Raw genomic sequence first — 142378 nt, forward strand, 5'->3', positions numbered from 1 at the left:
TATTAAAATATAGGAAAGAATAAGTACTAAACAAAATATTACATATGATAGAAACATCGCTCCTCACAAGATGAAACACATGCATCAGACCCTGGAGCCAATGACGTCAAGTCAAATAATCGGCGCATCGATTCGTCTCTAGTTAGGCACCATGTACGTGGGAGATAACACAAGAGCTGAAATCCTCCCGGCCACAACCCCTGAATATCTTCGAAACACCCAACACATACCAATGAGCTGAAGAACGCCTAGGATCAACTGCACCATATGCATGGAATTGGTTCGAACATGAAAGTGTCAAGCCCCAAACCTCTATACCTTTCTCGAACCACACCACACCCCAAACAGCTCACAAAGAAGGAACATGAACATTCTTCAATAATCATCTCTAGCTTCCAATACATCCAAACCCATCACCATCACCACAACTTGGACCATCGATGTTGACTACCAAAGCACCAACCACCCATCCTGTGTTGACCACCCAACCATTAATTCCACCCTTTAGAATTGGTAGTGTGAGATAATATGATGAATATATACGAATTTGAGATCCAAATGAGGACCACTTGGTCCAAAACAAAACAAAAATATTAGATTGAGCAACTAAAGCTTTCATGGTCCATCCATTTATGCAAAAAAGGGAAGAACACAAATTGCATTTTTTAGTAAAGATATTTAACATTAAAAATGTTGTATTAATGCAAGGACTGGTCATGAGAATTACTTTGAAGAATAAAAATGAAAAAACACTAAGAATTGAGTTTAGATATCTTTCCCCATTTAGGAAAATGGGTCTAACATTCCAATATAAATATATATATATATAATATATATATATATATATATATATATATATATATTATATATATATATATTATATATAATATATATATTTTTATATATTTTTTTTTTTTTTTTCTTCTTATGAACAACTGTTCAAATTAAGCTAGCTCCTAGGCATTCAGGTTAATATTGTAGTGCAACTCTTTTAACTGAGTGATTTATCATTTAAACCCATGCCATAAGTGAAACCCTAGATAACCAAAACCTAGAAAAACAAATTTTGTTTGACCCATTTAATGGGGTTCTCTCTCTCTTTGAAAAGCTTTAATCTATGCAAGCTGAAAACATGGCAACTCATAAGCAAAATCCAGGCTTGCCCTAATTGTTAACCATATCTCAAAAGTGGAATGGCCGGCAAGTTGGGAAACAGTGCAGGATACTTAATTCCATGGCAATTAGTTATCTGGACATTAATTAAACTTAATTACTATTTAAAACTCTTCAGTTTTTTATTTAATATTCACCTTTATTAATTATTTAATGTATAGTCAGTGCAATAATTGTCAATATTTAATTTAACTTTTTTTTTTTTTGGTAAACCAATTTAACTTAATAAATACATTATTATTGAAGATGATCTCATCTTTCCCATGTTCAAATAAATCTCCTATGTACCTTTTCCCTATATTTGATTGGTCATACTAACTACCTACCAGTTAAACATCTAATATATCTGCCATTACCATATTTCTTAAACATTATGAATGCTTTAATTACTTTTGCAATTGAAATCTACTGTTGATATGGGTGTATATATATAATTAAGTTGATATATGGTGATGTATGGTGATGTATCTCATGCTTATTTTTTTCAGAATGGTATATATTAATTGTTTAACTATGGTTTTGCCCATTAATGACGCAAAATTAAGCAGCCGCCCTACGTCATATATACGTTTAAATTAACAATATAAATTGGGGTACTACCTATTATTAAAATATTAGCTCTACTAATTAAGTAAGTTAAAAAATTATTAAAAGTCTCAAACCATGCACACTTCTCGGTCACCAGCTTCTTTATCTTTGGTAATTTAAATATCTGTAAACAACACAGACACACCTTAAAGACGCCTTCAGATCATCTCTGAGGCAGTTTGCGATGTTGTTTTAGCTTTTAACAGGGAGATCTAGGAGCTAGCTTCACAGATCTTCTATATGAGGAAAGTGATTAAAAGAAGTGAATAAAGCTGGCCATACCTTCTAATCCTTTTGATGGATTCTCCTTCTTTCTTTGAGTTCTCTGATGAATATCTTGCATGGGAAAAGCTTGTTTTGGAGAACAAATCCCTTCCCTTCAATGAACATGACTCACAAGAGATGCTACTCTTGGATGTTCTTAATAAGGCTGCTGATCAAGAGTCTTTGATGAGTTCTTCATCAGATTCTCCCAACAGATCTACCCATAAAGATAATTGCAGTAGTAGTTCCCAGGAGAAGGAGAAGCCCAAGCAAAAGGAGAAGGCCTACATCGGAGTTCGAAAGCGGCCATGGGGAAAATTTGCAGCTGAGATTAGGGATTCAACTAGAAATGGCACTAGGGTTTGGTTGGGAACATTTGACAGTGCTGAAGAGGCAGCTTTAGCTTATGATCAGGCAGCATTGTCAATGCGTGGATCTCTAGCAGTTCTCAATTTCCCCGTTGGAAAGGTTGTGGATTCTCTCAAGGAGATCAAATACAGCTGCAATGAGGGGTGTTCACCTGTGATAACACTTAAGAGGACACACTCCATTAGAAGGAAGTTGTTGAGCAAGAAAAACAAAGAGGACAAGGTGAGAACGAAAGAAGATGAAGCAGGCTTGGAGGATATAGGAGCAAATGACTCGGAGGAACCTGTTTGTTATTGTGAGAGTGCTAACCCTAATTGAATTACAATAACTTATATATATATTATCTTCTCTAGCTTTCTTGTTTCATTTGATGATTTCTTCATTGTTTTCTCCTCATGGTTATGCCCTTCTTGGTGTTCTTCTGTTACGTTCTTTGAATAGGAGACTATATCATCAGCCATAGAGGGAAATACCCAGACTAACTAAATTAGCCCCATTTCATAAAAATCAGAAGGCACTATGCCACTACATACATTTTAATTTTAAAATTTTACAATAATTTTTTTATTTAATCAACAGTACTATAAACTGATGAGCCTTATCCCAACTAAATAGGATCGGATACATGAACCATTGAAAACTGAAGCTTAGAAAAAAAAAAAGAATGTACATAAGCCAAATATACTTAAAGCTAAGGAGAAAATAAAACTACCAGCATGGTATAATGTCTATAATGAAGCCCCTCATCCACCTGTTTATGTTATACTTGAAGCTTCATATTCTTCCATCAAAATGATCAATGCAAGTACAAGTATTACATCTATTTTGATGTTTATTCTAGGCTTATTTCTATGCCCCATCCCCCTGTTTCTGATTCTCCAAGGAATAAGTTGATTGTTAGATCTTGGAGCCTTAGTTCTTTTCTCCAGTCGCCCTCTTGATTGCTTGCGATCCCCCCCCCCCCCCAAGTTCTTCCTTTTCTTTTCTCTTGATTGTTAGATCTTGGAGTCTTAGTTCTTTTCTCCAGTCACCTCTTGATTGCTTGCTCTCCCCCAGTTCTTCCCTTTCTTTTCTCTTTGTAATTTTTCTCTGTCCGAAGTTTCTTTAATATATTTATTTATTCATTCAAAAAAAAATACTACATACCACCAAACAATCTTGATTCATCTCCCCCTTTCAAAGTTCAATTAAATGAGGCAAAATGTTTTGCCCTCATACACAACTAGTTGATAAAATCACACTAACCACAACCATAGGAAACCCTTTAGCAGATCTAGACTCCCATTTTCCTTGATCATTGTGAATCAGACCAGTCAACAAATGCGGTGCTGAGGAAGTGTTCCCTACTGTATTCAGATTGAGAAAAACAAAGATAGTAAAGCAACAGTTTTGGCGTCTTAGGGCTCCACATTTATCAACCTATTCCTCTATTTTCATGGAGTTGTGGAAATCTTTTCTTTCATCAAGAAATGGTTTTAATGGCAGAATCCCAACAGAGGTTGAACCTTGAAGCATTACAAAAGCTTTTCTTGTAACTCATAAGAACAAATCACAGATGAAAAATGCCCCCTGTAGGTGATCTTCACTTTGATGAATCCAAAACTTTTCTTTCCAGGAGCATTCTATATATACATTATAGTTCCTAGTGTAGGAAATTGGTGAACATATCTTTTTTGTCTATCTTGGTATAAACAGTCTCTCTTAGAAAGTGCCCAAATGAACTGAAATGGTAAAATTTGTTTCTGCACCTAAACATGCATCCATCAATTTGCATGGCAGCTTCAGGTCCTAGAATTTCTTTACTTGGGCCACATTAACATATATATTAAAAGGAAAGATAACACAACTTAACTACTTCACTGGTTCAATTCCAGGCAGGATAATATATCAACTTAAGCAAGCTGACAACTCATTTTCTTCTAAAGTAGCAGCTTTTGATACATTCCCAAAGAAGAGTTATTCTTGGGTACATGGTATTGTTAACTTACAGTGGCATCCAGCTGAAATTGCTGAGTAAACTGATAAATCTTTGACATGAGATTGTCTTCACCTGCAATACTGAACTTGATCTTTCAAGCCATGTACTATAGTGTTTTTTCCCATATCCATGGTATTAGTGAATGAATGGCTTGGAGTTCCTGGACATCAGGTTCAACAGTTTATTCATAGGAGAGATGTGAAAATCAATTTCATTAAGCAGACTCTCTAACATGATTATCCTACATGAAATTGAATCTGAGGAAGCCAATTATAAAAGGAAGCAACTGTATCATATTACTGAATGCAAATGGATCAGATTATATTGAACAATAGCATTTTTACTAGCTAGGGGGCTACCATGATTAAGGCATGCGAAAATAACAGTCGGAGCAACAGTGGCACTGGCATGTTGAATTTTTCCTCGTATTTGATAATCTAAACATGGTTGTGATGGTCTCTATTGGGAATTAATAGTTTGGTGTTTTGTTAAGTGATGTCTAATCAACATTCGATTGCTCTATTATGAATGCCATCAAGCATCAAACAAGGTTGGGTATCAAATTAATCAAAAAAAACAAACCATCTCAAGAACAAGTCAAATCTTGCATCAGCACCATTTAACCCACTTGATGCAGTCCAGGGAACAAGGCTGGCAGCACTACTGCTCATGCAGTAATATTCAAGTGGTACTGTTCATGTGGCAGTGTGTATTACTGTTCACAGTAGTGATGTGTATCTCCTCAACGGACAACTTTGGTGGAGGATCCAGGTAGAATATTCTGTGGAGTAGTCTAAAATTCCAAGTTTCTATTTTGTTTAGGTCATTCAGGAGTTCCTATTATGGGGAGCTATGAATAGAATTCTGAGCGGTTCATCTGGAAAAAGTGACTCCAGATCCAAAATATCGATTACTTTATAGAATCCTTGGGAGAGGCAACAAAGTTTTGTTCATAAATTCAAAATCTGATATTGGCGTTTTCCTTCCAAACTGATCTACTGCTAGCAATTAAAGCACATTCCTTAACAAAAGCAGTAGAGTTCTCAAGGAATCCATGAGTGTAACTTCCGATGAGTCTAACCCATCTCTGAGAATAAAAGAAATAGATGACAGGAAGCAGAAAAGAAGAAATCAATAGTGCAGTATTTTGATCACGAATCCGTATCGCACTAGGTGCTCATGTGTTCTTTGGCCTCGCAGGAGTGTGCGGAGCGTGTCCATGCACTTCCCTAATTTTAAGCTTGCTGCGCTCGCTTTCTTGCTTCTTCCAAGAGGCAATGGGAGCTGGAAAATCTAATGAACATCTCCATTTGAGGTTGAAAATCAAAGACGAATAAAATCTGCAGAAATTCAAGAACTGCAAAATGGATGAAAATTCTTGTAATTAAAGCACCCCAAAGATCAACTCATTGGTGAGACTTCACAAAGGGTAATGACCCGCTTTTCTATTAGGAATGTCATTACCAATATGGCATCTTTTTCAACTGACCCCTAATGAAGTGTTTGAAAAATGATGAAACTAAGGAGGTTAGGTTACGCTAAATAAGCTAAATAAGCTAAATAAATCTGAAACAATCAATCCTGGAATGCATTTCCAAGACCTCGTGATGATCGTCATCAACTCCTAGGAACAGAATAGAAATTTAAACTAAAAACTTGATAATGAGTCAGGAGTTGTAATTAGGAATAAAGCTAGGTTACGGGCACAAGGTTTTAATCAAGAATAGAATATGAAGAAACCTTTGAAGACTATAAGGAGTTGGGATGCTTTTGGGTCTTAAATCTTTTTGTTTTTTGAAGTTCACTTAAAGGGTTTATATATCTATATATATATATATATGAAGAAGAGAACATTGGACAACTTTAGGGTTTTGAGTGTCCTTCCTCAAATCATAACAAAATTGGGTTTGAAAGTTTTATCAAGTTTTCTACCCCAGAAGGATTTTAATGGAGAGGGGGGGGGTGAAAGGAGGTACTAAGCTTTTTGTACATAAGCAACTATTAGACCCAGAATCCTGTTTAATATAGGTTTTCATCCCAAAACAAAAATGTTGAGATATGATTTATTGACTTGAGTTCTGGTGAGATCACTAACATTTTAATCTATCTTGGAGTTTTCAGTAAACCGGCCATGGGGGAGTTCAATATATTTTTAAATAGAATTTAAATTTGGCAAAAACACCAACTAGCTCATGCTTTCAGAGAACTTTGGACCCAACCAGCAAGGGAACCGGTTCGCCAAGACTAACCCACTGTTAGGACCTGAGATTTGGTGCTCAACCGGCTTCAGAGCAACTGGTTGTGAGCAAAATCTGTTCTCAAACCTGTTTCTACACGTCCCTCAACTACAAAGCGTTTTTCAATAGTCATGCGAAATTGAAAAATCATAAATCATCCAAGGCACAAACTGAAAACTACTGAAGGCAAGGGTTCGAAGGAAGTGAATAACATATCGGGACCACCTTTAAAGTTACCCGGTCTGGGATGAGTAATGAGTTCATCCAACATTGCTACAACCGGAGCACGCATTTGTCGACCGGCAGAAGTGAGACCTTCACAAGGAATAAAGGTTTCAAAATCCAACCCATGCTTGAAACCAAGAATTCAAGATCCTTCTATCATAAATTATCCAGCACCAAAATTTGCTTCCCTTTACTGATAAATACTAATTTTCAGACAACAGTAACCTTAAAGAGAATAACCTTCAGACTCAATTGAGAAAAGAAAGGCATATGAAAGGCTACAAACTACAGTTCTCTTAAGAGCAGAAAAGTCTAGAGAACAAGTAACTGTGACATCCCTGAACAGTATCAAGCAATGGAGATGTTTGACATGCATCCTCAACAGGACGATCCATCCATTTCTTCACTATGTTTTCAGCAACACGAGCAATTTGATGCTGCAAGACAGAAGCACCCAATGGCCCAACAAGATTCAGCCTAGTGGCTGCAGAAATGACATCTCTCAGTGTGATGAAAATGTAAGCCCTTTGAGAAGTCTCACTGTCAATACCAAGAACTCCACATATAAACCCAAAAACAGGGGCATGGTGGAAAGAAACGGTTCCAGTACCCAATAATGCATCTCTCATTTTTTTGAGGGAAGGGGCCTCCGAGAAAACAGCTGCTGCTGTTCTCAGTAGAGCAGATCCTTGTGCAATAGATGCCTTTCTACTCACTTCGTTTGTTAGTGTCGCATTCAATACCTTATCAATTTCCGAATAGGTCTCCATGTTAGGCATTTTAGTTGCAGTATACACATAAGGAAGGAGTAGGCTCCCAGTGTTCTCCAATATATGGATAACATAAGTTTTGAGATCTTCCGGTCCAGAAATAACACGAGCTTGAATAGCTGCTTCAAGACCAAGAGAATGAGCAAAGCCACCTGTTGGGAGAATGGAATCAAGCAACTGCCATTGGCTCCACTGTAGAAGGTTTTCCGCAGGTGCATGGACCCCATTTCCTTCATTTTGTTCCATTCCAAACTCCACTTATGAATTGGCTATTATGACATCTTTAAAAAAAAAAAAAGGTATCAGCCAATAATTTTGGACAAAAATTGGAGGCTGTGAACCAAATTTAATACTGTAATAAAATAAACTGGTCATTAGATCTAAGTCCTTGCTTTTATCTATGTTACAAACGATAAAAGGCACATGTGGAAAACATAAGACTGCCATCATTCAGGTTGACAAAAAGCTCTTGCATCAAGACTGATCTGACAAGTTGTTTGTAACCATCCAATATAGCCATTCTTAATATACTTTGGAAATTTGCTATGTGAGGAAATGGTTTCAGAAAATAGAAAGGTTGCAGAGGTTGTGATTATTTGATTATACTTCTCTTCAACAACAGGACTCATTAGGTAGAACTCATCAAGTGATAGATTTATTGCCTGTGACATCCATAACTTTACTAATTAACATCATGAAGTAAAGAATGATCCTACACAAATTCCGTCATTCCCTAGCCCTAAGAACAGAGTGACACTTGTATCTAGATGGCTTAAGATCAAAGGTCAGAGTTCTTGAACTGCCAAACTATCATGAATTGAAGCTCTTATGATCATAATACAAAAAAATATGCCTAGAATCTGATCCTTTAAAAATGCAAGACATTGAACCAGATTGCATTTTACAGGGCTACAGATTTACTGGGTAATGTAACTGAGAAGTATCATAAGCATGCAAGCTCTAGTACAAGAATATCAGATCAAACTGACGTGAGACTAATGGCTATCGTCTTCACAGTACAAATCTCCATCCTATCTCCAAAAACAGAGCTACTCCACTCATGAGAAATGCATGAAGTCTTTCAGACAAGCTTGCCCAAACTAGTAAAAATGATGTTAATAGTACCCTTTCTGAAAATTGCTTACAACTATGTGCACTTGCCTGAGTTAACCTGAAGTTTTCTACAGAATTACATATCCACACATGGACTTCACTTCCTTCTATAACAAGCACCCAGCAGTTGAGAAGCATATCCCATGGATGATAAATGAAGATGATATTAGGGAATTAAAGCCTAAACAAGATCAATGTCCATATCTACTCTAGTAAGTCATACTGCTTACTTCTAAAAGCATTTTCAGATTGGTTAGATGGATATGCTACAGTCCAGCAATAGAAATTTGTTTGTTAAATAATTTTTATTTTGTGGAGAACTTAAGTTACAATGGATTCTCTCAGACATACTTATGGACTTCCTATTTAATGTCTTTCACTTCATTTATAGACAAAGACAAGGGGATCATATCCAAACATGGATACTGAACTTTCAAATTTCATTTTATAAACTGAAAAAAGGATCCAGCAACTCCTTCACCCCATTCCCTTTGAATCCATCTATAGCCTGGATTTTAAAGTTCGGACCTTGGACTTGTTCACAGAACTCGTTCCCCACCAACTTTAGTACAAAATATCAAAATTTGCTGTCATCCCTTTGTGCTTGATACCTCACAAAAGAATCCAACCTAAACTGGGTGAAGAAACATCAAGACAAAAATAAAAAAGGCATTGATGAGGAGGTTGTGAATTTTCTAGCAGATAAGTCCCAAGAAATTGCCATACAATGACAAAGTCTCAGTATCAACGGTACTTCCAAGACACTCTCGGCAAAGATGATGATATACAAGTGAAAACAGAGCTCATACAGAACATATGGTGAACAGTGAAGAAGCCACTAACCACTGACACAACAATGAAGAATGCTATGGCATTTCATTCGCCATGGCAGGTTCTTTGTTAAAAAATGAAAAAGAACGGCATGATAAAGCACATACCACTGTCATCATGTACACACAAACATGGGAGCACCACATGGCACTGTAAATACCCCCACTTGAAATATCAGATCTCCAAACTTGTTTGGATTCAGATGATTCCTCTATCCCACAAACCAATGAGAATCTTCATATCAATGTACCCCATATAGAGAAGAAATCTTTTAAACCATGTCATCAAAGCCCAAAGAGATTTCAGATCTCCATCTCCACAATATTTGCAATTTCAAGCTAACAAAATAGCAAAACATATAATAGAAAAAGAACCATCCATCAAGGTTTTAGAACAAGCACAAAATGAAACTCTGGGATGTGGCTCAGTCAAGGAAGAAGCAAGAACAAAACAATATTATTTGGAAAAACGCTAGAACAAAAGAGATTGATGACATTCAATCCAAATAATAAGAAATAAATCTGTTCCCAATTTTGTTAGTGCAGGGTTTCAAAATTCTAGGGCTGAACTCCAAGAGAAAAGTGATATGTAATAAATTAGAAGGAAGTAAGAATCAGATACATGGTACAAACTGTGCAGTGTAATCAGTAAGTTAAATTTGAAAGGTTTCGATATGGGAGGGACACGAAACTAAAAGTAGGTTAGTAAGAAGATACAGGAACCATAAAACGTGATTGTAGGAAAAAGGAATATGAAGGAGAAGAAACGGACCAGTAAAGCGGCGAAGTTCGACCTGAAATTTGCTGCAACAATGTCCTGCGATGTAGTTATGAGTGAATAAACTGAGAAAGGATGATGAATCAGCCCATGAAAATGTTGGAAAGAATAATTTTCATCACTACCAACTCCTAACGCATCATCGGCGAAGGGAAAATTATTATAAAACTTCCGACGGCCGACATATTCTAAAAGGAGAAATAAAGGGTAAAGTTGTCCGAACAAAGTCCACTCTAACTGATTACTGATGACGATCCAATACCGAATCGAATCAACTTCTGCGTAATCAATATCCGTTTTTATTTCGCTAATACAACGATTTGACTGATGACATAGGATTTTGATTTCAGTAATCAGGAATGCGATTGATGAATCGATCAGATTTAACAATTCTTTTAGCGGTTTTTGACGAATTCTAAACACTGTATAATCGGATCTGCTAGTCCAAGGACACGGCCAAAGAAAGATAAGCATCGTGAAACGTATTTGAGGAAGTACAGATTCCAGTGCAGTTAGAGCATCAAATCTCAGAAGGGCCTTTCTCGTGCAGCCGTTTCGGTTTTAGGGTTCTTTTTATAGTGAATAGAAGTTCTCTCTATGAAAGGGTAGAACGAATTTGAGTCTATACTTCTCAAATTTAATTGAACTGGAGCGAAGTAATATTTAATAGTAAAAGAAAGAGAGAAAAAATCCAACCATCACAGGTAATAATTCCAGCAGATTTTATATATTGGCTGGGAAGTTTTATCCAACATGATCCAGTTTATTTGTATCAGTTTCAATTCAATTTCATCTTGTTCAAGAAATCACTACGAGTTGCTTATAAGAACATCAACTATTTTTTTTGAGTAATAACCATTTTTGCTTACACTGTTCTACCAAAGAGGTACCACCAAAAAACAAACAAAAGAAACGACGTATCTAAGCAAAAGTATAAACAAATATCCTAGATCAGAAATCTTCATTCATTGTGAAAACATGAGACCCATCACCATTTCCATTCAAATTCGACATGACAGAAGCTTTCTGATAATCGCCAACCCTCTTCTCAAAGAAGTTAGTTTTACCTTGCAATGAGATCAACTCCATCCAATCAAATGGATTGTGGGCATTGTAATGCTTCCCATACCCTAAAGAGCAAACCAGTCGATCAGCAACAAACTCAATATACTGACTCATCAGATCTCCATTCATGCCTACTAACGCGCAAGGCAGCGCGTCGCAAACGAACTCTCTTTCGATCACTACCGCGTCAGTGACGATTTCCGTGACTCGTTCTTCACTCGGTCTCTGCTTCAACAACTCATAAAGCAAACACGCGAAGTCGCAATGTAAACCTTCGTCTCGCGAGATCAACTCGTTGGAGAAGGTCAAGCCTGGCATCAACCCTCGTTTCTTGAGCCAAAATATCGCACAGAAGCTACCGGAGAAGAAGATCCCCTCTACACAGGCAAAAGCAATTAGACGCTCTGCAAATGATTCTGAGCCATCGATCCATCGGAGAGCCCACTCGGCCTTCCTCTTCACGCAAGGAATGGTTTCGATTGCGCGAAACAGACGGTCTTTCTCTGAAGAATCCTTGATGTAGGTTTCAAGAAGAAGGCTGTACATTTCAGAGTGGATATTCTCGATAGCGATCTGAAAGCCGTAAAATGCACGAGCTTCCGCGACTTGGACTTCCTTCATGAACCCACCGGCAAGGTTTTCTATGACGATTCCGTCCGAGGCAGCGAAGAAAGCGAGAACGTGAGTGATGAAATGTTTCTCGTCTGGAGTTAGGGTATCATTCCAGTGACGGAGATCTTCGGAGAGATCGACTTCTTCTGCTGTCCAGAAGGAGGCTTCGGCTTTCTTGTACATTTCCCAGATTTGAGGGTAACGGATTGGGAACATACAGAATCGATCTGGGTTTGGGGCAAGAAGAGGTTCTTCGGGAGCTGAAAGCATTTTTGGTTGCAGAAATCAGAGAGGATAAAGAGAGGTTAATGGAGAGACTAGGGTTTTCTTGGGTTTGGGATTGAAACTTTGAGCTGCGAAGATGAAAAAATGTTGGGATGAGGCTTTACAGAAAGACGCAGGCGGGGGACTTTTAAATAAATTCGAGAGAGAGAAAGCTTGCGAGAGAATGAAGTTGGAAAGGGCGGGAATGATCTGATTGTTTGAAAATTTCCAGGGAAAGAAGCTTGCGAGAGAATCAAATAAAACTTAGATTTAAATTAAGTAGCTTCAGTAAGTTCAGTAAACGGTGGGTTTTCAGGGAAAACCTAATCCGGTTGGCTTCGATGGTTTGATTTCATGAGATCCAATTGGCTATAGTAACGAGGAGTTGGTTCACCGAAGTATAACCATTGGATTGTTTTCTAAAGGCCAGTTTGGTTATAGTTATATATAACCATTGGACTTGAAATATAGTTCTATTGGGTTATAGTTCTATATAAATATACATATATCTATATATTTATATATATATATATCATGGACTTGAAATATAGTTCTATTGGGTTACTCCGTCTATGAATTTCAAACTTTACCCAAGAGTGGTTTAGGGCCATTTGATTACATCAATCTAGAAATTTCAAATCTCTAGATTTACAAATAAGAGATTTATACCAATTTGATTGTATGAAATCTTTAGATCCATGAAATCTAAAGATTCATTTTTTTACACTAAAAACGTGAATATAATAAATTTATGGATAAGATTTGAAATTCAAAAATTTCACCCTCACTATAAAAGTGCTAAACATTTGAACCACGACTCCATAGATGTTTTTTCAGAAATGTTTTACAACCAACAAGTATAAATTTTCCAATTCATGAATGCAAAAATTTGAAATCCCTAGATTCAGATAAGCAAAAAAAAAAAAACCTTAACACATGGCACGATCATGGATCATCTTGAAAGCGCAAGTCGTGTTTCCCTCCCCAAAATTGGCAGAGACTGAATTGAGCTTTGAACCAGTATCGCTTGATTTGATTCTACGTTAACATTTCATGAAGATCAAAAGATGATAGCCTAAAATACAATGAAAGATTTCGCCAAGGCTGAAATGAAAGGCCAATGGTTTCGAATCTTTTTCCTTTTTGGTAGAACGGCCAATGGTTTCTAATCGTGGTGAAAGAAAAGCAAATTTTAATGGAGTAATACTTAAATCCTCCTTGACTAACTCGGGTCACAGTCTTCCAAGTTTTTTCAGAATGAATTTGATGGCAAGAATAAATCAAATGACAGACACCAAAGCCCGAATGAAAAGCTTTTGGAGAGGCGTTTCTGAAAGAGTATACAAAGACGCCAGCATCCCTGGTTTTTACCACAGCGGGCACAGGTTTGTCTCAATCCTTCCCAAAGTCTGCATTGTAGTGAGCACTTGATTCAAGCTTCTTGGCTTCATTCAGCTTACGCACAGCCTGGCAAGGGCAAAAAGATTAATCAGTAAAAACAACCAAATGAAATGATACACCCTACATTGGGTCATCAATCTCTGACGCAATCCCTCAATTGACGGTGGCCTATGTATGTCCAGCTGAGAGTGCAAATTCCCCTTTTGATATGGAATTGAAATGCATTGATGAATAACAAATGAATGCAATTATACTTCTTTGGGTCTTCCACAAGAAGTTTGGACAGTAAAAGAATTATCTTGATTTCAGGGGTGGGAGGGGCAGCCAGATAGGTACAGTTAAGTTCACACAGAGCCACAGAAATAGAAATCATTGATGATTAGATATCTATGGAGCAAGTCCTTAATAGAACAATGTGGATATAAAGGAGGTCGAATCAAGCGTTTTGGTTTCACACACTTGCCCTCTTGTCAGAGGTTCTCCTAGAAATCATGCAAGCAACAAACTAGGAGTCACGACAGTAACATTACACTGAGTGGGGTTGGAAAATTGGAGGTTCTCCTATGAATGCTTTTTCACACACACACAAGATTTACCAATCCAGAACCATCCCAAAGGCAGAGTACTCAGTACAAAGATATGTCTGCCCACACCCTAGATGGGCTAGTACAGAAAGGATGAAAAGCTTTCCTCACACATTCAGAACAACTAAAACAGTTTACAGGAAGAACTCTTGCTAAGCAGATTTGAACTAATAAGAAGGCAGCAATAAAGGGAGGAGGGATGGACCATGGAAGATATGAAATAAACAAGTCCCTGATGGTAATATTTCAATCAGAATTAGCTTAAGGTAATCAGGAAGGTAAGCAATATTGGAAACTACATGGGTCTTTAAATTATGTTTTAATAATTCACTATTTCCTAAAACAGATTATATTCACCCTTCTAGGCCAAGCGAATTGGAGTATGACACCTTTAAACGTCAGAGTGCATGATGGGGAGGTAGCTCAAGCCTATAAATCATAACTCATAAGTAGAAGTCTGTCATGTATGGTTATACCAGTCCAAGAACAGAACTGTAGTCCTTTTAGGGCTATCCCAATAAATATATGTATTAACGCTTGCATATCCACTAAAAATCAATTGGATCCACTTCCCTCTGTTAGATGTTTGATCAACAACATGCTTCCTTGATAAACCATGGCGGAGCACACCGTACCAACCAAAAAATCTTCACAATCATGGCATCAAGATAGTGCAGAATTTGTCATGACATCAACGGATAAAGTACTGATTCAAACCAATACCCTCAACACAACAGATGCCAATAGTCCAAAGTCCCAGTTACCTTTAAGTATAGGCTCATTCTAACACTCGTCCCCCCCCCCCCCCAACACCCCCTTTGTCTCCCCCAACCCAACCAAAAGAAAACCCTAAGGGGGAATCTTGAAAGAATGATTCACGAGCAAAACAAAATTGCATTAAAACCCAAACGGATACCAAACATAAAAACTGTAGGTTAGTGTCAACCCCCCCCCCTTGTTTTTTTCCCCTCCTTGACCCTTGGCTTTTATTGCTCGCTTTGCCATCTAAACTGGAAAGCTAACCTAGAGTTGAATCATCTTGAACAATTTGTGATATACAATGTAAGTATCATCTTGTTACTAAAAGTATGATTCTATATACTACTCTCGTTTTTGTTAGATATTTTACTAGTGTGTATTTTATGGTTACAGTGTACATTACTCAAAATTATATTCATGTACTTGCTTGCCTATTTTGGACCTTGAGGGGTTAACTGAATCTGGAATCTAAATACTTTTACCCAAAAATTTTCTTTGCTTATTGGAATCTAAATACTTTTACCTGACATTGGTTGCATATCATCATTCATTTCTTATTTATGGAGCACACTACCAGAAAACACCTGTTTTGCATGTATCATAAACAAATCCATGCATATCTTTAGTGCCTCTAGCATCTCAACACCTCTCCAATTCGTTTCAGAGGCCTTAAAACCATCTTTCTAATCATTGCTCGATACTCATACTTAGTTTGCTTACAATCTGGTCTAAGCGAATACAACTTAATAAAGAAGCCCAGAAGTACCACTGAACTGGGAATGGTTAGATCTGCTCATCTATGCTTAAGGTTGTCCATCAGAAAATGACAAATACAACCATTGGTAAAGTACCAAAGTGTACAATTTTCCATGAATGTGTTTCAAGTTTGTGACTTACAAAAGACAGAACAACGTACCTTCATAAAATCCTCATGCATAACATAATCGCGTTCCGCACGAATTGCAGACATCCCTGCTTCAGTGCAGACATTACGAAGATCTGCCCCATTAAAACCCTGCACGGTTGATGCAGAGATATTGTTTTGAAAGTAAGAAAAGTAACACACAGAATCATGTCAATTGACTCCACATAAGGAAGAGCACAACTTACCTCTGCAAGTTTTACTACAGCCTCATAGTCGATCTCACCATGTTTTGCGATTCCAGCAGCATGGATTTTTAGGATTTCCATTCTTGATTGCTCATTAGGCAATGGAATCTCAATTTTCCTGTCTAGACGTCCTGGACGGAGAAGTGCAGGATCCAGGACATCCGGCCTGTTTGTTGCCATAATCATTTTAACCTGTCGCCATTTGTGTGATGGTGAAACTCTGCAACTGCTTTGGTATTACTTAAAAACACATTAAAAAGTACCAGTAACAAGTTCATTAAGGTATTTGCACACAAATTTCAGCACACATTCTGACGAAATATGAATTGAAGTGTTTGATTATTCTGTATATTATTCAGAACTTTACAATCAATTTGTACATAGCTGCTACCTATGAAATAGGAAAGAAGCTATACAGCTGCCATCTACAAAATAGGAAGATATCCTATACAGCTACTATCTACAGAATATGAAAAAATTTCCTACCTAGAAGATTAGAATAAATGAGAAATCTACCTAGAATAGAAGATCACAATAAATGAGAAATCTACCTAGAATAGAAAATTGCAATAAATGAGTAATCTACCTAGAATAGAAAAATACAATAAGAAAAATACCTGTAATAAAATATTACAATCTGATCTACTTAGACTAAAGATACTAATAAAATATTATGATATGATTCTAAGATTTTCCACACTCCCCCTCAAGCTGGTGAATAGGCATTCTCCATTCCCAGCTTGAATATGCATTTTTGAAAGGCTGAGCTGCTCAATCCTTTAGTAAGTACATCAGCAAGTTGACTATATGTAGACACATACGGCGTACAAATCAGTCCGCTATCCAACTTCTCTTTGATGAAGTGTCTGTCGATCTCAATGTGCTTGGTTCGATCATGTTGAACAGGGTTATATGCTATATTGATTGCTGATTTGTTGTCACAGTAGAGTCTCATTGGTCCACCCCATTCAACCTTTAGGTCTTCTAAGATAATCTTCAACCAAAGTAATTCACATATTCCTTGAGCCATTGCACGAAATTTGGCTTTTGCACTTGACCGGGCCACAACATTCTGCTTCTTGCTCCTCCATGTCACAAGATTGCCACCAAGAAAGGTGCAATATCCTGTGGTTGACCTTCTATCTACTGCTGACCCTGCATAATCAGCATCAGTGTATGCTTTTAGTATCATTCCTTTATTCCTTCTAAATAAAAGGCCTCTCCCTGGCGTCCCTTTTAAATATTGTAGCATACGGTGAGCTGCATGCAAGTGAATTTCCTTTGGATTGTGCATGAATTGGCTGATTACACTAACTGCATATGCTATGTCTGGCCTTGTGTGAGACAAGTAGATTAGTCTTCCTACTAGTCTTTGGTACATCTCTCGATCCACAACAACATCTTCTTCTGCATTCCCAAGTTTACTGTTGGGATCTATTGGAGTGCTTGCTGGTTTACACGCGGTCATTCCTATTTCTTTAAGGAGATCAGTGATATACTTTTGTTGAGAGATGAAAATGCCTTGTTGAGAGTGAGCAACTTCAATGCCAAGGAAGTATTTTAATCTCCCTAAAGCCTTGATCTCAAATTCCTTAGCCAAGCATTGAGTCAAATTTTGTTTCTCTTTTTCTTCATTTCCTGTCACTATTATGTCATCAACATACACAAGTAGTGTTGTGAATCCCCCTGATGATGAGTGCTTGATGAACAATGTATGGTCTCCTTGACTTTGCTTGTAACCCATACTAATCATGACTTTAGTAAATCTGCCAAACCATGCCCGCGGTGACTGTTTGAGTCCATATAAGGCCTTTTTTAACTTGCATACAGTATTAGCAGCTAAATCCTTCTCATAACCCGGTGGAACCTCCATGTAAATTTCTCCTTTAGTTCACCATGCAAGAATGCATTTTTAACATCAAACTGTTGCAAGTCCCAACCATAATTTGCCACCAATGATAGTAAGATTTTGATAGTATTCATTTTTGCAACTGGAGCAAATGTTTCAAGGTAGTCAATCTCGTAAGTTTGGGTGTAGCCCTTGGCTACCAACCTTGCTTTTTACCTTTCTAAAGATCCATCTGCTCAATACTTCAATGTATAGACCCATTTGCACCCCTTCCCTTCTAGTAACCTCACAAGTTCCCAGGTTCCATTGCTTTCTAATGCTTCCATCTCCACATTCATAGCTTGCTTCCACTCCTTATTGGATAAAGCCTCACATAAGTTGTTAGGAATGGCAATGGTGTTTAAACTTACCAGAAAGGCACTATGAGATGGGGAAAAATGTTTAAAGGACAAGAATTGGGCAAGAGGGTACATGGGTTTCGTTGTGCATTCTCTAGTGCCTTTCCTAATGGCAATAGGAAGGTCTAGTTCATTACTATCTGTGGGCACATCAGATTCGGTTTGTAGTGAAGGATTAGTAATTTGTACCTCATTTCCAGAATTTGGATTGGAGTCTTGAACTTGCACTGATTCTGGAACAAGATTCTTCTTCCTTGAGAACACCTTTCCTTTGCCAAATCTCACATGCTCAATATCATAAATAGGCTCTTTCATTTCAAAGTTTGACATATGTTCATGTTGTTCACAGTTTGACACAGGTATGTCTAACACAAGTTTAGGTTGTTCACAGTTTGACTCAAGTGACATAGTGAAGTATTTGGGAGTGAACTCTAAGTCAAGTAAGGAATTCCCATTCTTATCTTCCATTATTGAATGCTCCCCCTAAAGATGAGATGTGGAAAAATAAGACTTATGTTGATGAAAAGTGACATCAATGGAAGCATAGAACCTTTTTGAAGGAGGGTGATAGCACTTATAGCCCTTTTGAGTGGAGGAATATCCTATAAACAAACATTTGAGTGCTCTAGGATCTAATTTACCCCGATGTGGTCCATGAATATGAACAACTGAGACACACCCAAAAATTCGAGGAACAAGGTTATTTATCGTTGTAGGTTTGGGTAGAACTGGGAAAGGACATCCATTGGACTCTTGAATCCTAAGACTCTCGAAGGCAGCCAATTTATGAGATGAGTTGCTGTGAGGACTGCTTTCCCCCCAAATGACTTAGGCACAATGTATTGGAATAGGGAGGCTCTAGTTACATCAAGAAGGTGGCCATTTTTCTGTTCAGCTACTCCGTTTTGTTGTGGGGTATCAACGCACGATGACTCATGTATAATTCCCTCCCTTTGAAAGAATGGAGTTAGAATTTGATTGAAATAGTCTTTGGCATTATCATATCTAAATCTTTTTATACTAACTCCAAATTGGTTTTTAACCATGGAATGGAAGTTGGGAAGAACACAACTAACGTCGGATTTGTTTTTGAGTAGAAAAATCCATGAGACACGAGTGCAATCATCAATGAATGACATGAACCACCTAGCCCCAAAAACATTAGGAACTCTAGAAGGACCCCAAATATCACTATGAATGAGATAAAAGGGGATGGAACTTCTTTTCTTGCTTAAAGGAAGTGGTACACGCTTGTGTTTAGCAAGTTCACACACATCACAATGAAACTCATGAACATGTATGCCTTGAAACAAAGAAGGAAACCAAAGACTGATTACCCTAAAGGAAGGATGTCCAAGTCTGTGATGGTAAAGCCATATTTTTTTCTTTATTGGTTTGAGAAGGACTACCATTAGTAGCATGTGATTGGCTTGGTGCCTCAAGGTAGTAGAGTCCATCCCTTTCTTTAGCATGTTCAATCGTCATCCCCGAATCTTTGTCCTGAAATACACAATGACTATGGTGAAAGACTACATTACAATGTAAATCTTGCGTGAGTTTTTTCACAATAATGAGATTTGTAGATAGTCTAGGAACATGTAGGACATTTTTCAAGGTGAGGGCTGAGTTGAGCTCAATATTTCCAGTTCCAACCACAGTAGTTGACGAACCATCAGCAGTAGCTATCTTCCTACTACTTGGAAAGGAGAATATGTGGTGAAAATATTTGGTGAGTGTGTTATGTGGTCAGTTGCACCAGAATCTATGATCCAGGGGCTTAGAAAAGAATTACTAGAGACATTTAATCCAATAGAAAGTGGAAACTCACCTAAATATGCCAAAGAACATGTACTTGGTTTTTTGTTAAGGTTGCTCAAAAGAGTTTTTACACGTTCTATGTCCTCCTGATTAAGGCTAGCAACCTCTTTATTAGTGGTTTCAGGTTGCTGTGCAGATGTAACATGCACCTGACCATTATTTTCAAATTGCTCTCCTTTGTGCCCCCACTCTCGGCTAGGAGGTTTACCATGAAGTTTCCAGCATCTTTCCCGTGTGTGACGAGCTTTCTTGCAGTAGGTACACCATAGATTGTCTCTGTTTTGCTGTTTGGATTGCCCAATTTTTTCACTTACAGCAGCAAATGCCTTGTCAGTTGTGGGAGTTGAATGCTCTCCTCCTTGAGATACCATTGTTGAACTATCAACACTTGAAGGCTCTAACATCAGTCCTCTTCTGCTCTCTTCCCCTCAAACCAATGCTACAACTTCATTGAAACACGGCACATCTGGTTTTCCAAGAATCTGAACCCTTATTTGGTCAAATTTAGGATTTAACCCTACCAAAAAATCATAGACTCTATCTTACTCAATATATTGCTTTCTACTGCAGCATCCTCAGAGCACTTCGTCTTGATGACTCGGTAATGATCCAACTCTTGCCACAAAGCTTTCAACTGGTTGGCATATTCTGTAACTGTTTTATTTCCTTGTTTGGCTGCTACTGTTTTAACCTTGACCTCATAGACTTGGGCCGCATTTCTCGCCTTAGAATACGTTTGTTGGATAGCTCCAAGATGTCTTTGGCAGTTGCCAAGAACATGCATGTATCACTGATTTCTGGAATCATAGAATTCCACATCCATGCCATAATCATAGAATCTTCTTCGTCCCATGCTTTATATTTTGGATCTCCTGGTTTCGGTCCATCTCCAGTCAGGTGGCTCATCTTTCCTTTGCCCTTCAGAATGGTTCGAATGAGTTGAGACCATTTTAAATAATTTCTTCCATCGAGCCTGTAGGCATTGAATATTCTACAATTCTCCATTCTGCAGATTTTTGATTGTCTAATCAAATGCAGTCCCGGAAGTAACCTCTCTTGGTTTTAACATACTCTTTGTAGGTGCTTAAAAATAGTATGTGAAGCAGTAACCAAAGATGCAGTAGAACGACAGACAAGACGGAGAAAGAAAAAATATGTTTTTCAAGCAAAAAAAAAAAAACAGAACAAAGCTGAATAAAGAATGGCGATAAAGGCCAAAGGAAGAATAATCTCTGTGTGGCAAAAACACCAGAGATTAAAGGCAATGAAGGCCTGAAAGCTGGACAGCAATCCCAAGATTGATTGGCTCTGATGCCATGACGAAATAGGAATTGAAGTGTTTGATTCTTCTGTATATTATTCAGAACTTTACAATCAATATATACACAGCTACTACCTATGAAATAGGAAAGAAGCTATACAGCTGCCATCTACAAAATAGGAAGATATCCTATACAGTTACTATCAACATAATAGGAAAAAATATCCTACCTAGAAGATTAGAATAAATGAGAAATCTACCTAGAATAGAAGATTACAATAAATGAGAAATCTACCTAGAATAGAATATTACAATAAATGAAAAATCTACCTAGAATAGAAGATTGCAATAAATGAGTAATCTACCTAGAATAGAAAAATACAATAAGAAAAATACCTTTAATAAAATATTACAATCTGATCTACTTAGATTAAAGATACTAATAAAATATTATGATATGATTCTAAGATTTTCCACATATTCATTTCATAATGATACAAGGTATGATGTAATTTGATGTTAGAACAGGGGAAGGTAGTTAATACTTAGCCACCTTGACCATCAAGGCTGGCAGCTTACAGAATAAGCACATAGATAACACTCGACTGCATCAGATCACACTTTGACAATTACGCACTTTTCCCCAGCGGATGGATTGTTAGGGGGCTGCTGCTGATCGGTGGAATTTCATCATACATGCATACTACACAACTCTTTCTCATGCTAAAATCCATGTCAACATGATAATTAGAAGCTAAGCATACCTTTCCAAGCTGATCGAACCCATCAAGCTGATTAAGAAGCTCCATCAGTGTCCTTTGTATCTCACGATCTGCACTCGTACCTTCACTAAATCGACGGCCACCAATTGCATCAATTTCATCCATAAAGATGATGCAAGGCTATACACACATAAACAAAGAAGAAAAGGTAACAAGATGTTGGACAATTTGCAGGAAACACCATATGAAAGGAGACCCAAATAATTCCCATAACTCAGATTGCAAACAACCCACAGGACTTGAACTCTTACTTGGTGATCGCGCGCATAGCCAAACATCTCCCTTATCAATCTTGCACTCTCTCCTATGTATTTATCAATTATAGCACTTGACACAACCTATGAGCAGTTAGATCAGAATGTTCAATAATTTCTATATTTATGACCAGATCAAGTTGTTCATTCAATATTTAAATATATAAATTACCCCACCTTAAGGAAATTGGCATCTATATTACTGGCAATGGCTCTGGCTAACAGTGTCTTGCCTGTTCCAGGAGGTCCATAGAGGAGAACACCCTGAAACCAGTGAATTTCAGAATGAAAAACAGTTGAAATCTCTCTAGCAACAAATAAAAAGAAAAGTAAAATTTCCAATAGGAGATTCCAGTAAAACTTAATAGGGATCAGATATTACCTTGGGTGGTTTGATCCCTACTCTAAGGAAGAGTTCAGGATTCATAAGAGGAAGCTCAATAGACTCCCTCAGTTCCCGGATCTGATCAGACAATCCACCCACAGCAGAGTAGCTAATATTGCCGGGATCTTCATGAAGCATGTTATAAACAACTGGATCAACCTACAACAAACATTAGCATCTACACATCAGTGAGCCCCAAAACCATTTTTCCCTCCATCCTTTTGGGGGTTAAAAAAGTAAAAACAATCAAACATCGGAGCAGGTCATAATGGCTAGGATTTGGTATGACACCAGTCAGATAAGAAATAGCCTGACGAACCACAATCCATACTAGAAATCAGTGGATGAATACCCTAATTACCTAGTTCATCTACTCAGGGAGTACCTATATCCATGCAACAGGGTATTGGCACGACCTTGGTGATATTCAAGTTCAACGGATACCTTGATGTCAGAGACTTGGGACATGTCTGTGAAGAATAATATGATTAACCAACTGTCCCCCTTTTTTCACACAAACTCCTTTTGAATGACACAGTAACCCTTATTACTATTTGGACAAGTCCCAATGCCCATCTCCTCAAACTTTCTGACATACCAGGACTTCATCCCCATTCCAAAACCAATGGACATATGTTCACTAATGATTAATAGGGTAAGGAAAGGATTGCATACATCAATGCCACCCCCATTGCTGTCACAAGGGCCTATGGACATGTCTGTGAAGAAGAAGTAGGATTTACCATCGTCCCCACTTTTTTCATACAAACCCCTTTTATATGACACAGTAACCCTCATTAAAATTTGGACAAGTCCCTGCGTCCATCTCCATGAACTCTCTGATATAACAGTACTTCATCCCCACACCAGAACCTATGGAAACAGGTTCACTGATAATCCATAGGTTAAGGATGCATAGGACAAAACTACCCCATCGCCATAACTACATAGAAAAGATTAATTGAGAAGTTAAACACATCAAATCAGCATCATGTCATCAACCATCACTTCTCATTATCTAATAAGGCTCAAACAAGTCAAGTCAAATCATACTTACTTCACGAGGAAGGGCCCGCATAATTGTGAGTGTGGTCATATCAAGAACTACTCTAGTCCCAGCGGCCAGCTTCTCCTTATCCACTTTACTGCGACACCCAACAACATATCGTGGACCACTACTTGCTTTAACTATGACTGGATAAGAAAGGAAGACAACAGACATATTAAAACCAACATGTAGCCAGCTGCTTGAAATTTCAGTGAACATTATAAGGGCCTAGGTGTTCTGGAAGCTTAAGAGTATGTACAGCACACAAATCTACGCAAAAGCCTCAATAAAGTAGTCACCAAGGGCTCTAGCCCTGCAATTAAGTCATTTTGGAGAAACACCAATATGTAGCAAACTTATATTATGTAACAATTATGATGCTCTTTCTGGTAGATCTTGAAGCTGATAAACAATTACACATGTCTATAAGAGAGTTGCCAAAGAAAAGGTTTTGGAAACTACTATTATGACTACAATAAGAGTGAATTTGATTTACACAAACATTTAACAACCATGAATTCCAAATTCCTCAAGCCATGCAACTTAGACAAGTAAGAAAAACTAGTCCCATAAGCACAAGGATTATATTATATTGATGTCTCATCACTTCCTAGACATCAGGAAAGGCAAGTGGAAGCTTTGTTTTTATCTATTGAAAGAGACTTCTAATTTTCTTCAAATTTGTTCAAAATTTCCTTCAGTCATTTTGCAAACTGTTTGAGATCCTTTGGCGACCACAGCAATTTTTTTTTTCTTTTTTTTTTTTTTTTTGTTTTTTTGGTTGGGCAATAAAAGTTCCTTCGGAAATAATGGCGATCTGAAGTGGGGTCAAAGGGACATAAACCTAAAAATGCCATTACATTCCATTACAAAAAAAATGGCAGTGTTCTTGGCTTCCTTCTTGTTTCCGACTAAAATTTGGTGTGGAGTCACGTGGACTCACTCAAGTGCTCATGGAAGTTTCTGTGTGGCAAGAAAAGCATCACCACAAAACGAAATCACACATCAACGTATAAGTAAAATGTCCTTTACATGGTCTAATGTCTATCATGACAGTCTACCCGCATGTGCCATACGGAAAGCAGATGTGGAACTTTACCATTGAACAGTAGGGTACACTCAGGACCAGCCACCTGTCAAATATCACAGCCGAATTCAATCATTTACCATCCCCTAACGTGAAAACATTTTTGCTAGTAATGTCAGACAATCATTTGTATCCTACCATGCTTCAAAGGTTTGAAGTTTTACTGGGTTTACAATGCTTTATTTTTCCATGAGTCCAATTTCACCATGCTAAACCTTGATAACTATCCACTGAATGTGAGCTTTGTATTTATGTGTGTGCATGTGTGTGTCTTCTTTGTGTAATAATAGGCTTTGTTTTCAAATGATCCTGGCATAGGCTTCAAAAAATAAGACTTGTTCAAAGAAATAACTTCAGTATAGGGGAAAAAGAAATGCAGATTTGAGTTACTCAATTCCCTACAGATACTAAAAACAATAAGTACTTACAGTGCTCATTGTCACGAGGCCTCAGAACTTCCCCTATAATCTGTCCAACACTTTGCAGAGACTTTAGATCATCTTCAGTTTTAGCAAATTCCTTCTTTGCATTCCGTAGGTTCTCCCTCACTGCAAATTTCCAGTTTCAATACATATGAGAACGTATGATAGAAAGCAAAAAGATGAAGGGGTGGTGCATAAAGCATACACCTACCATTTCATCCATTTAACTGATTATAGTATCACACAACATTTATGGGGAAATTAGAGCAGAAGGAGAAATAGCAAATACGAAGATTGACAACAGACCATTCATGACACAGTTCATAGCATTTATTTTCTTGGGTCTAGGTGCCAAAAGCCTCTAGCATCAAGGGGCACAGACTCCTTGGGGATATCCTCAACAAGGGGATGGGGAAACATCTGGAGCCTAGAAGAAACATCAAAGCAAATTTGAAGTTATAAGAAACTAAGGTATATAGCTATCTCCCCCCAAACACACACACACCCATTGTACTTGTGCTTCCAGTAATTTAATTTTATTATTCATCCAAAAAAAAAAAGGTATATAGCTATCTCCCCCCAAACACACACCCACCCACCCCCCCCCCCCAAAAAAAAAAAAAAAAAAAACTGATTTCAATGAAAACAATCATCACTATTGAAGAACAAATAACACAAACTAAAGCTGCTCAACTAATAAGATCTCAGTTGGCTGTCACAAATTCTATCAATTTTACCCAATTATCATTTTTCCAATCCAACCTTGTAAAACTGAAAATAACACATAATAATTTCAAGAAAATTGAGCACTTTTATTCCCTTTTTATCCCTATTATTCAGAAGCTAGAGGTGGTTTTCCTCCTATCAGGGCACACACAGCATCCTTTTCCTTTGCAACATTAAAATACTTCAGGATGTAGTTCAACAGAGAAACATACTTGACCTAAAGAAATAGACTGTTACAAAGTTACAGAACAAATGTGCCTACAGTACTCTGAATCTCCAAACATCAATAATGGAACAAACTGATAAACAATGTGTTTCTGGGGATTTCTCTTCTTTCTTTTTTTTCTTTTTTTTCTTTTTTTTTGGGGGGGGTGTTTGGAGAGAAAACCAATACTGCGACATCAACCACCGGATATAGTTATAGTTAAGACCATTACCTAAGACCAGAAAAGAAGGGTACAATTACAGACAATCTTTGCTTCAACTAATGAAAATTAAAGACCATTTACTCCAATGTCACAAATATAAACAAAAAGATAAGATATTCTACAGTGTGCACATTGTGACAGCACTGCAAGACAGAAAGAGCATACGGAAAGTCAAAAGCAACACTGCATGGAAAAATGAAGAGGAAAGAAAGATAAAGAAAAGACGAAGTGTTCTGTTTCAATGTTGCACAGACCTCCTCTAACTCTAGAATCGAGTTCTTTATGCTGTAAAAGCTTTTTAATGTGTTCAGCAATCGCAGCCTTGCGACGAGCATCTTCTGCTTCCATCTTTTGAAGTTAATGAACACAACTGCCTGTATATATTCATGTAAAGAAAAATGAATAAAAAACACATCACCATTTAAAGTTAAAATAAACGCCAACACCCATGTAGGTAGGCTATGCAACAATAAGTTCAGACTCTCGATCCATTTTCAGAAAAGGAGGGGGAAAAAAGGGTAGTATACAATACCCTCTATTTTTGTGTTGTTCTTACTTCTACCACCTAAAACCCAAGAAATAAATTAATACACTATAAACCATACAAAGTATATATCACTTACTGAGGTTGTTAATATTTTAGCTAAACCTAAGACGATTGAATCAATGTTGATGAAAAGTGAGTCAACTATCAATATTCATTCAGTGTCTATTATAACTGATTCTAGTTTTTATCAGTATATTCTATAACAGAAAGAGCTCTACTTGCTGAAATAGATATGTCCTAATTCTCTTCTCACCAATTCTATATCAAATTGTGCTTGATATTCCACTTCCATGACAATATTATTTCTCAACAGCGCCCTAAAGAAAAACCTCAGCCTTATGCTGACTTAATGGGGTTCGCTACACTGATCCAAACAAAACACACGGAAAAATGCAGTTGGGATGACAAAGAAGAACGAAAAGATGGGGAAAGGAGGAACGAGAAAATATATGATAGATGAAGATGCAAAAATGACAAACGAGTGATAAAAGATGAAAGAAATACGAAAAGTAAAGGATGAATGTAAGGGAGAAGAGGTACAGCCTAGCAACTGGGGAGAATCTCAGCTGAATCTGCTACAAGGATCTTTGCCTCCAGTAGCCTCTATCCAAGGTCATACTTGGTTCAATGCCAAGTCTGTAAACCTCCTCCTCTATACCCATGCAATCTTTTTTCCACACCCATGTATGCTCCATATGCCCTTTTTTAGATCCACCGGCTGAAATACATGGTGCATACATGGGCTGTGTGGGTATCATCCGTGTGGCAACAAACAAATTCTACCCCAATACCATTTTATTGTTGTTGAGCCCCATATTTTGAAACACTAAGCTGTCCTACATCAGAACATAACCATCATGCAATCAACCCCACCAACAGCAAGCCAATGAGTAAGAGAAAAGACCATCATTCACACACATGAGGAGATCAATAGCATCAGAAATGGATCCTGACTACCAAGCAAGGGGTTAGTGAGACCTAGACCTGACCCACATAAACAACAACAACAAGCCTTGTCTCAATTAAACAGGGCCGGCTACATGGATCCTTACTTTCCAACTATGTCTATTTGAAGCCATACTAGATACAACTTACAAGGCCTAAGCCATGCATATCCTTTCTCACCACTTCTCTCGAGCTTATCTAGGTTATACCCAGATCTTCTAATTCCCTCAATTTGGATTATATCACTTCTCTATATAGGGACATTTAAAGGCCTCCTTTTAGCATGGTCGTGCCACCTTAATCAACTTTCTCATAGCTTATCATTTATCGAAGCTACTCTCAGACCAGCTACAACATGATATTCCTTACCTTATCCTTCCTAGTTTTGCCACTCATCCATCTTAGCATCCTCATTTCTCTACATTGAGTTTATCTTTATGATGTTTCTTAACAGCCCAACACTCCACACCATGCAACATAGCTTATCAGACTATGGTCCTATAAAACTTTCATTTGAGCTTTACATGAATACTTCAATCTCACAATACCCCATATACACCTCTCCGCTTCATCTAAAAAATATTTTAGTTCTTTGGAAAATATCAATCTCTAAATTGAGTGGATGTACATAAAACAATCGTTTTGTGGATCTCCATCATGTTTCACCACCTCATAACCCATCTAATCACAACCAAAGTTACACATACGTTTTTCGTTCTACTTAGTTTAAATTCTTTTGGTTCCAAAGCTGACTTCTATAGTCACATACTCACATAATTCAATTTCAATCACTCAATACCTTCCAAAGTCTTAACTCAACTGTCTCCTATTCTCAACAATCAACATATATATCCTCTTTTGCTGCTACATTGTCCTGGTTTGGATTGATTGAGAAAGCCGATTGGGTAGACTATCGTGAAAAAAACCATAGAAAAACAAGGCATCAGACAGATATAGTAGCAACTTACAATCCGATACCGTCTCTTTTTGACCTATTAAATAAAATTAAAGAAAAAGAATAAAATATATAAACACTGGTACGATTAACGTTATACTTTACATAAATGAATTTTTTGTTTTCCTATAAATATCGTACTTGCAGAATTTACTTGAAAAAAATACCAAAAAACCTAGTACGACATGTTCCACCAAATCTCTAGATATCTCTTATAGATGCTCTCTCGTGATTTCCAGTTCAAAAAGATTAAAAACATAAAATACTAGAAGAGAACTTTGCTCAGGCTTTTGCCTCCGTTAATTTTCAGGGGGAAAAAGATAGATCTACGATTGTTTCCATGTATAATCATGCTTTACACAGAAACTCCATAAACACATTGCTCCTGATAAACTCAACATAACGTTTCAGCGTTGGAATTCGAATCAAGTTTTCGAATATAGATTTCATCGTACAGTGGAATAAGAAGGTTACCCGTCAGGAAACTGAGGAGCTCGTCAAAGGATACGAAATGAACCAAGTTAAAGCTACGATGCGCTGCGACCGACTGACGCATTTCCCCACTGCTACTAGCGTTTTCGCTTGGCTTAACGTGTTGCGGAAGAAACCGACGATCGTAAACAGAGCTCAATGCTAAAAGCCTAAAATGGTTCGGAGCAGAATCAGATCCGATACTAGCGAACCGACTCCGCCGCTAAACTAGGGTTCACCCTTGGGAATTGGGAGGAGAATCTCTTTCGTTAACTATAAGAGTAAAACTAAAAGGTAATTTTACCATTTTAACAATCTAAAGAGATAAAGGATAGGAGATAGTTTAGTCACACACACCTATAAGGAAGAAAACATAAGACAATTGAGAACCCATCTGATAACCCACCAAAAAGTAGTTTCAATGTTTTTTTTTTTTTTTTTTTTCTTAGAAAAGAGTTTCAATGTTTCTAGCTTTGAAAATAAAGGTTGAAAACTATTTGATAAAACTATGGTAGCTATTGAAGCAAAAATTTGAAATTAATGAAAAATGTTGAAACAAAAATTAAAAATTATGAAATTTTTTGCCTCAAGCAAAACCTCCGGGTAACAATTCCAAATTTTCTGGTTTCTTAGAGCAAAAGCTGGGCACATGCTAAATTAAAGTGAAACAATTGAGGAGAGGGGTTTTCATGGAATTTGGTTATAAACATAAAAAACCTGCTCAAACCCTGTTCATATTGTTTTCGCTTCAAAAAACAAGTTTTATCAAATGCCAATAAAAGTGTTTATGCTTTTACAACATTCAAAACCGCTTATGACATTCTTTGGACAAAATCCCTTGAAAGGTTATCAAATGTGTTGAAGCACCTATTCTAAGGTGACAACAAATGAAAAAAATTATTTTGGAGCCGATTGAACGATGAATAAGGCCTCCAAATGTAAAGATATGTTAATTGCATATGTATTAGTATAGAAACATAATAACAGTTTAGGATCCAATTGATAATCCACAAAAAAAAAAGTTTTATGGTGTTTCTTGATTTGAGAAGTGGAAAGATTGGCGAAAAGGTTTTGATAGAACCCCTTTCATTTTGTGTGACTCTCGCAACATAAATTGAAATTTAATAAATTTTTTGCTTTGAGAAACATTTTTGACGTAATAACTATTTGTTGTTGCATTTATTTTTTGAAGCAAAATTGGATGCTGGTTGGACTTAAGTAAGACAATTTTAAAGGTTCTTATTAAAATTGCCAGTCTAAACAGGATTCGCATCGTGTGTAATTCCTTTCCCTGCAATTCCATGTAATTCTCTCATGGGATTGTGCCATGTGGCATTTAAGTAATCCAAAGGTTACCCGACAAACTAGAGTTTAAATAAAATTCAAATTTATGGGTGAGTTTAAATAAAATACAAATTTAATTTAAATTGGATAACCATTGGATTACTTAAATGCCACATGGCACCATCCCATGAGAGAATTATAGGGAATTGCAGGGAAAGGAATTACAGACGATGTGACCGTCTAAACATAACAATGATAAATTTCATAAATTTAGTTATAATTTCCAAAATTTGTAATTTTATAAACAATGTTAGCAAATGTCTTAAAAAGTAATTTTGCTTATAAAAACACTTATAATTGTTTTTGGTGTTTCTTGAAGAAGAAACACATGGTGAATTATCAAATGTGTACTTTCCCAACATCTCACATTTTATTATTCTCAACTTTTAATTTTGGGAAATTTAGAAACACAACCTTTTACTCCAATGTCACAATTTTGTCCAATTTTCAAACTTACAATTTTGTCCTCTTCTCAAACTTTATACTATTTATCAATATAAAAATAGTGCATAAATAGAATTAAATATTATCTAGTCAAATCGTACATTATCATTAGAAATCCATACTTCAAAAGTTTTAATCTAATCAAAATACAAGCTAAAAGTCTACGTGCATCTGACCGCACCCCTTAACAACGGTTGAAAAATGAGTCCCTGCACAACTCGTCTGTTAAAAAAAGAAAAAAAAGAAAACTAACCCTAGAATGCAAAGCGAACCATCAGATACTCTCACTCAACCGACAACAACTAACTCAAATAAAAAATAAAAAAAAGAAAAAAAAAGAAAAAGAAAACCGACCGTTTAGCTTCCGAGTAGAATTGCGACCGTTTAGCTTCTCCAGTAGAATACAGTATATAAGGCCGCTTGCTCTGTTATATCCCCTGCTTCTAACTGTGAAAAGACAGTCGATCTCGAAAGAATAGGAGCAATCGGGTTTTTGCAGTCTCAAACGTGGAGACAAATAGCTTCAATGGTGAAGTATCGATTCCGCTAAAAAGCCCTCATGGGCATGCGGAAAATGGTCATTCCTGTTTAGCTTCTGGTCATTCTTTGAGAAATGGGGATCTGGACGAATCTTTTAAGGTTCTGGAGAGCATGGTATGTCAAGGTGACATCCCAGATATAATTCCCAGCACAAGCATGATTCGGGGACTCTGTAAGTTGGGTAAGACTAAGAAGGTGGCTAGGGTTCTAGAGATTCTTGAAGTTTGATTCCAACAAATAAGTTTGGATTTAATCATGTGGGTTGTATAATGGTGAGGTTTCTCCGGTTCCAATCCAGCGGTACCGAAGCTTCTTATATCTCTTCATATTGCCCGGGGAAGCCTTCCGGTCTCTCTTGCAGTCTCTCTCTCTCTCAATCGGCATGGCGTCTCAAAACAGTTGGAGCAAAGGCAGCGATGATGGTACACTAACTAGGGTTTCCAGCATATTTCTCAATCCCCAGTGGTTTATCATGGAAAGAGAGTGGTCTCCGACGCGGCATTCGTGACAAAGAAGCTCTTCAAGAGTACCGGCAAAGCAGCCTGGATTGCAGGAACGACTTTCCTGATTCTGGTGGTTCCTCTTATCATAGAGATGGATAGAGAGCAGCAGTTGAACAACCTTGAAATGCAACAGGCCAGTCTGCTCAGAACCCCGCCACTTTCACATCCCTCTCCTCCCAGGTCAGGGAAGCTTGCTCATCTATTGGGTTTCGTTGCATTATTATAGTCTAGGGTTTACTATGATTTATTTTCTGTATTGGGTTGTTTAGGTTTTAGGGTTTTAGCTGTATTGTGGTGTATTCAATCTATATAGAAAGCAGATTTTCTAGGGCTTCTGTTTTTTCTGGTAACATAATGGAATATTTGACTACTTTTTGTATTCTGTTTTGAATTATTTCACAATACTGCTTTTCTTTCCATGGAATATATGTCTGAGCTAAACGGAAGTAGTAATCCATATCCTTCTTGTTCATAATGACGCATCCGAATTGGTTAAGATCGTCGTTTACTTACCCAGTTTTGAAAGCTGCATATAGAAATATATATCCTTCAACACTAAGAGCTGTGGCAAAAGGAAATTCATACCCTAAATCAAATGCTTGATCCTTCCAGTTCTTCATTAGGATTAGCAGTCTAATTTAATTTAGAGAATATTATCTTAGGGGAGTTTATTGAATCTACTATATTATATACAACTCCTTATTTGGATAATTCTAGGTATCAGCTACTAAAGCAAGCCCATTTCTTGAGCATGTCGAAAACATTAATCAGTCGAGGAGGAAGAAGTGGTGAGACATCTCATCTCTTTGTACAAAATACTCATTATTAATGATGTGCACTATTAGTAGAAAGGAACAATTTGTTCATCCCTTTGGTTTGTACTTTTGTGTGTCTACGCTCGTAGTGCATATTTGTTCCTTGTTGCTGTGATGAATATGGTGCTCCCTTGGTGGAGGGAATAAAAAGGAAAATATGTCTAACCTATTGGACTTGCATGGGGGTTGTTTGTGCACCCTGAGAATCATGTTGGAGAAGTATAATTTGTCTTGTGGTCAAATATAAGTTGGGCTTTAAAGCTGGAAGCATTCAATTTAGCAAGTTCTGAGATTGGTAGGGTCTAAATTTCAATATATAACAGTAGTTATATCTATTAAAAATAAGGTTTGACATTGAATTTTGTAACAGAGCTTGAAATGAAGGAATTATAGGATTATAACCAATAAAGGAAGAACTTCAAATTCAGAAAATATACCACCAAAGTATTTGCAATCTAGGTTCTTCTTACTAGGGCGGACCTTTGTTGAGTGGTTGGTGCAGTGTGAGATCAAGGCATCGAAACAGCTTCTCAAACCCCCCCCCCAACCAAAAAAAAAAAAGAAAGAAAGAAAAAAAAGCTGCTGGGGTAAGGCTGCAATTCCCCCCGGCCCCCACTCTACTTGTGCAGAAGCCTTCAGCATTGGGTTCACCCTTTTTTTATTCTTCTTACTAGAATAGCTTTTAATCCAAGGGCATGACCTCTCTTATCTTACCGTCCCTTTATTTCCTGATGCTGACAAACTGTGCGGCACTGGGTTTTCTGCCCCTTGCAATGAATCCTAATCCATTATGTGCACATGTGCGTACAGATGGAATTACAGACGGTGTAAGTCTGGATACATATCGAGTGTATGAGCCCAATATGTATACTGTTTCAGGGAGGTACCAATATTAATATAAGACTACATTAGGGTTGACCTAACCCCAGATACAGCCATGAATCAAGTATAAAATTTTTTTGAGTAGAAACTTTAATTCTAACCAAAACAGTCCGTAATAACTGTGTAAAATTCAGGTCTGGGTATGAAGGTGAGGAGAACCCTTCCTCCAAATTACAGTCAATTCCATTGGAGAGTTTGAGGTATGAAGGTGACACCAAGATAGAAGGTTATGGAATAACTTGCAAAACACCACTGTGTTTGGCTAGAAAGAGTGTAATCCTTGATGTGATACATCTTTGCTGCAAATTCGGTTCAATTCTGGTGAGCAGCAGAGGAGATTTAAATTGTGATGAAACAAGAAAGTTAGGGCTCCAAGATAATGCAGCCAGCCACAAGGATCCAAAGGGGGATTGAGTGGGATCACACTCTTCAAAAGTCCTGCTGGAACAGAACCCAATCTTCAACCAAGGCAGCAGGATCGGAACAGGCAGCATAAGTGTGCTCCGGTTCTTCTGATGAGGATCAGCAGAAGCAGTTAATGGCTTGAATGAAGAATGTCTTCTGGGCTTCAGCAACAATTGTTTGCAATGTTGCAGTCACAAGTGACAGTATGGAAGAGGTTCAGCAGGTGTGAAAGTGAAGATCAGAGAAAGGGGGGGGGCGGGCGGGTGGGCTTTTCAGTGGCTTCAGCCTCCAATCAAAGCTATTATAAGGATCTTATCACATGCCTTTCAGTGGTCTTTTCAGCTACAGTTAAAGAAACAAACATAAAGCTATTGACTGTGCTGAAGAGGGTGCCCGTCAAGGAAAAGGAAAGTGGAGAAAGTATATTTTAATATGGTGTTAGTAGATTCTCTTCAAATCATGTGGTTTTTTTGTTTCAGTTTCTGAATGGTTACTTCTTCAGATTCAGGAGAATTTTTAAATTGTAGATGGTCATTTGTGGCTAGGAGATGGAGTTTCAGTCACATTGCTCTCCTATTATTTGAAGTCTTATTAAGCATATTGAATGGCTAAGGTGTAGCATGCATCATTCAGGTAAAAATCTAATTAGTGCAATGTAAAACTTTTATCATGCCCTGCTGCGTTTTTATTTTGGTAACTCAGAATTGTGCTGTCCATGATATGAAGATGCTATTTCATTGAATTATTAAAATGTGGCCTTGAGATTTAAATATCCTTTTAGACATAGATTCTTTTTTATTATTTTTTTGTCACATGTTTGATGAACTGCATCAACTGATGGGGAGCTCTGTGCTTGGGGCAAAGTATTCAGTAGATGGTTATTCCCCCCAAATTCTAGCATCACCAATTAAGGCTTTGCAAGTTGCTTTCGGATGTTATAATGCCTTGCGTTAGCAGGTACATATAATGGCCTGTTTTACCTGTGTTATCTTGGATTCCCATAATTGTTGCCATATGTGGCTGAGCTCCTTTCTTGGATGAATTATTGAATAGATTGTTGGTACTTTGTGTGGTGAATAAGAAGTGTTTATGGTTTGTTGGAAGCTTCATTGGGTGCTTTATTACCATCAAAAGATTGACCAACAAAAGCTTTCCTCCATTTATGGTACTTTTTTTTTGGGGGGGGGTGGGGTGGAATCATTCATGGTTCTTCATATATCTCTTCAGTTGGTAAATATCCATATTTGTGTTGTTCTACTTAAATATGGATACTATAATCACATTTCTTTATCTGATTGTATTGTGCATAGGCAATATATTTTAATTGTGTAGAATTAACAATTGCTGTTTTGCATCTTTGCTTGCTATGCCACGCACTTTCGGACAACTTCTTTCTTTCCTTATCGCTCTTTTTCTTTTGATCTTTAAGAAAATATACTGCTGGGTTTTGCAATGATCCTTTTAAACCCATTTAAGTTTCTGATTTTTTGAATTTTTGTGAATTACTTCCTGCAAATTTTCCATCGGAATATTGAAAGCTGATCATAGAAATAAGAAAGGTTGTCTGTGGTTGGGGAAACTACTATCATAAATGCACTTGCAACTTGTCAATCTGTGCAAAATTAGCAGCCCTTGAAAGGAAAGATGACACCGGCAACAAGGTATTCCATACCTGCGTATTTATGTGCCTTATCTTTATTCTTTGTTTCTTGACTTCTCATACATATTCCTATCTTTCATTTCCAGTGAAGCACAAAATATGGTAGAAAGGGATTGTGATGGGTGCTCAAAGGGATCTACCTTCTCCATATGCATACTCTGGCCTTTTCCAAACTGAGGTTGGATTATCTTTATTCGATGGTTGAGCATGTCAGGTTCATTTTATATTTGGAATAATCAGTTAATTAGATATTTTACTGTCTGCATTTCTACTAGTATAAACTTCAGAAGTAGTAATGCAAGGTACAATGCTAAGGTACACAAGTATGTCTAACTGTATAAATGATGGTTTTCATGGGTAGGTCTTGTAGCTAAGTTGGGTAACCTATTCTATTAAACTAATAGGTCATTACAAATGAAACTGACCCATTGAACAAGTGAGAAAATGTTTTAACCAATGTACAGGAAATGTCCTTTTGGTGGGTGTGCCATTTTTGCAACGGTTAAGTCGCAGCATTGCAGTCATCAAGTTGGGGGTTTGAAACATGGAAACAGCCTCTGGTGAAGCAGGTGTGTGGCTACGCAGAGATGTGCTGCAGTTGAAGGGAGGACTTATTCATTTGATGGTACTATATGATTCTCTTGGGACATGTGAGATATTGAAATTTCTTAAGATCTTTGAAACAAAAGATCTTTGAAACGATTACTTTCAAGCACCTTATTAGTCACTCAAGGATTTGGATAGGTTCTTTTTTGTATGTGGATGATAATGTGGGTCCTGATGTTCTTTCCTTCAACCATAAATTCTTAGTAGGTTTGGATTGTCAACCTTTAATTATAGGTATACATAGCTTGGAAATTCCTTGTAGACTAGAGGGTTCCAGATTCTAAAGTTTCCTTGAATTGTATGTGAATGGATACCATTAGATTCATTATGGTTTTTGGAAGCTGTTAAAAATTCTGATTCATGAAATTTTGTGTTCACTACTGCTCTGCATTTCTATCATGCTCGTGAAAGCTCATTGGAGGAGTTTTGAAGTTCATCTGATGATTGGAAATTCCGGGAAACTAATATCGTGGAAGCACAAGGCAAGTTGTCGTTAATCCATGCAAAACTAGAAGTACTAGAAGGAAACATGGGCCTGGTGATAAGTTATGCATACCTACATTTTGAGGTTCTTTGTCTTTATCCTGTCTTTCTCCACTTGTAATGACAAGTTTCCATCTGTCTTTTTTAGTTGAAGCACAAAAGAATTAGACAAGAAACCGAGGATTGACGGTACTTTATGGGTTCTACCTTTTCTCTAGACTGCTTGCTCAATCTGGCCTTGTCCTGCCTTTGAGGTAATCTTAGCTGGATCTTTTGATAGTTGGTCATGGTTGGTTCATTTGGGATTTAAAATAACTAGTTACTTTGACATGCTGAGATGTCCTAATTTCTACTGCTGTAAGTTAAATCTGTGGATGAATTGTACAGTGGACATTATAGTTTTGGGCCTTGATGTTAAGTTATGTGACCTATTCCATTAAAACTAATAGTTCAATAGGGTGAAACTGTCCCAGTAAACAAGTGGGGAAACTCTTTTACCATATATATAAAATGTTGTCTTAGCTTGGTGCAACAGTTAAATTGTGCTATTGCAGTCATCTGGTTGCTGGGTTTAAAAATGGACAGGCTCTCCAAGAAGCAGGTGCGTGGCTGTGTACACAAATCTGCTACAAAGGGTGGGGGAGGACTTGTATTGTTGATGTCATGTGATCCACTATAAGCATATGAAGTGTATGCTAACACAATAGCTGAGATCTCGTAAGGGGACTACAGAAGGCGGTCATTAACAAGAGATATTTTAATCCATAACTTCACACACCTCATTTGTTACTCAAGGATGTCTAGAGAATGCTAATGGATTTCTATTTGGGCCGAAGATGATGTTATGAAATTTGATGTCCCTTCCTTTGATCAAGAATCCTTAGTAGGTTGCAAACTTGCAATAAATCCACATTTTGTTATGTGGTTTAAACCTTGGAGGCTTGAAAGGTCATAGGGTTTTAAAGTTGAAGTTTTCCTCAAATTATCAGTTAATATTTATTGCTGAATTTTCTTGTGATTCTTTGCAGCTGTTCAGTTTCAAATTTCATGAATTTTTGTGGACCCTTATGCTTATGTTCCATCAAGTTCATGAAAGCTCATTGGAGGAGGGAAGGTTACTTGATGACGCAGCATAGATATGTAATATATATATATATATATATTTGGATGAATGAAAAAAATTCATTAACCTGAGCCCCAGAAGGGAAGAGAAAAGAAAGAGAAGCTTCGGGACATGGGTAATATATTTTAGTTGTGTAGAATGGACAGCTGCCATTATTCATCGTTGCTTGCTATAAGAGACTTTCCAGACAACTTTTTTCTTGACATTTTATTTTTCTTTTGATCTTTGAGAAAATATACTGCCGATTTTGCAATGCTTCTTTTAAACCCATTTAAGATTCTGATTTTATGAACTTTTTTAATTAGTGTTCTGCAATATGAGTCATGAAAGCTCATTGTTGAATAAGAAAGGTGTCTGATGGTAGGGAGTTTCAGAACTACTCTCAAGAAAGCCTGTTCAAAGTTAGCAGCCCTAGAAAGGAAAGATGACACTAGCAACATGGTATGCATACCTGTGTATTGATGTGCCTTATCTTTATGCTTTGTTTCTTGACTTCTCATACATTTTCCAATCTTCCATTTCTAGTGAAGCACAAAATTTGGCAGGAGAGAAACAAGGGGATCGATGGTGCTCAAAGGGCTCTACCTTCTCCATACTGCTTTGCATACTCTGGCCTTAAGGTTATGAGGTTAGGTTATTGTTATTTGATGGTTGATTGAGTCAGACTCATTTTATATTTGGAATGATCAGTTAATTAGATATTTTACTGTCTGCATTTCTACTAATGTATACGTCAAAAGTTGTAATGCAAGGTACAGTGCTAAGGTATGCAAGTATGTCTAACTGTATAAAGGATTGCTATCATGCGAGGTTGGTCTTGTAGCTAAGTTTGCTCCATTAAAATTAAGTCATTACAAATGAAACTGATTTATTGGACAAGTGGGGAAAATGTTTTAACCAATGCACAAGAAATGTCCTTTGAGTCAGTGAGCATTTGTGCAACGATTAAGTTGCGGTAGTGCGATCATAAAGTTGGGGTTATGAAACATGGAAACAGCCTCCGTGAAGCAGGTGTGTGGCTATCTAGACATGTGCTGCTGTTGATGGGAGGACTGGTTCATTTGATGATACACACAATATCCAAAATCTTGTAAGGGGACTAGAGGGATTTTTATTTGCGGCAGCAGCTGCCTGCTGCTGCCGATGGCTAGGATTAAGCCACATAAGCAAAAAGAGATCACACGGTTGAAAACTATAAAAGCAAAACTTGATTTTTACATTTAAAAGTTTAAAGGTTTTCAAATTTACAAAACACATCCCTGCTTCTTGTGTTCAGGAATTCAATCTTATATTTCTTTAATGTATAACGTATGAGCGCTGGGATTCTCACATACACACAAGAACTGAACTGAACCCACTTGTATAACTAGGTTTCAGGAGCTAACCAAGATAGAGATGGTTGATAGAATCAGGAATACAATGATGGTTTTTACAACAACGTGGAAGCTGGTGGAGGTGACCGTGACCCTCATGGTGGCTTGGTGGAGGGAGAAAGCAAGTGCACGCATTGTCAGCGTAAGGATGTGTCGTACACGTTTTGGATTTTGATTTGCTAGATGGGTTTTCCTCCAGGGCAAAAGCTGCTGCTGTGGTGCATATTCTCTATCTCTATATCTATCTGAGGAGTGTTCAGCTTGGAACCCAGGTAGTCATTTTAGATTTAACATCTTTCCAAACCAATATGTTTTCCAGTTTCAGAGTTGCTTTCTTCTTTGAGTACAGCATCTCCAAGAGAAAAAACAATGGATTCTGTTTTGACGAGCGGAGAATTCGAGTCGTGAATGCTTTTAAGAACAACTGTTAATCTGCAAAAATTCTCAGCGATCCGACATCTTTGAATGGTGGAGGTGACTCAATTTTTTGTAGAGGCTCTGAGTGGTGGAAACCTCCATGGAATTCTTCGGATGGAAAACTCCCGCGCAACCGAGAAGTTCACAGTTCGTGCTTCGTAGTTCACAAATCTCAAATGTGCTTCCCAAAACCTGACAAAATTTAGACAAACTCATAAAAAGGGTTGCCTGGAAAGGTTTGCAGGTGACGGTGGTGGAATGACATGAAGATTAAGCAGATGAGTTTGGAGCGATTGGATCGAATAAAAGCAGGGATGTGTTTTGTAAATTTGAAAACCTTTAAACTATTAAATTTAAAAATCAAGTTTTGCTTTTACAGTTTTCAACCGTCTGATCTTTTTTGCTTAGGTGGCTTAATCCTAGCCATCGGCAGCAGCAGGCAGCTGCTGCCGCAAATAAAAATCCTGGACTAGAGAAGGCTTGCATGAACAAGAGATATTTTAATCCATAATTCGCACACCTTATTTGTTACTCAAGGATGTGCAGAGAATGGTTCACCGATTTCTATTTGGGCTGAAGATGATAATATGGGATTTGAGGGAATCCCTAGTAGGTTGCAAACTTGCAACAAATCTATGTTTAATTATAGGGATAAAACCTTGTAGGCTTGATTTTAGGGTTTTAAGGTTTCAAGTTTTCCAGAAATTATCAGTGAATATATACTGCTGAATTTTCTTGTGATTCTTTACAGCTGTTTAGTTTTGAATTTCATGAATTTTTGTTGACCACTTACAGTTATTTTTCATTAGGGATATGAAAGCTCATTGGAGGAGTTACAAAGGTTGCATGATGATTGGGAATTCCAGGATACTACTATCATGCAAGCACATGACAAACTGCAGCCAACCTGTTCCAAATTAGCAGACCTAGAAGGAAGTCAATAAGATAAGCAAAGCTGTGGCCCTATTTTTTTTTTTTTTTTGGGGGGGGGGGGTGACTAAATAAATTCATTACCAAAGCCCCGTAGGGGAAAAAGAAAGAACAAGGGGGTAGGTTACAGCTGACTAGGAGGCAAGAGAGGGGAGCCCTGACCCCAGGAAGCCATGAATAGAAGCAAAGCTATGATTGATGTGCCTTATCCTTTCTTTCTCCACTTTTATGATAGATTCCTATCTTTTTTTCTCAGGTGAAGCCCAAAAAACGTTGGAAGGGAATTAGAGTAGGATTAATGGTGCTCAAAGGGCTGTACACCTTGTCTGGATTACCAATGCCCCTGAGGTTATATTGTCTTGACATCTGATGGTTGGGTGAGCCAGGTTCACTTGTGATTTGAAATAATTTCATTTGCTTTGATATATCCTGCTGTCCTAGCTTTTTGTACTACAACTTCATAATTTGTAAAAGGTAATGTAGAATGGTAGGGTTATAAACTAAGTCTAACTGCATAAATTATAAAGGATGTTTTGCATTTGGGATCGATCCTGTAACTAAATTGGGCAATCTATCCAATTGAAACTAAGAGGCCAATAAGATTGAAACTGGCACAGTGAACTAGTGGGGAAGATGTTTTAACCAACTTCGCATGAAATGGCCTTCGGTGGGTGAGCCCTGTTGTGCAATGGCAATCATCAGTTTGGGTTTTGAAACATAGAGACAAGCTCTCCATGAAGCAGGTGCAAGGCTGTGTAGACATTGCTATGGTGGATGAGAGGACTTGTATCATTTTCTGATGCCATGTGAATGGCTAGAAACATATGAAATGTATGGTCAAACCGATATCAGAAGTTTCAAAAGGGAGCTAGCGCTGGCTAGCAGGAGTAAAAAATACTTGAAGATATTAGTAGGATGTCAAATTTCAACTGTATTTGTAGTCATCATTGTTTGCTTCTTTTATTGATTACTGAATTGAAATGCCCCATAAAGAGGTTGGTAAGTGTATGTACTATGTACGCACGCATTCAAACCCATAATATCTTTAATTATTTCATTGTGACTATTAAGTAAATGGCATTCTGGTAATGATAGTTTGGTATTGGAAGAATCAATTGGTATATACGTATTTGATTGGCAATAGGTATTTAATTATTCCATATTTTTCAAGCTTTGATGGCTTTGAAAGCTCACCCAAGCCACCATTGTGGTGAAATTGGAGCTCTCAAGTGTAGGGTTTTGAAATGTGTATTTGATCGTATTCTGTTAGCAAGTTTTTGAAATCTTTGTTTGTGCTATTTCATTCAAGTAATCTATTTTTATTATATATCATTTTAAGTTGTAACTGTCCTAATTAAGTTTGGACAAGGTTGAGTTTGTTGTTGCAGCTGTTGATTAATCAGGGTATTCTTCATGATTCATCACTCTTTGTCCCTTCTACTCTTTCTTGACGATTTGCATCACCATTAATAGATATGTAGAAAGTCAGATTGGCCATGGATGAAATATTCAAGGGCTATTGTCTTGTCATCAATCATTGGAAGGTATTCAATTGAATACCCCAATGATTGAAGAAAGAATGAAGATATAGGTAAATGGGGAATTTCTTCAGTCACCTCTATGGGGAATTACAACCTACTAGGGGCAAGATAGAGAGTAGACCCAGGAGGCCACAAATAGAAGCGAAGCTGTATTTGGTGTGCTGGATTCCTTTCTTTCTCCACTTGTCATGATAGATTCCTATCTTTCTTTTTCAGTGAAGCCCAAAAAATATTGGAAGGAAAATATAGGAGGATTAATTATGCTCAAAGGGCTCTATGCCTTCTTTTGTTGCTTGCTTAATATTTCCTTCTTCAGCCCCTGAGGTTATATTATCTTGATATTTGACTGTTGGCTGAGCCAGGTTCATTTGTGATTTGGAATAATTTCATTTGCTTGAATATTCTGCTATCCTAGACTCCTATAGCAACTTCATAATTTGTGAAATGCAAGGTAGAATGGTAGGGTCATAAAGTAAGTCTAATTGTAAAAGATGTTTTACATTTGGGATTGATCCTGTAATTAAATTGGGTAATCTATCAAATTGAAACTTAAGAGGCCATTAAGATTGAAACTGGCACTGTGAACTAGTGGGGGAAATGTTTTCCAGACCATGAGGTTAGATTATCATTATTTGATGGCTGAGTGAGTCAGGTTCCTTTTATGTTTAGAATGATCAGTTGATTGGGTATTTTTCTCTCTGAAGTTCTACTCATATAAACTTAAGAAGAATGCAAGGTACAATGCTAATGTATGCAAGTATGTCTAACTGTATAAAGGATGTTTTTCTTGCGGGGTTGGTCTTGTAGCTAAGTTGAATTACCTATTATTAAAACTAAAGGTCATTACAAAATAAACTAACCCATTAAACAAGTGGGGAAAATGTTTTAACCAATGCACAAGAACTGTCCTCTTGGTGGGCAAGCATTTGTGCAACAGTTAAGTTGCAGTGTTGGAATCACCAAGTTGGGGTTGGCTAACGTAGGCATGTGCTGCAGTTGATGGGAGGACATGAAGTAAACCATGAAACAGAAGATCTTTAAAACCGTCACTTTCAAACACCCTATTAGTTACTCAAGGATGTGGAAAGGTTCTTTTTATATGTGCTGCAGATGATGATGTGGGTTCTGATGTCCTTTCCTTTGACCAGGAATTCTTAGTAGGTTTTTATTGTCAACTTTTAATTATAGGTATACATAGTTTCTCTGGTTGCTTGCTTAGTATTTCCTAGTTCAGTCCCTGTGATTATATTATCTTGATATTTGACGGTTGGGTGAGCCAAGTTCATTTGTGATTTTAAATGATTTAATTTTCTTGGATATTCTGCTGTTCTAGTTTCTAGTACTGCGACTTCATAATTTGTGAAAAGCAACGTAGAATGGTAGAGTTATAAAGTGAGTCTAACTGTACACGCTGAACTAGTGTAGTGGGGAAGATGTTTTAACCAACTACACAAGAAACGCCCTTCTGGTGGATGAAGCTTTTGTGCAGTGGTTAAGTTGTGCTATTGCAATCATTAGGTTGGGGTTTTGAATCATGGGAACAGCCTCTCCATGAAGCAGGTGCAAGGCTGTGTAGACATTGCTTGGGTGGATAAGAGTACTAGTACCATTTGGTGACCAGGTGAATGGCTAGAAACATGTGAAATGTAAGGTCAAACCAGTATCAAAAGTTTTAAAAGGGAACTAGGGCTGGTTAGCGGGAAAAAAAAATCCTCAAAGATTATAGGATGTTAAATTTTTAAATGTTTCACAAACTATTGATGACTCAAGTTGGCATGGATGGTTCATATTTTTTGTGATGCTTTTGGATGCTGAAGTCCTTAAGCAAAATCCGTGAGGCTGTCTCATTTGTAGCTGCTGACATTGTGTCTATGGATGATTTGACATTCACAATTGCAAAGGATGCAAAAGCTACAAGTTATGTAATAAAATAGCCAGTTTCTGGTGATTAAAAGAATATAACCAGTGATTTATGATCTTGTCTTCAGAACCTGCTTGTAGAGCTTTTTTTCGTACTTCATTTCACGAGTTCTAGAATGGTTGCACTTTTTTTGCATAAAATGAATGGACCCAATAATATATGATTTACCTCCAGAACCTTGATGCAGAGCTGCTTTACGTGCTTCACTTAGGAGTTAAAATAAGGATGCATTTGCTTTGCATGGTATCCTAGCTCATTGTTGTACACTCTAATGCTATGGATTTTTACTTTATTTATGTAAGCTCCATTCACTAATCAAATATTATGTTCTCTTCTATGGTAGTTTGGCATGTAGATGATGTTAATCATGTTCACATTAATGCTGGATGATATGTTTGTCCCAATGAATTTCGTCAACCTCTCCCTCTTTTTATCTAGAAGTATAGTGGAATATTTAATACAGAAATGGAAGTCCTTCGGGTGTTATCATGCCTTAGCTTTAGCAGGTATATATAATGGCCTGTTTTATATGTGTTTATCTTGGATTTGCATAATTGTTACCATCTGTGGCTAATTAAATAGCTCTTTTTTCCGGGTGAATTATTGAATAGCTTTTTGGTACTTAGGATGGGTGACTATAGTGTTTATAGAAACTTCATTGCGTGCTTAATTATCCTCGGAAGATTAGCCAAGGGATGCTTAGATATGGATAATATTATTGTTGAGAATTGCGCAAGAGTCAAGGCTGCTGCCTTTGTGCGCATGACCCAGGCAGGAGACTTGGTGCTCATGTTATTTTTTAATTTTACAGAAGGATCCTTGGTGCACAAGTTTTGAAGAATTTGAGTTGCATAGTTTCTATCTTAAAACTTTCCTTTTCTGTATTTTCTATTTGGGACAGATTTTTGAGTTAGTGAATTCTGTCCGTGGGTTGTATTTTATTTCCTTTTTTAGAGGACAAGTATTCTTGTCTCTCAAGCTGTAACATGGACATTCGAATCTATAAATAAAGTCAGCCTGCGATTCTAGGAGTTCTATCTAGAATCGCAGGCTCTTGCTGCTTGATTCTTCTCCTCTTTTCTTCTTCTTCTTCTTCTCTGTTTTCCTTTCAGTTCAGCTACTGTTTTGATTGTTTAAAGCTTGATTTCTAACAATTGTAATCCTATTTCTTTATCTGATTGTATTGTGCATAAACTCAGTACCAGTCCCTTGGGTTCATGAATGAAAAAATTCATTAACCAGAAGCCTCGAAGGGGAGAGAAAAGAATGTGCAAGGTAGGGGGGAAGGGGGAACTACAACCTACTAGTTGGCAAAAAAGAAGAGCCAAGATCCCAGGAAAAACAATGGTCCTTTTCCCTTGGAGGCATGGGTAATATATTTTAATTGTATAGAATAAACAACTGCCATTATGCATTATGAGAGACTTCCTAGACAACTTTTATCCTTCCATTCCTTTCTTACATTTTGATCTTTGAGAAAATATACTAATGGTTTTGACTTTTTGCAGTGATTCTACTAAACCTTTTTAGGATTTTTATTTTATGAACTTCTGTTAATTACTGTTCTGTGATTTCTATCAGAGTCATGAAAGCTCATCATAGGAATAAGAAAGGTTTGTCTGATGATTATAATTCCAGGGATCTAATATCATGAAAGCACAAGACAAGTTGTGGTTAATCGATGAAAATTAGAAGTACTAGAGGGAAAGATAGCCCTGGTGATAAGTTAAGCGTAATATTGAGAAGTTGTTACCTCTCTTTTTCTAGTGAAGCACAAGAAATATGGACAGGAAACTGGGGAGGATTAACGGTGCACTATGGTTTCTACCCGTTGTCTAGACTGGCTTTTATATTCGGCCTTTTCCTGCCTTTGAGGTTATGTTATCTGGATCATTTGATAGTTGGTCAATTTTGGTTCATTTGAGATTTAAACTAATTAGTTACTTTGATATTCTGAAGTGTCCTAATTTCTAATACTGTAACTTCATAATCTGTAGATGCGAGGTATAATGCTAGGATGTTGCAAGTCTAAGCGAACAATGGATGGCAATACCTTTGTGCTTGATGTTGTGAAGTTATGACCTATTCCATTAAAACTAATAGGTCAATATGGGTGAAACTATAAGTGGGGAAAACTTTTCTACCAAAATACCCGTAACTCGGCTTTGATTGGTGGAACAGTTAACTTGTGCTACCTTAATCTCCTTAGGCTATGCAAGCACAGATTTCATCCCCTGATCATGCCAAGGATTACAATGTACTGTTTTACTAGATAATGCTATTTTCCTTCACTTACCAGGGGGTGGGGTGGGGGGCGGAAAACAGTGAAGTTGTGCTATTGCAATCACCTAGTTGCTGGGTTGAAACATGGATACATCCTCTCTAAGAAGCAGGTGCATGGCTGTGTACACATCAGCTACAATGGATGGAAGAACTTGAGTTGATGATGTCATGTGATTCACTATTAACTTACGTTGGGTATGCTAACAGAATATCCAAAATCTCGTAAGGGAACTAAAGAGTTCCGTGAACAAGAGATATTTTCATCCTTAACTTCACACTATCTCATTTGTTACTCAAGGAGGTGCAAAGAATGGTTCGTCTTTTTCTATTTGGGCTGAAGATGAGACTGTGATTTGACGTCCTTTCTTTTAATCAAGAATCCTTAGTAGGTTGCAAACTTGCAATAAATCTACGTTTAATTATAGGGATAAAACCTTGGAGTCTTAGAAAGATTATAGGGTTTAAGATTTTATGTTATCCACAAATGATCAGTGAATATATACTGCTGAATTTTCTTGTGAATCTTTACAGCTGTTGTTACCACTTTTAAGATTTTAAGTTATCCACAAATGATCAGTGAATATATACTGCTGAATTTTCTTGTGAATCTTTACAGCTGTTGTTACCACTTTTATTTTTCATCAGAGTCATGAAAGCTCATTGGAGGAGTTACAAAGGTTGTGATGATTGGGAATTCTAGGATACTACTAGCATGCAGGCACATGGCAAATTGCGGCCAACCTGTGCAAATTAGCAGTCCTAGAAGGAAGGCAATAAGATAAGCAAAGCTATGTTTTTTATTGGATGAATACGTAAATTCATTACCAAAGCCCTGAAGGTGAAAAAAGAAAGTACAGGGAGTGAGTTACAACTGACTAGGTTGCTTGACAGGTGATCCTAGACCCTAGGAGGCCATAAATAGAAGCAAAGCTGTATTTGACGTGCCTTGTCCTTTCTTTCTCCACTTGTCATGATAAATTCCTATGATTCTTTTTCAGTGAAGCCCAGAAAACATTGGAAGGGAATCAGAGGGGGATTAATGGCGCTCAAGGGCTCTACACCTTCTCTGGATGGCTTGCTTAATGTTTCCTTCTTCAGCCCCTGAGGTAATATTACCTTGATATCTGATGGTTGGGTGAGCTAGGTTCCTTACATTTGCTTGGATATTCTGCTGTCCTAGTTTCTAGTACTGCAACTTCCTAATTTGTAAAAAGCAAGGTAGAATGGTTGGGTTAGGAAGTAAGTCCAACTGTATAAAGGATGTTTTATATTTGGGATTAATCTTGTGGCTAAATTGGGTAATTTGTTCACTTGAAACTCAGAGGTCATTACGATTTTGGGGTGAAATTGACACACTGAACCAGTGGGGAAAATGCTTTTACCAACCATAAATGAGTCATTCTTCTGGTGGATGACCCTTCTGTGCAATGGTTAAGTTGTAGTATTGCAATCATCAGGTTTGGGGTTTGAACCATATAACAGGCTCTCCATGAAGCAGGTGCAAGGCTGCGTGGACATTGCTATGGTGGATGAGAGGACTTGAATCGTTTGGTGATGCTAGTGAATGGCTAGAACATATGAAATGTATGGTCAAAAGTTTCAAAAGGGGACTAAGATTGGTTAGCAAGAGAAAAGATATGGATGATTGTGGGATTTAAAATTTTTGAACATTCTTACAAATTATTGATGACTCAAGTTGGCATGGATGGTTCATATTTGTTGTGATGTTTTTGGATGCTGAAGTACTTGAGCAAAATCCTTGAAGTTGTCTTATTTGCAGCTATAACTTTGTTTCCATGGATGATTTGATGTTCATAGAAGCAAAGGATGCAAATGGTACAGGTCAGGTAACAATGCATAGTTGTCAAGGCGAGGCGAGACCAAGGTGAAAAGGCGTCACCTAAGCCACAAGGTGACACCAGGTTCCTAGGTGATGCCTTGACAACTATGTAACAAAGGAACCAGTTTCTGGTGATTTAGAGAATGTAACTATTTACGATCTTGTCTTCAGAACCTGCATGCAGAGCTTTTTCGTACTTCTTTTATTGAGTTCTAGAACAGTAGCATCGTTTTGCATAAGGTGGGTCTTCTAGTTCATTATTTTACTTTCAAATGCCATATATGTTTCCTAACATTTATGTTAGCCTTGGGGTTTCATTGTCTTTTTCTCTGAGTTGCTTTGCTTTGTGCCTGTCTGCTTTCAAATGCTCTGTTTCTTGTATTCCCCCTCCCTCTTTCCCCTTTTGGTTATTGAATCTTTTCATTCATCCAAAAAAAAGAAAAAAGAAGGAGGAAAAACATTTAAGTAGGCTCCTATTTGCTTCTCAAATATTACCTTTCCTTTTGTTTGATCTGGCTTAGAAATTATGTTACTGAGATTCATGTCTTGCTGGTGATATGTCTGTTCCAAAGAGTTCCATCAACCTCTCCTTGTTTCTTAGTTGAAGCGGCTAATAGAACATGCAAATGAGAAAAGATGTCCTTCAAATGCTTAATTAAATATCGATTTGGGAGCCTAAGATCTTATTATTTATTTGGAAGCCTATGGCCTTACTACTTATCTTTATAAATCTTCCTTGGCCAATACAGAAAATTCTGATGTTCGACAGTTTTATAGTAGATTTTTTTGAATGATTAGCAGGATTTAGGGGGGATGACTGTTGCCCCCCCCCCCCAAACCTTCTTTTTCCTGTCAATGCTTAATAGTTATCACAAGGGTGTCTGAACAAGTTGTTGCTTCTGGGCTACAGTTTGGTCTTCTGTTGCTGATTTTGGTTCCTTCCCGTTATTGAGTGTCTTTATAGGTGATTAGCTCTATGTTGCTCTACGGAGAGCTTGTGCAATCACTCTTGTTGATTTCTTAGTAGGGTGAGAGGGTTTTCTAATTCATGCAAGCACACATGGAGCAAGTAAGTTGTTTTCATATCCAGCTTCACCTACTGGTGGATCATCATGAAGGCTTCTATTTTCCCATATCCTTGTTCCTTTATTCTTATCCATAATCCTGATTTTCTTTCTAGGGTCATCAACTCAGAGCATACTTTTGTTTCATCTTCTTCAGGAAAATGGAGGCTTGGTGTAGATTCAGGGTGGGTTTGCCTAGACAAAGACAAAGAGAGAAGTATTTTGTTTGATGTTTGCTTAGGAAGATAATATAGTAGGTCCTTTGAATGAGGAACAAAGGAGTTGATTTTGACTGAAATTTCTAGCTTAAGTGAGTAGGTTGGACCTATGAGTCACAATGACCAAGCCCACTAGGGTTAATGTTTTAGCACCATAATAAATGACAGAAAGTCCTTGAAGCACAAAATATGTGGAAGCAGAGGCAAGGCTGTGTAGACATTGCTACGGTGGATAAGAGGACTTGTATCATTTGGTGATGCCATATTAATGGCTAGAAACATGTGAAATGTATGGTCAAACCAATATCAAAAGTTTCAATAGGGGACTAGGGCTGGCTAGTAGGAGAAAAAAAATCCTGAAGATTATAGGATGTTAAATTTTAAACATTTCACAAACTATTAATGACTCAAGTTGGCATGAATGGTTTGTATTTTTTGTGATGCTGAATTCCTTAAGCAAAATCTTGAAATTGTCTTATTTGTAGCTGCTGACGTTGTTTCCATGGATGATTTGATGTTCGCAAAAGCAAAAGGCTGCAAAGGCTGCAAGTTATGTTACAAAATAGCCAGTTTCTGGTGATTAAAAGAATGTAACCAGTGATTTACGATCTTGTCTTCAAAACTTGCATACAAACTTTTTTCGTACTTCATTTATTGAGTTCTAGATTGGTTGCTTCTTTTTTTTTTTTTGCATAAGGTGGGTGTTCTACTTCATTTTTTTACTACTTTCAAATGCCTTGTATATTTTCTAACATTTTTGTAAGTTCCAGTTCACTTCTCAAATATTACTTTCTTTTGTTTGTAACTTGGCCTAGAGATTACGTTATTGATGTTCATTATTGCAGGATTATATGCATGTTCCGAAGAGTTCCATCAACCTCTCCTTTTTTTCTAACTTGAAGCTGCTAAAGATGTCCTTCAAAGGCATAATTTAATATCTATTTGGGAACCTGGGATTTTACTATATCTCAGGATGCCTAAGACCTTATTTATTTTTATAAATCTTCCATCGCCCATGTGGAGAATTCTGAAGTTTGAAAGTCTATAGCCGAATTTCTTGATGATTAGCAGAATAGTGGTGAGATGACTTATTACCCCCCCCCCCGCTTTTTCCTTTTCCTTTGAAAATGCTTAACAGTTGCAAAGGTGTCTTGTTGTAATAGTCGTTGCTTCTGGGCTACATTTGGGTCTTTTGTTGCTAATTTGGTTCCTTTCTATTATTGTATGGCTTTATAGGTGACTAGATCAATGTTGTTCTTTGGAGAGCTTGTACAATCACTCTTGTTGATTCCTCTGGAAGGTGAGATGGTTTTTTATTTCACACAAGGTCACATGGAGCAAATAAAATGTTTGCTTTTTCTTTTTTTGATGAATAAGTATTATTAAAGAGTTCCAAATGGCGAAAAGAATGTATTGGGGGGGGGGGGGGGGAGGGGGGGACAACAGCCTTCAAGAGGGAGGCTGGAGAGCAGAACTCAAACTCCAGGTAACATCAATGAGTCTTTTCCTTGGGATATCCATAACAGGGGGGGGGGTGGGGGGGGAACTAACTGAAGCCTTGCAATGCTTTTGTTATCTTATCCTTCTATTCAGCTTCACCTATTGATTGATCATCAAGAGGGCTTCTGTTTTCCCATATCCGTCTTTGTTTATTTCGTCTGGTCCAGAATCCTGATGTTCTTTTTTGGGTAATTGACGCAGAGCATAGATTTGTTTCATCATCAGGAAAAGGGAGGCTTGGTATGGATTCAGGGTCTGAGGGCATCTTGTGTTTCCTAGACAAAGAGAGAAGTATTTTATTTGATGTTTGCTCTAGAAGAAAAGATAGCACCTCTTTTGAATGAGGAACAAGGAAGATGCCTTTGACTGAAAATTCTAGCTGATGTGGGGAGTTTGGATCTATGAGTCACAGTGACCTTGGGTAGTGTTTTAAGTGTTTTCACACCATAACAAATGACAGGAATTCCTTCGATGGTAATATACTCTTTATTTGTATTTTGGCTCAATAGGAGAAGTGTTTTTTTCTTTTGGAAGTGAATTTGAAGGCAACACATTCAGCAACCATAGGGGTTGTTTTCCAACATGTATTGACTTCAAAATGTGACCATTTTAAAATATATTTTTGGTCATCATTGTGTATTCTTCTTATAGGTTGCTACTTCGGGATGCCCATAAAGAGAGGTTGTTTAAGTACACATACTTCATAAATGTGCATGTAAACTTGTCATTATTATTTCTTAATAGATGGAGTACTCAAAAGGCAGAGCTGCCAAATGGTAATTTTTTGAGTTTCCAAGCTTCTGAAATCTTCTCAGCCATTTGAATTAATTATTTTTATTTTAATACAGTACTAGGAGCTCTTTACATCATTTTCATGATGTTCAAAAAGCAAAGGCTGCGATACAAGTTATGCAACAGGGCCTGTTTCTGGTTATAAAATGAATGAACCCAATGATATATGATTCACCTCTAGAACCTGGATGCAAAGCTTCTTTATGTACTTCACTTATGAACTAAAATACAGATGTATTTGCTTTGCATGGTGTCCTAGTTCATTGTTATACATCCTAATGCTATGGATTTTTCCTTCCCTTATGCAGTAGCTTGGCATACAGATGATGTTAATCATGTTCATGCTGGACGATATGAATCTCCCAATTAAGTTTGTCAACCTATCCCTTCTTCTGGAAGCAGCTAATGGAACATTTAAAAGAGAAAAAGAAGTCCTTTGTATGGTAAGTTAAATATCTATTTGGATGTATTGAAACTGTATACAGATATAATCTTCCATGGCTTATGCAGAGAATTTTAGAGCATCGATGGTTTAGTAGTGAAATCTCTCTAGTGAACTGATATAATCTTCCATGGCTTATGCAGAGGATTTTAGAGCATCGATGGTTTACTAGTGAAATCTCTCTAGTGATCAACAGGATGCACGTGTAATGACTAGTGATTTCTTTCCCTCCTTCGTTTATACTTATCACAGTCACAGAGTAATTTGGTGATGCTTGTTGGTTCTTTCAACACTTAAAAGTGCTTTCTGGAGAGCTTGTGGAGTCACTCTTGTTGATGTACATCATGTACCTTGGAAGGGCAAGAGGGTTTTCAGCAAGAGGGTTTTCCACTTCCTGCGAAGTCACTCATAGCAAGTAAATTGTTTTTCTTATCTGGCTTAAGCTTCTAATATATCATCATGAGGCCTCTCATTTTTGGCATTCCCTTCGCTATTTAGTGATTTCAAGAATATTGATGTTCTTTATGGAGCAGATGTGATGTAGGGGAAACCCTAGAAACTATGGGGCCTACAAAGTGGGCTACTAGACTCTTAGAATGAGACACCTATCCTTGACAAGTAGTAAAAAAAAAAAGAATTGTAGCACCTGAATTCTGATTAAGCATGCATATAAGACAGTTAAAGCAGAGAAAGAAACACAATAAGTCCTAATTAATGTACACAACTAAACTAGAATCAATAGGGAAACAAGGGAATGGGGATATTGGCACCATAACTCTAGATTGACTGCAAGAATATCAAGAAATCTAAAGAAAATAGTACTGTCCTAGTCAAAGTCAGGTTTCTAACAATGAATTCAGCAATAGTAGTTTCTTTAAACAAAGGAATCTGTGGAAGTTTATTTTTAAAGAAACTATTGGAAAGAAAGAAAGATAAAAAAAAAAAAATATCCAAAGAGAGACTTGATAAAGTTACTTGCTGGTCTTGGCTGCAAAATAGGGGTTAGAATCTAGGAACAAAATAATAGAAAGAAAATATTTCTAAGCAATGATGAACCCAGGAATGGGCAATAGGGTTAGAATGGAGAACCACAACAAGAACTGTTGTACTAGAAGTGATAATAGAGAAGGAGAGAAGAAAAGAAGTAATTAAAAACTTGAATAGGGCGAGGCTTATGTTCTGCCCACCGTGACAAGCATGAAAGCGGCAAGAATCAACTAAGAACACGCACCTCCCGGCGCCGGGGGGTGCCGGGGGGCGGCGCGCGGCCCGTCCTGGGGTGTGGGCGGGGAGAGGAGAGAAGAAGAGATAGATAGAATCGATTAAAAGAAGAAAAGAAAAAGGAGAGAAGAAAGCAAAAATGTAGAAGACAAGAAGATGAGAGAAAGTTGATTCTCGCAAGAGAGAAAGTAGAAGAAAGAGAAGATGAACTTACCCGAGAAAGAGAAGAATCCACACGCCAATAAATATTTTAATATTTTCTTTCATTCATGCTGCCAAAAATGAGTCCCCTCTCAACCCTACATGCTTAATTCCCAAAATAACCCCAACTCAATTAACAAATATAATCCAAATTCAAATTAATTCAAAATTTGGCAAAAATATATTCCAAGGGTACACAAAGACACTAACATAAAAAATAAAATAAAAACCAATAGCAAACTAATACCTAACACACTAAGATTAAAGAAAATAACATGACAAACGCCCTTAAAGCAGTGCTTCTCATCGAACCATAGGACCCTAGCAATCCGATAGCCTCCAAACTCATCGTCTATCCATATAGATGTTGTTGTGGGATGATCTCTACGCCAACGTTGCTGGTAAACTTGGAATTGTCCACTGATGTCCTTATCAACTCTCCCCGACTTTGAAGAATTCACTCCGGTGAATAAAGGCTCAGGTATTACTCAAGCATGTCTGAGTCAAGTCGTTCTAATGCCTCCATCGTGATCCAAGTGTTGTCTATTTCAGGATGTCCCCGCCACTTTACTAGGAATTCTGTGTAATCTCCCTCTTTTGTAGCTGTAACTCCCTCATCAAGGATCTCATCAACTGTGTCAACTCTGTCGTGAAATTTAAGCATAGGTGGTACTGAAGTAGTAGGGAGTGAAGGGGTCTTACCAGCAGGGTCATCAAAAATAAAGGGAAGGGTGTTAAGGTCATCTAGAAGAGAAAAATAAAGGGAAGGGTGAAATATAGAAGAGAAACGGAGTTTGGTTCCCATCATCCTCCATAGAATCCACCAAAAGTGACTGGCGAACTTAACACCCCTATTGGACACTATGGTATTAGGCAACCCATGGTACTTGACGACCTTATAGAAGAAGAGTTTAGCCACAATTGACGCATCGTATGTTTTATAATAGGGAATAAAATGAGCCATCTTCGAGAAGCGGTCTACTACCACATATACAAAATCATGACCTCTCAAAGTCCTAGGAAGGCTAAACACAAAGTCCATACTAAGGTCTTGCCACAGAGCATGTGGTACAGGCAAAAGTGTATGCAACCATGTGTTCTATTTCTGTTGCTTAGCAGTCTGACATGCCTTTTATTGACTCACTACCCCCAACAACATCTCTTTTGAGTCCTGGCTGGTAAAATCGATCCTCTACTAGACTAATCGTCTTATCTCAACCAAAGTAACCAACAACGCCCATAGCATGCAATTCCCAGATCAAAAAATCTCGAAGTGAGGTCCTGGGAATGCAAAGTTTGGTTCCTTTAAAAAGGAAACCATCTCTCAAAAGGTAATTTAAGCGGCTAAGAGGAGGATCTCCACTCAAGGAAGTGAATACCTCACTAAAATTAGGGCAAGTGGGGTATTGACCCTTGATTCGCTCAAATCCTATAACCTCAACACTCATTGTTTGAAGTAGCACATTAGCCTGACTTGTAGCATTTTTGCGGTGAAGATACATATTAACCCAGCTTAGTGCATCAGCAATGGTATTTTCAACACTAGATCGATGTTTGAGTGCAAAGGCATACTCTTGTAGAAATTCAACCCACTTAGCATGCCTATAATTTAGCTTCTTTTGGGCACTCAAGTATTTCAGGTCCTGGTGATCAGAATATAACACAAATTCTTGTGGTAGGAGATAATCGTGCCAATAGTGCAAGGCCTGGACAACCGTATAGGACTCTTTGTCAAAAGTGGAATAGCGTTGTTTGCCTTCATTAAGCTTCTCACTAAAGTATGCAACTGGATATTGGAAGATGCATCTATCCCAATGCCAGATGCATCACAATTAACTTCAAAGACTATAGAGAAGTTTGGAAGGTGTTAGACTGGAGCCTCCATCATCAACTTCTTAATCTCTTTAAAAGCCTTCTCAACACTTTAAACTCCTTGTTTTTCATGCAATCTGAGATAGGAGACATAATGGTACTAGACAGGTAGATAAACCTCCTATAGAAGGTGGCTAAGCTATGGAAGCTTCGCACCTCATGGATGTTAGTCGGTTCTGGCCACTCAACAATGGCTCTCACTTTCTCAGGATCAGCAAATACTCCTTGGGCTGACACGATTAATCCTAAAAAATTGTCTTGATCACTCATGAGTGTGCACTTCTTGAGACTGGCATACAACTTTTCTCGTTGAAGCACTTGGAAAACTTGACGAAAGTGATCTAAGTGGGAAGACGGGGTTTTACCATAGATGAGGATGTCATCAAAGTAAACCACTAAAAATTTGCAATTGAATGGTTGCAACACTTATAAACGTGCTAGGTGCATTGGTTAAGCCAAAAGGCATAACTAACCGTTCATAGAGGCCATCCTTTGTTTTAAAGGCCTTCTTCCATTCATCCCCAGGTCTAACTCTAATCTAGTGGTACCCGCTCTTAAGATCAATTTTGGAAAAGATTGATGAACCAACCATCATATCTAGCATGTCATCAAGCCTAGGTATGGAAAACCTATACTTAATGGTGATCTTATTAATGGCTCGGCTGTCTACACACATACACCAAGTGCTATCCTTCTTGGGTGTGAGTAGGGAGGTACTGCATAAGGGCTAAGACCCTCCCTAATGAATCCATTTTGAAGCAATTCATCTACTTGCTGGATTAATTCACCACGTTCTTTGGGATTCATGCGATAATGGGGTAAGTTTGGCAATGAAGACCCCGAGACTAAATCAATTGCGTGCTAGACATCACGCATAGGCGGTAATTCATTTGTTAGTTCCTTGGGAAACGTCTGTTGAAACTCCTCTAATATGGGTTGCACCTCTCTTGGAACATTAACAAATTTATCTGATGTGTGATGTGTATCTGGATACTTTGTGAGCCAACTATAGCATAAACAACTCCTGACTCTTTACATTTAACTTCAAATTGTTGTTGATTTTGTATGCCAAGTGTTTTAGAGCGAATTTGTTTGATGGTACTACCTTTATACTATAAAACCTTTAGCTCTTTTGGGGCGCTAGGGGTCAATCGGATCATTTTCCCTTTATATTCAATCAAAGATACAAATGTTAGATTTCCCATAGGTGGTGACATCCCTATCATATAACCATTGTCTCCCTTGGATGATGTGAGCAACATCCATCTCTAGGATATCACACCACACTCTATCCTCATAACCATCAAATTGTAGGGGAACTAAACATCTAAGAGTTATGGGGATAGTATATTGATCTACCGAAGCAAATTTTTATGGTTTGGGGTGAGCCCCTGGTTTGAGCCCCATTTTAGTAACAACACTCTGAGCAACTACATTCATGCAGCTACCACTATCTATAACGACCCAACAATTCTTACCTTGGTGGCATGTGTAGGTAATAAAAATATTGGTTCGTTGCCAGTCATCAGTATCTTTGGGTTGTGATACCATACAATGCACAACTCCAAGCCTAGACCCATCTTCCATATTAAGATCCTCATCAGATATTAGAACGCCTCATCCCGGCAAACCAATCATAAATAAGACTCCATGCTACAAGATGTTTATTGTTTGTTGCTTTAGGGGACCTTGGTTCCACCACTGCTTCCTTCTTTTTCACTTTCAACATGTAATATAATTGTTTAAGGAATGCGGGAGCGATGGCTTTCACTCCTCTGATCTCGAGTCACTCCATTTATCGTCTTATATTGTTGATCGTTGCCCTAGCTTCTAGTCTCCCTTTTATTGAATGATGTTCCAAGTGTTTCTTTTCGTCTATCTCTGGTGAACGAATTATGAAACTTTTCCTTTACATACCTAAAAGTCTAGGAAGAAGAAGTTTCATAGTTCCGTTCTCTCTCTTTAGAGAAATTCTCTTAAAGGTAAGTGTCTGACTGTAGATGGGTTTTGAGACTGAGGAGATTCCGATATAGAGGCGCATATTTGGATCTCAAGGGAAAAAAAAAATCTGAATATCACAATAATTTGGCCGTGTAAGGAAGAGATTTGACAAACGCTAGGAGAATGGTCTCGATCCAAGCAATGCGTATGCTTAAATTTGAATGGGAGTTCGTGGAGAAGACATTTCAAGTGGACAATTGTGAATTTTAGAGATGCAAAAAGGATGAAACAGAGTTTTGACGGCAGTAGTGAGAGCTCTCTTGTCGGGGGTGTTTTAAGAGTTTTTTCTGTCAGTGGCGTTCAGGTTGGAAAGCTTTAGCTTTTGAAGGATCATTGTGAGTCCTAAGAAAAAGGGGATGTTTCATTTTGGAAATCAGGAAATATTTTCATAGTTTTCGTCACATACTTAAACTGTAACTATTAGTAGCAAAAATTAGGTCTAAGCTGTTGATGTTCTCTTATTTAATAAAGTATTACTTTGTTTGCAATAATATTTGTAGCATCTTGAAAGATCAGGTGTCTAACAGTGTTTGAAGATGATAAGTGTTTTACAAAGCTAGTATTGTTTGCATTCCTCAAGCAATTATATTTCAAGGTGAAAGTGAAAGAGAAGGAGGCAGTGGTGGAACCAAGGTTGCCTAAAGTGGAGTCTTATTTATAGTTTGTTTGCCGGGATGAGGCGTTCTTTGCGTAGTGTCCTAATTCATTGTTGCCCATTCTAGTGCTATGTATTTTTCCTATATTAGTGTAAGCTTCATTTGCTACTCAAGTATTACCTTCCCTTTTGTAGTAGTTTGGCATATAGATGATATTAATCATGCTTAAGTTAATGCTGGATGATGTCTCCCAATAAAGTTTATCACTTGTCCCTCTTTTTATTTGGAAGTAGCTAATGGAACATTTAAAAGAGAAAAAGGAGTCCTTTGGTTGCTAAATTAAATAATTATTTGGATGTCTAGAAACTCTGTGTGTGTGTGTGATATGAGAACATTAGTGGGCAGTTCCGAGTTTACCGGTGATGATGACGTAGACATCATCCCACGACAGCATCTATGTGAATGGACGATGAATTTGGAGGTTATCGGATTGCTAGGATCCTATGGTTCGATGGGAAGCATTGCTCATAGGCAGTTTGTCATGTTATTTTCCTTAGTCTTAGTGGGTTGGGTAGTAGTTTGCTATTGAATTTTTTAATTCTATGTTTGAATCTTTATGGGCTGGGCCTAGAGTCTATTTTGGCCCAAGTTTTTATTTATTTTGGGTTTGGGTTATATGTACTACTAAAGTTGGGGTTATTTTGGGAATTAAACATGTAGGGTTGTGAGGGATCAATTTTTTTATTTAAACCTTGTATGCAATTCGTTTTTGGTGACAATGAATGAAAAAAAAAAAGAAGAAGATTATGGCAGTAGTTTTCTTTAAAACAAAACTTCCTAAGATTCCTTTTACATTGTTAATTGCTGAATTATTTGTTAGAAATCTGATATTGATTAGGACAGCTCTATTTTCTTGAAGTTTCTTAATACTCTTGCTTTCAATTTAGTGTTATGGTGCCTAGATCCCCATCCCCTTGTTTCCCTATTGATTCTTGTTTAGTTGTGCTTATCAATTAGGACTTATTGTGTTTCTTTCTCTACTTTAGCTGTCTTCTATGCATGATTAATCAGAATTCAAGTGTTACAATTCCTTTTCTTTTCTATCTGTCAAGAATAGGTGTTTCATTCTAAGAGTCTAGTAGCCCACTTTGTAGGTCCCTTAGTTGCTAGGGTTTCTTCTACATCAGTATGATTTTTCATGTCTTGTGCAGAGAATATCATAGCATCAACGTGATGTAGGAGAAACCCTAGAAACTAGAGGACCTACAAAGTGGGCTACTAGACTCTTAGAATTAAACACCTATTCTTGATGGATAGTAAAGAAGGAATTTGCAGCATTTGAAATCTGATTAATCATGCATGTAAGACAACTAAAGTAGAGAAATAAACACAATAAGTCCTACTGGGAAGCACATCTAAACAAGAATCAATGGGGAAACAGGGGATGGAGATCTTGGCACCATAACACTAAATTGAATGCAAGGGTATTAAGAAACTTAAAGAAATAGAGCTGTTCTAATCAATATCAGATTTCTAATAAGGAATTCAACAATTAACAATGTAAAGGGAGTCTTAGGAAGTTTTTGTTTTAAACAAAACTACTGCCAAAGAATAAATGAGAAATATTTAAGGAGAGATAATTACCTGCTGATCCTGGCTGCAAAACAGGGGTTAGAAAGCATTCGGGAACAGAAATAAGAGAAAGAAAAAATATTTTGAAGTGGTGGTGAATCCTAAGAAAGGAGAAAAAAATATTTTGTAGTAATGGTGTATCTTTGGAAAGAGAGTAGGTGATAAGAGAGAGAAAGAAAAGGGAAGGGAGACTAACAAAAGAAAAACTAGATTGTCGTAGGGTAGGAAAATAAAAGGAAATAAGGGAAAGAGGGAAGAAAAAAAAGAACAAAGATTTTTTTTTTGCAAGAAAAAACAGAACAACCGTGGGGGTTTGGGGAAGAAGAAGAAGAATTTCAGGAAAGAAACTAGGTCTTTTTCGAGAAAAAAGAGAGTAGATCTTTGTAGAGGAGAGCAAGGGGAATTTTCTAGTGGGAAACAAGGGTGAAAGGAGCAGCGTTAGCTCTTTTTTCTAATTCTTGCATTCATTCATTCATTGCAAAAAACGAATTCCATACAAGGTTTAAATAAAAAAATTGATCCCTCGCAATACTACATGTTTAATTCCCAAAATAACCCCAACTTAAGTAGTAAATGTAACCAAAACCCAAAATTATTCAAAATTGGGCCAAAATAGACTCTAGGCCCAGCCTATAAAGACTCAAACATGAAATTAAAATATTTTAATACTAAACTACTACCCCAATCCACTAAGACTAAGGAAAATAACATGACAAACTGCTTATGAGCAATGTTTCTCATTGAACCATAAGATCCTAGCAATCCGATAACCTCCAAACTCATCATCCATCCACATAGATGCTGTCGTGGGATGATCTCTACGTCGGCGTCGCCAGTAAACTCGGAACTTCTCACTGATGTCCTCATCACAACGACTTAGTAGTGAAATTTCTCTAGTGATCAATAGGATACATGTGTAATGCCGGTGATTTCTTTCCCTCCATCCTTTATGGTTATCATAGACATAGTCACAAAGTTGTTTGGTGTAACGCTTCTTGGTTCTGGACCGCACTTAGATTAGTTGTAGCCCACACACTTAGTTTTTTTGTTGCTGATTTGGTTTCCTCACTTCTTTTAGCAAAGCTTTATTGCTGATGGGTTCTATAGTGCTTTTCTGGATAGCTTGTGGAGTCACTCTTGTTGATGTACATCATGTACCATGGAAGGGCGAGAGGGTTTTCCATTTCCTACGAAGTCACTCAGAGCAAGTAAATGGTTTTCCTTCTCTGGCTTAAGCTTCTAACGGATCATCATGAGGCCTCTCATTTTTGGCATTCCCTTCTCTGTTTAGTATTCTCAAGAATACTGATGTTCTTTATGAAGCAGATGGCCCAAGACTACTCTTTTTTTCACCTCCTCAGGCACTGGGGGGCTTGGTTGGATTCAGGGATTGAGGCTTTCTTGAGTTGACTCTGGAACAAAAGCCAGTATCTCGTCTAACACGAGGAGCAAAGAGGAAATGATTATCAGCTGCATGTCCAAGCAGAAACCGGGAAGTTGGATCTAATGATGGTGTTCTTTACACCACAATAAATGGCTGAAAGTCGATGGATATATACTACCTGTTCCTTTTTTGGCTTTGAATTGAAGTGTTTTAAAAGTGATTTCATGAATACTTTTAGGAACCTCACCGATTGACATCCAATACGTATTGGTTTCAAAATGTAACCATACTGTTATTTGTTATTTCAACTGTATTTGTAGTCATCATTGTTTACCTGTTTTAGTGATTACTGAATTGAAATGCCCCCATAAAGAGAGGTTGGCAACTGTATGTACTATGTATAAACACGCATTCAAACCCATTATATAATATGTTTGATTATTTTATTGTTATTATTAAGTAAATGGACATTCTGGTAAAGACAGTTATGGTATTGGAAGAATCAATAGGGAAATACGTATTTGATTGGCAATAGGTATTCAATTATTCCATCTTTCTCAGGCTTCGATAGCTTTGGAAGCTCACTGAAGCCAGTGTTGTGGCAAAAGTGGAGCTCTCAAAATATAGGGTTTTCAAATGTTAACTTGATGGTATTCTATTAGCAAGTTTTTGAAATCTTTGTTTGTGCTATTTCATTTGAGTGACTTTTTACTTTAATTTATATGTCAGTTTAAGCTGTAACTGACCTAATTAAGTTCAGAGAAGGTTGAGTTTGTCGTCGCAGCTGTTGACATTGTTCCCATGGATGAAGTAATGTTCATACAAGCAAAGGATACAAATGATACATATAAGGAAAAAAAGAACTGCTTTCCTGTGCTATAAAAATGATCCCAACAATATACAATCCCATTCCCACCTTCAGAAATTCGATGGAGAGCTTCCTTCTGTACTCTACTTATTGAGGTCAGCACTTGTTTTTGTAAGATTGGTGGTCTAATACATTATTTTAAATTAAATGCTGTGGATTTTCATTTTAAACATTCATGAGAGCACCAATTCGTTGTTCATTTGTTTCCTTTCCTTCCGTTTGTAGCTTGGCTAGACTGTTTCATTTGTGTTCCAAGTTATTGCTGGATGATGTATGTTCCAGTTAGTTTTCTCAATCTGTCCTTGTTTCTACCTATAAGCAGGTAATATTAATTGGAAAAGAGACAAAGATATAGAGCCTCAAATGTTTAATTGAATATCTATTTGGAAGTATTGTTGTTCACTTTATGGAATTATATTTTCTACTCCTGGAATTTGACTGTTCTCTGCCTGACATTCATACAGTGAATTGACAGCCCCCATGCTTGAGATAGCCATGTGTATTGGGTGCCACTTGCCCTTCTTATGTGTTCTGTACTGCGTTACTTGGTTTGGACTTTTCCTTGTGATTCTGAACTCTATTGAGGTTTATATCTTTTGTGCTTAAGTCTATGTGCCCCCCCCCCCCCCCCCAAACAGAAAAAAAGTCATATTTTACCCCCTCTCAAGCTTCTTTAGTCCTTTTAGACCTTTAAAATTGCCCGAATCATTCCATGTTGGTGACAAACATTAGGTTGAAGCTAATTAAAGAATTGTGACCATGCAAACTTCTGGATTTCACTCATATCTCTTTGCTTGCCACTAGTCTTTGTTTTTCTTCTTCTTCTTTTTCTTCTTGTTCCCTTCAGTTTTTGAAAAAGTATTCTGCAGTTTAGTAATTTCCAGTTATTCCGTAAAGCCATTTAAGGTTATATCATGAACTTTTCTCCATTTTCCATTAATGTTATGAAAGCTCGTGTAGAAGCTGCAAAAGTTGTATGATGATGGGGAAGTCTTTGAATCTACTATCATGAAAACACAAAAACAATTGCAGTCAATTGTGCAAAATTAGCAGTACTAGAAGGGAAAGATGACTCTGCCAATAAGGTATGCATCCCTGCCTTTTTTATAGTCTTATCTTTCTCTTTTCTTTCTCCAAGGTTCATACATAATCCTATCTCCATTTTCCAGTGAAGCACAAAAAATGGTAGAAGAGGAACAAAGTAGGATTGATGGTCCTCAAAGTGCTGAACACCTCCAGAGTGCTTGCATCATCTGGCCCAGCCTCTAGGGCTATGTTACTGGAACACATACGTTTGAGTGAGTCAGGTTCGTTTTAAATTGAGATAATTAGTTATCTGGATATTCTGCTAATTATTTAGCTAAATATTCTGCTGTGCTGATTTCTACTACTTTCAAGCTTCATAGCTTGTAGATTCAAGGTGTAATGGTTTTTTTTTTTTTTTGGGGGGGGGGGGGGGGGAGGGCAAAAAAAAAAAAAAATCCTGATATGATTAAAGGAAGCATCAAAACTGATACTAGTAAAAATTATTCATATTAATTATTAGATATCATCTGTTGACTGATATTACTTTGAGATTTTTTATTTCTTAAAATTAAGCATATGCATGTTATTGCACTATTGCAGTGTATTTTTGTGTCTTGTGTGTAATCTAGCTGTGTCTTGGGAGAATGCTGTAAAACCCCCTTGAAACATGACCTGATAACAAATATTTTCCGACACCAACAAGAATATTAGGGCTATTGTGTCTTTTCTCTCTTTGACATCTTGGGTCCATATTTATTCCTAGCTGTGGTAGTATTAAACACCATTGCTGCACTACCAACTTTTAGGTTGATCAGTTTTCATTGTTAAGAGTATTTGCAGATATGCACCCCTTGCTCTCCGTAGATCAGAGTTTTGGATGTTACTGAGAGTGAATGAGCCCATTACCAGTCTCTTTGACCAGTCCTATTTTTTCTTGTACTAGTAGCCTCTGATAAAGCCTTTCATGTATTGGTTGGTACTAAAGTTTGTTTTCTTACTGTTCTCTCTATAAAGCTTTGGAGAAAAATCACCACCAAACAGCTAAAAGCTTGTTATCCTGAGGTTATTTACACTTCGATTATTCTGTAAAACTCACTCACCTATAAAGTGTCATGTCCTGTTTTAATAGTGTCGTCTACTTGTTGATGTATCTGTTCTACATCGTATGCTTTGACAAAGAACGCATTTGATCAACTACAATCAGAATTTACGCTACATGCTTCCCCCAAACCCCTTTTATTGCATGCTTTCTAGAGTTTTGTTCCAAACAGAGATGTATTACTGATAGCGTCGTCAAATATCTCAAGCCAAAAAAAACCAGAAAAACCTCCATCACCTTCGGATGAGGGTCTTGATAGAAAATCAATTGAAGTCAATGTGGCAAACTCGATTTCGACATTATTTGCGGATCTGCACAGGTAGCTAAATCGCGTGGTTTTGTCAACGCCAAAGATGTCTCTAATACAATCCACCAACCTAGCCAACTTCCCTTACCATAGTGGTTGACCGTCGCTGGAAGCCCCTTGTCATAGGGCCAATGAGCTGACCGAGAGGGCCAACTCTATCTCAAGCCAGACTAAAATTGCCCTGAGCTCTGCTTCCACAATAGACCACTCAAGAATCACTTGGACAAAAACTCCTTGATACTCCCCCCTTCTTCTATGCGCGTCCACGTTGCACTTGACGACCCCTGTGGTAGGAGGCTTCCAGGTCAACAAACAAGAAATGCCTCTAGGGTTCACTAGAATGAGTTGGCAAGGAATCAAGACTATGGCCTTCAGCTCTTAGGACTCCACTTCTAGGACGTTTGAAGCCCTCGTGCGTTTTGTGATTCCTCCACCCTTGACAGGAACTCAACATGCAAATAAACATCTTAGGGCAATCTTGGCGCGAATTTGCACCCTCTTCAACTAAGTTCCATGCTAACCACTCGACTTGCCTCAATTTGAAAAAAAGGTTCCCCTTCCCTTCCCTTTGGTTGCCCAAGGAATTCATGCGAGATAAGGAATTGGAGTGGGAGAGCAAACAAGATGAATTTTATTTATTTATTATTTTTGAGTTAGAAGCCTTGTGAGTTATTTTACTCGTAAAATTTTATTAAAAAATAATGAATTGATTGATTTCGAACTAAGGTACAGAACCATGCAAAATTACTCTTCATTCCAGAAACCCAACCCAAAAATTAGACTAGACCAAATCGAAAAAGCAACACCAATTGAACGGTTGAACCAAAATCTTATCGAATTGATTTCAGTTTCTAATATGGTAAATAAAATAAGGGATATATATAGGTTTCTTGGGTTTATAGCTTTTTATCCCTCAAACAAAAAGTCAATTACATTTGCACTATGGACCTTATTCAATAAATGTGCAGTTCAGCGACACATTCGGAACCATCAGATTGGAATCTTTGAAATCTCAACCATTTAGAAATTAACGGTCAAGATCAAAATCTTAGATTGAAATATCAGATCTGACGATCCAAAATTTTACAATGCACCATATTGTTATAGATTAAGAATTTATCATTAAACAACGAAGAGATGTCAAATTTACCATTCATTATTTAGGTATTTAATCCTTTCATGTCTTTTTGTTTTTGGGTACTGTTTACTGCTGAAGGAGAAGCAAGTATAAACTTTCTATCGAAATAGAAAAAAAGCAAGTATAAACATCATCTCATCAAACTTTGTTGTTTTTCACACTTCCGTCTCTTTTTCTTCTTCCCTACCCAACCCAACCAACCCCTTTTTTTTTCTTCCAGTTTTCTGATTTTGAGTGGAAATAGCAGTAGATAAACCCCATTACAGAGTTAGAGAACTCATCCACCTTAACCTCTCCAAAGAACAAGAGCAGCAATAGCAACAACAGTGGACTTTCCTTGAGCCCAAAAGCCATTTCCTTTAGTAATGATAATGCTTAAAAACACAATAATAAAAAAAATAAAATGAGAGATTATGATCATTAATTCAGAGTATAATTATGTCAAGAAGAGGAAGTAAAGTGAGGAATTAAGAGACAATAGGAACAACAATGTGTTTGGCTTCAAAAGAAAAACCGAAGAAGATGAAAATGATATAAATTCACTCAAAATACGAGAACTCATGGACTTAAAAGAAACATGAATTTAGTATAAGAAAGAAGTGCATAAGTATTGAAGCCACATTCATCCATGCACAGGGCGACCGAAACCATTCCATTGTCAAAAACCTATGGTTCTCCAAAAATCTAGAAATTGAGTAGATTAGGGTTTTGAGGTTGGCTTGATTCAGTAGATAGCAGATCTTTAGGAAATTTTTCTCTAATTTTAAGAGAGAAAGCTGAAGCTTGGAAACAATTTGATGATTTTCTTCGAAAAAATGGAAAAAGCTCTAGTGAACAATCAGAGAATGGAATCACAATAAGTTTGAGATATATTAAGCTTGGATTCTAAGTGTGTCAAGGTTAATGTTGATGGGAAGCCAAATTCGCAGCGCATGCTGTGTGCATCTAATATTGTTTTTTGGTTATACATATCCCTCCCCCTTTTTTAAGTGAATGTTGTCACTATATCTTTTAGGTTGTAATCTCCCTATGGTTTTAATTTAAATAAATAAATATTCTTGTTATTAAAAAAAGAAGAAGCATATTTGAGTGTTCTTAACATTTAAAATGTTTTCTATCAAAAGAAAAAAAAATGAAAAATCTTGGAAATGCTTTTGTTGTATTTCAACCATGTGGTTGTTATTTTTGACGTTTCAAAAGAAGCATTCGTGTGATGTTAATTTGGAAGAGAGTGAATTAGCCACAAGCCAAATGAATGTCATTTGGAGTGAGCCAAGGCTCTAGAATCATGTTGTCTAAGTCTGGGTGAATTCTTAGAAGGTATCTCAGGTGCTACCTAGTGCACAAAATAGTATACGATGGCCTTCTTTTTGGTACCAGTGTTACTGCACCTTTCAGATGTGTTATTTCAATACTAGTTTATCGTACCTAGTCTTTTTTATTCACCATTTAGCACTATCTATGTTTAACATCTCAACTCACTATGATATTAAAATAATAATAAATAAATAAATAAAATAAAACTACAGACTTGTTAATATACACCAAAATCGTACTATTGGTAAAAAAAATTTGTAGTGATTTACTTTGGATTCCACGAAATAGTTTCTAAAATTGAGAAAAGCAAACCGAGACAAGATCGAATCAACCCACTGATATTCCGATTCCCATTGGTTTTGATTTATCGTAGACCAGTTACCATAAACCAAGACTGAACCAAAAGAATATCAAATCGACCAGAAACCTAATGGTTTGATTCGTTTTCTCTAGAACAGGCGGCAATCATGGAATTGAAACCGACCCAAAATTAAACCATCTAGGGTTTCAGGAATCGATATATTGGAGGAAGCGCTCCAAAGAAGAAAGAAGAAAGAACAGATCGGTCAAACAACAAAATAACTGAAATGCTAAAGTATAGTTAAACCGGGTCATAGCGGAGCGAGAATCTCCGTCAAATTTAAAGGGAAAGAAATATTGGAAGTCCCAGGACTTCGTCTGACTCTCATCGTTTTACCCTTTTGGGTCCCGAAAATAGTGGTTCCAGAGGAGAGGACGAAGCCAGGAAAAAAAATTTTATTTTATTTTTTTATTTTTGTTTTTAAAAAATTTCCCTTTTTTTTTTCTCTCTCTCTCTCTCTCTGGTAAACTCAGAACACGGAAGGATTGGAGCTTTCCGATTTTCGGTTTATTATCGATCTTATCTGTAAATATATTCGGATCTGAATAGGGTTTCTAGGTTATAAGGAGACTGAAGGAGCCGATTGATTGTGTTGTTTCTGGGTTTTATACCTTTTAGGGGTTGTTTTTAAGTCTTCCTTGGTGGTGGTTGTTGTTATATGGGCGAAATCTGAAGACATGAGGAAGAAGCTCGATACCCGTTTTCCCGCTGTAAGTTATCCTTATGTTCTTGTATTTTTTAATTATTTTTTTGGCTTTAATCTCTCTTCAGTTTTATTTTTCCATGTTCGTATTCTTTTCTGGTTTTGCTTTTCTTGCTGCTGATTCGATGGGTTATGCATTTTTGTGTGTGGGTATTAGGCCGATGCAGTTGATTTATGTGCTGATTTGGGTTTTAGTTTGTTCAGGTTTTATATATATTTTTTGTTGATTTCGTCTGGTAGTGGAAAGTAGGGTTTGCTTTTTTTTCTTTGTTATAGGGGTAAAAGGAAAGGTTGGTTGCTTCATTGTAGCCTCTGGTAGTTTAGTTATTGTTGTTGATTTGGGTATTTGCAGTTGGTTCCTAATTCCTAAGTTGTTGAATGGCTTAATAATTGATTATCTATTTTTCTGTTGTCTCTATGGGGATTGGTTTTTTTAGGGTTTTTTGTATTCTGATCAGCTGCTGAAATTTGGGGTGCTTTGGGTTGATAGCCTACATGTTGACTTTGGGGAGGGGCATCTGTGTTTGCTATTCTTGCACTTTTATCACTGTGAATATTTGAACTGCTTTATTGTCGAGAAATAAAATGGAGACATAGTATTTAATTTTCTGGTGAACATTTGCTTGCATAAGTAATTTTCTTAGTAAGTAGTTCATAGGTTTGAAGGTTTCTTCTTCTTCTTCTTCTTCTTCTTCTTCTTCTTCTTCTTCTTCTTCTTCTTCTTTCTCTTTTTTTTTTCCCTTTTTTTATTTATTTAAATGTTGTCAACAGTGCTTAGGTGCAGACATTGTAGTCTGGGAGCTTTTAATTTGTTTTATTAGGTTAATGGTGGTCCTGTCCTGTTTCTGTTTGGGTTTTAGTTCTATAGCCGAGGCTTGATTTTGTTTCATATTCTTTTTTGTTGGTCTATACTTTGCTGGACCTAAAGTTGCTTAGTAAAGGAGATTCAAGTGATATAAACATTGATAGTTTCACAGGCAGTAAATACTTGGATGTTTTATTATTGCATGAAAAGTCTGTTAGTATTCTTGAGATCAACTATTTCAGCCTCAGGTTTTTCTGGCATATCGTATTTTTTGGATGCTTCTTTGATGCCACAGCATTTTATACTAAAGCTTCCATCTGTTTATATTTATTTATTTTAATTTTTGGTGAAAATATCTTTTGCATTTATTTGGTTTATCCTTTGATTGGTTTTAAATTGTCTACTGTCATATTTATTTTGCATCTCAAAGATATTGATGCTCTTTTTGTGTCTGGTTTCTTATTTATTTATTTATTATTATTTTCTTAAAGTTCACTTCAAGTGCTGAGCATTGTAATTGGAACATATATTTTTGTGTGGTGCCTAAAAAGAACAGAGTTATCTTTCCACATGCATGATATGCACAATGCATTGGCACTGGAGAAATTAACGATGTTTTATTAAGAAATGTACATTTAAATCTGGTTGTTGCTTATAGTTTGAACTTGGAGTAAGAGTTAATTTTCAAAATCTCATTATTCACAAACATATGGGACCTTTCTGTAACGGTGCAGAAGGTTAACTAATAGACTATGAGGGGGGGGGGAAGGAAAATTTTGCTTTTGCCTTTTTGTTATTTTTAATTTAAGTTGCAAAAGCTGGTTTGGGATTGTGTCAGGTTCATGGCACTTTCCAATGCCTTGGGTCAGCATGATATTCAACTTTGTACCTCGACAGTAAGAAGCCTCAGAGCCCTTGTTTGTAAATCTGTTGGAATCTTAGACTGCTGGCTTAGGCTCTGCCAGCTTTTTTGTAAACTGCTGTTCCTGAGGTGTTTTTGGGTGGGATATAAGAGTTTTTTCTATGCCAGTAGTTGCAATGAGTTTTTATGGGTAATTAGCAAGGGGGAATTAATTTATATAATGAGGTCTTTATTCTTTTCTGAAGGAAGCAATATCAAGTTTCTTGGAGGATATTTGTTGTATGTCCAAACATTCCCTTCCCCCCCCCCCTCCTCCAATCAACTATTTGATCAAAGCACAATACTTCTTGTGGTATGATGAAAGGATTTATCGAAGAGATAATTTGGCGGAATTCTGGTGTCTTTTCTCCCCTACTAGGGTTCCTCATGAGCCCCCTCAACTTGAGGTTTATTAGTGGATGAATCGTCCTGATGTCTACTTATGTTAATAACTGCAGATATTACATTTCTCCATATATATCAGTCATTTGTATGGTCCTTCATGTAGTTTGTCTAACCAGGCAGCCATAGGGTGTTTAGGAAAATTAGCACAGGTGAGCTCTGAATAGGTGTTTCTTAGCCTGCTAGTAGTAAGGCTATGAGCAGTTAACAGCATGGTCATTCAGGAACTATGTTTGGTAATGCTGTTGAAAATTTTTGTTACTTCAGTACCTAGAGTTCTTGTTAAAAAATTTAGTACTTTGTATTAATTATTCCAGTTGGCTGCACACTATTTGGTATTATTTTTAGTTAGGAGTTCAATTTTTCTGTTCCGATTTTAACTTCAAATTCACACCAGGTTACAACATTTTTTTGGGTGAAAGTTACAACATTTTAGATCTGACCTGATAGAGGCTGGTGTACACTTTTTAACTGTAAATCGTCTTGCATTGTGTTTCTTCCACATTATTTTCTCAACTACATGAATGTTGCCTCAGCATTTCCCCTTTTTGGTGCTTTAGCAGCATTAATTCTGTCTTGGTTTGAATTATTCATACTTTGATTAACCTACTGTCTAGTTTACCCACCACTTTTTCAGCTGTCTTCTCTCAGTTCTGAAGTTTTGAATTCCCCAACACAACCATTCCTGTGCTTCACTAAGTTGGGAATGGCTTGTGTGTTCAATTTGCTTCATGAAAGACCATCTTTAAGATCTGTTGTAGCCATCACCTCCTAGGAACTGTGGTGGGTGATTGCCTTTTGTATTTCTCAGGCAATGCTGTTGTTCAACTCTTCTTCCACTTTTTTCTTCGTCATTACCTTTTCCTTTCCTCCTTGTCAACCTTTTTCATACTAGATTGTTTTTGTATATGGAAAAATGAGGATTAGAAACTATTAATCACTTATGTTCTGTGTGGTTCATGTGAAGAGTTTTAGCTCTCCAGTAACTCAATGACGTAGAGTATTTTAAAATTTAGCTATGTTTTCTAATACGAATGTTATTTTTGTTAGTCTCGGATTAAGAAGATAATGCAAGCAGATGAAGATGTGGGAAAGATTGCAATGGCTGTGCCCCTTTTAGTTTGTGAGTATTGTGTACCACCCACTCAGAATCCTCTCTTTTTGTAGAACATGTAGAAGTTCGAGATATTTTCTCAAATTTGTCATAATTTTGTTGCATAGATTCTATTCCCTCTCTCCCTTGTACTTCTTATTTCGAGGACATCTTTTTCTTTCTTTACTGTACCTGAGACTAGCACACAGACTCAAGCCTAATTTACGTGATGCAGCATGTCTTGCATCCTAGCCATAGAGCAGAATGTATGTGCTCATTTTGTTCACCCAAGACTAAATAATTTCAAGTGAAGTAATATTAATTTATTAAGTCTGATCCTCTCATTGGATATGTTACAGCTAAAGCATTGGAACTATTTCTGCAAGATCTCTGTGATCGGACATATGACATAACACTTCAAAGGGGAGCAAAGACAATGAGTGCTTTGCATCTGTAAGTGATGCTTCTCAATGCGTTTTATTATTCTACTTGTTGAGGTGAAATATCTATTGGTTTTGTGTGTATATATCCTTGTTTTCTGGAGCATAGAAGATTTTGTCATAAGTTTGCTTATTTGAGTGTCATATGTTCTAATACTCTTTCTTACAAAATAGGCCAAAACTTTGAAGAGGTTTAATTTTCATGCTGTTGCCTGTCTTTATTCCATCAAATAAGGCAAAATGTTTCTTGCATGCTCAGACTTGGAACATTTCTTGCATACCTGCTACTTTTTAGTCATGTGAGTTGATAATTTGGCAGGCTAACCAATGGGATTTGCAGAAGCCTAAGGTTATTAAGTTTCACAAATCCAAAATTATCCAGAGCCTCAATGAAATAATAGGACCAGATTGAAATAGACATGTAAATCACTAACAAGCAGCAAAACAGAGAGTTGTGAAAATATTCTGGTCTAAAGGAGGAATAATTTCTCAAGATCTGACTGAATCTGATGGTCATCTGGATTTTATAGGATTATCCTTTTGACAACTGGATTGGTAATCAACCAAAGATCATAGTAACAATCAGATATTATTAAGAAGAAATGTTGATCTGAATCCTTAAGCATTATCTGATCTTCAAAATAAGAAAAAACTAAAATCCAGCCTGAAGTAGAATTTTATTATGATACTGGAAAAATGTAGCAAGATCATATTTTGAGCATTGGAACAAAACCGTCATTTCTGAAAGCAGAGTTTGAGTCCCAAATTTCAAATATTTGAAAATCAGAAATCCTTCTTGCTCTTAGGTTCTCAGAAAAAGTACAAGGGGTAGTAAGTTAAGGTAATACAGTAACGTGATTGCAGGCAGAAATTTCATATTGAAGATAGTTAATGAAACACAGATGTTAACAAGCAAAATCAAGGAATGAAACAAACATATGAAAATAAAAAACTGCTATACCTCATTGAACGAAGAAGATTAGAAGGATATGGGACAGGATTCTTACCTGGGCTTGAATTGAAACCCATTAATTGCCTTAGTATCTGACCAAGGATTCTCACTGAATCTAACAGTAAAGTACTCTGATCCTCACAGAACAGTGAAGGCAAAGGCCAGGTTTTATTTATCAAAGTTGTGTGCTTTATAATGGCTGGTTAAACCTCTATTCCCCCCTCCCCCCTTTTTCTTCATCCCCCTCTTCTTCTTTAAAAGAAAAAAAAAGAAGGAAAAAGAGAGGCCTTCTTAATTATTCAGTAAAAGGTTTAAAGCAACCCCAGAACTGACTAAAAAACAGTGCATAGACTTAATCCATACTATGGACTCCAAATTCTAATAATTCTAATAGTTGACTTAATAAACCAAACCAAATTAGACTGCAGTTTTAGATTCATAATCTTACTAAATTCCTATTTCGATGGTATTACTCTCAATGTATTGGTTTTCAACCTCAGTTAGTCATGTATGTTCTGCATGAAATGGTATAGCATCCCCCGGGGGGGGGGGGATATTGTCAGATGGGTTCAAAACTTTACTTGGATGATTTGCAGACAAATTGTACATAAAATTTGGGCTCCACCCCAAATTGCCATGTGGCAAAATCAACTACCAAGGAGTGCAAATCCTCTTTCTCCAATTTATCCTGCATACTTGTCTTATTTATTCACTCAGGACTTACTTTTTCTGTGGCATGGGAGTGTCCCTTCTCATATTTTTTGGTTTGAAAATTCTGATTCTCTAATGAACTTTATGTCAAATTTTTATTTAAAAAATGAGTTTGAATTAACTAGGTTTTTCCACCCATTTCCAGAAAACAGTGTGTGCAAAGCTTTACTGTATTTGATTTCCTAAGAGAAATTGTTGGCAAGGTTCCAGATTTGGGTGGATCTGAAGCTGGTGGTGAGGATAGATCTGCTCCTAGGAGAAGGTTGGTGAATTTTGGTTCTTGTTACAGTTCTTAGGTTACAGATGGAGGCAAGAGCCTGTACTAAAATCTTTTAACATTTATTTTTTTCTCTGTCCAGGAAAGCTGTGGATGATGACAATGACAGTGATTTAGAGTCAAAGAGGAGCAGGATGGTATGCTTTCATATCCTTGATTTCAACTTAAGTGCCATTTAAGAAAGTGGCTTCATATATTATGGATATTAAACGGGCTAAAAAACAATGGGATTTATGTATTGCAGCATGAAATGGGTCATAGCAGCAGTGGCAGGGGGAGAGGACGGGGCCGCGGAAGAGGCCGTGGTCGTGGCAGGGTGCCAGTAGAGAGGGAAAGTGCCCATTTGGACAAGTGTGAAGATGATCCTGATATTTCTCCCCAGCACAATGACAAGCATAATGTTAACCCTGAACTGCTGGAAAATGGGACTGAGGCTAAGGAATCAAAGGATAATGTCATGATTGGTAGTAGTGCTGATTCAGTAGTACGAAACTTTGATCTTAATGTGGACTTGGCTGAGAATGGGGACACGGCAGCCACAGCAGCTGCAGCCCCTGCCTCATCAAGAGAGCCTCCTGAGGAGGTGAAGCATGAGGAATATCCTGGCTGGTCTTTATCGGAAATGGACAAGATGGCCATTGATCCTCTTCAGTTGGCACAACTTAACAGAAGATTAGATGAGGATGAAGAAGATTATGATGAAGAAGAATGACTAGTGGTGAATCCTCGTCCTGTGGATATGCCATCTCAGAGGTTAGCGGTAACCCAGTCTGATATATAGAAAATGGTAATATACTGTTGTTAAGATAGGTGTTAGGAGCTTAGTGAAACAAAGGAAAAAAGACACATTTTGCATCATCCATCCCTGGGGGATGAATGAGCCCCACTATAGGATAGGCCAAAAGTTGTTTTTCGGCCTCTAGGATTTGTATTATATGTTGCTGTATCATTCACTAACAAGAACAGTTTTCAAACATTGATTTCCCTGAACTTTTAGAATCTACAGATTGTGTGCTATGATCATCAATGGACCTCGCAAGAAATGGTATGATGCTCCTCAAGAATTCCGAATTCGTTGTCGAAGGTGAACTTTTTTTTTCCAGAGCATTTCGCCTGCATTTAGTTATATATATATATACTATTCCTTGGTGAGATGATTATGCTTGAGAGCACTTTCTGGGACTTCTGGTGCATTATCGTGCCTCATAGTCATTGCCTTACTTTAATTAGTGGATTGTGTTTCTGCTTTGTTTTCTTTTTTGGCATCCATTGACACCCTTTCAAATATTTCCTGGAAGTACAACAGAATTGGCAAATTTATTACTGATGAAAAGGAATCTTTTTGAGCTAAGGGGGATGGGAAGGGGTCTCCTTTTTTTTTTTTTTTTGGGGGGGGGGGGGGGGGGGGGATGAACTAAGGGGTCTCAATTAGATGGGCTATAAAGTTGGATTTTGCAGATGGTATTTAGTTTGGTTGATTCCATGTTATTAAATACTACTGTTTGAGGCTACCATAGTATCATGGAATTGTGGTGTACTATCCCTTCATCTGTATTTTGATCTGGTTCTGTACTACATTGTGCCAATTTGTTGATTATAGTCAACTATCATGTGTGAGAGTTTGGAGGCACAATATTTCGCTTATGAATCCATGATATATGTGATGCATTCCATATTGCATTGCTGAGTTGTGTTGCTCATCTCTGGCAATACACATATCAGGGACAAGGAGTCTAGAACTGCACCAGGGTTTCACTTCACACTTTGTTAAGCTGCAGCTTTCTGAAGTCTTCATTGATATGCTGAAAATGACTACATTGGTTCCTTGTCCTTTGTCATATAGAGTGGTAGGTATGTGGATGGTTTTGAGCACTCTTGAGAGTGCATGTTAGGGTAACTGTGTTTAGGATTCTACTGATCACCTCAATTGGTATGCAAACCCCTTGGTGATTGATGAAAGAGCAGCATTTTTGGATCGGGAGCCTCATGGAGGATTCACATTACTGGAGCACCAGAAGGAGTTTGTATATTATTCTTACCAAGAAGGAAACGAAGTCTTACTTTTACTGACTTTTTACCTTCCTGGCATCTGATTCAATCACCCAAGTTTGTGTGCTACCGTTGGAAGAGTTTGTTTATGAGAAATCCCAGCTGATTGATGTTCATGAAATGCAGAGCAGAAGTACAATCTCAGGCCGTTCATATGCTTTTGGTGTATGGCTTTGGCTTATCTAAAATTGAAGGATCAGAATTCGATCCATTAAGATTTTTCAGGTGTGGATAGATAGAACCAGTCAATCAGAAACCCCTAACGATGACCGTGTTTCAAACATTTGAATTTTAAGGACCGTAAAAATGGTCACATGATGTGTATGATGTTCAAGGGCTGAGAGGACCAAAGGATAATGTGTTTTCGTAGAATTAGAAGCAAAATGATATTTCTTAGAATTAATTGTTTCTGGACTTTTATCTTATTCTTAATTCTGTACAAGAAGAGAACAACCTATCAAGGATTTCTACAGGAATGTGTTTCAATTACAATGAATCTTCGTAAATGTCACCCTAAAAACCATGGACCAACAAAGAGAATATGATCTCTGATTGTCTTGTATGCCATTGTAACTAAGATATTTGGTTAAAATTAACTTCATTCAAGATTCAAGTAAAAAACTGATCACAACCTCCATTTCCTGCTGAGCCAAACGTACTACTGTAAGAACCACTTCTACTGCTTCTGATCCTACAGAATGTTTGTCCTTTAAACTCTTTCTTATTAAGTTATAATATTCATGCATGATTCAGGCGGTTTTGGAACCATTTTTTGAACTAGCTTTCTCATCATCTCTTCAAGGATTATTATAAACAAATACTTTTTCTTCACACCTACCAAATTTTCATTGGTATCCATCACGGGCTTGTCAGAAGTAGTAGGCTTCCAAAAACTTAAATCACCAGTAATTCTTCGATTAGGTCTCCAACCATTAACACTCTTCTTCGTCATTGAAACGAAAAAGAAAACAGCTCCTTCACACCCAACCACCACTGCTAAAGAGAAGCCACTACTCAAAACCTTTATAATTAAATAATCACAAACAAGCTCCTGATGATGAGTTGGTATGAATCTGAACCCAACCCAACTGAAAAGTTAATCTCATAACTAACTCTCTGTAGACATCTTAAATCATTTTTCAGTTATGTTTCGATCAACTCTCTCTGAATTCATCTTTCTGGAAAGCCAAGCACCTACTAATTTTTATATGTTCTACCTGAAACGGTACTAATGTTTGTAGTTTTGTAGTGTTTTATTATGATTAAGATTTTTATTTTTTTTGGGCATTTATTATGATTAAGATTAAACCTAACATTACTAGTGTCGTTAGGAGAAAATTAATGTCATCATCCGAGTTACCCAATATATCAGTCAAACCTTTGATTACTAGTTTCGTTAGGGGAAAATTAATGTCATACATCTGAGTTACCCAATATATCAGTCAAACCCTTGATTACTCTGTGCTCCCCAACAGCTTTATAACCACAAAATACAGTGGGGTCCACAAGTGAAAAAATGAGATTTTTTTTTGTAAAATGTTTTTATTTTTCCACCTGTGGGCCCCACTGTATTTTGTGGTTTTAAAACTGTTGGGGAGCAGATCCAGACTCATCCGAGTTACCCAATATATCAATCAAACCCTTGATTACAAGTGTAGTTAGGGGAAAAAACCATCTACTGTCACAATAGTGTACGTTTATATCAAATAGAATGCTGAGATTAAAAGTTTAATTTTAAATTTTAAAAATCATCAATAGTCTTGTAGTTGCTTTGCTTTCTCAGTCAATCATTTGGTATATATGTGTACTATTATGCACAAAAGATGATATTTTCCCCACCATTAGTCCCAACTTTTAGTATTCATTTTTAATATTATCCTCACATCAAAGTAAAGAAGAATGAAAAGAGAAGGAAAATAAAAAGATATTCATGGGAGAATAGAAATCATATAAAATATGTAAGAATAGAAGGAAATGAGTGGTCCCCCCCCCCCAAACCATTCCCTTTCCTAAGTTTTGAAATTTCCCTTCTAACTCTCTTTTCATGTGTGAATTATCAATATGACTCCACATTGAAGAAAAAATTTAACAATAAAGAAAATGGGTGAAAAAGTCATTATGTTCTAAGTAAAACATTGGAACTTAGCCTCTAGCGATGTTAAACCCTAGTTGCATATGGTAGAAGAAGACAAGACAAGTTGAGCATTGGGTTTTTTCTCAAGGTTACTCTTGTTGTTTTAAAAAAGTTTATCTTGCTTACATCAGCACTTAACTATGACTTCCTAACTGCCTAGGGTGTCATTGGAACATTTTTCCCAAATAAGGGGTCTTATTGACAAATAGAGTAACTCAAGGTGTGACATTAATTTTAGGGGGGGTAACTCAAGGGGTAATACTGAAAATCTTTTTTGTTTTATTACCAAGTCAAATAAAATTCGAGTTCATACTCTAACTAAGAGTTATTCTTTTATCAAACAAATTGATCGAATAATTCAGACATGATTTTTAATGTTTTGGAAAACTTTGGAAACATCCCAAAATAATTGGCAAAAACCATAGGCACTCCAAAACCATGCCATAGTGATAGTCCCCCCCCCCCTTTTACGTTAGAACCGTTAATTAGTTAGAATATATGGCAAATGTACCCTTAATTATACTAATTCTTATATTTTTTTAATATACAATTAATTATTCATTGTCAACTTGGCATGGTTTTTGGATGTTTGTGTTTTTTGCCAATTATGTTGGTGTGTTGTTGAAAAATTTCCTTAATATTTATAACATCTATTTTAGCATGATTATTCTTTTTCTGTAAAGATTTTAACATGATGAGTCATTGACTACAGTTGAATAAGACACGACTCACACAAGTAACATAAAGTTTCAATATATGTACAATACACCCCCCACCCCCTCCCCGAGTAGAGAAACTTTCATTTCAAAACCTTGGAAGAACACAAGGTAGAAGACTAAGGAATGGAACATGACCAAATCATCCTACCAAGCATAGATGAGGCCATCCAAGCTAGGTGGTCAGCAATGTTGTTACCATTCCCATAAATAGAAATAAAATAAAAAACCACACTGGACAAAGAAAGGACTAGAGGTGCTTAATATCACTTGCACCTTGCCAATACTAATGGGCAAAAGGAAGTAAGAGTCAAGGATCTTCATAAGCTCCTAATTATCTTTACTCAAATACGATAAAGTCAATACCCACAGAGATAGCCTGGAGTAAAGATGATCCAGTCTCCAATAAATGTATGAAACGCTGGATTCATGGGAGGCTCTATACCCCAAATGAGAGACCAATCAAGTGGTTTGTGCGAAGGCACAGTCCAAAACAAACCATTCTTCGTGCCCCCATCTCTGGTAGTCAGTCGTCTATTGAAAAACAATCCCTCAAAGGCATGTTGAGGTTGGCCTTTGCATCTGTTGGGTGGAAAGAAGCATGAATCAGGTCATTCTTCCATCTTCTTCTAGACTCATGGACAATGAGGTTCGAGACCCACGTAGGAGTATGGCATTGAAACTCCACATATGAAATCTTTTTATATGAAAGATCCAAGAGCCATTTGTCATTCCAAATATCAATCACACCACCCTTGCCCACAACCCAAATCACTCCACCTTCTTCATTGTTTTTAAGAGTCCAACAGCATTCCATCCTCATCAAATCCTTTCATTCCTCTATCATTCCAGTTCATATTCACATTCATCTCATAACGAGTGTTACCCTTAAAAAATATATATTAAAGGGAAAATAAGAGAGAGAAGAAGAAGAGAAGAAGAAGAGAAAAAGACAGGAAACGCAAAAATATCTTTGCTTTTCACCCACTGCCCATTCAGAACCCTGTGGGCGGATGGTCCAATCGCCCTCCTTGAATGGAGAAAATATTTATTGTTAAAGGAAAATAATGCACATCTCTATCAAGATGATGAAGATATGACACCACATTTTTCTCCTATACCAATCCAAAAAAAAAAAAAAAAACCTTACAAAATGGAATTGTATTTTCTAGAAAAAATAAAAATAAAAATAAAATAAAAAAGATTATATGGATGGCCGTGCATGACCTATAATCTCGGTTGTATCCTTTGATTCCGAATCTCAGATGAGCAGCCCTTTAACTGTCCCCTTCGTAAATCCCTTTCAAAATCAAAATAAACAAAAAGCCATAAAAGGAAATAGCGACAACTCCGCTAGAAACAAGCTAACGGCAACTTAGACGGTGACCGCTCACCTTACGCTAGACGCGTAGCCAACCACCCCAATTGTGGATTGAAAAAGATTCCTTCTTGGCGTGCGGTCAATAAAATGCCAGGTCACTGTTCACGCCGTACACGTTTCCTTCTCTTATTGGGTTTCTTGGTGGTGTTCAATCACTCTGCCTCTATAAATACAGATCCTCTCTCACGTTATTTCTTCCATTCTATTCAGAAAAAGACTTACATATCTCTTCCTCAAGCTCTTCTCTTCAATTCCGCCAAGGTATGGAGCGGTCTTTCTTTTTTACGATTTCTCTCTTGTTCTCAAGTTCTATTTTGAAGATCTTCAATTTCTGATTTAGTTTTGTTATCTCTTTGCATCTAATTATGTAGTTTGATCTGGATCTGATATCTGATTTCGTATATCTGTCGATCTTTGATTTATATCTAAGGAGATTATAGATCTTGCGATTTCTGTTGATGTAAGAGTGGTTATTAGTCTTTGATTTCCATCTCGTATATCTGTTCAGCGATTCGATCACCGTCCCCTGTTCTTGGTACCGATCTTGTAACTTTTTCGCGCTTAGGCTTTTACGATTGTGCTTTTTTTCATTTTTGGATCTGCATTTTTCTGTTACGACTAATACCATATCTTTTCTATGATATTCTTTTGAGCGCTTCTGGTAAAAAGAAATTTGGAAAACAAAGTCGATGTTTTTCTTTTCGATTATGTGGAAGACAAATTTTCTTCTTGGTGTTTCGAATTAACCAGATTTTGGATTTTTAGTTTGTTGCTACTCTTGTAAAAGATCTTCAAGCCGTAACAGTTTACTGATGGATGTTTATCCTCCGTTTTCGTATATCTGAAGGTTTTTTGGTTTTGATTTTGCTTTGCAGATGCAGATCTTTGTTAAGACCCTTACCGGAAAGACTATCACCCTTGAGGTGGAAAGCTCAGACACAATTGACAACGTTAAGGCTAAGATTCAAGATAAGGAAGGAATTCCCCCAGACCAGCAGCGTCTGATCTTCGCCGGAAAGCAACTCGAGGATGGCCGTACCTTAGCTGACTACAATATCCAGAAGGAGTCTACCCTTCACCTTGTCCTCCGTCTCAGGGGAGGAATGCAAATCTTCGTCAAAACCTTGACGGGCAAAACCATCACCCTTGAAGTGGAAAGCTCGGACACCATCGACAACGTCAAGGCCAAGATCCAGGACAAGGAAGGTATTCCCCCAGACCAGCAGAGGTTGATCTTCGCCGGTAAGCAGCTCGAGGACGGCCGAACCCTAGCCGACTACAACATCCAGAAGGAATCCACCCTTCACCTTGTACTCCGTCTCAGGGGAGGCATGCAGATCTTCGTCAAAACCTTGACGGGCAAAACCATCACCCTTGAAGTTGAGAGTTCCGATACCATCGACAACGTCAAGGCCAAGATCCAGGACAAGGAAGGTATTCCCCCAGACCAGCAGAGGTTGATCTTCGCCGGTAAGCAGCTCGAGGACGGCCGAACCCTTGCGGACTACAACATCCAGAAGGAATCTACCCTTCACTTGGTTCTCCGATTGAGGGGAGGCATGCAGATTTTTGTCAAAACCCTGACGGGCAAAACCATTACTCTTGAAGTCGAGAGCTCTGACACAATTGACAACGTCAAGGCCAAAATCCAGGACAAGGAAGGGATTCCCCCAGACCAGCAGAGACTCATCTTCGCCGGAAAACAGCTTGAGGACGGCCGAACTCTTGCCGACTACAACATCCAGAAAGAGTCCACCCTTCACTTGGTTCTCCGATTGAGGGGAGGCATGCAAATCTTTGTCAAAACTCTTACTGGTAAGACCATTACCCTGGAAGTTGAGAGCTCGGACACCATTGACAACGTCAAAGCCAAGATCCAGGACAAGGAGGGTATTCCCCCAGACCAGCAGAGACTCATCTTCGCCGGAAAGCAGCTTGAGGACGGCCGAACTCTTGCCGACTACAACATCCAGAAAGAGTCCACCCTTCACTTGGTTCTCCGATTGAGGGGAGGCATGCAAATTTTTGTCAAAACTCTTACCGGTAAGACCATTACCCTGGAAGTTGAGAGCTCGGACACCATTGACAACGTCAAGGCCAAGATCCAGGACAAGGAGGGTATTCCCCCAGACCAGCAGAGACTCATCTTTGCGGGTAAGCAGCTCGAGGACGGCCGTACTTTGGCTGATTACAACATCCAGAAGGAATCAACCCTCCACTTGGTTCTGCGTCTTAGGGGTGGTATGCAAATCTTCGTGAAGACCCTGACAGGGAAAACCATCACCTTGGAGGTGGAGAGTTCTGACACAATTGACAATGTGAAGGCAAAGATTCAGGACAAGGAGGGCATTCCTCCAGACCAGCAGAGGCTGATCTTCGCTGGTAAACAGCTTGAAGATGGGAGGACCCTTGCGGATTACAATATCCAGAAGGAGTCGACCCTTCACCTGGTGCTGCGTCTGAGGGGTGGTATGCAGATTTTTGTTAAGACCCTGACCGGGAAGACCATTACCCTGGAGGTGGAGAGCTCCGATACAATTGACAATGTGAAGGCTAAAATCCAGGATAAGGAAGGTATCCCTCCGGACCAGCAGAGGCTTATCTTCGCCGGTAAGCAGCTTGAGGATGGCCGCACTCTCGCTGATTATAACATCCAGAAAGAGTCTACTCTTCACCTTGTCCTTCGTCTTCGTGGTGGGTTCTGAAATCTGTCGTAGGTGTTTGATGGATGATCAGTGAATGGTCGCTTTTGAATAATGGAGTCTTCTTCTGATAGTCTCTACCCAGTACATTTTGTTTTCGTAGTATGATTGCTTTTTCTATCATCTATTGGTGTTAGTGTCTCAACCCCAACAAGTGAATGCATATTTGGGGTTTGTCTAGTTTTTTCTTTCTTCCCCTTTTCTGAAAGTTTCGACTGTGTTGCTATGAGCCAATGACCATTGATGTCGATTGGTTTTATAATATGAATGTTATATAATAAGGAGTTTCTGTAATATGTGTGTTTCAAGTTTTCTCATTTTGACAGAGATAATATCGAAACCTAACAGTCTTAACAGGACTGGGCATGTTCCTCTATGTTACATATTGAATGAACTCTATTCAGATACGCATAGCAATATCTGGGTCTATACTGAATGGATGGTGTCTTCTCTAGATGACGAAGCGGTTTCCTTTGGAAGTAGATTGGTTCCACTTCTTAGATCTTAACATGATTCGTAGAGGACCATGTTTAAGTTTATTCCCCTAGGAGGATCCCAAACGGATAAATACTTTGGTTTTCATTGGAGATTAGGAATTGATAGACTTCTCATAGGGGACCCATTTTAGCAATGTATGGTGGTGATCAACTGAGATCATTTTCTACTCAAGGCCGGTGTATCTTGATTATGTTTTAGAGAACTGGTTTAATGTCTTGTATTCATACAAGCATTTATCTTCATGGCCGAACCATAATGAGTACCCGTAAATTGTTTTTTTACTCTAAGAACCTGGGAAAATGGGTAAGCAGCTGCATGGCCTCATAGTCCAAAGCACATTGTCACGCCTTACTTCTTGACTAAGTCAATCGTGCCGGCACGTAGCACTTACTTGTACTAAGTCAGCCAAAAACTCAATTAGAGGTAGAAGAAAGCTTAGAACTTCAAAGAGAACTTCAAGAGAGCTTTTAGGCCAGTCATGATAAATTAGTTTGTGTCAACAATTCATTCCCCCCATTATTGGTGACTCATGACTTCAATGAATCATAATGAGTATTTCCACCAAATGTATGATGATCTAAACGTTAATCCAATCGTCCTTATAGATCTAAAAATTTCTACCGACATTTATCAAATAGCAAGATATTTGCTAATTGTAAGATTCATCTAAGAATTTACGTTTTCTAAAACCCTGGGTAAACTGAAACCCATTAATAACCTTTGTCAAGAGAGAAAACTTTATTATGGCCCATTAATAATTATACTATTGAGCTCATAGATAAATTAGGCCAATAAATTATAAATCGAGGAGGCATCTTTTTATATTCAGTTCGGTTGACAATGGTGGTGCAGACGTCATAAGTATTGCTACACGTAAATAATGAGCAGCCATCTATTGACAATGAGCATTTGCACTTCCAAAAGGTCATAATACACAGCAAGTAGTTTCTTTTCTTAGTTCCTTTTACCCATTATCCCCCGTCAACAATCTCACCTTTTATGTTAACTTCAACATGAAATGATTATTTTGCCCATGAAGAGGGGACTAAATTATCTTTCATGCCAACCCTTAAGGGTAGGTGAAGGGATTATCTACTGCCGACGACAACCAGTTTGCACGCACCTTGATTACATTCTTAGAGAAAGCTTCATCGTCTACAAGGATGTATTATCCACTGAAAAGTATGGATCTTGTCACTCTACCAACCCTGTATTGACAATTAGTTTCATCCCCACTTAAAGAACCATCAGTAAAAATAACTCTTTTTAAAAATTCAAGAAAAATTTTGGTAAATATAATGTAATAGGGTAAATATCATTTACCTCCCCTCTTAGCTGGACAAATAGCACTTGCACCCCCTCTTAGTTGGATAATATCACTTACCTCCCCTCTTACCTAACAAATATATCAAACCTTTATTGACTTTCTCTGTTAAATATTTTTTAAAACCCCAAACTACCCTTGGCTAATAATATTTTTTATTTTAAACCCTAAATTATCTAATCACTTTAACAGTTAAAATACTAAATTACCCTCAATTAAAATAATTGTTAAAAAACCAAAACAACATAATTAAAATCCAAATTATCTTTAATTACTAAAATCCGTTATACTTTTTTTTTAATTATCAAACAATTAAAAAAACCCAAAATAGTAGTACGTGTTTAATTTTTTCAATATATATATATATATATATTTAATTGCATTTTTAAATTTACTTGATAGTTCGTACGTGTTTTATATGAGATATGAGGTGAGTCGATAAACGATAAGGTAGAAATAATATTTCTAAAATCTAAAACAAACAAATGGATGGTAAGTGCGCGTGAATCGTCTAACGCATATTATGCGTAGTACCTCGTTGGACAACCACTATGTCTATGTTGCCTCCTGTATAAAGTATGTATCTACGTAATAACAGAACGACTTCTTCTTTGAATTGAAGAGGAAAAGGAGTAAACAAAAAAAAAAGAGGGGGTCGGCTGCTCTTCATTAGAATATCTATATAGAATTCCGGTAAGAGCCAGTTCATCGGAAGGGAATATTGAAATTCGGTTGGAAAAAATTTCATCAAATTAAAAAGAAAAAAGAAAAAAAAATATGTTGGGCTTTTAATACTTAAAGATAATTTGATTTTGAACTATGGTGTTTTGATTTATAATAATTATTTTAATTGAAGGTAATTTAATATTTTAATTATTAGGGTGATTACATAATTTAAAAGTTTAAATAAAAAAATATTTAACAATAAAAGTTAAATTTAACTGAGAAAGTCAACTTAAAATTAAAAAATATTTAACAATAAAAATTAAATTTAACTGAGAAAGTCAATAGAAGAGGTGCGCCAACTGCTTTAGACTATCAGAATAAAATGGCTGCCGTAGACTATCAAAATAAAATGGTTGTAATAGATAGTGCTAATCTATGTCTTAATTAATACAAAATTCATTTAGCATAAAAAATATATATAGTTGAATCATTGAACTGGTGAAATATTATATATATATATATATATATATTAGTTGAATCATTGAACTGGTGAAATATTATATCTTTTTACAATATCCAAGAACTTACCGTCAAAATTGGTTATCTCATAAAAAATTTAAAAAAAAATAAAAAGTATAGATTGCTTAGCTGAACATTCCTACAAATCCGCAGAATTGAATCTGAATCTGGTTCTTACCATTCAGTTTAGTAAAATTGAATCGAATCGTCCTTCATAAGTGGATGTAATTCAATCAATTTAATTACTTAGCCTTCAGCCCCACATTCATGTCATAAAAGAATGACCATTCAGTTCTGCCAGCAACAACTCAGGCTTCCTTAAGTGAGTCCGCTATAGAATTAACAGCGTTTGCCACATAATGAAAAGATGATAAATATATATATATATATATATATATATATATATATATATATATATATATATATATATATATATATATATATATATATATATATATATATATATATATATATATATATATATATTTCTCGGAGGAACATCTTCAAAAGTGGGTTCTACCGAGAGAGGGGGGGGGGGGGGGGGGAGTAGATAGGTCATAAAGGAAAGAAACTACTACTCTGTTGTTATGCCCTTCGACTTCAAGTAGGCTTTCGAAAATCAGTGCAAGAAACAAGAGGAGAATAGGAAAACCTATATTATCACACATGGATTATAAATATTACAGCAAAATAGGTAAAAGCATATTCTGTGACAGAGCACACCATCTACATAAGTATCTATATGTTCTGGAAGATTATTTAAACAGAAGATTCTGAAAACAGTAAGAAACTAGACAGAGTCTTCTATCAGCCTACTGTATTAATTCAAGTGCTGTCTTGTTGCATGCTATTCAAATGATAGCTACCCTCAACAGTCTTATGTACTTCAACATTGAACTTCTCTTCCTTGCTCCCCCTCTTCACCTTGAGAAGCAGGTTGAGTTTAGCGACCTCATCAATCACCTGCACAGATGCCACATCACACAACTTTAATAACAATCAATTAGATCTACTTATATTGTTTTTTTGCCCATATTTTTCCTTCTTTCTATATTGGCGATAAGAAAGAAATAAAAAGAACTCTAACGCCAATGATTAGAAAAGGAGCGTCTAGTTAGACAGAGAAATAAAGCAGACAGAGCAGAAGATGAACCTCAGCCTTTGCAAGGAGAACCTCCAGCAGTTCATAAGGGGCCAGAGAGTTGGACCTCTGCTGGATGGTCTTCACAGCATGATTTGCTGCATCTTGGACTATTGGATCATGTGCAGGAACCTCTCGCAATCCTGGCTCGTGGCCTGATTGACACGACCGGCCAATAATAATTACAAGGATGGTCCCTCAAAACTCTATGAAATATGGCCAAATCTTGAGTAGGTATGAAAGCATGGGGCATTAAAAACTCTGTCAAGGACCTTAGATTCACAGAAGAACTATTATAATGGCACATATAAATCTCAGCTCGATTCAAGCAAAGTCGCTAACATGTGGATGCCATTTATCCTTTGAAAACATGTTTCACGACCAATTGTCCACATCTTTTTCATTTCATTTGGAAGTGAAGTATAGCAAGATCACACAATATGTACATATAAATTCCAAGAACGACTCCCCTCTTACAAGTGTGAAGAAGATCATTCGTAACCTGCATCTCAATAACTTCTTAAGCTTACCACAAGTCTACTGCAAATGCATAAATGATTCTGAAATTCCGTATGCTGCTTATGCCAGACACAAAACAACATTCACATGACCATGACCATAACTTGTTTGCTACAAGAACCCACGCACCCAATACAAAGAAAGACGGATCATGAATGTTTTCTAGCCATTTCCCCTTCTCAGACTGTGCTGCTGTAGCAACACTACTAAAGTTTTTGCAAGATTTGGCAGGTTTCTCTATTAGTGATAGAGCAGGTAAATTGGTGTTCAATGCGTTGATTTCTAACCCTATTAGACAAGATTTGGAGAGCCACATGCTTTAATGTATCTTCCAGATTTTAGGCTCTTCCCCATCCCCCAATTGGGGATACCCAAAGGAACATGACTATTATTGTCTCCTGGGGTTTAGGTTCTACCTTGGCACCTTGCCACAGTAGACAGTGATCCCTCCCCACTTTTTGTTCTCCCTTTTTGTCCATTCTCTTTTCCCCAACTGGGGCTTTTGGTTGATGATTATTTCATCATCCAAGAAAACCCTACTAAAATAAAATAAAATACGCAGGTAACTTACAAGCAAATCACATCAGCAAATGTAACTAACATGTTAATTTAATTAATAGTCTCACAAAGGGATAAACAAATATATAATTTATAAGTTGGAATTGAAAACCATGGTTCTATCATGGACACAAATTGAAGTAATGAACACCAGTGCACTTGGAAGACTGATAGAAAAGGTACTGGATCAATAAATAAAATATAAAAATCAATCTATTTAACGCCACCTGCAAATGGCATATTTCTCTCCTAATGGTTTCATTTGCATTAACCAGAAAACTGTACCGTGAGAAGTTTTCCAAGATGTCCTAATATCCAGAAGAATATGATATTAAGTAAAACTCAATATAAAGACTACCCAGACTCTGTAAACCAGATATTGACTTTTGCATCTAAATGAGTTACAAAGTAGTAATAAGATCTAGTGGTACTTGATTGAATTTGGAAATATCTACTTACACCAAAACCTCCATGTTAAGACAAAAGATCATTTATGGAATAGATGCAGAAAAGCAATGAGTAACATCCTAAAAGAAGATAAAAATGACGGTCTAGTCATTTATCTTCTACATTAGTAGAGCCTTAAGAGACACAAAACTTATACAGCAACGGAGCTATTCCCCTGAAATAGCTTTTGACTGCATACCTAAACCAAAGCACTTGATCTAGCTCACATATAACAAAAACGAAAGTCTTTACGATCCAATAGAACAGCAAAACATTTCTGCTTCACTAACAAGACAAGTCCTCACCATGCTGGTGCTATGTTCTGGACCAAACTACCAGCCATCAAGTTCCATCCACAAAAACTATCATAGCACATCCAGTAGGATTATTGTGAACCAAAACTATTCTTGAAATATTATAGAATCTTTGACAGTAAACCCAACACCAAAGAAGTTAGTTAATAGGACCTTCCATTATTGTCTTCTACCACGTCCCTATACCAAATCATTGATATAGATTTAATAGAAATCATCCGAAATAGCACTTAAAATTATAAATAATCACCTTGCTTAGCACCAAGGTCGGAGGAAGTAAGGGAGGCCGAATCACCAACGGGCTTGAACTCCTGCAACTCCTTGAAGTGCATCCATGGCTTCACCCAGACTTTAGCTTCGTAGAGCATCTTCTTACCAGCCTCAACAACCTCGATAGTGAGATGGTGGAGAGTACCAGCAACCACCTGTTCCTTTGCTTTCACCACCCCAGCGTACTCAAGAAGCTTATTCTGCAATCGTACGCGAATTTATTCGATACAAGATCAAAAGAGAATCGGAGGCTGAATTAGGGCTAGAAAATGAGAATCTCCACGAGTAAACAAACAAATGAAAAGGGGAAAAAGAAATGGAGGATAAAATTTCCAATAACCCAGAAACGCAAATTATCGAATAAAGAGAGGGGATGAAAATACTTCTTTCTTGTTGTGTTCATCAACAGCGAAACGGCCGAGTTCATCGATCTCCAAATTGTTTTGAGACCCTTCAACTTCACGAACTCCACCCAGGGTTGCCATTCTGATAAGATGATCGTCACCGCAAGAACCTAATTCAGAAAACGCAGAAAGGAAAACCACAAGAGACAACAAAAGAATAACAGATGAAGAAGGATTATTATAACGATTGGGCTTCATTTGCAGCGCTTTTATTCGCAAATCTCTCTCTCCCTTCCCCGAAATTGCAGCTCTCCTTTAATGGATTGGATCGAATTGAATTTCCTAACGCTTTTCTTCGCGCTCTCTCGCTCCTTGTCGTTGATTTCTATAATCTTGACACGTGGTGGAATCTCGAGAGTCATGGAATAAGATTATCTTCTTGATTAAGCATCCGTTTGACCACCGACAAATCATGGATTGGAGACGTTGCGGCGAAGGAAGCAACGGCGTGACATGGAGATGACGCACGTGAGGGCGCGTGGCTATATGCAACCGCCACGCGTACAAATTAGGGGTTCCTCGACCACGTGGAAGAACCAGTTTTAACGAATGGCATAATTGTTTCTCTGGAATGGATTTGCCAACAATTGTTCCAGACCAAGAACAACAAAAACATTTTTTTCCTGTGAGTCTCAATTCTATTGCAATACAGAGATCACGAAAGCGAAACCTAGTTCTGGTTAACTTCTGATTACCCTCTTTCTCGTTCGTGAACACAGCGCAGGAAGCTTTATAGGTATGGCCTCCAAGGAGATCTCAGGAAAACTATAACGATATACAGATTTAGTTTTTATTGTATCTGATTTCTTTGCAAATCTATTCTGACATCTTCTAATTAGTTGAATTAAATGAATTTTCACCTGCTTAGTGCTTGCCGTGCTAATGGAACAACCATAATTTATAACCTGATAATGTTATTTGGACGTGTCTTTGGTTGGAAGACGAGCTGTTTATTGGTCCTTAAGTTAACAATGGATGCGTTAAAAGTTGAAGTGATAAAAATTGATTCTTTCATTTCCATGGGCCGATCCATCATTCTTTCTCAGTTTTCTCACTCCCAACTATATCGCAGGCAAGGCCACTGTTACAGCCATTTTCAGGTCGAGCATCACAGCTCTACAGGTCTATTTCTCCTCCTTAAATCCGTATTATTTTTCCTTATAATCACATCTTATGATTCCTGCCTCCTATCTACTGATACAATTTTCTATTTCGTGTCTCTTTCATACTGTAGTCTGTCTGGTTTAACTTATTGGGGACACTACACAGTTTCTAAAGATGTATATGATTCTTACTTCCCTCTAATTTCATATCCATTATTTTCTCTTGCTGTTCAGCCCTAGAAATTGAAACCATAGGCTAACAAAATTCAGAACAGATTTATTTCTTATTATTTGGATTAAGTGGCATCGACTCTTTTCTTCTAGCATTTTCCCAAAAAATATTAATTTTGTTCTTGCTTCTTCTTCTTCTTCCTTGACTGAGACTTCCCTGTGATTCCTTTTCTGCCTGTTCTGAAACCCTGATGTATGGTCCTTTTGTGTTTTCCTATCTGTTGGCTCGTAATTGAAGACATTGTAGAGATACAAATATCTTTGGGCTTTGATAACTTTGTATAAAAGATCTTGTCTGCATGGGGTACGTAGATATGGAGATAGCATTGGTATACTGCTGTTGGTTTTTATTCAAGTCTTCCATAATAAAGGAATCTTCCAAATCCCATGAAGGGTTGGGATTGGATATTTCAATTGGGTGTGTTGCAGTGCTGTTGGGTGCTTCCATGTTTGTGCGTGCACACTGATAGTTGTGTGTGCTTATTAAACCCCCTCCTGCTTCTTTCAATCTTATGAAGAAGCTGCTTAAGGAGAGTGAAATGTCATAGCATTCTTTGTTGCTCCATAAGTGGGTGGTGGCTCCTTTGCTATCCACCTACGTTTTGTATGAGATCTGTTGCCACATTTAGTTAGTTCATCAATTTTGTCCATCCTCTTGAGTGTTTCTCGTAGATATCAGCACACTGAGACTTTGTCATTGTTATAGCAATATTTGGCAAATCTTGAGAGTTTTCAGCCAGAATGGTTTTAACTTCATTGTCAATGCCTTATTTATTTTTGTCTTGAGCTTCTTCACCGAAATTAGGGTGGACATGGTTGGCCCTAGGGCAGTTGGGTACTATCATTTCAATACTTCGCTGTGTGCTCTCACTTGCACTCTGCAAATCGAATGTATTCTCTGTTGCCTAGTGCTTCCTTGTGGTTAAGGTGGGCTATGTATTATGTATACCCTTATCGCTGTGGTCTTTCTGATTTTTCTATTGGATTCTCCAACGAAAACCCCTTTTTTTTTCTTTGAAACACTCAGAAGCAATTTTAGAAAGATGATTGATCCTCACCCCCTCCCTCCAAACCCCCCCCCCCCTCTGTTGTTTCTATGTTTTCCTAGAGCATGGTTGGTGCTCTGGTAAGTCATCCTCTCAGTCCTGACGCTCTCTGGTCTATGCTTAATAGTGAGAAATCTGGAATATGACTTCTTTATGTCTTTTCTTCCATGAATTTTCTGAAATTCGAAGTTTGTTTTCTTTTACTTGGAGTGTGATTATATTTTGGGATATTGTGTTTTTTGTGATGCTTGATGTGGATGGTGAAGTACGCCAATCCGAAAGTTTAAATTCTTGAAAGCCCAGAAACTGGCTTCTTTTGTGTAAGCAAATGGTTTTGCATATCCATAAAATATTGATCAGATTACCATTTTTATTATCTGAAATTTGTTTATCAGCTAGCCAGTAGGAGTCTGATCAATTTATGGCTAGACTTTTAAAGGATGGACCTTAAAGATGTTAGTTGATAATACCAAGCTGCATACTTCTTAATACATGATCACTTTCTTTATTAATTTGTCCAACCTTCTTGTTAAGTACCCGAATGAGGCAACTTAACAAAGATGGAATAATTCAAGAAGATAATAGCAATAATGGACTTTGAATAAAAGTTGAATGAGAAACAAAACACACTACTAGCAGTAGGTGAATCCTACGGCTACCCAAGAGCAATAACTCAAAAACATGTCCCCTCTACTCTTCCTTCCCCCTATTTATAGCAATTTCATTCCTACAGTATTAATCAACAGAATCATCCTAATTCGAATAGGACTCTTCAAATATAATCCTAAAAAGTAACCTGAATGTAATATGACTCTTCAAATCTTCCACCCGATTTAGGGGATTTGCTTGCCACACCTTTGCTTATAGACTCATGATACAAGGGGCTTATCACTTTTCTTCTGTAAGACCTGTAACCACACAAAAGAAACTTTGAAACATTACAAGGTGGTTGTTGCCTGATTGATGCTTTTTAATTGTGACTGGTTCAGGGTTTCAATATAATCTTTCTAGTCTTTCCTTTCTCTAGTTTGCACCTGTTGGGCCTTTTGGGGGGTGGTTCTCTTTACCTTATGATCTCCCTCCAAAAAGAAAAAAAGGCCACTTGACCCTTTCTGATGGCTTTCTTGGGTGGTTGAGCTTCAGTTGGTTGCATGTTTGGAGCCTATCAGGATGGGTGGTGATTTTGGATGCTAAAATTAGTGTGGGCTGTGCCTTTTTATTATAGTTTCTAATGTGTATCAACATAATGACCAAAGTTTTGGAGTCCATACTTGGGAGGTGAAAAGTCTATATACATGATTTAGTAGATGCTAAGAGTGTGTGTGGTCTAGGTTAAGTGGTCTAGTTGGTTTTTCTAGAAGATTCCTATTTAGCTGTTTGATGTTTAAGAGTATTAATCTACTCATTCTTATGTTTTAATGTGATTTTTGGTTTATAAATACTATGTGACCCCATACAATTAAGGGGATAAGTTTGAAAGTTTGTTGGTTATGGTAACTCTTTGAGTTTGTGATGCTGTTTTGTATTGGGTTGGCTGACCCCATTAGCTTTACCACTAAGAGCTGAAAGATTTAACACTTGACAACTTCTCTCTCCTATCTTTTCTCTTTTTTCTGTTGCTATAGTTTCTGATTTGCACGTCTGATTTTCTCTCTTTCTTCAAGTTTCCCGTTTTTCTTTATTTCTTCCCTACTTTTTCAGTTGCCACATCTCCACTCTTTTCCAGTTCATGTCATTTACTTGTCTTAGTGTTCTATTCTATTCTATTTATTTTGGTGGTGGGTGACTAAAATGTTCTATTTCTATTTATACACATACAGTTTTTATATGATCTTCAAATTTGGCCTTTCAAGATGAAGATCAATGTTGTACACTATCAACCATTAGAACCCAATAGTTTCTTCTTTAAAACTGCCTTATCTGTTACTTCTTTCCGCATTGGTCCCCTAGTCATCGAGCTGGTCAACTGGCCTACATTACTCTCTCTGTCTGATTTATATCAATTTAAGCGTTAGCCTTCTTCAATAAATGACCTCACCTTTTTTTCCCCCCTCTTAAATCATTTCAGTATTTATCATGTTTACTCAGGCTTTGAAAATGCTTGATATTAGTGATCTAAATCATGTCTTTGTGTCTAAATGGCATTTGTATTCTTCAATGAATTAAGATAAATCATGACAGTTCACTTAACTTTTGTACTTAGGCAAGGAATGCTGTAAGTGTTGCGATGGAACTGGCAGATAGGGCAGTGGGGCTTCTATTATCATTAATCAGTTTATCAATATTCACTTACTATACATTTTGGGTGGTTATCCTGGTTAGTCTCCTTTCACCTTCTTTTTTCTTTCACACTTTTGGTTTCTCATATATACTATTCATCTATCAATTTTGTTAATTTTTTCTGAGTTATATTCGATTCTTTTGCAGCCGTTTGTAGACACCGATCACTTTATCCACAAGTACTTCCTCCCTCAGGACTTTGCCATACTGATACCTGTATTTGCTGGTGTGACACTTTTGTGCTTCTTATCTGTCTTTATTGGGCTTGTGATGCTTAAATCCAAAAAGAAGAAGGCTTGAGTCATGTGTTTTCATTCTTATGAAGTAACTAGATTTTTGCAGTTTTACTTTGTTTTCCTGTCTCCTCATTCAGCTCATTTTTGAGACCTAAATGGACAGACCTATTTGAAATGAGAAAGATTGTGAATCTCACATTTTTGTTCAGTTTAATTTGATGATTTCTTTTATTTTTTGGTCATTATGTGTAAAGCAGTCTCATTATGGCTACCTACTGTTTGTGTATTTCGAGCTATATTCCAGTCTCAGTGTGATTTAGGCTGAGAACCTCTTATTCTTCTGAGCACACCCCTTTTTCACTTCGCTAGTTGATCTTTGGCATTTATGTATGAAGGGATAGAATTGATAGCCTTATCTCAGATTTAATGAATTTGGCTACTTGGATCCCAAAGGAGATTGCAGGAAAATAGTAAAGAACAGGGGGTGGGGCATACGACCTCAACACAGAGCACAAACTTCAGAACATCGACGATTGACTTTAGCTGTGTATGGTTTCCTAAGCGCGCAACATTCTGATCCAAGCCCTGAAATGGAGTGCAAAGAGTTTAAAAAATCTCACCTTGTGATCCACTTAAGTTGGGTCAAACACATGGTTTTTTGTTTCCCAATCAACACTCAATCTGAGGTGACAATTTATTGTAGAAAAAGATCTTATGTGAGCTATCCCATTAAGGTGGATTGTGGAAATGTTTTTCCCCTTGATATTTTTCTACCGGTGGGGAACAGCTGACTGACCTTCCACCCACTACAATTTATTATGAACTCACACCACAAACTGATTTATGTTGTTGGATTCTCTGTATTCTCATTTGACACAAAATTTATATTAGGAAAGAACTACTCTAATCGCTTTCTTGGACATACAGATGAGTTAGCTTAGTTGAAAAAATGAAAATCATCGAAAGCATTCTCACTTTAATAATTTTATTTAGCTCTTTGCTTTTCCTCTCGTACTGTTGAAAGACATTGTTAGACTCTTGGTGGAGAAGAGTTCAAAATTCTTACAAGAAGAGCCGAGGCCAAATAGAGAGTTCAGAAATAAAACCAAATTACATATCTGCAGGCACACGTTTGTACAGGTGTGTTGGCAATCTCGGAATTGGAACAGCTTGTACAGGGGTCCTCATGTAAGTGACCAAACCCGGATTCTCCGACATGTCAGTATCCTCCGGCTTAAAGCCGTCGGGAGGAGCCCAATGGAAATGGTGCAATAAGTGACCCAACATAGATGTTACAAGGTTTATGCCCAACTGTGCTCCGGGACAGATCCGTCGGCCGGCCCCAAACGGCAGTAATCGGTAATCATGGCCCTTCATGTCAACATCTTCCTCAAGGAATCGCTCTGGCCAGAACTTATTTGGCTCCTTCCATACAGCCGGGTCTCTAGCAACAGCCCAAACATTAACATGAACGTTGGTTCCCTTGGGGATATCATAGCCACCAAGCTTAACATGAGCATTGGCTTTGTGGGGGAGCATCAGTGGAGTTGGAGGATGCATTCTTAGAGCCTCTTTGGCCACACATTGAAGGTAAGGGAGGTTGGAGAAGTCGACCTCCGTCAACACCCTTTCGATTCCGACAACCCGATCGAGCTCCTCTTGGGCCTTCTCTTGCACCCTTGGGTTCTTGACCAACTCTGCCATAGCCCATTCTACTGAGATTGCTGTGGTGTCCATTCCTGCAGTTATCATATCCTACATACATAACAAGAAGAGAAGGTAAGCATCAGGCACCACAAGCTATCAAATGCACTAAGAAGCACTTGTTCACCAAGGTGGTTGATTGTTCTACTTCTACATACCCAAAGAAGACCGATGATGGTATCTTCACTAAGATCATATTTCTGTTGAAGGGTGAGGAGTGCATCAACAAAATGGTTCTTTGCGTCGCCACTCTTATTGCGGGCAGCAGTGTGCTCTTCCATGATAGCTCTAGTGAGTCGATCTCTTCGAGCTCCATGCTTAGCAAATGCTTCTTCTTCTAATGGGAAAAGCCATCTTAGCCATGGGATGTGCTCTGCCATGGCAAGTGATGCTCCAAGCTTCAACCCATTGGACACTACTGCCTTAAACTCTAAACCCTGCTCATCCATAATTCCTTCTGAATTCACAAAACGCTTCCCAAAAGCCAGCCTTGTTATGTTGTTAAATGCTACTGCTCCTAAGTACTTCTTAACCAGCAAACTTTTCCCAACGTTCTCTGCATTGTCAAATTTCATATAAATTAAGTTGCTAAGAGAATAAATTTATGCACTAAATGAATAATCTTTTTACCACCAAGCCACCCACCCACAACAAGATTAAGACAAAGAGGGAAGAAAAAAAAAGTCTGGTCAGTAGTTTTCTATTAAAAAAGAGTTCCATGGGAGAAGGCAATTCCATGCTACCCTTGGTCACAATATAAGATATTTTCTTTATTTTATTCCCTCAAGTAAATACCATAACAAGGGGGAAAAAAAGGAGACAAAACAGTTCAGAATCCGTTACAAATATCCCACGAGATTTCTATTTACCAAAACTGAATACACCAAAAATAGATATGAAATTTATTCCTTACTTTAAATGAAGAAAAAAAAACAGCGGATCAAAAAAATCCATGAAGTAATAACCAGAGAAAGAAGAAGCATACCAGGAGAGGTGCAGTCGTTGAAGATGGATTCAACCATGGCAGTAACTTCATCTTCTCTAATGGGTCTAAGACCTTCAAGTCTCTTAGGAGTGAAAAGCTCAAGAGTGCAAACCTTCCTGACTTTAACATAGTGAGGACCATAATCAGCCCATATAAGATCTTGTCCATCTCTGCTAAACTTTGCAGCAGATCTACTCCTGTGTCTATCTGCTAACTGTTGATCTTTCTCCTTGAGAACTTCTTTAGCCAATTCTGAATTCGATACAATCACATTCAAGGTTGAACCAAACCAAACTGATATGATGGGTCCATAAACCTCTGCCCAATCTGCAAAACACCTGAACCTGACAGGCTTTATATCATAAAGGTTTCCCACGATCGGCCATGGTCGTGGACCTGGTGGAAGCTTGAATCTCAGACGTTGATAGATCTTGTAAGAGAGGAAGAAGAAGAGAATGGCTATGGGGAGAAGAGAGGTAAGGGCGGCCATGGATAGATGGAGGAGGTTTTGATTGAAACGGAAGGATATTGTGGATTGATATAAGAAGAGGGTGGGGTGGGGTGGGGTGGGGTGGGGTGGGGGGAGTTGGTGAGAGGTTGGAAATGGAATTATTGTTTTTGGGTGCTTTTCATTTACGTATCAACAAAACCTAAAATCGTTTTTATACTATCTAAATTTGGGTTGGGATTTGTTTGGCTCTTGCTATAGTAGGTGAAGGGTAAATAATAGTAATTCTTGTCGACGCTTGTTTGGGTGATCGGATTTTATCTCCATGTCGACTAATTTTCAAGCACGGGAACTTAGAGGGGTTATTCACGTGATAAGATTCTCGTCTCATAATTAAATTTAATTATGAGATGAAGAATTTGATTCTTCTTATAGTGAAAATGAAAATGCGTGTAAACTAATCCGAACAAATCTCAGTTCTAACAAAAGAATTCTTAAAGGAGGAGTATAATTGGTATTTTGCCCACTTGATCCGGTGGGTATTTTAGTAATATTATCTTTTTAGGTAGTGAATTAGTGAAAAGAATAAAAAATAGAAAGCAGGGCCCAGTTGGGGTTGGTGAGGTTGGTGAGAGATAGTGATAGAGAGTGGTGGTGGCCCTTTCAAGTTTCAACCACTCTTGACGATGGAAAATGAGAAAAACGAAGACTCTCCTTGGTAATCCCATAATTTTTTCTGAGGGTGACGACAAGCTTACCAGCCAACACAACTACCTGCTTGGTCCAGTTCTACTTCTCTAGTCTCTACTCACCCAAAACACTACGAATGGGATAGATTTGGTTCGGTTCCAAGTTCCAATCAAGAACACAAAAACAAGTTTTAAGTTTGGCTGGGTTGGCCATTTTTGGGTTTGGTTTGTTTGGGCTGAGCTCCTTCACCATCCAATGGTTGGCCAATGCAGATCCGATCCGGAGAATACTGAGATTCATTTATACAAACCAAGAACTCAACATAGTGTGTTTTTCAAATTGAAAAAGAGGAATGAATGGATTCAATTCGTTATTTCTTGACTAACTTGGTATGACACCCTCTCTCGTTCTCTAGATTTTTTAGTGCTAGTAGCCTATAGTATATATAAAAAGGCTTTTTCATGTTTTCAACTACGTATGTGAAGTTATAGTACTACCCCCAATCAAGGAAAAGCTACATTCCAAGCCCAAAAACAGACAAAAATCATTTATTTAATAATAACAATATATCGGACCCACCTGTGAGAATTAATAAAATGGACCATAGGTGGTTAGACGCGAATTCCCTCCTAAACAATAATGAAAATATGCAAAATTGCAAAGAAAGCATAATCTTCTACCTATCAGAAAAATGATCAGAGAGGAGAGAGAGAGAGCATTTATTTCAAAAATGTAAACCTTAATTACAACATGCCCCCCTTTTTTAGAAAATTCATAATGAGGGAGGACCTCTCCTGCTCCCCATTAATAATATAGGTTATTTATCTAAACAAATTAATAATATAGGCCTACCTCTTTGTGGATGACGTCTTCTAATAGAAACCATGACAAATTTTACATCTTTGAAGCCAATAAATTAGTGGTTGCACTTGCACCACCTAATTTTGTGTCCTGTTAGTATTTGTTTTCTTTGTCACTAAAGAAAAGAAAAGAAGCTAAATTTAGTAGGGTTCACACTTTCAGGTCACAAGGGAATAGATTAACTAACATGGTAACAGGTATTGATCATCTCAGGTGGCACGAGTTGAACCTGAACCAACAAAGACCTGTACCATTCATCCCTCTCAGAATCCAAACATAGTGCATGATAGAATTACCAGGTTTTAGAAACTTTAATTTTCAAATTTAGTTCTTATTTGACTTTGCTGCACTAAATATAGAAACCAAATAGGAAATGATTTAGAGTAAGTTACATAACAATGTGGATTCTCACTAAAAGTCTCCTTTAAGATTAGAAGATTTTCCCTTGCAACCAACCAGAGCCCCAAGACATAGAATTCCCAGACATGATGAGATTAGGAAGAGAAAACACACTTGTATTAGATATCATTGTATCAGAGGCCTCATTGTCCTGCCATATTACTACATTTGATCAATCAGCTCCAGGTTTGCTATGGACCATTGTATCGCATTAAGCAAATTTCAAGCCAAGGCATAGAATTGGAACACAATATCTATTATTGAAGCAACATTAAGCTATTTTGCTAATGTAAGATACTTGCATTGTCTGTACGAGGTCACAGAATTACATAAACTCCCAAAGGAGAGAGAGAAAAAAAAAGAAACACTACAGAGGAGAACAGCAAAAACAACAAACCTTCCAGAAGAAAGGAGGAAAAAATGGGGGGAGAAAAACAAGAACCATAAAGACAGCCCTCAGACATAACAGCTCCCAAATGTGTCACAAGTACAGCAGGTTCTCAAAATACAGCCATACAGGAGCCAGTAAAAACAGGAGGGAAAAACACAATTACAAGACACAAGAGATGAAAGATCCTCCTCCTTTGGCAACTAAAATAAGAGAGAGAAGGAATACCTCTTCGATCCATATCCTGGCACTAAGACCAGTAAAAAACCCAATATCTAAGTAAATACTCTGCATCCATCGAAGTCCTTGGCCTTCACTTCCAGTCATTCCTTCTAATGAAGATAATCTTAGGACTTGAAAGAGGCTGAAGAACACAGTTTTTTATTGTTGCCTTTGGATCATTCTCTGAACCTGGATGAGGTTTTATCTGCAATTTGGATGTGGGTACAACAATTAGAGAAAAATCCTCTCTTAAAGTAGTAGTTCGACCAGCTTCAAATGCAGTCTCAACTTTCAGTAATAAGCTTAGTTTTCTTCCCACCATGCAATATAACTTGCCGTCATCAACAAATGCAAAGGAAGTTGACAAAGTAACTATATCTCTCCAAGCAGGGAGAAAAATCATACTGGTTCGAAAAAGAAACTAGAAAGGCAGCATTGTTTCTTCCAGCACCACATAACACTCCTAGCATTTCAAGATCTAGATGGAATGCATTCATCGAGTCTCACAACCTCTGGTTTGGGCATGGAGGTGTTGAATTTAATGACCAATTTAATGACCAAGACGTTATTCATCTTCTGGGCTTAAAAATAGGAAATGATTTGATTCTAACCAAGGTATTATTCATCCTCTGAGCTTACCAGAGAATACGTCTTTATCATTGCTTCCACAAGTTATTGCTGCTAAAGGTGTGCCTAAGACATTCCCTACCGGCATGAACATGAGGTGCATCTGTTGCACCCCTGCAGGTAAATAGAGCATACTCTCTGAATTGCACATTGGCCATGTATTATAATACATAAACTATATTCTCTGACCCTATATTTGTATCCTGTTTCTGACTGCTAAGAGTTTGGTATAGCAATGCAAAGTTAAAACATATCATGCTAACGGCTGTCGAATAAGTCACATCCTTTATGTTTTGCATATGTATATCCATACATTACATACACCGCGAAGAAATTGCATCTAATCCACATCCTACCTTGCACCTCAGTTGCTAGGGGGCCTGTACAGACACCAGAAAAAGAGAAGGGATGCTACATAAAAATTTAACTGCCAACAATCTTTTTTTGGGTCAAAGCTGTCAACAATCTGTTTTAACAGCATAACATTACTATATTTATATGAACTTCTCATATGTTCCTTCTCTTTGAGTATTAGTCTAATAATTGTTTGCAGTAATACACATCCATATCTCCACATTTTACATTCATGTTTCACATACTGAGATTCAGTGTCAAGCCCATATCACATTCATTGTCATAAGGCATCACCTAGGTGTCTAGGTGCCTTCATGATGTAAACCCAGTTTTAGGGTTGGGATAGTATTGGAATTTTCCTAAAACTAAGGGCTGCCCAGGAATTTCCAGCAAAGAGAATGGGTTTCCTGGGGTGTAGAGAGTAGTCAAGAATTCTGAAAACCTGCTGTAATGTTAACTTAGACCTAAATTTTTAACAAAAATCAGAAAACTAGGGTTTTTTTTTTTTTTGGGGGGGGGGGGGCAGGGGTTTTTTATTTTTTATTTTTTTTGGGGGGGGGTGTTTCGGCAAGTGTGGGAGGTGGGCTGAACTTGCTGTTTCTGATGTTTAGACCTTGTTTTAATGCTTCTGGGACATAAGGAAGGGCCTGACTTGCAGTTGTTTCATGTTTCAGAAGTTTAAACTTAGGTTGCAGAAATTCAGAGGAAGAAGATGAAGTGCAAGAATTCTAGAAAGAGTTATGGTTTGAAAGTTTAGATGAATTTGAGCATAGGGATGGGGTTAGGACTTAGGAGTGAACTGCAATCCAAGTAGGGGGAACGGGAAGGGAAGGGGGTGGGGTTTAACAGGGGAGGTGCCCTGCTGTTGCCGCAGGGGAGAAGAAGCCAAGAGGGAAGAGGAATGGGGAAGCCATAGGGTAGGGAAAGGGGGGATGGCCTAGGAGGTGTCGCAGGGGTTAGGGGAGTCGTTGACACCCCTATTGAGAAGAGGGCTAAAATGCCCTAAATACCCCTAATAGGGGGTTTGGCCAGATCAAGGGGCTTCTTGGAGCCATGCCGCACTTAGGGCTTCGGCCGGGGGGGGGTCTTTGTGTTCACATCACTTCAAGATCTCAAGGCAATGCCTTGCATTAGTGGATGTAGGTAAGTGACTGCCTTGGCAATGGACATCACCTTAGAAACCTTGGTCCACCTAAGTGGCAGGATGGGCACCTTTTTTTTGGATTTTATAATATAGTTTCCTTTCTAACTTTATATTTTGGCAGCGTACCAGATTATGATGCTAGCAATTCATTAAATCATTGAATTTAAACCTTGCAATTCTGTTGCAATTTATTGCTAATTCTCCACTTGACTCGATTTTGATGCAATCCAAGATATCAAATATAAATGAACTGAAATGTTGAAGTATCCTTATTGTTCAATTCATGTTTTACTTCTGATCAAACTTACAATATATCTTAATTTCTATGCTAACTGCTGGTCTCTTTATATGTTAGTCTACCCATGAGTATGGTATTTAACATGCGTTTATTCCAGATATATGGGATAAGGAGGGAAAACAGTAGCACATCTTGTCGCCTTGTTTGACTGCGATGATGTTAGATTGGCCACTGGCCATTGGACAACCACAACCTCAGCCATGCCTCAACTTAATCGGTCAGCTACATGGATCCAAGCAAAATAAATCATGGAAACTAAGGTCCAGACCCACAAGGGTGGGGGGAAGATAAGGAGATGGAAAAAGAAGTATTGAGAGTAAGATTGGAAAAGAAAAATGAAAGAAGAAAGAGGAACAACCCAGCAGGGCAGAAGAATCTAAGCCAAATGGGTCCTACTACAGTGATGCTTGCCCTTCAATAAGCTCCATACAAGATCACGCTTGGAACAAGACCTAGACCACACGCCTTTCCTCAACTAAGAGTCTAGATCAATACGTAGTCTCCAGATGCATGTTTGTCACAAAGAAGATAGGGGGTGACATTCTAGTGAAAATACAACATTTGTAGCTCATCAGAGACACTAAGAACCTTCAGGTAATGAACAGAATAACAAGAAGTGTGTAGTAGGCCAAACCTCATACTGTTTGATCAAACATGCAAATAAAGCCGCAATTCCCAGTATTGCTACTCTCTGTCCAACACAGGCTCGCGTTCCAGAACCAAATGGAAGAAATGCTGCATTTACATTTGGGTCATTTAATACAAATGGGACATCTGCTGCAATCAGTTTTTCTTCAACACCTAGGAATAAAAAATATTAAGAAAGGTTATGCGTGGATCATGATGTAGTCCATCCTATGCAAGAATAGCACAAAATTATCGGGGAAACAGGTGGAACAACCATCATGTGAATAAAATCAAACAAATAGTAACCAACAGCTCTAACTCTAGAGAGTTGTAGGGAAGAAAAGCAAACTACCGGCTAAGACATGAAAATGATAGGAAAAGAGTGCCATATACAGTTTCACAGCTTTATATAGTCCATGGTAAACCCCAAAAACCTGGTAATCAACATGAACAAAGACTCAGAATAACCCCCCAAAACTCCAATGAATTAGTGACAAAACAATATTTTCAAATATGAGAAAAGCTGACCTAAAATTAAAATACAATTAAGATCAAGACATCTCTTAAGAGACTGTGATTTGGCTTAGCATAAACCCCAGACTCTCTCTCCTGCTATGAAGTGAGTTCTAATGATCACAACTGTCAAAACTAATTCAAAGTAGCCAATTGACGCCTCAATCTGATCCATTGAGTCTATTCTCAGCTGCCTCCTATGCCTTCCTATATTTAAAAACATAGTAGATATCGGGTTTTAATCAATGTGTTACCCCCTGAAGGAAGTACAAGATGAACTAACTCCCAACCATCAAATGAGAAAGACAGAGGGATGCAGCAAGAACGAGGACAAACGCCAAGTGACAATTGTTAGAAAACAAGCATTAAATAATCAAAACAACAGCTGAACTAGAACAAAGAAAAGAGAGAAGAAGAAGAAGAGAAGAGAGATGAGGAACCAGTAGAAGAGGCCTGTGATTCTTGCTTAAGAGTCTAGAATCACAGAGCCCTTTTATTTATAGCTTCTAATGAATCTAATACAACTTGAGAGATAAGTAATTGTCCTCTAGAAAAAGGAAACAAAAAATTACAACTTTAGTAACTTCCTAGCTCCTAAAATAGAAATTTATGAAAATAGAAACTACCACCAAAATAGAAACTATGCTTTCTAAAAACTCCCAAAACTTACGTAACAAGACTCCAACATTAGAAATAGAAAGTAGAGTAGCATCACTAACATCATACAAACAGATTTTACTATTCACGTGAACAGTAAAAATCATACTTTACTGTTCACGTGAACAGTACCATGAACAATAAATATCATACTTTACCGTTCACGTGAACAGTAAATATGCACCAAAGTGCATATACTTCAACACTCCCCCTCAAGCTGGAGTGTACACAAAAAAAACTTCAGCTTGCATAATAAGAATAAACTTGAAAGGTAGCACCAATCTTGAATCGTGTAGCAATAGTAGACGTCGATAAACACTGAAAAACTTCACCAAGAAGATAATCAACACCACCTTAAAAAAAACTTTAATTCTTCATGTCCAAAGAACCATCCAATAATGAGAACAATCGAAGATTTGAAGACGAACAAAGTCCACAAGTATAGCAGGATCAAAGACACTATCCACATAACGTCGGTAGTATGGAACAATTTCCACACTAAATCTTCAAAATTGTAACTTCAAAGTCCACATAAATGCTTCATAAGAAGGCAAGTAGTAGGTAGGCAAAAGGCATTATCCACGTAATGCCGGTAGTATGGAGAAATATCTACGCTAAATCTTCAAAATTGCAACTCCAATGTCCATATAAATGCTTCACAAGAAGGCAAGTAACATGTAAAGTATGGGTAGGTAAAAGGCAATATTGATTACTATGGACCAAGTAGGTAGGTAAAAGACAGTATAGGTTACTGTGGACCAAGTAGGTAAGGTAGTATGGGTTACTACGGACCAAGTAGTTAGGTAAAAGACAATATGAGTTACTGTGGACCAAGTAGGTAAGGTAAAAGACAGTATGGGTTACTGTGGACCAAGTAGGTAAGGTAAAAGACAGTATGGGTTACTGTGGACCAAGTAGGTAAGGTAAAAGACAGTATGAGTTACTTGTGGACCAAGTAGGTAAGGTAAAAGACAAGGATGAGTTCTCGTGGACCAAATAGATAAGGTAAAAGACATTATGGGTTACTGCGGACCAAGTAGGTAAGGTAAAAGACAGTATAGGTTACTGCGGACCAAGTAGGTAAGGTAGTATGGGTTAATACGGACCAAGTAGTTAGGTAAAGGACAATATAGGTAAAGACATGTAATGATATCGTTGTAGAATGCCATAAGTTGATGACAAAGATCTTCACAAATAATATCCATCAGCACATCTTGAGTAGATATAGAATAAGGTACCATTCTCCCCCTCACGTGTAGCATTACACGTGGACAATTAATGATGAGCAGTGTATTATTCACCAATAAAGTTGATCAAGCAGCAGAAAATCATCTCACAGGACAAAGTCTTGTGCACCAAGGGGGAAAAATTTTTCTGAACCACCGCTAACCCTTAGGCAGGAGCAAATTAGATCAGGAAAAAATATATATATTGAACCAGCTTGGAATCTCAAAATTGAAGTAGTCGTTGCAGCAATCCACTCGGAAGAAGTGCAATAACAATTGCTGCAGTAGCAGATAATATCAGATCTCGGACCATAGCAGTAAACTTTTACTAGATTTGAAACTCTTAACAGATCTTGATATGAAGGAAAAATAGTCCTCTAGGTCTTTATAGAAGTATTAGATAAAAAGAATGCTAAACTTGATTATGAAATAAACAACAGAAGAAATAGTAAAGCAAGAAGGTAGCAGCAAAATTTTTCAAAAGAGAGAAATTCAATGAAACAGAGGTACTAGTATACGACTTGCAACTAAACTTATAGCACAAACAATGGAAGACAATACTTAGGTCTTGCAATCCGAATTATGGGCATATCTTTGCAAAAATCAAGAGGAATCCCAAGACATCAGTATTAGTGCAGATTGAACTTCAGATTTGCACAAAAAAAAGGGTAGTAGCAGCCTCAGCTGAATCAAATAGGTAGACATATCCCCAAAAAGCTTAGGGCTGTTTTGTAGTATTAATACATATATACTTGGTGCTTCAAAAGTAAGAAGAAGGACAGCCATGCACAATTACTGCAGCGAAGGTTGGGGCTATCCTAGATAAGAAAAAGGAAAAAAAACTGGGCAGCCAAGAGAGAGAAAACAGTCCCTAGGTTGATTAAACTTGCTCTGATGCAATGTTAGAAAACAAGCATTAAATAATCAAAACAACAGCTGAACTAGAACAAAGAAAAGACAGAAGAAGAAGAAGAGAAGAGAGATGAGGAACCAGTAGAAGAGGCCTGTGATTCTTGCTTAAGAGTCTAGAATCACAGAGCCCTTTTATTTATAGCTTCTAATGAATCTAATACAACTTGAGAGACAAGTAATTGTCCTCTAGAAAAAAGAAACAAAAAATTACAACTTTAGTAATTTCCTAGCTTCTAAAATAGAAATTTCTGAAAATAGAAACTACAACCAAAATAGAAACTATGCTTTCTAAAAACTCTCAAAACTTATGTAGCAAGACTCCAACATTAGAAATAGAAAGTAGAGTAGCATCACTAACATCATACAAACAGATTTTACTGTTCACGTGAACAGTAAAAATCATACTTTACTGTTCACATGAACAGTATCGTGAACAGTAAATATGCACCAAAGTGCATATACTTCAACAACAATAATAAGCATTTTTTGGGGAGTCAGACGATAAGATGGGATACAACATGGAGCTGAGAGCTAATAACAAAATAGACGGCTTTCCACATCTCGCTGAAGGAACAATAGTCGAAGGTTCATCTACGAAGATTGGGCTCCATCCAAATGTGAGATATGGTGAAACCAATGGTGAGCTTGTTGATAATATAACTGATAGATCTACCGGCAAAAGTCCCACCCAAATCCACTCCCTTATAAGCAAGAGAATTCTCTGCTACAACAGCTAAAAACCCTCTTCCAACCAGGAAAGGTAAGTTCCAAGTGCATACTGAAATATTCCAAGTGCTCAGCCAAGTTCCACATGATTCAAGCTTTTGTCATATGATCAACATCCTGCGGCTAAACCAGCTGAAAAACCACTAGTAGAAAAACTGTGAAGATTTAAAATGAAGAGAAACCTGTTCCAGATTGAAAACAATTAAAGGCGGCATTGGCCTTGGGAATGCTCAAATGCTCATTGAGAAGATGAGTAAAAAAATAACCACTGAAACTAATATTTATCAAGGGGTATAAATGGATAACCAAAGAACAAGCACACCCATCATGGTTAATTGGTTATCTCAAAAGGTATATGACAAAGTGTGAGAGAGAGAGAGAGAGAGAGAGAGAGAGAGAGATGTGGATTCTCTTTTTTTTTTCTCTTTCTAATTACCCTTTTGTTGGGGTAATCTTTAATAGACAGGAAGGAATAAGCATATAGGTAGTTTAAATGTACCCTTTAGGCAATCAACCACAGAAAAAGCAACAGTATCAGGCATGTATCAGCATGGAACAGTTGAAGAGTATTTTAGGAATATGGCAAGCAAGGATAACCATTAAAATCTGGAGCTGAACATAATTCAAGTGTTTACTTTTAAGTCTTTCAACACATTAAAAGCTATTGATGATAAGCAGAATACACAACACTGGTGAAAAAGCAAGTATAGACCTGCAAATGGAGGTGGTAATGAATCAGAACCCTGTTCAGCCTTGGATAAAAACCGATATGGATTGAACTGGTCTGCATCACTCCCCCAAATGGATCCATCCATCTGCACCAATTGTATGGGGACAACCATAATTGCTCCAGCTGGTACAGTAATGCCTTCTTGAAGTTTCAAGTCTTCAAAATAGCAGCCAGGAATCAATAATCAAATAAGACACAAATATAAGGTAAAAAGAAATTCACAATTATCACAAAAGTAAATATCAAACATACCATGGCTAACCAACTAGAGTTATTAGATTAGATAAAAACAAAACTGATAAAATATTAAAGATAAATACCATTTTTCAAGAAAAAAATAAACAAAAGGAGGAGAGAGAAGTCTCTCACATCTAGACACAGCATGTACATGACTAAAACCTTTTAAGTGCCACTAAAAAAGGTTCACTTTGTTCTGTTCTATCCACATCTAGGATGAACTGTAATATGTTTATGAGCATTGCTCATTAGTAAAATTACCAGAAGATGGCTTTTATAGACTGACTCCCTTCATAGTCATTGAAACCACACATTAACATTAGGAAAGAGTCGGAATCTAATTACAAAACTTATTTTAATATTTGGAGACGTGACACTTTAAACAACATCTACTTTTGATTAAAGATAATGCAGCCAAAGAGGAAGGGGAGAAATCCCAAATTTCAACCCGTCTTAGCCTATTTCCAACAGCTAGCAATCTTCTAGAGAAGTACAGGTAACGTCAGAGCCCACTTCCTACTTTTGAATTTGAAATTATCTCCATCTCTGTTGCAAGTTTTTAGAGGTTCAACAGCAGAGATCTCATAGAGTAAATTCTGACTAAAAATATCATATCAGTCATGGTATAAACAAAATGAGGAAGTAGCGCCAAACATATGGGAACGGGATGGCTAGTCATTAAGTTTTCATTTGAAAGGGAACTCAGAGGGAAAACATAATAATTGTGGAAAAAACAAACTGCAACACGATTCCATAAAAAAAAATTTTTTAAAATTAAAAAAATGCAATTCATAGTACTGACAAGTAAATCTTAATAAATAAATAAGCTATAGTACCATGCTTCAGAGAACACCGCTGAAGCAGAGGCCCTGGTAGAAGACGAGCAGCTTCATAGATAGTTGCCAGCAAAAATTGCATCTTATAAATATCCTCCAGCTCCAACTTAGGTGATCTTTTCCACACCATCAAAATCTCAGCATAAATCTGTGGCAATACAATCAAAAAGTAAACACACAATCAACATAAATATGATTAAGATGATCTTGAATTGTTCGTGCTTTCTGATCCATGCATCATGAATGAAACAAATTCTATTGTTCGAGAGGACTGAAACAGAAACTGCAGGACAAATAATGGCTTTTGTTGAATTAAACAAAATCTTCAATCATAGAGAAGGTAAGAACCTGGCATAAAATCATAGTACTAAAGCTCTCCACCAAGATTTCATTAATTTCGGCCTGCCCGATATGAATGATATTTGAAATGAAAAACATAAACTACGAACATTCCACTCATTTCGGAAATTTTGCACTCGCAAAACTTAGAAGAAAAAAAATGATTCAACAAAATTTAGCCAGAATTTAGTCAGAATGGCCCTCTGAGACAGGATATAGTAATATGTGTACAATATGGCGAGTGCTTTTACTGAAACAATTTTGCAGATATGGTCAACCACAAAAAGAAACCCAACACACAGGAAAGAATCCTAGATCTGGCTACTTCACCATGGTTATTTGATCAAGCATACAGTACTTGTTGGTAGAAACAAGAAAAGGGATTGCAAAACAGAAATTTCAAAAGAAGAAACAGAATAATAAACGACTAATCCTCATTCCTGACAGCAGAAAGGAATCTACTGAAGGGGATTACAGAGGGTCTTATAAGAACAACTAAGGAAAAAGAAGAATGAAGGAGGTCAAGAAACGAGGGACAAGGACAGATGGCTCCACCTACATACCTTTAGGTTTAAGAGAAGTTGCTCAACATTAAAAATATATATAACTCAATCAGGAACAATTGTTAATGATAAGTCTACTATGGCTAATCTTCTTCTCCCATTCTTCTCTTCTCCTATTCTTATGTCTCTCATCCATTCTCTATCACATTATTGGAACCAAAAAAATTGGATCAATATGTAAAAAGGTTGAAACATGAAAGGAAGTCACAAGCAAACAATTTTTTTTTAAGGTTGCGTTTGTTTGCAAAGGTGGGGTGGGAAAAAAAACATGTAGGCCCCATGTGTAGTGGGGTGAGGGAGAAAAAAAGGAAAGGAAGGGATTTTGTGGAAAAATGTTAATTGTGGATCCCACTTTTTGGTTTTCCACACTTTTCCACAAAGTCCCACATTTTTTGGGGGTTTTGAAAATGCTTGGGGTGGGAAAGTTAGTTTGCCACCTTACTAGACAAGTTTCTTTAATTTAAGGAAGCTTGTCTCTAACTTTCCCACCCCAAGCAACCAAACAAACTACATTTTTAGGATTTAAAAGAAAAGTTTGTTTTTTCAAGAATTTTTCCACCCCTTTTTTCCCACCCCACCTTTATTCCAGCAAACAAACACAGCCTAAATGAACTCCTGTTGCATCTCTATCAAAATTTTCATATTTGTCATCAGAATAGCCTAAGTAGGTTGAAAGAGAGAAGGAAGAAGAAGATGAGCTGCAATGGATCAAATATATCTACCATGTTCTCGTCAAACTACATTTATATAATTGCTGTTATCCCCAAAACATAATCAACATCCAAGTAGGATTTTAATTAGAAGTAACAAACTTAACACAACTTCATAACATAAATAACCAAAGACGGAATGCCAAACAAAGTTAGCAGGATAGGAACACTCCCGTCATGGTTAGCTACCATGCAAGATGTACCCCTACAGTGCAATCTTAAAAAAAAAAATAATAATTAAAATAAAAAAAAAAAGAGTAATGAAACAAAAATAATTACATATTATCATTTTGTCGTAAAATAAAATTTCAGACATACTGCACCTTTTCCTGTATTTCAGGATTCATCACAAGCCTGGACAAAATGTCACCAATCAAGCCAGCAGTAGTCAAGCATCCATGGAACATCACACCCATAATGTTCCCACACGGTTCTTCTCTAACATGTTGATGACCGCTTGACTTATCGAAGAGCAAGTCATCTTCCATATCAAAACCAGCACAAAAAACTCCACATGCAGTTTCCCTCCCAACAGTTGTAGCTCCACAGTGGGTGTTCTCATCCACTTGACTGAAAACCTTACAATTTTGTCTGCACTGTCGAATAAAATCTTGTGTTAAGCAATTCAATCTTTTGCACAAAGCCTGGTATCTCCAAAATCCTCTTTTCCAGAGTGGAATAACTTTATATGATGCCCAGAGGGAAGCATCTTTAGCAATCATCATAAGAAGCTCTTCATAGACAGTAGCATTAGACCAATTCAGGAATCCATCTCCAAGGAGTGTGGCTCCAACGATGGAAAAAGCCATGTGTTGGGAAACAGATCTACAGTCAAGAACTCCTTTAGACATTAAAGAATGAATTCTTTCCATGACACAATCCACAACCTTGGAAGGAGTTGAATTGGATCTCTCAATCAGTCTCTCGTTCAACTGTATTGCCAATGATTCCCTTCTCTTTCTAACCTGTAAACAGTGAAACGGAATGATGAATTAGAACTAGGAATGACAGAAAGATTAAACAACTTCTATTGCTGTTATAGTTCTGTTGTGAGGCGTTCAAGCTTCCAAATGTCAAAGCAGTGTAGAGCTCCACTGTCATGTTTCCACATGATGTATTATAAAGAGTAAAATCTTGAATGTACATCTAGGACCAAAGCAAAAAGACCAAATAAAACAGCTGCAACATGAGTTAGAGGTAGATTGGTTTTAGGTAAAAACATAGTTATAGATCACAGCCTATAGAAGGGAAAAATAAATCCAGCAGCTGAACTACAGACCGCTGTTGAACATACGCAACAAAACAACTAACACAGATTCAAATCCTTATACATCCAAAAACAAAGACTTCTTGCTATTATATGGTTATATCTTTCATATTTTTTGCTATAAAAAGAAGACAGAAAGATGACTTACTACATAAATCAAGAAAAATGCAAGTTTTCTTATGCACCAGGTGTCTTCCTTGGTCTCCATATCAATAAATAGTTCAGAACACTGTGACATGTCACTTGAAAAACAGTCCTGTGACTTTTGAGCAGTGAATGATCCATTTATTTCAGAGTTCAATAACATTTTTTGTGGTAATCATATCAACAATTAACTACCAGATGCCATGCTTCATCTAGTTTCTTGAAGAATCAGCCCTTTCTTTTTTCAGGCCAGTGTTTTATAGATACAATCAGGCCCTCAAAAAAGTTAATTTTCACAGACATGATACGTGCTAAACATTAGAAACTACAAATTTTGAAACATATTCAGTAACATGTACCAGTAGGTACTAGAGTTTCTTTTTTTTTCTTTTTCCTCTTGGTAGTTAAGTACTGGAGTTTCTACTGTATATTCTATTCATATTTCATGACATCACGATGTATACAGTTACATTTTATACAATTTAAGGTATGGATTTTGCAAACATGTTCTATCATAAACACCGTCCATTTATCAACATGTACATCAGAGCATACACTTAACATACTGGATATGTGCTTTTATGTGAAATAGTTCAACTCTCTATGCAGTCATCGAAAATTAAATCAGAACAGCACCTACGATAAGTACAATTCTAGAGAACTCATCATCATCATCAAACCTTGTCCTAACTAAATGGGGTCGGCTACATGGATTTTTGCCTTCCAATCAGCTCTGTTTGAGCCCGTGCTAAATACAAGGCCTACGATATGCATATCTTTACTCACCACTTCTCTTTTAAGATTAAGTCTGCCCCTAGCTCTTCTAGAATCTAGAAAACTATACCCCAAAACCCCCCCCCCCCAAAAAAAAAATTAATAATAAAAAATAAAAATAAAAATAAAAGAGAGCTTACTACATCTCTGTTGTTGCTTAATCTTTTCGCAAATTTGTCAAAGATGAGAAAAAGATTATGTTGGTAGAATTCTACCCGGAAGAAACAACTTCACACAAATACCAAGCGAAAGAGAACAGGGATGTACAGATAGTCTGAGTTAAAGAATGAAAGTAAGAAACAAAAAGAAGCCACCTTCTCAAATGAAGGAACAAAGAGGCTTGAAAAGCCAAAAGCCAGACGAAATACCCTTCCTGTTAGTGGCAATCTATCTTCAGCCTTCACCAGCATCTCCTTGATGATCGATGGATCCTTGATTGACACAAGGAGTTGGGTAGGACCCAACCACAGCTTGACAATTGATCCATATTGCTCATGTGACTTTGACAGGAATTCTGAGAGTCGAAAATTCGAACAAATAAATAAGGAATCAAGGTATACAAGAGAGAATTCTTCTCAAAAACTAATCCGAAGATTCCGAACTCGATCTGTTCATAATTCAAGGGGAAAATACCAATCCACGACCCAAATGGAAAACCATTAGAGGAAATTAAAATTCAGCAGCAAAAACCCTTCTTCCAACGTAAGTTAACGAAAGTTCTCTCGGCTTTACAACTCACCTGTAAGTGTTTCTCCCGATTTGTCTCCAGAAATCAGCTTGAGGTGACCATAAAAAGACGAACAAGGAGGGCCAGGGATCTTCCTCCCTTTCGCCCATAATCTCAACAACCTTGAAACTTTCCTAAGAAGGATACCAGTGATAAGGATGAGAGATACCCATAACAAGACATTGATTTCTCTAATAACATAGGCTCTGAAAAAGTCAAAATCCTCTTCAGCCCTGCAAGTCCTGGATCCTGGCTCATCTATCTGCAACAAAAAACCCAGGAGAGTCCTGGGAGCTTCACATGGTTTCATCTTTGTCACCATCAAAATAGCATAACAGGTTCTTCAAGTTCAATAGTTCACACATAACAAACGGAAACCCTAGCTCCTCTTCTAGAAGCACCCACTTTGACGGAAAAATAGAATGCAATGCAACTTGCTCTTTCGCGCTCTCTCTCTCTCTCTCTCGTAGAGTCTATGAGGAGTTGAAGAAACCTGAATTTTCGTTCGTAAATGACAAGTGTCCGATTCACTTCACAAGTTTACAGTGAAGACGACATTTTTTAAGGTTTATTCTCAGATTATCTTCATGGCTTTTGCAGGCGATGATAGGTGGAAGAAGCGTACCAAACTGGTAATCCTAAAATTTATTATTATTCTTTTCAAAAAGTATTATTAATTGAGAAAGAGGTTTTCACGAAGGGGTTAATATTGACGGCGGAAATTATATTCGCCGTGACTATTGGGATTTGGAGCTTCATTAAGCCTGTCAGTGAGATAGGAATGAGCCACGTGGTCACTGCTTAGGGGTTTCAATTTTCTTTCCATTTAAAATAAAATAATTGAAGCTTTTTCTCGTCGATATTCTTTTTCTTTCAGTTTACTTTCTGGATAGATTCCCGGTTAGTAGTCAATATGGGATTATTATTTCAAGGTTGAACTCCAATAGAGCGGCTTCGTTGGAGGTTAAAGAAATTGTTAGGGATATTAAACAGCTGGGGTTGTTGTTATTCGATTATAAGTTCTCTCATATTTTCAGGTTGGGTAACAGTTCGGTTGATTACTTGGTTAGGAAGGCCATGTCCTATTCAAGAAGGACATGTTGGCCAATTTCCACTCCATGGATTCTCGATTTAAAGTCGAAATCTGCATGTTGTTGCTCTTCTGATGAATGAAAATCTATTTATCAAAAAAAAAAAATCAATTCATGAGAATGGACAAATCCAAGAGTTTTCAACCAAAAAATAAAAAACAAAACAAAGGTGAAACATAAGTCCAATGGGTAGTCTCTTGATGCAGTTGAACCAGCGTTATCTGACGTCTGCCCTTTCTATTTTTCTTTTTTTTTTTTCCTTTTTTTTTTGTTTTGTTTTTTTGTTTTTCATTACCAAACATGTGGATATATGGATATATGGAAATATGGCAATATTTAGTTTTTTTTTTTTTCATAAACTAATGCAGGTGTTGGTCGTTACTAATCAAGCAACCTGCAGCGGTAATTTTCTTATTTTTATTTCTTGTAGATTTTGATATAAAAAAAATCTAAATGACTAAATCATGCATATATATAATTCAATTCTTTTTTAATTTTTAAATCCGCCTGCCCTTTGGTACAATTTTGAGCCAACTTTTCTAACAAAAAACAGAATAACAAATTAGAGGACACCATTATATTTTGGGCAAAATTCTTGACCACCCACTAATATCTCATAAATTACATGACATTCACATGTATATTACAAGTTGCCCGCATTTAGCTTTACTGTTAAATTTTTAAAATTACCTAAATGCCCTTACTTTTATTTGAAACATTTAAATTTTAAATTACTTAAATACTCTTTGAGTAATAAATTATGACAATACCCATGGAACAATATGTCGTTGAATTTCAGCGAAATTCGGTGATATCAGTAATCACCAAACCAAAAAAGGCCCCGAAACGAGATTGGTGGGATATCTCGCCTGCGATAGCAAAGACGCCGGAGAAGAAAGCAACGATCAATCTAAATTATTTTTTTTTGCTAGGGATTGTAAATTGCAGCAAATATCAAACACCAAACACGACTCCAAATGTCTGTTATTTCATCTTTGATCTCATCGTCGAAGCAAAAATGCCCTACTGCGAGGCTTTGTGGTGGTGGTGGTGCTGTTGCGTTGTTTCATCTCGCCAAAAACTCCCTGTTGTTGCTGCTGCATCTGCAAGAAAAGAGAATAACCGAAGAAATGAAAGAAAGATGAACGACCAACTTTTTAGATTAAAAAAGAAAGAAAAAAAAAAAATCCAGACATTTGCGTTGGACTTTTGTAATCATACCCGTGGTTGTGTGGGGGAGTTGCCGAGTTGGTAATGGTAAATCATTTAATGAGGGATGAGGATGACGTGGTTCATCCTTTATATCACGGTTCACGGTATCACTTCAAATCTGGCAAGACTTTTGCCAATTTTTGCCAAAATTTTCGGCGAAATCCGCCATTTCATCTGGTTCGCCCACAAATGCAACCGAAATATATTTCCTTGACAATACCTCCATTTTGATTCAACAAATGACACTAATACCCTCACTATAAATAAAGATAATACTCCTAATTAACTCATTTAGTGGGTGTATTCTTCCTACACTTTGCTACTATATCAACCACCATGTTTGCTCCCCTGAATGCGTGCTTATAATAGATAGAAGTAAAACTAGCACAACGATTAACAATATCTTATAGGATGACTTTACCTTTCTAGTTTGGTTGAGAGTTGGAGTCTAAGAAGCTGCACTAAAGCAAAATTATCGCTTTCAAGGATAACATTGGTGAGTTGCTCGTCCTATACCCATGTGAGTGCTTTTCTAACTGCAAGGGCTTTAGTTACAAAAGATTCTCATGACCTACATCATTTTCCAAAATAAATGGCATTTGGCCCAAGTGATCACGAGTTATGTTGTCAAATCGTTGAAGGTTTTTTTCTTTATAACATCAACCATCAACATTTAGTTTGACCCAATGTTCAAGTGGAGATACTCAGGCTATAATAACCTAATGTTTTGGACTCGTTGATGGAGAGATGTATAGCACCCACAACAATTTGCATAGCTCGACAACAATGTTCATGCACATATGGCCTTTTTGACTCATCAATAAGAGATGTGTAATATGTTTATATCAACCACAACAATACCAATTTATGTAGGATGCATTGTTTGATAACTAGCATTTACAATTTCATCATTCAAACTATCAATATAGAAAGAATTACATTTAGGATTTTTAATTATTTTTGGTGGGTGGGGAGGCAGATAGTGACTTTTTTATATACTATAAATGGAATCTAGATCATCTCCCTGTTGGGCGTGCTCCCCGACTGGGAGAAGATACCTTAAAGGAGAGTCAAATTCTTTATCTTTTACTAAGAGTTTGGTCATTGCCAGCTGAATCAATCAATTAACATACACTTGAAAAAGTTATCATATGGAACCGAAGACAACTTTCGTTAAGGTGAATACTGATGCAACTTGGAAACCGAAGACAAATAAAGGAGGTATTGGGGATCATCATTAAAGATTGGGAAGGAAAGCCTCTAGTTGCCGTATCCATCCCCAAACCATTATCATCAGTGATTGAAGGGGAGGCCGAAGCTATGCGAGCAGGGATGTTAGAAGCTTTGGCCAATGGATTCTAATGCGTGGAGATAGAATCCGACTCTCAACTACTAGTGAGTTATTTATTTGAGTCAGCCTTACCCCCTACTTTCATATTACTTGTAATTAAAGACAATAAGTTTATAAGTAGTAGATTCCTAGGCTTCAAGCCTATTTATGTTTCTAGAAGATCCAACAATGTTGCGGATCAGCTAGCATGGAAGGCCTACTCGGTTCAGGGCCCGAGTTATTGGTCATGTTCCTCTGATTGGTCACTAAACTTATGCTCAGTCTCCATCCCCGCCCCTGTTTCTTAATGAAAGCTTGATTAAAAATATAAAAAGAAAAGAAAAAGTTATCATATGATAACTGTGTTTCAATCACTAACAACTGATCACTCAAACTTTAGTTAGAGCACGGGTCATTGACCATCTTGTTTAATGTGCAGCTTCACTTGAAAAAGTTATCATATGATAACTGTGTTTCAATCTCTAACAATTGATCAGTCAAACTTTAAATAGAGCACGGGTCATTGGCCATCTTGTTTAATGTGCAGCTTCCACACAAAACCCTTTATTTTCCCTTTATAATTGTTTTTTTGTGTTGACCATTGCTTCTAGACGATCTAGATCTTAACTACTTAATATGTTCAAGTTTAAATTTCAATAAATTTGCATTAAAAATAAAATCATGCCTGAATTAAGTGAATCATGTTTCGTAATTATTTTTTAAATTTAACATAAATCATAAAAATTAGAAAATAATTAAAAATCACGTTTTTTTTCTGTCAAAATAAAAAATCACATATCGATACATTAAATGTGTTACCAAAAGAAGAATTGTTTTAAATGTGAATTAATGCCTTTACGGTATTATAAATAAATAACACCAAGCCTTTAATGCATAATTCAGCGTTTGACCAAAGAAAAAAAGAAGAATGTGATTTATTATTTAGCCTATTCAAATTTTCATTAGTATTAGTATCTCAGAATAGGTTCTCGAGGTTCACGTATTCATTAGATTCGAATCCAACGCCCTAGCTTAACATTTGTACGTACAACCTGTTATACCTTATCATCTTTTTTTTTAAAAATCAAAATTGTCGGTTGCCGCGCCAAAACCACCCCAGAGAATTTGATACGTTTCCTCTGTAACGGAAATGATTCGGTCATCCGCGGCGAGGACATATATATCTCAACGAGCGAACCAAATGGGAGAATAAGGAATCTAAAATGTATGTTTGAAGCATCTATGGCGGTGCGTTTTTCTGGCTTTTAAGATGATCGGTGACTCACCCATGAATGACGCGATTTTTTCTTCTTCTTCTTTCGCACTGTTCTTTCGCGCTTATCGATGGAAGAGTTGATACTCTCGTAGTTTCATAGTCTGCGAATCCCAAAACGGAATCAGAAGAAGAGAATAGAATTTATTTTTCATATAGGGTTTCGTGTTTGTTGATTTACGTTCGTGTGTATCTTCTTCGAATGTCTGTTCGTCTACAGAGGGCAATGATCCCTTCCATATCAGAGACCACATGCGACTCTCTTCTCCAAGAATTACAGGTTTTTCGATAATGTCTTATACGATTTAATGGATTGTATGAGTTTCTGTTAATGTGTGATTGGTTTATTGGAATTCGTTCGTATATATAGTTGTAGTTTGCTTTTGAATTCTTCAGTGACGTTCACTGTGCGTTGTAGGCATTTTTTCGATGTTTAATTTTCATTTTACGGATTTCCCCCCTCCATCGTTGTGATGATGAGTTGTTCATTTGTTGATCAGAGGATTTGGGATGAAATTGGAGAGAGTGACAGCGAGAGGGACAGGATACTTCTGCAGCTTGAACAAGATTGTCTCGATGTTTACAGAAGGAGAGTTGAGCAGACTAGCAAGTATAAGGCTGATTTACATCAAGAATTGGCGGAGGCGGAGGCTGAGGCTGCGAGTCTCATCTCTGCAATAGGAGAACGAGCTTCATTCTCTCTAGTCAGTATTTCTTCATTTTCCCTGGTTTTGGAGTTTGATTTGATTATTGCCTGAGAATAAGTAGGGTTGTGATGTTTTATCGAGATTTTTAACTTTTATTGTAGTCTGAGAAGACAAAGGGCACTCTTAAGGAGCAGATAAGTGCTATAAATCCTGTATTAGAGGATTTGAGACAGAAGAAAGGTGAAAGGGTGAGGGAGTTTATGGAGGTTCAATCGCAGATTGTTCGAGTTTGCGCAGAAATGACCGGTGCTGTCCAGTCTGGGAACTATGCAGATTACCAACTGGATCAGCGGGACTTGACTGCTAAGAAATTGGGAAACTTGAAGTCTCACCTTCAGGAACTACAGATAGAGAAGGTTTCCTCATTAATATTGATTTGAAACTCAGTTTATTTTTATTTTTACTTGAAGAATAAAGGAAATTGAACAATATTAAATTTGATACGTTTTCCCATTTTGCTTCCAGAATCTAAGGTTACAGAAGGTTAAAGGTTGTGTTAACTCTATCCAAGAGTTGACAACCGTAATGGCAATTGATTTTCATAAAACAATAAATGAGGTTCATCCAAGCTTGGTTGATTCTTCAGATAGCCTATCCATGAATATTAGCAACGATACCCTTTCTAGATTGGCTAGTTTGGTTCATTCGCTGCAAGAAGAGAAAAAGAAAAGGTTGCAAAAGGTAATCAGATTTTTGGTTCTTGCTTAGTAACTTATGGATTTTGTAAGTTAACTATGCTCTTTAACATCTAATCTTGTTGAATATTTTACGTTTTTTGAACTCTTCACTTTGCATTCTACTTAATCTACTTGGTTATAGCATCTGAGTATTTCATGCGGAAACAAATCTGCATCCCACAATAAATAGACCTGAGTGGCGGTGACAAATAGTTTTTCATTATCATGTATCCCATAGCAAGCAAACAAGTTTTTGCAGTGAAAACCCTTCTATTGTAAGTCAGCACCTGATTTAGTGGGGATCAGATATGGATTTTGTAGGATCCCAAACTAGTACAGCAGTAGTAAAGAAAACCAAAATTGGCATAGCATAAAGAACAGCGTTGCATGTTCTTCCTAAAATCACACTCTAGTTTTAGAGTATACTATGATTAACCTTTCCAGAAGTATAATTATCTCTCTCTCTCTCTCTCTCTCTTTTTGGTTGGGGGGGGAGAGAGTGGAGGTTTAACAACTGTTGTTTTCTTTCAGTAAATGTAATTTGGATGATTAACCCAATTGAAATTTACAGTAAGTGGAAAACTATATCTTTTTGAAGACAATTTCTTAATATTGTATATTTCTTAAATGTTATTTTCCTTGTGTGAATTATAAATTTTATGTATATCCCTTGTTGTCCGCTTTTAGATCATATGAAACGATGCTATGGTGCAGATTGAGATGTTTACCTAGAGTAAAAAGCAATATATCACATAATTAGGCTTCTTTCATGGTTCTCAGATTCAATGTGTAACCAAATGGTCTTCTACAATATTTGGCAGAAATACCTGTCATTATTATCAGTATTTTGTATTTAAAAGATTTCTGGTTCCTGCTAACTGCTTCCTATGTAGATCTGTGACATTGACAAATAAAATAGGGTTGGTATGTGGTTTTTTAATGCAGAAAATTTGTAAGCTAACGCATATGCTTAGATTATGTGGGTTTGTTGCTGTCCTCAAAGGATATATTGACCTGGGACTAATATTCAACTAGGGTTGGAATCTCATTAGTGTAGGAGGGATCTCAATTCCAATGGATAGAAGATATTATTATATTATAAAGACCAAAGGTTGACATCTTGGTTCATTTTCTCTTCTCTCTCTCTATTTCTCTACAATCACACACACACACACATGAAAGGTCACCTTTTGTTGCCACATACTAGGTCAACTAAGAATTTATAACCTAGTTTTTGTTACCTTATTCCCAAAACTTATTTAATATAGGGGTAATCTTATCACTTTGAAATCCTTTTTTTACTCAGGACTAAAATAACAATTGAGGAAAACACGAGTGAAAAAACGAGGTTGCATCTTGCTGTAACTAACCTTAGTTGCAACAAAACTTTCCCATATATATAAAGGGCAAACCCGGTGACGAAGGTTTCTGCCCAAGCAGAGTCACCAGGGAGGGGGCAATTCTCTGGGGGCAAGTGGGTGGTTCTTGCACTTGCAGAATTGTCATGGACGCAGGATTCCCACCTTTTATCATCAGGGACAGACTGGTCATTCCCCGCACTTTGTTGGGCATGAATGCTACCCTCCTACAGTAAACTTGTCACTATCTCTGTCCTTCTCATATACAATGGCTTGTTGTTGCCTTGAATGCAAGATACCAGGTTGCTTTACTTCATTGGTGGTTCATCTATGCCACTTTCTTAGAGAACTTTCCCTCCCTTCCCATAGTTTGAGGAGTGGATGGTGGGTTGTAACAATCTAATGAGTAAGAAATCAATGCAGCTGACACTTTCTGACACTGCCACTGTTGATCAGACAACGAAGTCGCAAAAGCTCACCTCTACGATGAAGTTGACCACCGTTATGATGAAGTTGATGGTGTCAAACGTGCCGGAAATTGCGCTTCCCCCTGACACTGCTTTGCCTGCCACTGCTGCTCATCCTTGGTCGTTGCAACACGCTAAACCTCAAGTCACTACCGCTCAAACCTCTCAGGTACACTCCCCTTCTCATGCTTGCTCTGGATTTGTCTCGACTAACGCTCCTCAGTTACCTTCCTTTCTAGCCACCCCATCTCTCCCCAACTCGAAAAAGCCTTGCTTCCCTCAATCTCACACCACACACAACCTTCACATCCCATCTCACACCACACGCAACCATCTTATCCCAAATCCTTTATCCCCGTGGGATCCCTTGTTGGGCCTAACCCCATTAACACAAGGCCCAAGCCCATCTCAATTACCTAATGACCCAATCCCATCCCCACTATCTCATGACTTAAACCCATCTCTCTCACCTCATATACCAAACCCTTCACCCACTAATAAAATAATCAAACCCATTAAGCCCATTAGCCCACCGCCCACATTATCTCTTGTCCCACCTCCCTTACCGCTTGACCCAAACCCAGATCCTTTATCTCATGAACCAAATCCACCTCTATCTCTTGCCCCAAACCAATCTCCCACCGTTTAACCCATCAAGCCCACTATCTCTCACGACCCAAACCCATATTTCACCCCTAAAACCTTGAGCCACCGCCATCCTCATTTTCTGACTATACCCCTAACCAATCTCTTGTGTCTAACCCATTTAACCATAACTCGAGTCCCTTCACCCCTTGTGAACCTAACTCCCCTAGCTTTTGCTTTACTATTAACCCCAATATCTTTGAGTCCCCATCCCCCCTGAGTTCCCCCTTGTGTGAGTCTCCCCCCCACTAGTGTTGACCCTTTGACTATTGTTGACACTCGCCTTGTTGGGCCCTCTCCATTAGCCCCATTATTGCCCACACCCCCAAGGTTTTAAATGATTGGCCTTCTCATTTGGAATGTCAGGGGTCTCAATAACCTTGCAAAACAAGTTGAAGTTAAAATTGATATTCGAGAATCGAAAGCTTCTTTTTGTGCCCTCCTTGAAACCCCTGTCCATCTTGACAATGCCCGGCGGATTGCCTCTTCCATTGCCCCCTTTTGGTCCGTTCTCTCTAATTCCAATATTACCCCTAACAGGCGTATATGGATCCTATGGAACCCCACCAAATTCCAACCCTCTCCTCTCTCCACTACCTCTCAATTCATGCATTTTCGCATTACTCCTCTCTCTCCCCCCCTTGAGCCCTCGTTTCTTCCTCACCATCACCTACAGTCTCAACCGTTCCCCTGATCGGCTTCCCCTCTAGGATGATCTTCGTATGACTACGATGGGTCACCCTTAGGGTATTGGTGGGAATTTTAACATTGTCTGCTTCTCCCATGGGAGGGTGGGTGGTTGTTTTCCTGAACCGATAGCGATGGATGCTTTTAACTCTTGTCTTGACGAGGTGGGTCTCTCTGATCTCTGGTGGCTTGGTCACCATCTAACCTGACACAACCGTAGGTCTGGAGATGCCCCTATTGCTTCTAAACTCGATCGCTTTCTTGTCAATGAGCCTTGCTTTCCCAATTCCCCTCTTCCTTCACCACCTTCTCCCCCCTTTCTCTCTGATCATTCTCCTTGTCACCTCCACATCCTCGATCCTCTCTCCTTCGGCCCTAAGCCATTCAAATTTTTTGACATGTGGACCTCTAACCCCTCCTTTCTCCCCACTATCCAAGCTGCTCTGGGTCAGCCTGTTTACTATCACTCCCTTCCTCTGGTTGCTTTTGCTCGTAAGCTCCTAAATACCAAGATTGCTCTCTGATCTTGGAACTCTTCCTCCTTTGGCAATATCTCTTCCTGAATCTCTTCTTGTCGCTCTGATCTCTCCAGAGTCTAAAATCTCATCCAAAATGACCCTCTCAACTCTTCCCTTGCGGACGATGAGAAATCTCTTTCTTCAAACCTGTTCTCCCTCATGTCCCAAAAGGAAACCTTTCTTCGTTAGAAAGCTAGAATTAAGTGGCTTGAGCTTGGGGAATTAAGTTCCTTAAAAGGTTGCCTTAATTCTAATTCCATCCCTTGCGTCCTCTCTAGGAATGGCTTTTGGGTTCATGATCCCCCGAATATCAATACTGAAATCATCTCTTTCATCTCCCACCTTCCCCCCTCTCTCCCTCCTCTTCACCCCCTTCCCTCTATACACTCAACAAATTTTTTAATCTGTCCTCCTTTGATTCTCTTAGCTCCATCCCTTCCTCCGAGGAGATCATCTCCGCAATCCGCTCCCATAAATCCAACTGTGCTCCTGCCTTTGATGGCTTTAGCATGGGCTTCTTTCTTGCTACCTAGGATTTCATTGAGGAAGAGTTTGAAGAGCTTGTCCAAGCGATCCGGAATTTCTTTTTCAATCCATCCTAGCTTTCCTCTATCAACCAAACCTTCATTTGTCTTATCCTCAAAAAACCTAGAGCCACTTCTCTCACTAATTTTTGCCCCATTTCCTTTTGTAATCGTATCTACAAATTCAGCTCCAAGGTCCTTGCTAACCGTCTCAAGTGTGTCATCTCCTCCCTTGTGAGTCCCAACCAATCTACTTTCATCTCTGGTCGTAGTATCTCTGACATATCCTCTTCTGTGCGGAGATTGTTGGAGGATTTGCTTGTGCCGCCCACTCCCTGGTGGCCCTTCTCAAGGTTGACCTCCACAAAGCTTTTGATTCCATTTGCTGGGATTTCATTAGTGATGTTCTCTCTGCCATGGGATTCCCCCCCTTTATTCTTTGGGTAGAAATCTGCATCTTTACCCCCCACTTCTTTATCATCACCAATGGATCCCCTGCCGGCTATTTCCCTTCTCGTTTTGGTATCCATCAGGATTACCCTCTCTTCCCCTGCCTTTTCTCCTTGGCCCCGGAAGTTTTCACTCGCCTTCTTCAATCCAAAACTGACCAACTCCTCATCTCTCCTATTCTCAAATGTAGGTCCCTGGAGCTCACCCATTTAGCCTTCACGGATGACCTTATGATCTTCTCTAAGGCTGATCTCTTTTCCGTCTCTTCCATTATCGAAGTCCTCTCCAACTTCAAGTCCCTCTCCGGTCTCTAGGTTAACTTGAATAGGTCTTCCCTCTTCCTCTCTGGTGTCTCTGATTTTGTCTGTTCCTCCCTCCTTCTTACTGGTTTCAAGCCTGTTCCTTCCCTGTTGTTTGTGAAATTAAAAGTAACCGCAAGCGCACGGTATCGTGTAGCTAACGGGTCGATCTCAAGGAGATATGCCACTTAGAATTCAACTTCTTAATAATAATGCGAGAGTGGAATGATTCAATTTTTGTTAACTAATTAACTAAACTAAACGATCCTAATCTATACATCTAATGCAATCGAATTGAAACGAAAAATAAAGCAAACATAATCAATGCATAAATAAAAGATAGGAAAAAAAAATGCGAACAATAAAAATAAAAGGAAAAGGGAAGTGATCCGAGTGTCAGCTCTGGATCGAGGGAAAGGGAGTATAATAATAATAACTTTGACCGTGGACCCTTTGCCGTAGCTTACAGTCCACCGATCGGGGGAATGGATATTAAAGGGGAAAAAACAGGCAGGAAAGTAAATAACAAAGCAATAAAAGGAAAAGAAAGCCTTAACCAAAGAGAGGCACGATTGTAGGCATATCTCTGATCAAGGATCCAAGGGATGGGAGAACAATAAATAAATGCTGAAAGTAAATCCTAAATTAAGAATATGGAGGGGTAGATAGAAGCGGGAATGGAGGGAGGAGAGAAGATTAATAAAGAAGGTTACTTACTTGCGAATTGAACAAACGATTCGAATCTCAACCAACCCTAACAACCAGATCTAGATCTAGAAGATCTAAATCTGCAATTGCTAGACCCAGAGAAAAACGAATCTAAAAACTTGAAACTTGAACTTGAAACTTGAATTGAATTACATAAAAATATTAAACCTAAACATTTAATCTAGAAATTAAAATCTCACAAATGCAAGCAAAGAAAACTAAAGAAAACCTAAATAAACTGAAGAGAGAAGAAATAATGCTTCTACTAAGCTTTAGAACACGTCCTCCCTTGATGGAGTATGCTCTCCTTTTATAGAGTTTACATGGGATATGAGGCACGGCTGAATTTGAATAAAACTCAAATTCCTTATCTGACTCAACCAATTAGGGTTTTGACGTACCAATCGGACGGACTTAGAGATATCAAATACAAAATTCCACCATTGGATTTTAGGGTTAAGAAGTCGTAAAGCTCTCCTCCAAAAATCAGGTCGATCGGACACCGGATGACCGTTCGATGAAGGGCTTGATTGAAACTGGACAGAGACATTCAAAAACGGGATTTTTCCTTTTTATCTTTCTGAATATAATTTTGTTTCCTCTTTTTCTTTCTTTGACCAAGTCCCAAATAGGAAATAAGATATTGAGGTGTGCAAGGACTCTTTTTCTCCATTAGGACTCTCTCAATAATATCTCTGTAGATATGATTAATAATTTCCAATCTCAGCCGTAGATCAAAATTTGCCTTCTTTATCTCTTAAATATTTCGGAGTTGGCCCATAATCACATCTCTAGCCCATCATGCTCCAAATCAGGCTCATTTTCACATTTGAGAATTTGAATGGACCTCTTGACGTGTAAAATTGCATGATTCATACCCAAAACTCCAAATATTTGCTCAAGTCTTGAAAATTCATAAAATCTGCAAAAATAACATAAAACCCAAGGTAGCTCTACTCAAAGTATATAAAATACATGCTTTATGCCCTAAGATTTCACACATAAATGTGTTCATCACCTGTCACCTATCTCGGTCTCCCCCTCATCCCTGGCTGGTTCATTGGCCATCATTGTTCCCCGATGCTTGATCACATCCGGAAGAGGCTCCAACTCTGGAAGGGTAAGCTCCTCTCTTTTGCTGGTCAAGTGGAGCTCATTCACATTGTCCTCCAATCCTCCTGCCTCTATTGGTGTGGAATCTTCTCCATCCCGAAATCTACCATTCGGGCTAAGGAATCCCTTTGCTGTGCCTTCCTCTGGAAAGGCCAAGAATCCACCCGCTTCCTCTACCCCATCAGTTGGGCTAATGTCTGTCGTCCCAAATCTAAAGGGGGATTAGGCATCTGCCGTATCGTCGACATCAATCTAACCTGTCTCCTGAAGCTTATTTGGTAAATTGCCTCCAACCATCCCTCTATCTGGGTTACTTGGGTTTACTCTTGCATTCTTAAATCCGACTCCATATGAACTGCCCCCACCCCTCCCAACCCTTTTTGGATCTGGAGAAAACTTCTCCTTCTCCGCCCTAGATAATCTACTATCTCCATCCAAATCTCTTGTGGTTCCCCTACCTCTTTTTGGCTTGACCCTTGGCATCCGTCGGGTATCCTGTTCATCCACTTTGGCCCCTACATGTCTATGAAACCTGCATCCCCAAATCCACCTCCCTCTCCTCTTTCATTTCTAATGGTTCTTGGATTGCCACACCCCCTCATTTGAGTCTCACACAAGTTTGGAACTCCCTCCCACCCCTTACACCTTCTCCTAGCGATGTAACCATCTTGCTCCCTCCTCTTCAAAGTCTTTTTCCACATCCTTTGCTTGGAAACTCCTTAGAAACTCCTCCTCCCCTACCCCCCGGGCCCCCTTGCTTTGGTTCAAAGGCCACATCCCCCATCACTCTCTCATCCTTTGGAGAGCCCTCAACTCAGCCCTCCCCACCCAAGCTTTTCTCATTAGCCGCCATATCCTAGCTAACCCTAATGGCACCCTCTGCTGGAACTGCCCCGAGGACCTTTCACTTATTTTTCTTATGCCCATTCTCCTACTCTCTTTGGGAGAAAGCCCTTGCCTTCATTTGGCCTAGGTTGAGATGTTCTTATGGCTTCACTCAAGATTGGGAATGGTGCTTGAGAGCATTCTCTATTTCATCTCTGTGCGACCAATTCGGTAAGCTAGTGTTTGTGGCCTCTATCCATCACCTGTGGTGGGCGCACAATCTTAGGAGATGGTCCACCAAATCTCGATCTCTTGATAGGATTTGGCATGTCATCTGCTTTGATGTCTCTTCTAGGCTCCTTTCTATCCCCCATCCCCCGGTGGTTGACTCCCCAAGGAATAGGCTGATTGTTAGTTCTTGGAGTCTCACCTTTGGCCTTCCCCCCCCCCCCCGGCGCCCGCTTTCTCCTTTGTATTTCTCGGCTCTTGTCTTTGATTTAATTATTTATTCATTCAAAAAAAAAAAAAAAAAAATCAGTGCATCCGCAGTTTTAACAGTGAAGATGGGAAGAGAAAAGAAGTGGTGGTCGGTTGGGAACAGAATACCTAAATCGTGGCAGTCCATCCCATCTTTTTTATTAGTCATTAAACGTTTAATTACAATAGAAAGCAGACTGATGTAGTATAATGACACATAAGCCCACCAATAATAATCTATGACTAAAACACCCCCTATCCCACAGTTTACATTATTAATGTTCCCGTTCAACTTGGAGGAGAGAAAGTATGTATTGGATCCCTTGAAGGAGAGCAAATGTTGGGCTGTAAAATGCTGGCCACCCCATTTATCCTAATCCTAGACTGCGAGATGATAACTGCCATCCACTAGTTGGAGCAAGAAGATACCAATGGTTAGTGGGAAGTTAATTTATCTCTCAGACTTGTCAACCATTGCATATGCAGTTGGACTGATTAGTCAATTTAGGAATGTTCCTAGGACAGATCATATGGTAACTGCATACAATATTCTTAGGTTCTTAAATCCAGTCCAGGAAAGAGAATGTTATATGCCAAACATAATCAAGTGAAGATTGAAGGCTACATTGATGTAAATTGGTCTGCTACTGTTATTTATGGGTCTGCATTGGAATATTTTACCTTTATCTGTGGAACCTTGGTCACTTGGAGAAACAAGAAGCAATTTGTTTTCACCAGTTCAAGTGCAGAAGCAGAATTTAAAGCCATGGCTTGTGGTGTCTATGACCTTCTATTGTTGAAGAAGTTAGTCCGAGAGTTGGGGTTTGAAATTCATGGTTCCATGATGTTATATTGTAATAACAAAGTTGCCATCAGTAATGCTATACTTACAACCTCTAAAACATGATTGCATGAAGCATGCCAAAGTCAATTGCCTCCTTTTGAAGGAGAAATTGACTCCAAATATACTTGCACAGTGCACACCCATTCTGAGAACAGGGGATCAGTTAACTGACTTGTTACTTGTTAGATAATTCCATTATCTCTTGGGTAAGTTGGACATGCTTGATTCTACTCCCTGGCTTGAGGGGGAGTGCTGGGTTATGGTTGTATATGTATTCTGGGCATGGTTTGTTATCATGTCTAGTAGGAAGACATATATATTAGGGGTTTTATGTAATTTTACCTTTTTTTTAAATCGATGACCATATAGAGTAAAGTGGTCTCTACCACTTAACTCATTCTACCTTATCTTTGCCTCCCCTTTTGTTCTCTTCTTCTACCATCGGTCTGTCTTCTTTCTGCTTGCTTTGCATTTTGTAATGGCTATCAAGTGACTAAACTGATGCTTAAAGTCAGATTTGATGCTTAAATTAGCAACACAATCATTACCTTTAATGTTTTTTCATACGATCATCTAAGAATTATCTTTTATCTCTTAATCACTTTCTCCCATAAAGTCCACAGACTCACATACTTGAGTTGGAATTTTCAGATACATGTTTATTCTCTTATTGTAGTAATTATATTATCTTCATTGGAGTTACCCGATGTATAATTCCTAATTTTGGTAGGTTTACTTATTTTTCCTTCTGAAGACTACCTCAGTTGCAAAATAAGCTGCACATATGTACGCAGTTATTTCTTATCTACATGGGTAAACTGAGAAGTTAATAGCTGTTGATTTTTCTGCTGTGTACTCTTCTGAATAATTTGGCTTTCAAGATTTGATTTAAGTCATTGACAGAATTCATGTCTTGTTTTTTATGTAGCTTCAAGATCTGGGGAGCACACTCATGGAATTATGGAATCTCATGGACACTCCAGTTGATGAGCAAAAAAGATTTGATCATGTCACCTCTCTGATTTGTGCCACCATTAATGATGTCCGAAAGCAAGGAAGTCTTGCCCTTGGTATCATTGAGAAGGTGAACCTTCTTACTCCTTCCTTGAATTTTATTAGAAACTTAATTGTATTTTGTAATATTTTGTTAGTTATTTCTATAATATGAAATATTGATGCATTTAACTGTTGCCATTCTGTTTTTATTGCCAGACGGAGGTTGAAATTGAAAGATTAAATGTTCTGAAAACTAGCAAGATGAAGGAATTGATCTTGAAGAAGCAGGATGAACTTGAAAAGATCTGCAGGGAGGTTCATTTGGATGTAGATAGTGATTCAGCTCGGCACAGTCTGACAAGCCTTATTGATTCTGGTTTAGAAATAATCTCAATACGTTAACTTTTCTGATCTTGTTAAGATTTGAATGACATTTATTTTTATCATAATCATTTATTAGACAAAATAGTAAATTATTCTGATTTTTGGTTCCTCTTCATTTCTTCATAAGGAGGATAAGTGATGCTTCTTTTAGTTTTATTTTCCTTCAATAGCTCTCTTTGTGTTCTGTTCTACTATTGCAACTTCTAGGAGTCTACAGATGCAGTTTTATGTTCAACTTGTTCCTTTTCTTTTGGTTGATGGCATTCAATAGCTTGGGAATTGAAACTTTTTGGGGGTGAAATTTTTTAAGTAATATGATATTTCTGGGGATACTTTTTTCATGTGTTTTGAATATTGACTACCCCCCCCCCCCCCCCAAAAAAAAAAAAAGAAAAAAAGAAAAATAACAATAATAATAATAATAAAAAAACGACAAGAAAGAAAAGAAAACCAACGTCTGAAAGAAGAGGAGAAGAGACAAGGGAGGAGGACTGAATAGAGGACATGAGTTGCTGGTAGCTGTACCTGCTGACATCTTTATTTAATTGTATTAGGAATCTGAGTTGAAGTCTATTTGAAACTCTACAAATAAGATATAAACTGAACTAAGTATTCAAACTATACCACGATTTGGATACTTCAACTATCGTGAGTAGTCTTCAACAAATATAGTATTCTTTGCATGCCTTTGACGGACTCTATATATACTTGATTTTCCACAAGGAGGATTAATCAAGTTCAGAAGTGTGGAAAAGTGGTTAGCAACACTAAGGTATTGCCAACCTTGACCAGGTCCCACTTAATATGTGCCATGTGGATCTTCTTTATTCCAAAAATGTAGTTAAAAGGATGGGACAAAAGCAGCTTAAAAACATAATAAACAATTTTAAAGTTTGAACCTAAGTTATGAATATTTTAAAATACATGGAATGATATCATATGAGTTGGTCATATAATTAGGTTTCACCACAATTTTACATGAATGTGATCCTTGAGAGACCCTACATGTCTTATATGGTTGGAAGCTGCTGCATAATCAGTCATATGTCTGAATCACTTTGATGGTTATTACGCTTTTGAAAAAAAAAATTTGCCAATTTTTTGCCATGAAGCTTTCATCCAAAATGTCTCTAAAACTACTTGCAATTTATTTTTGAGTATGAGTGGTATGGGAGATAGTAAGCCTTTTTCTTTTAAATGGTTTTCACAGGAAATGTTGATCTACCTGATTTGCTAGCAAGTCTGGATAATCAATTTGCAAAAGCTAAAGAGCAAGCTCTTACAAGAAAGGATATATTGGACAAGGTCGAAAAATGGACATTTGCTCGTGAGGAGGAAGGTTGGCTTGATGACTATGAAAGGGTAACTTAAGTTGGACATATTTTCTTCTCTTTTCCTATCTGAATGGATATATATATTTTAAACCAAATGCATCCCCTCTCCACCCCCACCCCCCGGGGAAAAAAAAAAAAAAAACTAACTACCGCTAGATTTTCAAGTGCATCTCTTCCTTCTCCTTCTCTATGCTTCTCAATGGGTCCCCGGTTAGCTTCTTCTCCTCCAAAGTGGGAATTAGGCATGGCTGCCCCCTCTCCCTTACCGCTTCTTCCTAGCCATGGAGGTTCTCTCTCGCACTATCCAGTCCAAAACTATCCCATCACCTGATCTCTCTCCTTCCTAATTGTAAAGCCTCCTATGTTACCCACCTTGCTTTTGCAGATGATCTCATGATTTTTCATAAGCTTGACCCCACATCTCTATGTCTCTGGTCTATGGTCAACCTCCTAAAATCTAAGCTCTTTGTCTCTAGGGTCTTGAGTCTCTTGACTCCCTTGCTACCTCCCTTCTCCACATTATAGGTTTCTCTCTTGGCTCTCTTCCTATCAAATGTCTTGGCCTTCCACTTGTTCCTACTCATCTTAGAGGTCATCATTACACTCCCATGCTTGCCTTGTTCCCAAGAGACTTTTAACTCTAGCAAGGTAAGCTTCTCTCTTATGTTGGCAGTCTTGTCTTATTAAGTTTGTCCTCCAATCCTCCTACATTTATTGGTGTGGAGTTTTTGCTCTTCCCAAATCCACTATCTATACCATGGAATCTCTCTTTTGCAGCTTTCTTTGGAAGGGCTAAGAATCCAATAGATTCTTTCACCCCCGCAGTTGGGCCAAAATCTGTAGACCCAAATGCGAAGGTGCCCTTGGCATCTGACACATTAAGGACTACAATTTACCCAAACCCACAATCTATATTGGCCTCCTTAAGCTCATTTTGAATATCTCTACAAAAGAGAGCTCCATTTGGGTTAACTGGGTGTTTCCTACCTCCTTAAGTGGGATTCCTTCTGGACTACCATCTCCCCTTCTTCCTCTTGGATTTGGATAAAACTCTTAAACATTCACCCTCTTGCCCTCTTGGCCTTGTCATGCTCTATTGACGACGGTTCCAACATTTCTTTCTGGCTTAATCCTTGGCACTCTGGCATCCTTTATTATGTAGTGGGTGCCCGACCTGTCTACCCTTCTAGCATCCCCAAAAACACCCTCTTATTCCTTTATTCTCTTAGACTCTTGGTCTCCCCTTTCTTGTTGTAAACTGGAGATGATCTGGCCCGTATTTCCTCCTCTCCCTAACCCTGCCCCCTCCTGTGTCAAGTTCTTTGTCTTTTTGCCAATGAAGGTGTTATCACTACAACCTTTGCTTGGATCTTACCCGTTTGCCCTCTCACCCTATCCCTTGGTGCAATCTTGTCTGGTTCTTTGGACACATCCCCCCACTCCCTCACAGTTTGGAGAACCATCTACCTCTGGCCGCCTACCCAATCCCATCTCATTAGTCGCTTGATACCGACCCAATCCCATCTCATTAGTTGCTCAATCCCTAACCCCCCCCCCCCATTCCTGCTTTTTCCCCCTGCCATTGAGGATACCTCCACCTCTTCTTTGAATGCCCCTTGACTGGACCCATCTCGTGGAGAGCCCTTACCTCCATTTGGCTGACTTTTAGGAGATCGTACTGTTCGTGACCGAGTACCGCTGGATTGCCGTTGTTTTTAAAGGTTCCCCTTGGCAGATTCTGTTGGGAAGCTGATGTTTGGTGCTTGTATTTCGCATATTTGGGCTAAACACAACTTGCGCAGATGGACATCCAAATCCAGACGTCCTTACTAGATTTGGAAGGCCATCTACATTGATGTTATTTCTAGATTAGCTCTCCTTCCTTGGAGGCCCTTAGTATGCGTTTGGTAACGTTTCCGTTCTGAGAAACCAGTTCTTATGCAAAACCGTTTTTTAATGTTTCTGTGCTAAAAGACCGTTCTTTACTTGAAAGTGGGCGTTTGATAAATCCGTTCTGAAAATATTTTTAAGACACTAAATAGAATATGTTAGTGTGTTTTTTTTTTTGGGTTGAAAAAATAAGTTGGTGTTTGATAAACTTGTTCTAAGGCTTCAATTTGAACAAATTTTATCACTTCCGTTTCTGTTCTTTGGTAAAAACATATTTTTTATGTTCTGCAAAAAGCGTTCTTTAGAACACTTTTCTGACTGGTCCGTTCTTAAAGAATAGAAGAACGAACCGTTTTATCAAACACCTCTAACCTGTTCTTCCGTTCCCAAATAACAGAAGAATGCCAGAAACGTTTTTTAAGAACGTTATCAAACGCGCCCTTAGCTGATACCCCAAGGAATGGGCACCTTGTTTTCACTTGGGGCCTAGACAGTTCTTTGTTAGCTCCTCCTCAGGTCTAGTAGCCAGGTTTCCCTCTCACCCCTTGTAGTTCTTTTCCATTGGGGTGCTTCTTGTTCTTTCACTTCGAGGTTTTTATAATATATTTCTACTGAACCAACAACAGAAGCATGTAGAAGCATTACTTTTGGAAGTGTAAAGCCATTGCTTCATACAAGCAATCATTTTCTTTTGATATTGTAGGATCAAAATCGGTATACTGCTGGAAGGGGAGCACATAAAAATTTGAAACGTGCAGAGAAAGCACGTATATTGGTTGGCAAGATTCCATGTGAGACTAATTCTGTGCTAATAGCATTTTTCCAAGTTGCTGTAACTTTTTTTTATTTTTTTTATTTTAAAAATTACTGACTCTTAAAACCGATCATATCAGCTCTCGTTGAGAGTTTAACAGCCAAAGTTAAAACATGGGAAGAGGAGAAAGGAATCACATTCATGTATGACAAGGTGCGGGCCAAGTTCGTATTTGGTATGAATGAATTTGTAATTGCCATGTTTGCAATCTCAGAAATCTGGCTTCCACTTAAAATTTCAGGTTCCCTTGCTACTCAACTTAGAGGAATATAGAAAACTGCGACAGGAGAGAGAAGAGGATAAACGGAAATTCCGGGTATGTTTCCATTTCTTTTGGTAGTCACTTCCTTTACCTTTGTGACTATTATGTCCATGTATGTGATTTACAAATCTAAGCCATTCTCTTACCTGTTGAAAAGCTTGGTTGTGCTATCCGGTTTTAATTACTAATTACCAGAAGATGTCGTTCACCTTAGTTGCATTTCACAAGTTGAATAGTGCAACAGCATCACGTTGCCGAATCACTGATGTGGCACTGGCAATATGCTTACCTGTAAATTCTCTCGAGGTGCTCCTTTTATACATCCCCCCCCCCCCCCTCCCCCAAAAAAGAAAAAAAAAAGAAAAAGAAAAAGAAAAACGTACCTGAGCTTCTTAGTACCTCGCATCTCTCAACTCAGCCATCTGAATTGATTGAAACATCCAGCATTGCTTCTCCTCCATGCTAGCAACCTTTGCTTCAAGTTTGGTTGAAATTCTGTAGTCTGCTTTGGTTTTTCTTTCTAAACCTTCCGAACTGTGTCCTTTGTTGTTTGATCTGTGGCTTTAGTTTTAGGCTAAATCGACCTTGATTTAGTTTCCATTTAAAGGCAGAAATATTTTACTTTTACCTGCTGTATGAAGATTCTTTTTACAGATTCTGCACGTGCATATGAATTCTGTGTATGCTTCATTACTGTTACTCTGCTCACTGCTTAGATTACTTAATGTTACTTGCATTTTTCTAATAATTTTTCATTAAAAAATATCTAATTTTTTTTTTGACAACCAAAGTCTATGGAAATGTCTCTGCATAAGTACTGGTTTATGATCAGTCGCTGGATTCATTTGGTATTCGGTCTAAAGTTCTGTTTCTGTTTATTTAATTGTAGCTATTTTATTGACGATATGTGGCATATTCCAGTTTGGATGCATTGGTTGATCACAATAATTATTTTTCTAATCATTTTTCATTAAAAAATATCTGAAAATTTCCAGTTTGGATGCATTGGTTGATCACAATAATCATAATACTTAGGAATGCTCTTGACCTCCAAGGTTGGCAGTGATTAGGAAGTTAGGATACACTTTGGATCCAGGACTCCAAATTGGGTGTTCTATAAATTACTTTCTGACTTCTGAGTAAATAATTCTTGAGGATGAACTCAGAATTGTGCCTGTAGCCATTTTAACTGATTTGGTGTGGAATTGCTAGAATTTGAAGAGATGGAAAAAATATAATGACTTGATGCCTTACATTTTTAATTATTGTTTAACAGGAACAGAAGCGGCTACAGGAGCAGCTCACTGCAGAACAGGAGGCACTCTTTGGGTCAAAACCAAGTCCAATGAGGCCGCCTACATTGAGAAAGCCATTGGGTCTTAGCAACAACTTGAATACAATGGTTGGAACTCCGACAGGTCGCCGAATGGCAACTCCTTCAGGACTTCATGTGATCTCAGCAGGCAAGGAGCGAAAAGACAATGGAAAGATTGGTGCTTTAATTCCTGTGAACTATGTTGCTCTTGCAAAGGATGATTAACACATAATACTTAAGCTGCTGTAGCTTCTTAAATGTTCTGCTGTCACAATTATCTGAATTGTAGTTTTAGGCACATGTATGGAGGCAATATGGTTTTGATAATATTGAACTTCGTTACTCCTCTGCCCACTGATGGATATCCTTGAATTCTATGGAGTTTGGTGCGTTAATTTTGATTACAGGTCATGTGATAACAATTTTTTAAGGGTAAGAAATCAGATCGGTGAATTGGCCATGACTGATACCATCAATTCTACTCTGTTACTGAGCGATTCTGACCAAATTTGTCTGATTTGGATCAGAGTTAACAATAAACGATTTGATTCATAGCCTGTTTAATAACTTTTGCTACACTGCTTCTTGCTTATTTCAGATTGAAGGAGAGACAGAGATGGGCCTAAAACAACTTTAGAAGAAAAGATGAGGAAAGACATTTATGACTAGTAGCAGGTATGGTTTGAATAGAGCTAATTTCCCCCCCCCCCCCCAGAGGGGGGGTTAAGATCCATATATCTGATTCTATTTAGTGGCAACAAAGCCTGAGGTTGGGTTGATACTGTTCTTTTTGTTGTCTGCCTGTTCAGTAAAGAAACAATTGTTTGAACATGGAATGAAGATTCTGGACCCAAATGTATTGACCAGCTGATTAGTTATGAGTAAAAGTAGGAGCAGTAGATATTCCTGGTTTAAAGAAAACTTCTGGTTTTGAGTTTTGGAGTATGGCTGAGAGTAAGGAAATGGTCCTTAAGTTAGTTCAAGGTTTGACACCTTGCAATTGAGATAGCAGGGACTTCATTCAATATTCAAATGCTTGCTTTTCATTTTCCTAGAAACTAAAAAGTTAGTTTATTTTCAATTTCAGTTGTGTCCGTCCTTTTGAGTTGATAATGGATGTAGAGTGGGTCAATAGAATGGTTCTATTGCCTCTCCCTTTTGGTAGTCTTTACTTTGGTTGCTCTAGTTCATTTCACAGAGTTTGTGCCTTCTGGTTTGAATTAGACAGGGGTTACCAAAAATGAAGGGGTTAAAATTGGACTTGGGCTGTAAATATGAAAGACCAAAACCCAAGATCATGCCCAGAAAGATAATGAAAAGCCCACATGGATTATAAGTTCAGGTCCAACAGAAAACTAACCCAACATAAACTCTCTTTTGAATAAATTTCAATGTTAAAACCATATGGTGTGCTAAATGCAGTTTCAACCACAAACAACATAAATAGTGTAGGAAAACATATAAATCATCCACAATATAATGAATCTTTTGAGCCATGGCCATAGGAGATATAAAGGGATCAAATGCGAATCATATCTGTATCGGGTATAACTGACTTCAGATATGTCTTGTTTGGATTTGGATGTTATCGAATTCTTTTTGACTATATCTATTTATATCGTTGACTTATATAGTCCATAACTTGTTTCACCTGGAGTATGTAAGCAGATTTGCTTACAGTCTATGTTTTTCAGGTGTTTTGGCTATTCATCTCTAATAGGTTGTTGAACCATTAGAATCCTTGATAATTTTTTTTAAAATTTTTTTATGAATTATTTGAATTGGATCCAAATATTCTCTAACAAATACATGTGAATCAATTCAAAATTTTGCCTGTACAAGATATGAAACTTCAAGGTTTCTCTCTCTTCCTTTTGTTCAGTGTATTTCAAATACAAAAGGGTAAATTTGTTTAAAAAATTGACATTGTGGCTACCTCTGCCATTATTAGATTTTGGACTCTATTTTCCGCATAAGCAAACTTTATCTTATGGAGTGGGTATAGTGGATTTAGTACTGGTCATGTGGGCCTACTTAAAAGGGATAAAATCCCTACTACCTAATCTCTTAAAGAGATCCTTATTTTCTTTTTTTTTTTGGTACAAAAGAGATCCTCATTATCAATCATATTCTTGTAAAGCTCTTCTCTAAAGTACTTTTAAGTTTGATGATATTTCAAAATAGTTCAAAATATCACATATTTATTCAGATAAAAGATCGCGGTAAAAAAAGTATGCGTTTTGCATCTAGATGCATTAGGCCAAAATGATCGATTGTGATAGCAATGGTTTCTGTTTTTTTTGATAGAAAAAACGTTAGTATTACATGCGCTCAAAAAATCTATACTACAAAAAATAAACTTAGTTGCAGTTAGGAAGAAGTCTTTAAAATTAAGAAATCACAAAAGGAGCATCTACTTAACCAAATAAGTGGCAAATCTACAATGAATATCTTCTAGGTGATCTTATAATTGGTATATGCCAGAAAGATCCATCCAATAATGGTAAAAGGATCAACGTAAGAGACGTGCACAATCAAAACTTGCTTTGTCTTTGATGCAGATTCATGCACGTGGTGCATGCATGCATGCTCGCTCTTAGATCACAATTATTGTGTAATAAGATCACAATCACAATGCACTAACCAACCATGCTGGATCACATTTTGGCTTTTAAGCATACAGCAACACAGAGAGCCAAGCTAGTTAGGTTACACCCTTAGAGGGTTAGCTAGTTTTGATTTGGGATTATAATGTAGGTGGGGACAAAACTTCAGAACAACAAAAAACATATATCTATGAGAGTGACTAACCCAATTCAAAAGATGTCTTCCATTAGAGTTCTTTGAATTTCCTTCTATCAAGTCCTTGTACAATAAAGCTTTTCTTTTCTTTTTTTCCTTTTTCCCCCCTTCTGGGTGCTCCACTACCTACTTTTGCCCTTTCTGCTAATGCTAAATGCATTCTATTGAAAGATAATTGTTTTCTGTCACATTTATCAGCCATGAATCAAAACTAGTTGTTTTCTTATCTTCTTTGCTAGCCTAAAGCTGAAAGTTCACTACTGGATTACAGTTCACTGAAATGGGTTTTCCTTTCTCAAAATTCTGCTACAGTCCAAAAGTATGAAAGGTATCATCTTTGAACTCATGATAAATTTTCGGTAAAGTTCCGTCCAAAGAATTGAAATGGGTTACCTCTGTGCATGAGAGCTTTTTAGCTTCATCTAGATAAAAAGCTAAGTTAGAGTACATTTGTATTGGTTCCCTTTGCTCAAGACAAGATTCACAATCATTCAATTTTCTTGGATCAAACTGACTGACCTTATTGGCATACTACAATTTGATTAGGCTATACCCTATGCACAAGGATCTCACATCTAGTAGGTTCTGTGGATAAGAGCTAGCAATTAATGGAATCATGGCTACCCATATGAGAAGCTGAAGCAATTAATAAATTTTACATCGATATTTGCAGTAGCTCAATGTGGAGATTTATATAATTAAGTACTTCTAAACAATCAACTAGCTTTTATGGATAACTTTTGCCTAACTCCCTCTTACAGTGATGATCTGATCACTTTGTCTTGATCATATTCTATTTCCAAAAGTGCTTGTTTTAGAGCTTGTGAGCCCTTTATAGCCTTCGATCATATGTTGAAAAGCATTGCGACTCTCACACTTGGTTAGCAAACTGGAATACTTATGTTGGGTCTTTTTAATTAGTCCATCTTGGCTTTAGACCAACTTTGTTCTTAATTCCCCACTCGAGCGTTGCCTCAGGAACCCATGATGGCATGATGACCACACAGTACTTGTAAAAAAAAACCCTTTAGCTTGGGTTGTCCTACATCGATCAACTTGATCTACAAAAGGTCATTCATGGTGTATGGATGAAAGTGTGGGTGTGGACAATCCTTAATCCAAGAAGCATCTGATTAGACTAACACCTAACATTAAATAATAGGAAAGAGACCTTCCATGAAATTTATATATCAATGGAAGCTGATAAAAAATTGAAGTGGTTTAACTTAACTTACAGACCAAATTTCTCTTGATAATTAGTTCCAGAATCTGCGTGGCTTTTTTAACTTCATAAATTCAAACGACTTCTCTATTTGGTTAGAAGTTGCTTCCCAGGCCACCTCTTTACGCTTAGAATCTATTGTTTGACCCATTCAAACCCTCTTACTTTTTCTTTCAAAACTTGGTGTACAGTTACTGCCAAATACACTCTTCTGGCCTAGCCTAGGTCACCCTTTCAGAATATATCAAATCCAATTCATTTTCTTCCTTCTGATTTGATATCATATAGATGGACTGTTGATCATTATTTCTTTCAAGGTAGTAGTAAGGCAGAAACTATAAAGTTTGAAGCTTGATGAACACAGATAATTTCTAAAGCTTCGGCAAGAATTTCTCTGCAAATTGATCAAAAGCCATATGGAAGTTACCAGTTAGCCGTTGGGTCTCAACCCCTAGCTACGGTCTTGGTGCTTTGGGCCCATTAAGAGAAAAATGGGCTTTGGCATGATTACTTTCATCAAGAGTATAAAAACTTCAAGAGATATACATCTGGTCACATTTATGCAATCTCTGTCACTTTGAACCGGGGACTAATTGAAGTAATGATCGAGCCCCCAAATTGGAGGGGCTCCTTGCTTCAATTGAGATACTCAAAAATTATTTCATTTTTAAGTCAGAAATTTAGGCAGTTCTTTGAAAAAGATAGCAAAAAAAAATTATCCTTAGGGTGGGCATTTCTGATCTACCAAACGAAACCGGTAGTTTATTGGTCACGCCAAATTAAAGATAAAGTTCCGTTGAAGAGCGATTTCACGGGGTACAACTTCCTCAGTGAACATATTTTCAATACCCTTCCACTGTTTGGTTTTCATTAGATTTTACCAATTTCACCAAGGCCTTCATTTCTAAGTCACCATCATTGTTGTCTTGATTGGGATATTAACAAAGATTTCCAACCATTTAAATTGAAAATTATTTTCTAATCAAAAACGGTTTTCTTTCTCTTAACACATAAGTGACAAATGCCCTTTACACATCAATTTATGCTGTCAAAGCTTAAAAGGTCAAAACAGGAGGATCTTTAATCTCAGAACTATTTATAAATGTGAAACACATGTAAAAGAATGCATAAAACCAGCAATAGGGGTTTAAATTCATGAATTCTTATGGTGTATATTCAATAAAACTGTGAGATATGGCCTTATTCTTCTAGGCAAATGATCATCTTCTCATTCCTCTAACTCCAATTTGGTTTTTGAGACGGAGTAAAAGTAAATAATAGAAATTGACGCCTAGCTAGATGTTTCCACTATATTTAACAAATTGTTTAGGCAGATGATCATCACCTTTAGATCCATCTTTTGGATTTTCAATCTTTTTATCTCCTTGTGGAATAAATGGAAGCCATAGTGGCTGATGTGCCATGAGGAACTTAGAGCAGGAAAGGGGTGTTAGGTTACATCTCAAGTGGATCGAATTGAGTTTGGTGACATATAAAATATATAGAAATCTCAAAAAGGTTCATCACCTTTACACATGTTTTGTCTTACAATCTTTTATTCTTAGCTACTCTTGTTCTTATGTTGTCAAAGGAGAATTGAAATGCAATATAAAAGATTTCTGTTCAGTTTTAGTTAGTGTGCTTGGTCATACCCATGATTTCGAAGAACTATTGGGTAGTTGACATTTGCATTCCTTTTTACATTATTTGGGTTTTAGGGTTCTTAATGCTAATCCAACACACTTACCATCCAGAACAAATCCCAAACACACTTTTGTGTCCTTAATAGATCTGTAGCACTTGATCTCATCTTTATTTAAGGTGAAGAAGAAAGAAGCAAAGATGAAATGAAAGGAATATATATTGAGTTTATGACACCTCATAGGCTCAAGAGATGAAGTAGAATACCAATCTAATTAATTAAGTACTAATTAATCTTAATTAAAGTCGAGATTGGAATCATTATAAATAGAAAATTAGTGTAGTGGGATGACATTATATATATAATATTTGTTGAATGAACCAGACAAATAAAAGGCTCTAGAATACTGGTTTGGAAGAAAACAAAGCGACAGAAATCACATAGAATTAACAGATATGTGGAGAATCGATGTTGCACTTCTAGACTTATATATAGTCGATCATGCCCAGTGTAGGCTAGCTTCCTTAGTGATTTCCATGCAGATTAACCTTCTTCAAAGTTCAAAGTGGTATTTATGCTGTAGTCATTGTCTTAATTGTTTTGCTACTAGGGTTCAAAATCTAATCATTTAGTCATTTCTTGAGTGTGACCACCACTACCTATCTATTAATTGGTAGTGTTTCCCACTTGTCCCTCCTCATCATCCATATTATTTACGTTAAATTTTTTTGTTTTCTTTTCTTTGAATCACTCATGAATAGAATCCATATATATATAATAGGGTACTTTCAGTTTTTCTTTAAAGTTTTTGGTATGGATTAATAACAAGCCCTAAGTATCCATGGCACAAAATTTTCTATGACGCAAATGGTATTAAAGTTCTTGATGCTAGCCAAGATGTTCAAATTAATAAATCTCCATTGATTCTTTTAATTTC

At 37.6% G+C, this 142378-nt stretch overlaps 10 protein-coding genes, 3 long non-coding RNA genes and 2 pseudogenes across 23 annotated transcripts; 9 read left to right on the plus strand and 6 right to left on the minus strand.

Annotated features, from left to right (window-relative positions):
• The first annotated feature begins 1904 nt into the window (after positions 1 to 1904).
• On the plus strand, positions 1905 to 3170 carry LOC149009390 (ethylene-response factor C3 pseudogene; annotated as a pseudogene).
• Positions 3171 to 6678: 3508 nt separating this feature from the next.
• UREF (urease accessory protein F) lies at positions 6679 to 11451 on the minus strand. 2 transcript variants are annotated; one of them, XM_089164246.1, is made up of 2 exons: positions 11393 to 11451; positions 6679 to 7885 (listed from the first exon to the last, which is right to left on the minus strand). In XM_089164246.1, exon 2 carries the CDS (start codon positions 7848 to 7850, stop codon positions 7131 to 7133), a length of 720 nt encoding a protein of 239 aa, XP_089020372.1. In that variant the 5' UTR covers positions 7851 to 7885; positions 11393 to 11451; the 3' UTR covers positions 6679 to 7130. The 2 variants fall into 2 exon arrangements, with proteins under 2 accessions (XP_089020372.1, XP_089020371.1); XM_089164245.1 differs by lacking the exon at positions 11393 to 11451 and adding an exon at positions 10320 to 10655.
• Positions 11062 to 12453, minus strand: LOC149009392 (ribonucleoside-diphosphate reductase small chain-like). Its single transcript, XM_089164244.1, has one exon. It carries the CDS (start codon positions 12270 to 12272, stop codon positions 11277 to 11279), a length of 996 nt encoding a protein of 331 aa, XP_089020370.1. The 5' UTR covers positions 12273 to 12453; the 3' UTR covers positions 11062 to 11276.
• A 712-nt stretch (positions 12454 to 13165) lies between these two features.
• On the minus strand, positions 13166 to 29760 carry LOC149009393 (26S proteasome regulatory subunit 10B homolog A-like). Its single transcript, XM_089164247.1, has 11 exons — positions 29500 to 29760; positions 26833 to 26952; positions 25431 to 25550; positions 23925 to 24061; positions 22865 to 23026; positions 22660 to 22746; positions 22480 to 22566; positions 22211 to 22348; positions 16121 to 16312; positions 15927 to 16025; positions 13166 to 13733 (listed from the first exon to the last, which is right to left on the minus strand). Exons 2-11 carry the CDS (start codon positions 26924 to 26926, stop codon positions 13659 to 13661), a joined length of 1191 nt encoding a protein of 396 aa, XP_089020373.1. The 5' UTR covers positions 26927 to 26952; positions 29500 to 29760; the 3' UTR covers positions 13166 to 13658.
• Positions 29761 to 31666: 1906 nt separating this feature from the next.
• LOC149009394 (mitochondrial import receptor subunit TOM9-2-like) lies at positions 31667 to 34311 on the plus strand (annotated as a pseudogene). The gene is made up of 3 exons (XR_016174514.1): positions 31667 to 32507; positions 33045 to 33115; positions 34159 to 34311. The product of XR_016174514.1 is annotated as a mitochondrial import receptor subunit TOM9-2-like (transcript).
• A 391-nt stretch (positions 34312 to 34702) lies between these two features.
• LOC149009395 (uncharacterized) lies at positions 34703 to 38292 on the plus strand. Of its 2 annotated transcripts, none has more exons than XR_016174515.1 (3): positions 34703 to 35062; positions 35968 to 36090; positions 36176 to 38292. It is a non-coding gene; the product is annotated as an uncharacterized LOC149009395 (long non-coding RNA). The 2 variants fall into 2 exon arrangements; XR_016174516.1 differs by lacking the exon at positions 34703 to 35062 and having other exon boundaries at positions 35619 to 36090; positions 36176 to 36267; positions 36554 to 38292.
• A 35-nt stretch (positions 38293 to 38327) lies between these two features.
• LOC149009396 (uncharacterized) lies at positions 38328 to 41065 on the plus strand. Its single transcript, XR_016174816.1, has 3 exons — positions 38328 to 38742; positions 38827 to 38929; positions 40901 to 41065. It is a non-coding gene; the product is annotated as an uncharacterized LOC149009396 (long non-coding RNA).
• A 5292-nt stretch (positions 41066 to 46357) lies between these two features.
• LOC149009397 (uncharacterized) lies at positions 46358 to 61943 on the plus strand. Of its 3 annotated transcripts, XR_016174818.1 has the most exons (4): positions 46358 to 50966; positions 51125 to 51188; positions 51590 to 53037; positions 61224 to 61943. It is a non-coding gene; the product is annotated as an uncharacterized LOC149009397 (long non-coding RNA). The 3 variants fall into 3 exon arrangements; XR_016174819.1 differs by lacking the exons at positions 46358 to 50966; positions 51125 to 51188 and having other exon boundaries at positions 51445 to 53037; positions 61224 to 61353; positions 61472 to 61943; XR_016174817.1 differs by lacking the exons at positions 46358 to 50966; positions 51125 to 51188 and having other exon boundaries at positions 51445 to 52623; positions 52766 to 53037.
• Positions 61944 to 67857: 5914 nt separating this feature from the next.
• LOC149009398 (uncharacterized) lies at positions 67858 to 75275 on the plus strand. 2 transcript variants are annotated; one of them, XM_089162293.1, is made up of 6 exons: positions 67858 to 68355; positions 71507 to 71579; positions 71909 to 72002; positions 73798 to 73914; positions 74012 to 74066; positions 74174 to 75275. In XM_089162293.1, the coding sequence occupies exons 1-6, from the start codon at positions 68323 to 68325 to the stop codon at positions 74639 to 74641; spliced, it is 840 nt and encodes a 279-aa protein (XP_089018419.1). In that variant the 5' UTR covers positions 67858 to 68322; the 3' UTR covers positions 74642 to 75275. The 2 variants fall into 2 exon arrangements, with proteins under 2 accessions (XP_089018419.1, XP_089018420.1); XM_089162294.1 differs by lacking the exons at positions 67858 to 68355; positions 71507 to 71579 and adding an exon at positions 71594 to 71815.
• Positions 75276 to 80360: 5085 nt separating this feature from the next.
• LOC149009399 (polyubiquitin-like) lies at positions 80361 to 83190 on the plus strand. Its single transcript, XM_089160589.1, has 2 exons — positions 80361 to 80470; positions 81085 to 83190. The coding sequence occupies exon 2, from the start codon at positions 81085 to 81087 to the stop codon at positions 82912 to 82914; it is 1830 nt and encodes a 609-aa protein (XP_089016715.1). The 5' UTR covers positions 80361 to 80470; the 3' UTR covers positions 82915 to 83190.
• Positions 83191 to 86561: 3371 nt separating this feature from the next.
• On the minus strand, positions 86562 to 89852 carry LOC149009400 (cysteine proteinase inhibitor 6-like). Its single transcript, XM_089163674.1, has 4 exons — positions 89551 to 89852; positions 89148 to 89367; positions 87072 to 87214; positions 86562 to 86881 (listed from the first exon to the last, which is right to left on the minus strand). Exons 1-4 carry the CDS (start codon positions 89767 to 89769, stop codon positions 86744 to 86746), a joined length of 720 nt encoding a protein of 239 aa, XP_089019800.1. The 5' UTR covers positions 89770 to 89852; the 3' UTR covers positions 86562 to 86743.
• A 279-nt stretch (positions 89853 to 90131) lies between these two features.
• DPMS2 (dolichol phosphate-mannose biosynthesis regulatory protein-like protein) lies at positions 90132 to 94881 on the plus strand. 3 transcript variants are annotated; one of them, XM_089163635.1, is made up of 4 exons: positions 90134 to 90307; positions 90644 to 90693; positions 94155 to 94268; positions 94379 to 94880. In XM_089163635.1, exons 3-4 carry the CDS (start codon positions 94179 to 94181, stop codon positions 94529 to 94531), a joined length of 243 nt encoding a protein of 80 aa, XP_089019761.1. In that variant the 5' UTR covers positions 90134 to 90307; positions 90644 to 90693; positions 94155 to 94178; the 3' UTR covers positions 94532 to 94880. The 3 variants fall into 3 exon arrangements, with proteins under 3 accessions (XP_089019763.1, XP_089019762.1, XP_089019761.1); XM_089163637.1 differs by lacking the exon at positions 90644 to 90693 and having other exon boundaries at positions 90132 to 90301; positions 94151 to 94268; positions 94379 to 94881; XM_089163636.1 differs by lacking the exon at positions 90644 to 90693 and having other exon boundaries at positions 90133 to 90307.
• Positions 94882 to 95313: 432 nt separating this feature from the next.
• On the minus strand, positions 95314 to 97678 carry CYP98A3 (cytochrome P450, family 98, subfamily A, polypeptide 3). The gene is made up of 3 exons (XM_089163634.1): positions 97157 to 97678; positions 96330 to 96727; positions 95314 to 96222 (listed from the first exon to the last, which is right to left on the minus strand). Exons 1-3 carry the CDS (start codon positions 97644 to 97646, stop codon positions 95578 to 95580), a joined length of 1533 nt encoding a protein of 510 aa, XP_089019760.1. The 5' UTR covers positions 97647 to 97678; the 3' UTR covers positions 95314 to 95577.
• A 1987-nt stretch (positions 97679 to 99665) lies between these two features.
• Positions 99666 to 114201, minus strand: LOC149009403 (uncharacterized). Of its 3 annotated transcripts, none has more exons than XM_089163640.1 (7): positions 113588 to 114201; positions 113163 to 113362; positions 110987 to 111628; positions 109052 to 109199; positions 107961 to 108134; positions 103222 to 103322; positions 99666 to 100369 (listed from the first exon to the last, which is right to left on the minus strand). In XM_089163640.1, the coding sequence occupies exons 1-7, from the start codon at positions 113895 to 113897 to the stop codon at positions 100256 to 100258; spliced, it is 1689 nt and encodes a 562-aa protein (XP_089019766.1). In that variant the 5' UTR covers positions 113898 to 114201; the 3' UTR covers positions 99666 to 100255. The 3 variants fall into 3 exon arrangements, with proteins under 3 accessions (XP_089019766.1, XP_089019764.1, XP_089019765.1); XM_089163638.1 differs by having other exon boundaries at positions 99670 to 100369; positions 103222 to 103388; positions 113588 to 114199; XM_089163639.1 differs by having other exon boundaries at positions 99671 to 100369; positions 103222 to 103388; positions 113217 to 113362; positions 113588 to 114199.
• Positions 114202 to 118431: 4230 nt separating this feature from the next.
• On the plus strand, positions 118432 to 136714 carry MAP65-5 (microtubule-associated protein 65-5). The gene is made up of 12 exons (XM_089164285.1): positions 118432 to 118761; positions 118982 to 119185; positions 119290 to 119544; positions 119654 to 119869; positions 129709 to 129864; positions 129993 to 130152; positions 131371 to 131522; positions 134088 to 134175; positions 134278 to 134351; positions 134440 to 134514; positions 135737 to 136450; positions 136585 to 136714. The coding sequence occupies exons 1-11, from the start codon at positions 118684 to 118686 to the stop codon at positions 135998 to 136000; spliced, it is 1722 nt and encodes a 573-aa protein (XP_089020411.1). The 5' UTR covers positions 118432 to 118683; the 3' UTR covers positions 136001 to 136450; positions 136585 to 136714.
• Positions 136715 to 142378: the final 5664 nt, after the last annotated feature.

This window comes from Hakea prostrata, chromosome 7 (assembly GCF_041222555.1).
Source record: "Hakea prostrata isolate BN-2017 chromosome 7, UWA_Hpros_2, whole genome shotgun sequence".
Taxonomy (NCBI): domain Eukaryota; kingdom Viridiplantae; phylum Streptophyta; class Magnoliopsida; order Proteales; family Proteaceae; genus Hakea; species Hakea prostrata.

Coding starts and splice junctions, on each gene's coding strand:
- UREF (XM_089164246.1), bottom strand. CDS start 7,850: ATGGAACAAAATGAAGGAAATGGGGTCCATGCACCTGCGGAAAACCTT.
- LOC149009392 (XM_089164244.1), bottom strand. CDS start 12,272: ATGCTTTCAGCTCCCGAAGAACCTCTTCTTGCCCCAAACCCAGATCGA.
- LOC149009393 (XM_089164247.1), bottom strand. CDS start 26,926: ATGGAAGCAGAAGATGCTCGTCGCAAGGCTGCGATTGCTGAACACATT. Junction 22,747..22,864: donor TAGGGATCAAACCACCCAAG/GTAATATCTGAT, acceptor CACTGGTTTCAG/GGTGTTCTCCTCTATGGACC. Junction 16,026..16,120: donor CTGTAGTAAAACTTGCAGAG/GTAAGTTGTGCT, acceptor TCAACCGTGCAG/GGTTTTAATGGGGCAGATCT.
- LOC149009398 (XM_089162293.1), top strand. CDS start 68,323: ATGAGGAAGAAGCTCGATACCCGTTTTCCCGCT. Junction 72,003..73,797: donor ACAATGAGTGCTTTGCATCT/GTAAGTGATGCT, acceptor ACCCATTTCCAG/AAAACAGTGTGTGCAAAGCT. Junction 73,915..74,011: donor AGATCTGCTCCTAGGAGAAG/GTTGGTGAATTT, acceptor TTCTCTGTCCAG/GAAAGCTGTGGATGATGACA.
- LOC149009399 (XM_089160589.1), top strand. CDS start 81,085: ATGCAGATCTTTGTTAAGACCCTTACCGGAAAGACTATCACCCTTGAG.
- LOC149009400 (XM_089163674.1), bottom strand. CDS start 89,769: ATGAAGCCCAATCGTTATAATAATCCTTCTTCATCTGTTATTCTTTTG. Junction 89,368..89,550: donor ATGAACACAACAAGAAAGAA/GTATTTTCATCC, acceptor GTACGATTGCAG/AATAAGCTTCTTGAGTACGC. Junction 86,882..87,071: donor TTCTCCTTGCAAAGGCTGAG/GTTCATCTTCTG, acceptor GCATCTGTGCAG/GTGATTGATGAGGTCGCTAA.
- DPMS2 (XM_089163637.1), top strand. CDS start 94,179: ATGGAACTGGCAGATAGGGCAGTGGGGCTTCTATTATCATTAATCAGT. Junction 94,269..94,378: donor CATTTTGGGTGGTTATCCTG/GTTAGTCTCCTT, acceptor ATTCTTTTGCAG/CCGTTTGTAGACACCGATCA.
- CYP98A3 (XM_089163634.1), bottom strand. CDS start 97,646: ATGGCCGCCCTTACCTCTCTTCTCCCCATAGCCATTCTCTTCTTCTTC. Junction 96,728..97,156: donor CAACGACTGCACCTCTCCTG/GTATGCTTCTTC, acceptor TTGACAATGCAG/AGAACGTTGGGAAAAGTTTG. Junction 96,223..96,329: donor CCATCATCGGTCTTCTTTGG/GTATGTAGAAGT, acceptor TTATGTATGTAG/GATATGATAACTGCAGGAAT.
- LOC149009403 (XM_089163638.1), bottom strand. CDS start 113,897: ATGGTGACAAAGATGAAACCATGTGAAGCTCCCAGGACTCTCCTGGGT. Junction 113,363..113,587: donor ATCGGGAGAAACACTTACAG/GTGAGTTGTAAA, acceptor TTCGACTCTCAG/AATTCCTGTCAAAGTCACAT. Junction 111,629..113,162: donor TTGTTCCTTCATTTGAGAAG/GTGGCTTCTTTT, acceptor CACTGTTTACAG/GTTAGAAAGAGAAGGGAATC.
- MAP65-5 (XM_089164285.1), top strand. CDS start 118,684: ATGTCTGTTCGTCTACAGAGGGCAATGATCCCTTCCATATCAGAGACC. Junction 119,870..129,708: donor AAAAGAAAAGGTTGCAAAAG/GTAATCAGATTT, acceptor TTTTTTATGTAG/CTTCAAGATCTGGGGAGCAC. Junction 134,515..135,736: donor AGGATAAACGGAAATTCCGG/GTATGTTTCCAT, acceptor ATTGTTTAACAG/GAACAGAAGCGGCTACAGGA.